Source organism: Dermacentor andersoni, chromosome 3 (genome assembly GCF_023375885.2).
Source record: "Dermacentor andersoni chromosome 3, qqDerAnde1_hic_scaffold, whole genome shotgun sequence".
NCBI classification, from domain to species: domain Eukaryota; kingdom Metazoa; phylum Arthropoda; class Arachnida; order Ixodida; family Ixodidae; genus Dermacentor; species Dermacentor andersoni.
Window position 1 is genome coordinate 20,340,348 of NC_092816.1, and position 129,363 is coordinate 20,469,710.

General features: G+C 45.3%; 7 protein-coding genes and 1 long non-coding RNA gene across 21 annotated transcripts; 4 read left to right on the forward strand and 4 right to left on the reverse strand.

Moving 5' to 3' along the window:
* Positions 1–1,570: 1,570 nt before the first annotated feature.
* LOC126519659 (uncharacterized) lies at positions 1,571–28,765 on the forward strand. 4 transcript variants are annotated; one of them, XM_050169034.3, is made up of 3 exons: positions 1,571–1,694; positions 19,308–19,494; positions 28,507–28,765. In XM_050169034.3, the coding sequence occupies exons 2-3, from the start codon at positions 19,328–19,330 to the stop codon at positions 28,739–28,741; spliced, it is 402 nt and encodes a 133-aa protein (XP_050024991.1). In that variant the 5' UTR covers positions 1,571–1,694; positions 19,308–19,327; the 3' UTR covers positions 28,742–28,765. The 4 variants fall into 4 exon arrangements, with proteins under 4 accessions (XP_050024991.1, XP_050024994.1, XP_054921509.1 ...); XM_050169037.3 differs by lacking the exon at positions 1,571–1,694 and adding an exon at positions 11,126–11,354; XM_055065534.2 differs by lacking the exon at positions 1,571–1,694 and adding an exon at positions 12,259–12,349.
* Positions 20,800–24,778, reverse strand: LOC140216692 (uncharacterized). The gene is made up of 3 exons (XR_011893282.1): positions 24,423–24,778; positions 23,574–23,660; positions 20,800–20,994 (listed from the first exon to the last, which is right to left on the reverse strand). It is a non-coding gene; the product is annotated as an uncharacterized lncRNA (long non-coding RNA).
* Positions 28,766–34,651: 5,886 nt separating the features above from the next.
* On the forward strand, positions 34,652–44,552 carry LOC126519479 (neprilysin-1-like). 2 transcript variants are annotated; one of them, XM_050168973.3, is made up of 2 exons: positions 34,652–35,376; positions 41,844–44,552. In XM_050168973.3, the coding sequence occupies exons 1-2, from the start codon at positions 35,283–35,285 to the stop codon at positions 44,243–44,245; spliced, it is 2,496 nt and encodes an 831-aa protein (XP_050024930.1). In that variant the 5' UTR covers positions 34,652–35,282; the 3' UTR covers positions 44,246–44,552. The 2 variants fall into 2 exon arrangements, with proteins under 2 accessions (XP_050024930.1, XP_054921469.1); XM_055065494.2 differs by lacking the exon at positions 34,652–35,376 and adding an exon at positions 41,149–41,748.
* On the reverse strand, positions 44,464–49,192 carry LOC126519643 (uncharacterized). The gene is made up of 5 exons (XM_050169013.3): positions 48,799–49,192; positions 48,590–48,706; positions 47,874–47,984; positions 45,994–46,143; positions 44,464–45,008 (listed from the first exon to the last, which is right to left on the reverse strand). Exons 1-5 carry the CDS (start codon positions 48,871–48,873, stop codon positions 44,928–44,930), a joined length of 534 nt encoding a protein of 177 aa, XP_050024970.2. The 5' UTR covers positions 48,874–49,192; the 3' UTR covers positions 44,464–44,927.
* A 1,119-nt stretch (positions 49,193–50,311) lies between these two features.
* LOC126519404 (thioredoxin reductase 2, mitochondrial-like) lies at positions 50,312–75,439 on the reverse strand. Of its 4 annotated transcripts, XM_050168968.3 has the most exons (13): positions 74,092–74,110; positions 73,919–73,984; positions 67,333–67,645; positions 64,879–64,957; positions 64,211–64,344; positions 63,444–63,463; positions 63,246–63,337; positions 62,019–62,190; positions 60,431–60,567; positions 58,015–58,110; positions 55,766–55,930; positions 51,934–52,031; positions 50,312–50,730 (listed from the first exon to the last, which is right to left on the reverse strand). In XM_050168968.3, exons 1-13 carry the CDS (start codon positions 74,108–74,110, stop codon positions 50,607–50,609), a joined length of 1,515 nt encoding a protein of 504 aa, XP_050024925.2. In that variant the 3' UTR covers positions 50,312–50,606. The 4 variants fall into 4 exon arrangements, with proteins under 4 accessions (XP_050024925.2, XP_054921491.2, XP_054921486.2 ...); XM_055065516.2 differs by lacking the exon at positions 67,333–67,645 and having other exon boundaries at positions 74,092–75,439; XM_055065511.2 differs by lacking the exons at positions 73,919–73,984; positions 74,092–74,110 and adding an exon at positions 73,445–73,692.
* A 672-nt stretch (positions 75,440–76,111) lies between these two features.
* Positions 76,112–78,424, forward strand: LOC126519388 (uncharacterized). Its single transcript, XM_050168967.3, has one exon. The coding sequence runs from the start codon at positions 76,304–76,306 to the stop codon at positions 77,147–77,149; it is 846 nt and encodes a 281-aa protein (XP_050024924.1). The 5' UTR covers positions 76,112–76,303; the 3' UTR covers positions 77,150–78,424.
* Tango5 (Transport and Golgi organization 5) lies at positions 78,377–118,285 on the reverse strand. 7 transcript variants are annotated; one of them, XM_055065521.2, is made up of 13 exons: positions 116,963–117,217; positions 112,711–112,883; positions 108,921–109,204; positions 105,486–105,576; positions 104,123–104,233; positions 102,481–102,560; positions 100,248–100,335; positions 91,957–92,008; positions 91,776–91,855; positions 91,613–91,693; positions 90,832–91,010; positions 83,390–83,492; positions 78,377–80,244 (listed from the first exon to the last, which is right to left on the reverse strand). In XM_055065521.2, the coding sequence occupies exons 2-13, from the start codon at positions 112,720–112,722 to the stop codon at positions 80,083–80,085; spliced, it is 1,323 nt and encodes a 440-aa protein (XP_054921496.2). In that variant the 5' UTR covers positions 112,723–112,883; positions 116,963–117,217; the 3' UTR covers positions 78,377–80,082. The 7 variants fall into 7 exon arrangements, with proteins under 7 accessions (XP_054921496.2, XP_054921495.2, XP_050024888.2 ...); XM_055065520.2 differs by lacking the exon at positions 116,963–117,217 and adding an exon at positions 116,665–116,890; XM_050168931.3 differs by lacking the exons at positions 112,711–112,883; positions 116,963–117,217 and adding an exon at positions 117,943–118,266.
* Positions 118,286–118,445: 160 nt separating this feature from the next.
* Stoml2 (stomatin like 2) lies at positions 118,446–120,349 on the forward strand. The gene has a single exon (XM_050168960.3). It carries the CDS (start codon positions 118,597–118,599, stop codon positions 119,671–119,673), a length of 1,077 nt encoding a protein of 358 aa, XP_050024917.1. The 5' UTR covers positions 118,446–118,596; the 3' UTR covers positions 119,674–120,349.
* The last annotated feature ends 9,014 nt before the right edge of the window (positions 120,350–129,363 follow it).

A 129,363-nucleotide genomic window follows, 5' to 3' on the forward strand; every position in this document is an offset into this window, starting at 1 on the left:
CCATGAATTCCACGAAGACGTCTGTGTGCTTTAGAGATACCTATGAGGCTCCATTATTGGAGAGGTTTAGAATATGGGGATCTCTAGAGCTCAGGGTGCTCCAACAAGCGACCGCCTGGCGCTCGCGGCCTGCCCCGCAAGGTGGGGGGGGGGGGGGGGGGCTTTAAAGTAGGGCTTGCGTTAGCGTCACGTGATTGCGGCGCAAATGATTGTAAATGAAAACATAATGACATTTTGATGGCAAATGAAAACATAATGCAATAGAAAAAAACATGAAATAATGCAATCCGTAATATTTTACAGGATATCCTGTAATGAACTCGCAGGTATACTTTACATATGTAAAGTATACCTGCGAGTTCATTATTTTCGATGAGGAGGCGTTGGACGCGTTTTTGAGACGTTCGCGGAGACGTTGTGGCGACGCAAAGCAGGTTTGGGGCATCCAGGCTATTTCTGAAATTTAGCGTTACGGGCTTGTGAAAACCCAAACCCAGGGATACCGCTTGGGGCCGGCCCATGCGCAGTGGCGAGACGCTAATCGTTACGGGCTCCTATATGTGAGGGCGCCTGTTCTAAACCAGTTTACTGAGTACATGTTTTACGTCGTGTTATGATGTTTGAGTAGCAGAACAGAGGTGAATATGCAATGAGCGAAAAGAAAGGAAACAGAGGGGCCCGATTATTTACACGCATAGGGGAAATTATTTGTAGTTCTTAAATGAAGTAAAAAAATTATAAATAAATGGAAATGAAAGTGTATGGAAAGACAGTTGGCCGCAGGTGGGATACGAACCCATGTCTTCGCATTACGCGGGCGATGCTCTTGCCAACTGAGCTACCGCGGCGCCGTTTTCCCATCCACTTTCTGGGGTATTTATGTATAATCTACTAAAACTAACCCTGGGAGTGTTAGCCAGCACCACTACTCACGGCCATGGCAATGGATGTAAAACATCCAATTTACCTCAGGCGTCACGCAGTACGGTAACTTTTTGGATGAACTACAAATAAGTTATTCTATGCTGTCTTTCATGTCACTGTTTATTGGCTCCTTATAATATAATAAAAATCGAGCCCCTCGGTTTCCTTTCTTCTCGCTCATTAGATATCGAGGGTCTCGAATCCGGCAGCTTTTATGTGTTGAGCTAGCATGTGGGGGTTTATTGACCAGTTGCCTTCAACCAAAATAGTACACGTATATATATATATACATATATATATATATAGTTTATTATTATTATCGAGAGAGAGAGAGAGAGAGAGACGAACGTATTTTTACAATTTCTACCCTCCTTGTTGACTCAAAACACATCCAACGCGGTAAATGTGCAGAATAAATAAATTACTGATACAATCTAAAGCGTTACAGCTCTATGATTACAAACCATATTAAAGAAAAACATGCACGCTCCGTGCGGCCTGTGGCCATTCTTCGATGACCCGTTGCTATGGGTTGAATCTTTATGACAGGGCGCTGCTACGTGCCGGCTGTTCAAGCCTCAATACCTAGCAGAAGCTTATCTGATAACGGGAACATAGCAGAATGAACGGGTGAGAGTGGCGGAGATAGCGTACCGGCCCCAACGCGAACGAAACAGTTGGCAAGAGTCGTGTCAACGCGAAGACTTCACGCTAGGCCGACAAGAGGTTTGCTTACTTCACCTGAAGACTTCACCGCCGAGGGGAACCACGTAAGCGTTGTCTCGCTTTTGTTTTTTTCTTGTCATACACAGTAAAACGATGGAATTTGACGAACAAGTCGGTTACCAGCATGGGACGTGTTTGTCTGGCGTGCGAAGCCTTTGCCAAGATTGCTTCGACATGGTTGACACCGGGATAAGTTTCGTCTCGCTGTAGCAGGGCGTGGCCAAAGCTTATACTTTAACGAAACGAGCAGCGCACTGGCAGCGTTAGCGCCAGATTGTGTAGTTGATTTTTCTACTGCTAAATCACAATTAAACTGGCCTTCGACGTTGAGTTTACAAGGCATGAGCAACTGGAGATGTGGCACTGGGTAGGTGAAGATCGTTGGCAAATCCCCCAGAATGGGCATGTGCATGCCGTTGCTATAGGTGCCCGAATAGACATGCAGGACAGGAGGCAAGAAACAAAGGAATCGGCTGCACAGAAGGAGCCAGGATAGCGTGGAAGAGAAAGTGAACAAAACCGAACCAGAGCATGCACAGAGCGAAAGGCGTTTAGCGAAACAGACGGGAAGAAGGGGAATGGGACATATTTGGCTAAACACCAGAGGAAGCCTCGCTTTGACCGAATTCCACATGTGCGTGGGATCCGCCTATTTCTTTGCTAAACTGCGGACAAATATTGTCCATATGCACTTTCGACCAATTCATGCTTATAGCATAACGTGTCACGACGAATGGGCAAGCCTTTCCTTTTTAGCGCGAAGAGACCCATTCATTCCACTTGCTTCTTCATACCGCCATTGCCTGCAGGCCTATTATAATTTATCTAGAACTGGCCTCTAAATCGTCAACCCGCTAACTGTAAAACACTTGCCGCCAATAGAAGATGATTACACACACTGGTACGCTTAGGGAGTTACCACACAGCATCTAAGCTTTTCTAGAATGTGCCATTTCAAGTATGTTTCAGGCAGAACAAGGGGAAAAGAATAACTCGGTTTTGTGATGGTTACGAGTGTGATATGTTTATGTTATGCTCAGCCCGCCTCGTGTCCCATTAGAATAAAGTAGAGAGAGAAGGTAAAGAGGATAGCGAGGTGGGAGGTTGAGCTGCAATAACGAGGGTTATGAAAGGAGGTGAAGAGGGAAAAAATGAATGTGAGAAGAGTCGCTGGTAAAAGGTGCGGGTGGTTTAGAGAAAGCAAGGAGAGAGAGAGAAAGGAAGGGCAGGGAGGTTAACTAGATGCGAGTTTTCGGTTTTCTACCCTTCAATGGGGAGGGTGAGGTGGAGGAGGAGGGAATAGTAATGGAAGAGTGGTACAGCTACCTAAGCAGCCGATTCTGGAGGCCTTTCCGATTTCGTTTTCCTTTTTTTTTACATTTTACGTGCACTTGCTTTCGTGATTTTGTTACTAGCATTTTCTTGATACTGGTTTTTGTTCTCAGCCGCGCAAAATTCGTAAATTGGTTGGAGCAAATAATTTATTTATATGTGTCTTGATACGGGATATTGAACAAGCTGGAACCCCGCACTCATGTTCGTAGCATTTTTAGGTAAATCACACCTTCTGGTTTCTATTTTTTATGTTTCGCTGGTGGAGTGCCACCGTCATTACATAGAATTGACGGCGTGACGTTCCTTCATGGTGACTCTGTAGGTGAGCTCTGTTTTGTATTTGTCTCAGTGATTTGTTGGTATGGTGTTGTCTGACGGATTGTGCCATGTTCGAGTGTGAGTGAGCGATTCACTTGAATGAAACTCGAGATGTTGGCAACTTTTGCGTCACCAATTTCTCAACAAGCATTAAATTGTTCAACGATCGAAGCATGATAACATGAGGTGATATGGCAAACGTTTCGTCAATACAGGCCATTTCGTAAGCATGCTTAAACAGTCATTAGAAAAACAACAATAAAACAACACATTCTGCAATTTCTGCTATTAAACACAAGGAAATCGATCATTTCAATGCCACTGCACAAAATAAACAAATGAAAGAACACAAGGACATACTTAGAGTTGATGCATATATATAGTTTCACTTTCACTAACAGAGGAGAAAGACATGCTAACTTACAATGATACAATATAAATTTCAATAAGGAAAGTTATTATGGTTTTCAGAGCTGATCGCTGTAATGACATCTTCGGGTGTGTTGAGTGCATTTCTAAAATGTCTTTGGAGTTGTCACCTGGAAGAGGGCTTCGAAAGTGGTCAAAGGGCGAGATGCACGACATACAATTTTCGTGTCCACAAGCGGCACTCATCGTTTCCGTTTGCGCAGTTATCCGCTGTCTCTTTTGCGAAGCTCTACGATAGTCCGTGTGTAACTCTCAAGGATATGCACGTATAAAGGGTAGAGTAGAAAGTGCTTGCGCGGAAGCGGTGCTGATATCTCCTGTAGTGCTAAGATATCGTTTCTCTTGCGCTTGCCAGATAACGTGAACATCAGGTTCTTGCTTCCTTGATCGCAATGGACACTCTTTGCCTTACCGTAGGCTTTCCTTGTGAGAAAGCGCGCGGTGTTCGGCGTCACGTGGCCCACCTTGATTGAAGTAAGACGCTATCACTCCTCGCCTTACCAAAGCTCAGAGCATACAAGGGATGACAAGGATGCACATTGCACGCCTCAGTGTCAGTTTTTGGCTGCAGCGTAAATCCGCCCCCATCTTTTAACAAGAATTGTACGAAAGCCGGTAATCACTATATTTGCGAGAGGAGACTCTTTTTTTTCTTCTTCTTCTTCTTCGATACCGGCCGTTTTTACATCGTCGGCTGCAACGTCCTTTTTTTGGAAAGCTTAGGCGCGGTGAAAATGGTTGCACGGATGTTTGATAAAGGCTAGCGGTCGCAGTGGCTAGAGCTCCCATACTTGAGTAGAAGCCACTTGTGAAGGTCTTATCAGAGAAGCACGCGCTTCGCGCTCTCTGTTTGCGTGAGTCATGACGCCGCCACATGCAATAGGCTGCAGAAAATCGTCAGGTATGCTGGACTCGTATGCAATCTCACGAAACAAACGGTGTAATCGGGTTATTCCTGTTTCAATCCGAGCAATAAGAACTTTACACAGCTACATGACCTATCACATTGCTCGCGATTTTTCCTGTGCCCACGTCAAGTCCGCGCTGCCAGTGTCTTCAAGAGATAGCGATTGTAAAGTGTGGTGCATTGCTGATGAGTCGACTTCTTTCGATAAGCGGCCGGTTTACGTTTTCCAGTGCGCCATCACTCTGTTTGGTGCACCGAGTGGGTTTAACTGTTCGTGTTTGTTAACAGCATGACGTCATCGGGCCGCGTGTGTCAGGAGCCACATTCACCAAGTTTATGGGAACAGATTTGAGCTTACTATTCTAAGTCGTTCGTGGATATGTATATTGTACGCGAGACTTTCTTTACCTATCTTTCTGGGGCTTGCCATGTTATCGTCGTCTTCCTTGGTGAAAAACGATTGGTGTGCCTCGCTCGGTCTGTTTCTGGTTTCGATGGCTCAGCACAAGCTGTCGATAAATAAATTACGCGTCCGACGGTAGGTTTCTAATCCGAGTGCCCCACAGCATCATCCCCGATGCTCTACCCATTGCTAAACTCTATGCGCAGCCGTAAGCAAGGCCAGAGTACACCCAGTCTGTGTCCTGACAGCGATTATTTGGGATCTGTGCATTCAATTCTAACGTACTAGTACGTAACAAGCGGCTTTCTTTTCTCGTTGCACATTTAGTCTCATTGAACTTGTTCTAGACATCTGTGCTTCACCACTCTGGCCTTTGAGAGCCATTTCGGTGCCACACCGTCTCTCGTGGTAGAGGTTTCGAAGTTCAAGAGGCGTACGAGGTGTGTTCCAAAAATTCAGTAAGACAGCAAAAAAAAAAAAAAAAAAAGTGGAAGGTAGCGGCGTCGCTCTCTCGCTGTGTCCATGGACTCGAACGAACGCCTTCGACCTCTAGTACACACTTGATCGTTTGAATGAAAAGGCCGAATTTTATGCGTGCACTTCTTGTGAAACCCACATTTAGACTCTCATAATGGAGCTCGACGAACAGACGGAACAAATGATCAAATTCCCAAATTTCTTGTGAAATGGGGCAGGGATAGTGTAGCAATTCAACGGATGTTGCAAAATCCGTATGGAAAGGATGCCCTTAAAGAAGCAACTGTATTCAAGTTGGTCCAGCGTTTTCGGGAAGGCCGTGAAGGCCCCAAGGACAATGCAAGATCAGGACGCCTTTCCACCTGGTGCGAAGGTGAAGCCATCGATTGTGTATGTTGTATTGTACTCAGCGACCGCCGAATGACTGTTAGAATGATATCAGAAATTCGTTGGAAAATTCGTCCGTTCACCGAATCTTGACAGAAAATGTGGAAATGATAAAAAGGTTTGCATGAAGATGATGCAGAAAGAGCAAAAGTTGCGACGAAAACGATGTTGCACTGATTCGAAAATTTCAGAAGACAGCGAAGAAATGTGCAAAGGGTCCGTCACCAGTGAAAAAAAAATCTGTGTTTATGAATACGACATCGACCTGAAGTGGCAAAGCAAGGAATAGAAAAATAAAGATGAGCCAAGGTCAAAAACGAAATTTTAAAATATATAGAAAAGCGCGGGAGCCTTGTGCGCCGTGTTTGACCAAATTTGCGGAATGAAGGGCGATGATTCTGCACTGCAAACGAACCTATGCGCACTCAGCATTGATAGTGCGCGAGTTTTTCGGCACGCAATTCCAAAACTCTGCTGTGACCCCTGCAACATTTGTTTTTGATCTCCAAATGCAAACTTGTGCTCCGAGGGTAGATTTTGGCGACTGTGACAACAATTCCAAAGTAAACGATATTGCTGCTGCAGCGATTAACAGAAAAAGACTTCCAACGGTGCTTCTAGCAATGGAAGAGGTGAAACCAGTGTATTCGGTCTAATGGGGAGTATTTTGAAAGTAACTACATTAAGCATACAAGTGTTTCAAGATTTTTAATGCGTTGGAATTCTTTGGGTACTTCTCGCACTTTCTGGGGTCTGTTTGTCTGTCTGTCTGTCTCTCGACCTGTAACTTTTTTCCCGCCTACTTGGGTCACTTGGTAGTCAGTGGTAGAATGGTGAGCGCATCGGGCTGCTGTGTTGAGCTAACAGAGTTAGAAACCGACCATCCGATCAGCTTGCGTCACTTAAGTGTGTGCCAACCTGCCTCTCTTCAACAAAGCACTCTCACGCCGCCAAGGGTTACTGCCGACGCGGGGCTGGGTAGGCACCGCTCTTAGAAGAAACTCTTTGACGCTGACTTGGAGCACTGCGTATGTGCCACTCGGTCTGTGCTGGTACTCAGTGAACGTCTTTGATGCCAACTTGTGTAACTAGGTATGCGCCACTGGGGAGATGTGCCACTCTCCGATGGCAACATTCCTTAAGATTATCTGATACAGAGCGGAATCAATTCCACACCACAATGGTTCCTCAAGAGCGGCAACCTAACGCATTAGCAGGCTGCGCCATGAATGCACTGGGTATGTGCCGCTCTTCAATGAACCTCTCGCCAACCTGTGTTACTGAGTATGGGCCACTGGATGTGCGGCAAGCGAGTGAACAATTCTCAGCGTTCGCGCGCACCAGCGCGCCATGCATTTCGGAAGCCGCGCGCACGCTTCGCAGCGGCGGCGCTAGATGGCGCCGAGGGTTCTTATGGAAGCCGAAAGGGGAGTCTCGCCGCCAGTACACTCCTCACACATAACTCGCTTCGACGGCGGCAATACGTTGTGTCACTACACTGATCCCATGCTAACGCATTACCGTCGATAGTCATCGTCAGATGGGTTCTGCCGCAAGTTTTTATGCGAAGCATATTACTAGAGCTCAACCCAGCTCCTCAGGCGCGGCGGTGTCGCCTTCAATACCACGTGACACCGTGACGTCACGACAGAGGAGAAACGGGGCTCCAACTCGCGCCGTCGCTTTCAAGGCTGACCACGTGACACCGTGACGTCACGACAGAGGAGAACGGGGCTCCAACTCGCGCCGTCGCTCGCGGCGTCGCGGCGGTGTATAAGCAGCTGCGCTTGTTTCTAGGTGGCTTTGGCTCAACTCTTGCAAGATGGGCTGGGTGGGAATCGAACCAGGGTCTCCGGAGTGTGAGACGGAGACGCTACCACTGAGCCACGAGTACGATGCTTCAAAGCGGTACAAAAGCGCCTCTAGTGAATGCGGTGTTGCCTTAGAAACGAGCTGTTTCTAAGGCTCAGGCGTGCGTCGCTTGCTCAGGCGCACATTTCGTTGCCGCGCCGAACGCTGCGTTGCTCGACGCTCACCGCGTCCAATGCGGGGCGCGTAGTCGCTGCGCCGTAGCCCATTGTCTTACACCCCTTGGCGGGTCGACGGGAACGCTGTCGCGTTCCACTCTTGAAGGCGAAGCAGAGTAATGCATGAGTTGTTTCTTCGTCTAGCCGAACCAAATATAGCCAAGCAACAGCAGTTCACCAGGCTAAACAGTGGTTCAACAACTAAAATAAAGGCTAGTATGCTTCGCATCCTGGGCTTAACCTTAGCTAAGCCACAGCCATTTTTTAAACATACTATCACGAACTTTTGGAGACATATACCTTGTACCTAACCAGTGTGAGCCAGTAATTGGGCCACGAACATCCACGTCAGTTACAGCGGATCTCACTGAGCTCACGGATCTAACAATACCCTAGACACAGCCAGTAAACAAATATTAATCATTTTTGCGTTTAAAACAGAAATTTCAATTGCAGCAACAGTTGGGAGCCCAATTTTCATTTATGCCACAAAGCTTTCACAAAAATAAGAGTGTTATAGAGATGAAAACTTGGTGCATAAAATGTTTTGAAATGTTTATACGTTTTAATAATTGCAAAAAACGTTGGAGCATTAAACAAAATAAATGCGGTTTTAAAAGTCTTTAAATTCTCAATTATGTTTTTTTTAATGCGGATTCATTTAAACTACCCCGCTATAATCAAACAATAGCGTTTTCTCTTTATTGCTTTTCACATCTACTTGAAAAGGAGCAGTACGTAGCAAAGCTACCTGTTAAACACGTGCTCCTCCCACGCACGCAGCAAAATATAGCAGAGACATAGCCAAGCAGCCCGGTGCCCTTCAACAAGTCGCGGCGGAAATAACATCTTCTAAGGGCGCACTGATACATGCGCGGTGAACCAGCCTTCTAGCGGACAAGTGCCAAGAGCGTCTGCGCATGCAAGTGGAATTATACTAGCAATTCGAAGTTTCAGCTCGCGAGCCGAAAATACAAAGAACAGACTTAGCCCTGGGCTACCATTACGTGCGACGTTTACCCACGGCATGCCAAGCGCCATTTCATCATTAATAATGCTCCTCTCGACAACAAGCCTTGTACTCTGCCTTTCAGTACGTTTCAGCAGCGACAGCCGGAATGTCTGATTCTTTTTCCGTGTTCTGGGGGTGTACGATTGCAAAAGCTAAGGTGCCAGTATAAAGCTGCGGCGCACTTGACAACACGCATGGTCACTGAGAGAGAGAGAGAGAGAAAGATAGAGAGAGAAGAGTTCAGCGTGAGGCGATTTCTTTCTCTATGGTGAGGCTCTCGAAACGTACAAAAGCAGCAGCCAACATCTGTCGCCTGTGCACGTATTGAGAGCAGTTATATAGTTATATATAACTGCAATTAGCAGTTATATGCTAATTGCAGTTACGCTAATATGCTAACTATAATTAGCAGTTATATGCACAGGGTATTTCAGCTAACTCGAGCCAAGTATCAAAAAAAAAAAAAACAAGGGCGGTACGCGTGTCGATTTGGCGCATTATTGTTTTGAGCCATACGGAGCACGTCATTATATTATTTCCGATCTGCCAAGCTGGCTAATTAACAAAGATTGCTTAATTAACTTTTTAAATAGTAACTCTAGCGAAAAATCTTCAGTAGAGAAGTTGTAGCGCTTGTTCAGAAACATCGAACTATTTCAACTATGCTGAGGTAACTGCCCTGATTAATTTTTTTCCAGCCTTTCATTAAAGTTTCAGCTTTTCGTTAAGGTCTGCGAAATTAAAAAAAAAAGATACCACGTGACAGCCGGCTAACGCGCCGCGCTCTTAGTGCCCTCAAATGTAAGTTGAATGAAATAGCAAAAGCTGCTCCGCGCACATAGATCGATTGAACAGGCTGTCGGTGACTGCGATGGACGTTAAGTGACAAAAGGGGCGTACCGTTTTAAGAAAAAACTTATTCCATAAAAATGCGGACGGCACGTGCGAATGCGATATGGAACCGGAGGCAGCATAGTTTTTATCTCCGTCCTTCATCACATTATCAGCCTCAGGCCCTGCATCGTGTTCCTTCATTGCTCCGAAAAGAAAAGAATGCCTGCGCTGAGTCAAATGCTGCTTTCGGTGCCATATCGCAATCGCACGTGGCAGCCGCTTTTTCAGCGAATAATTTTTTCTTTCTTAAAACGGTACGCCCTTTTGTCACTTAACGTCCATCGCAGTCACCGACAGCCTGTTCAATCGATCTATGTGCGCGGAGCAGCTTTTGCTATTTCATTCAACTTACATTTGAGGGCACTAAGAGCGCGGCGCGTTAGCCGGCAGTCACGTGGTATTTTTTTTTTTTTTTTTAAATTTCGCAGACCTTAACGAAAAGCTGAAACTTTAATGAAAGGCTGGAAAAAAATTAATCAGGGCAGTTACCTCAGCATAGTTGAAATAGTTCGATGTTTCTGAACAAGCGCTACAACTTTTCTACTGAAGATTTTTCGCTAGAGTTACTATTTAAAAAGTTAATTAAGCAATCTTTGTTAATTACCCAGCTTGGCGGATTGGAAATAATATCATGGCGTGCTCCGTATGGCTCAAAACAATAACGCGGCAATTCGACACGCGTGGCGCTCATGTGTTTATTTATTTATTTATTTATTTATTTATTTATTTATTTATTTATTTATTTATTTATTTTGGTACTTGGCGCGAGTTAGCTGAAACATCCTGTATATTCGAGCACATCTCAGGTCTCCCAGTCTGGAGACTCAGTGTTTGTCATTAAATATGTGCTACATAAAAACGTATAAACGCTACACCCAACCTAATTTTGCGGACGTATACATATAGGTGCAATGAGCGCAGTCATAAAAGGTTTTCCGTTTAGCTGCATGGTGAACAACAACAACAAAAGAAAGTATTGATGGTCGTAAAAGTCAATTATGGACTTCTCTGTCATCTAAATGAGCACTTTTTCGTTTCTCCCAGTAAAGGAAAAAATAGAACTCTCAAAAATGTTACGCTAATTGCCAGTTAAAAGTTTTTCCGCAAGCTTGTTCTACTATATCTTCGTTTCATTTGTGCCTTGGAGAAAATGTGTCAGGGTGGCTAACATAGAAAGTAACCAGCAGCGGCTGGAAAGAAATCGCGAGGCAACGTCGTCGCCCGCGAGGGGCAATCGCAGCATACGCCCACCTGCCGTGCACGTATACGCGTTACAAGAGTTGCTCGCAGCCACGCGATATACACAGAGCGCCTCCACCGCCCACCCGCTCGCATGCGAAGTGGAGCGATTGTCAGAGCGGCAAGATAAAACTCTGAGCACCTACTCCGGGCTGTCGCTCTCACCGACGACGTACGGCGCCGTTTCGCCGGAACGAAAGCTCCTTTGCCGCATATACGTGCACCTTTCCTGCGTTAGCGCTCGTCTGTATAGCTGAACCACGCGGACGTCAAAGCGTGAGTGGACCTGGCGTGATGCAGCGCTAATTCCTGCTTTTCAACCTATAGACGTACATCATCTTCCGCGTGACTTTTTGACTTGCACATCGCAGCACTGCGATATTATTTTGTCGCAATGATTCCCCCATCCTGTACAGTTCTTTCATGTCGCTGTTCGTGCACTTGCTGCCCCACATCTTCTCCGGAAGCTGTTGACAGCTGCCTTTTGAACGATTTCTATTTGCCCCAGAAGTAAAAGTCGCGAGCTTTGTTGAGCAATAGATTGATTAGAAATTTTGAGCTATTTGACGGCTCGATTACAGTGATGCACAGTTTAACTTGGCCCCGCCACCTGCAGCTCTCTGCTTCCGTCTGCACGCATAGTTCCCATGCTGATAGCTCTGGCCTACAGCAAAACTTTCCGACAGTGATAGCGCCACTTATTTTACTTATTTTTTACTTTCTTTATTTATATTTCTTTCAACGTTGGCTGTACCACGCAGCGTCCATTACACTGTCATTACAAGACTGTATCGCCTTGTGCAGCATTGCCCGTTTCCCATTACGTCTTGATGTATTTTGACGTGTCTTGACGTTCATCGGCGATATGTTGCCCGACGCAGTAATCACAGAGGATGCACGGGATCTCACTAAAAATTTTATATGTCCCTTTTGACAAGTAAAGCACAGACGCATCCTTCTGTAGAGCAAGAAACGAGCATGCTAAGCGCAGAATCAGAGATGTAACTTATAGCATAGTTCGATGATTGTCTCTATAGAAGACGCTCACCTCGGCAACACCACACTTTCCAGCTCCGCAGCCACTCCCAGATTGCGCTGTGCTGTAAGGGACGTCAGCCGGCGGCACCTTGCCTGTATCGTCCAGGACGCAGTGCCTGTCGCTGAAGGAACGCCGCTTCCGAGGACGGTCTACGCGATCGCCGACGCGACGTGAACAGCGGCGTGCACCTCGTCGGTGCACATGGGATGCGTTGAGTCTTGTGACGCAGACGGTACGGGCAACATTGCAGCTCATCGGGCAAATATCCTCTTCCATCTTGTTTCGCGCCATATAACATGCGCCATAAAGCCGTGGTCGTTATAGTTGCATTCTTATAGGATGAAAAAAAAATGGCCTAAATGAATTAGCGGTGTAAATATATTGTAAGGCAAGCGAAGTTTGACAAAGAGCTATTGTGGAAGAGTCCGGCGTCCCTCCATAGTGGTGTTTCAAAGGCGGGGGAGGGGGGGGGGGGGGGGGGGGGGGGGCACATCAGTCACTTGCAACTCCCCTCCCGCGAAATTTCTGCGTTAGCATGCAGCCTGTCTGAACTCCCCTCCCCGTCGCCGAACAAAGGGATGTCCTTCCCGTCCCCCTTCAAAAAAAAAAACTAAAGAAAGAAAGAAAAAGAAATTATCCACTATCCACTACCACTATCCCTCCATGCAAGGTCACGCGCAATATGCATTGTTTCACTCACGTAACCTAACTCTCACGAGATCGTTAACTAGTCGCATACTTGTTTACACCAAGGTATGCATTCTGTTACACATCTTCCGAGGTGCGACAAGTAGCTGACTTGGCATTTACCGGCGCTTGACAAATAAGTGCACACTGAACTATACTGGAAGATATCAAATGAATGCCGCATTGGGCCAGCGAGTTCATGGTATGTGTAGAATCTTATCCAAGAACACGTGATAGCTTCGCATCTTCAATACTATACTCGGATCCCCTCATACGCATAAAGATTGAGGAACTTCATGGTATAGATAGGGCACATTGACTTTGCTGGGCGCTCTGGTCGACCGGTACGGTTATAGGTTCAATGGGCTGAATACTTCACAGAATCAGGTGTGAAATTTAGATCGTATAACCTTTTTGGTAGCATGAGATCAAGTATGTCTCTATCGCGTTAACTTTGCAGATTAGAAAAGCCGGCTACGAAAGTGATGTGCGGTTGGGGGAAAAACCTTGGCAGTGAACATAGGCCGACGCACACTTAAGGGGCAGAACTTGGCGCTGTGCTTGTCGATGTATACGTATCCGCACAGTGCAGCGACGCCCAAGTTCGGAACGCTGCGCACGTTTCGTCTTTGCGATAAGATAGCGCAGGTACAAGGTCCCGACGGGTAGAAAATATGAGTTCTCATAGAGGCGCTTGGGGCAGGGCAAGAGCTGGCGAATAGAGAGGACGTTACCCGACTTCCAGGCGATGCGTACCTTTACGTACAAAAAGATAAACCACGTGACCCGCACTCACAGCTCAAGGGAAACCACGGTGACAAAGAATAGCGGGCCCTTCGTGTACAATATATAGTAGAAGCGGAAGTAACCTATTGGTGAGCCTTTCCTCCCTCTGTACATAAGAGAGGAGGAACAGGACGTACCGTAACTGGCCTTTATGCTCAGCTGCGCATCGTCGGGTGGCCTTTATGCAGAAATGAGCAACGCACGAAATTTGATATGGCAGGCAACGGATCGCTGCGAGCCCAGGCCAAGACACCCGCTGCGCAAAACGGGCTATCGGACGAGCTGATCGTTCAACTGTTGCGCATTATTTTCTACGCTTGTGTGCTGTACACACAGTCCACGCTGGCCGTATGACGTACACATGGGAGGAGAGAAAGGGTAGCGCAGGATGATGGAGTAAGGAAAAACTATATACGGTGTGATCATTTCCAAGTTTTTCGTAATCTTTAAAAGGTAGCCGGTTGCAGATAACATTGTTCAAGTCCTTGAGCTGGATTATTCAGTGAGGCAGACGTTACTTGCAAGAGCAATCGAAACAAACTTTCAACTAATTAACAAAAACAGCTAACTATCTCCTTAATTAATTACTTTACGGCACATATTGCAATTTAAGAATTGTAGCCCGTGAGCTTGCGATGCGTATCCACTTGGAATGAATTTCCAGAATTACACCAGTTTGGAAATATGCGCCATCAAACTCGCCGTAAAGATGCACTGTTGGTCCACTTTCTGTTTAACAAAACGCTCTTTTATGCATTAAGCGTGAAAGGAACCGGAACGCCCGTGTATTTCGTCCCGCACTTCGGGAAATAATATCTCGAAACAGGTGTCATCCTGGCAATTCATTTCAAGCGCATACGTCTTGCAATATGTATGCAATATGTGCCGTAATCTAATTAACTAGGAAGTTATTTATGAAGCTTTGTTAATTATCTGGACTTGTGTTTCGATTTCTTGTGCTAGTAATGTCCGCCTCTTTGAATAATCCAGCTCAAGGACGAGAATTGCGCTATCTGCCACGGAATATTTTTTTAAAGATTCCTGAAATCTTGAAAGTGATCACCTCAACTGGAAAAAATTGAACAAGTTTAACGAAGAAAAAAATAAATAAACGAGGACGAAAATCCATCGCGATGGCTTAGCGGCTATGACACGCCGTGGTTGCTCAGTAGCTATGGTGTTAGGCTGCTGAGCACGAGGTCGCGGGATCGAATCCCGGCCGCGGCGGCCGCATTTCGATGGGGGCGAAATGAGAAGAACACCCGTGTACTTAGATTTAGGTGCACGTTAAAGAACCCCAGGTGGGCAAAATTTCCGGAGTCCTCCACTACGGCGTGCCTCATAATCAGAAAGTGGTTTTGGCACGTAAAACCCCATAATTTAATTTTTTTAGCGGCTATAGCGTTGCGCTGCTGAGCATGAGGTCACGGGTTCGATTCCGGCTGGGGCGGGCCGCACTCCGACGAGGGCGAAATACAAAGACGTTCGTGTACCGTGCTTCGGGCGCGCGTTAAAGGATCCCCATGTGGTAAAAATTAATCCGAAGCCTTCCGCCACGGCGTCCCCCATAATTCACTGTGCGATTTTGTTACGTTTAACCCCACAATTTAATTAATGAATTTTAACAAAGACGAAACTAGTGACAGAAATTGTAAATGTGTATAACAAATACGCTGAGCAAGAAACACCTCTTAATGTTCAAGCAATAAAAATAACTAATTTCGTGCTCCCAGAAATTGGTGAAAGTCGGAATGCAACTAACGTATTCCAGTGAGCCCCAACTTGCTCGAGTTTCATTTGTCCACTTTGACACAGCCCATCACGTCGGCATTTTTTGACTGCCCTCGTGGTACAACAAACGTCTATGACTTATCCCTGCTACGTGCAATAGGCCCAATATTGATGGCTTGTGCTCTGTGACGGAGTACACACAGTGCCAAAGATCCCCATTCACTTCCTCCACTCTCCTGGCGTCGCACAAGTGCCTGATTGCATTCTCAACGAGCGCAATCCTCAAAAATTCGTACACTTATTGCTGGCTATAAGTTGTGAATATCGACAGTTTTGACATTGTGCAGTGCATGATAGTTTAATTATGGTTACCAATCAAGTCACAGTACCATAACCGCTTCCTACGGTCCAGCCTGCCAGATGGACGAAGCAGACTTCACTCTTGAGGAGCTGTGACACGCGCTCATGAAGGCTCTCCAAACGCCGTACTGCTCCAGGTGAAGATGGTGTGACGTATCAAGAATTGCGGAAGGTTGATAAGAGTTTTCATGACCGTATATCGGACAAGTATAATAAAGTATGGAGAACCGGTGTAATCCCTGCTGAATGGAAATCGTCCGTGGCGATACCAATTTTAAAGCCCGGGCGCCCTGCAAGACATCTCAAGTCCTACCGGCCAATATCTCTAACTTCAAGTGTCATCAACTTAACGAAGCGAATGGTCTTGTTTCGCCTTCATGACAGGCTAGAGGAGCTGACTTTTTTCCCTTATGTCACGAGTGGCTTTCGTCGCCGCCGTTCAGCTCTGGACAGCATCGCATGCCTTGCCTCAGCGCTCGAACTTGCCAGAGGAAACAAGCATTCCGCCTATATGCTCTTCCTAGAGATACAGCAATCTTTCGACTCAGTTGCGCATAAGGCGATTATTTTCGCTCTTGCAACCGCGGGAATTTCAGGTCGTCTGCTCCGCTTTGTGCACAATTTTCCATCGGTGCGCAGGATGAAAGTGCGTGTCGGAGGAATAACAAGTGAATCCCGAAATGTGAAGTGCGGTGTCCCACAGGGCAGCTTTTTATCGCCACTTTTGTTTAACACCGTACTCGCCGCGCTTCTAAGTCGCTTGTCTCGGGACAGTGACTTCCCTGTGAGCATAGCTATCTACGCGGGTGACATTGCCCTGTGGATAAGCGGGCCTTCGCACCTTGGTCCGCGGCTTCGTGCAAGCTTGCAAAGAGCTCTGAACGTGACTTCGGAGTACTTGGGTGAAGTTGGCGCCTTGCAGATCTCAACCGATAAGTCTGCTGCCATAGCATAACACTCTAAACAACATGCTCGTTGAACAATCAGCCGACTGTATCTTGACGAGACGCCGATAAGCTGAGTGTGACAACACCGTTGTTTCGGGTTAATTGTGCAATATCGCATTTCTTGGCGTCCTGCCGTTAAATTTGTACGACGCAAATCGCACTCCCTCCTTAAGTATTTGGCTACCTTGTCTGCTAGAGTTGCTGGCTGCGACCAAATAGCGGCTCCCCAGGTGTACCAGTCAGCTGCACCTTCAGGCATGATGTATGCGTTACCGCAGTCCTGAACGTACCACCTAAAGTTTGATAGCCCAACTGGAACGAGATTCTCGCGTTGCCCTTCGACTAATGCTTGGATAACCTCTTGAGGCGCAATCTGTTGCGTTACTCACTGAAGCGCATCAGTTACCCCTGCGGCTGCAAGCAGACCTGAGAGCTCTGTATCAGATTGAGCGTCGGCACCGCGTATCTAATGGTCAATTGCTCCTTGATCGTCTCATTCACCGCCCGTTATCTCGAATAGAAAACATGGCGGCAGTATTTATGAATGTCACTGATATTTCTGAACATGCTGCTTTAGTTATGACTCCGCCTTCAAAAGCTATCACGGAACACGTGTTCCCCATTTAGCTCACTATCCCTGACGTACACAAAAAGTCTGATATGCCTGTTTCGGCAATATTCCAATTGGCTCAGTCCCACATGTTCGAAAGATTTCCAGATTATCTTCAAGTATTCACAGATGCATATGTACACAGCGACGGTCAAGGCGCCTCTGCAGCTTTTTTCTGCCCTTCGACTCGAGTACGACGTATCTTTCAAATACCTCATCCAGCATCGTCAACAATTGTGGAGCTAGCAGCGGTTAATGTTGCACTGAAATACACGCAAGAGGAGTTCACCACATCGAAGATTGCCATTTTACGGACTCCCGAGCTGCCCTTAGCAGGTTACAACGCAGTGAGATTGATTGCCCAGTTGTGTGCAGCATTTCTGACTGCAAACAAAATTTCACCACGTGAGGTACCTCTCGTCGCTCAATGGATACCTTCACACTTAGAAATATCCGGAAATGATGAGGCTGATCGACTGGCTTCAACTTACACTTATAACAACTGTGTCTGCCCTGAAATTTCGTGCAAGCTTGATGACGCCCGTCTGCCGATTCGTCGCCACCTACTCAAGCAGCATCCAGACCAGCGCGTTGCAAATGGAACGTGCCCGCCCCGTGTTCGCGGTCGAGGCTTGCCTCGTCGCGCTACAGCACGACTATATACTCAAGCTAACGGTTGACTCTGTGAACGTGTGCAAACGTTTATACCGACAAGGACGTGTGGCCAGTCCATCGCGTACGCCTTGCCGTTGCTGCGAGACATTTCAACAGCTGGTATTAGAGTGTCCCGCTTTCACTGCGCAGCGCACGTCCCTGGTGAGGGACCATCATCTCCTTGGCCTGCGGTGTACGACACTCGACGAATGTTCGTACCCCGGTGGCTGTGCGTCTCGAAGCGATCAGGCTCATCGTACTCTACTTACTTTTCTAGAATTAACTAAGGTTCGCGTTTGTAGCGTCGATACTATTTCTTCTGTTTAACATTCTGTAGTAGCGTGACCTCCAGTGACCGGCCTTACTGTGTGCGATCTGTACTGTGTGTTCTACTTTATTCTTTTACAGTTGTCCAGTTGCTCTTTCTTTCCTCTTTCCTCCCCTCCTTCCTATCTTCCGTTTCTGTGTTTCTGTCACCTCCCTTCTGAAGAGTAGGCAGGCGTTGTGCCCCTTTCCGGTGGCAGTTGCCAGCCTGCTTCTCGCTTTTCCTTTCCTGTTAAATGTTTATATGTAAATAATAATAATAATAATAATAATAATAATAATAATAATAATAATAATAATAATAATTGCTTTCTGTCGCTTAAACTTTCTTGGATACCCGCAGCAATAGTTTGACCCCTACGTCGTTTATTTGCCTTCACTGCTCCCCACTCAGGTAGTGCCCCTTTCGGGCCCTCGACGAGACTAATAAGTGATGATGATCACGACGTTACCCAGACAAGCATTTCATGGTTCCATTCGCGTCCGATTTTCCGATACATGCACAATTTGCTTAAGTACGACAGAAAAGTATAATTGTGTCGGTTTCTGTACAACGCGTGAATGCTTGCTCGTTGAGTCATTCGTACAATACTCTGTTGATTGATTGATTGATTGATTGATTGATTGATTGATTGATTGATTGATTGATTGATTGATTGATTGATTGATTGATTGATTGATTTTTGTCAATTGGACACCGGATATTAGGCATTATATATGGTACCAGGGATACCTTTGCGATGTCGATATAGCTTGTGACATTTAGTCTTGTCGTGAGTGGCGTGCCGTGTCAATTGTCAGATGTGCGTTTTGTTTTCTTTAATTTTTTCCTGTATATTCTGAAAGGCCACCAGTGAAAACTCTGTACTTCCCCTAAGAAACGTTTAGTGTAACAATGCGCTGCTCTACACGGTGAAAATAAATTGATTATATAATAAGGGCCGACTGGAGCACGAGCGATTGTCGCAAGATCGAGGTAAGCGAACAAACGTTCACGGTACTGCGCACTTCTGTCGTAGTCCAATCGATCTGTAAGAAACACTGTCCGTCATGCATCCGCACTCTTTCCCAATGCCGTCTTACTGGCGCAGAGGTAGACAGCCGAGCAGCCATGTCCACGTACCAGCCTCCTCCGCCACCTGGCAGCGACCAGTACGTGCCGCCGCCTCCGCCATCCGACCAGGTAGACAGCTACCAGGCACCCGTGGGAACCGGCTACTGCCCACCACCGGCACCGGACACCGTGGACTCGGCGGCCACATACCAGCCGCCCACTTTGTAAGCACTCGGCTGTGTGTTTCCGAGACATCTGCCAGCATTCGAAACGTCCTTGTGCGAATACTTTGAACCTTCTATTTACTAAAATTAAGTAAGCAAATACGTTATTTAATAAAGGTGTGACACTTCGGCATACCTGGGTAAAGGTAGGGGGCGGCGGGGTGAAGTTGTCAAAGAGGAGGCTAGTTAGCATATACAGCGTGTTACTTTTTTACTTACGATTTCGTAGAAATGAGAATGTAATACTTTCTGTTTAAATTCTCCCTTGTACAGTAACGCTCCAATTTAGTTTTGAAGATCTAAGACAACACCGAGAGTTTCCACCTCCCCAGTGGTCATAACGGCAAAACGCGCTTGGTGCGGACAGCGGCCGTAGCAAATTGTATAGCAAAGTATGAAACTCTACCGTGCCCACTTCTCTTTTATAAGATTGCTTAAGTTACGATGTACAGTCGAAGTGCCCTGAGCTCCAAGGGGTATCTAGCAACGTATATTGGGAAGCCTCAATATAGGTCCGGTGATCGGCACCACTTCGCACGTCCCATCCCATCCTAGTGATTATTTCAATGTTCCCTATATCTGTAAACCCTTATGAAAATATGAGATGAGTTTCACATGAAAGTCTGACGAGTTTTGACATCACAGCCATTAGACTTTCTGATGAGTTTCTTTGGAATTTTCTGATGTATTCCTAATGTCATTCTAAAACATATTGGCCACCGTCTTTCTGTAGAATTCTTCACGAGTGTTTTTCTTGTGAGCATGAAATGTCTTCCTAATGTGCGCTCCAAAGCAGCTTTCTTGTTACTTTCTCACGTCTTCCTAACGAATCTCTAATGAGCTTATACATTAGACTGCTGGTGCTCATATTACTCCTATAACAAAATTGGCCACCACGTGTGGTAACATTTTCTCATGTGTCCCAATGGCAGTCAGACCTTATTCAAAGATGTTACCTGTGCGTGACTGTCTTTGGTGCTATATATACACAGCCTGTATGCATGTATGTATGTCCAGCGAAGATGCAGCACTTTTGACAACATGTACAGTCGCGGACAGAATATTACGGACCATGAAATCTAAGAAAAAGCTGAATATCTCCGCAACCTCACAACGCAATCTGCTATTTGCATTTGGGACCTCGACTAGAATATGCTAACAACATTGTCGTGGGCAGTTTTACTGGTTACTGCTACAGGCTGCAAGGGAACTGAACGTTTTCGGAGATGCCATGGTCCATTTTATTCTGTCCGCGACTGTACATGTGCCCTACATATGCTGCATGTTAGACATTACTCAACGAAAGAAATTTAACAAAAACATTTATTGGGCATATTAATGCTTCCTTAAATGCAGAAGGAGGTTAAATGAAAGGAAAACACAGTATCAGTCTGGTTACGGATGTGATATCTTCCTTTCATTTAATCTCGCTACTTATCATTGAGGAGAGGCTGTTCTTGAGGTGGAGTGTCGTCATCTTGAAGTAAGTGCACATGTACCCTGCATGGTAGAAAGGACACAAAATTAACAAAACTTGGCAATCAACCACAGAAATACACGCTGTATCACTTGCTGCAGAACGATCTGGAGATGTTATAGCTAGTTCTGCGAAAAATTTATGTGGTGTCGGTTAACACAAAGCTGAGGAACCACTGTGTGGCCTTTGGGTGCAGCAGTAACTACAGTAAGCAGAAATCGCTCTTGGCTGTACAAATGTGCAACATGGATCAGCTGTGGCATGTGTACATGTCGTGAACTACTTCAGCTATATCGGTTTCCACTTGACAAAGGACAGCAGTGTCTGTGGATTGCTAGCGTGAACGAGAAAATCTCGCGAATTACTTGGCATGGAAATGAGCGTAGGAGTGTGTGTACGGGCAACCAAATGCATCCCAGAGACATCCAAGTGCCAGTCGTTAAAGAATATTTGCATCAGCTACGGTCACAGTTCTCACACATTCCAAGCCTACTATGTCATGCATGTGTTGGCCTCCTGAAGCACTTCTTTCAGAGGGAGGGCACAAGTGGAAAAACAAATGTGTACAAGCATGATAAGCAAGCTTGCGTAAAAATAATTTAATAAATAAGCATGGTGGTTGCTAACCCACGTCATTACAGAGTATTCCGCTTTGTCATGCAATCATAATGAGCATTCACTGACACACGTCCCACTTTTGGATGTGGTATTCCTCACTGATTTTGTTGTATCAATCAGTTGCCATAGGCGAACGAAACAGATAAACAATCTAAATCGAGTGCACAGCTTCTCGTGTCAATGCATGGTCAAATGGGAAGAGCACACTGGTCCTTTGAGTGAATTATGGTGCTCTCCTAGGCGCATGCTGAGGCACCGGCTAGTCAGCGTGTCCGATGTACATTGGACCAAATATGCACGTGATCAAAAGAATAGCCTAAATTAACCCTGAAAGATACGAGACAAATTTTGGGTATCTTTAACTAAGAAAGCCTCCAATGCCTGGGTGCCTTTGTCAATTCACTTGTGGACTGCAATGCACATATATTTCCAGCAAAAATAAATTAGGCAGCATATGCACAACAGTCATGTTGTATGGTCTTCCTTCCCTCACTGTGCAAATTTTGTCCTGGAAAGTTACATGAACTGATTGAATTGAAAATTGAATCGAGAAAGGCAAGGAGGCAAGCGAGGCTTGCTTGGTTAAAGATAGCACCAAATTTGTCCAGTGCGTGTCAGAGGCACTGTACTGTATTCCTTTCACAGGTGGTCAAATGTACATAGCGCAGACTGGCTGGTGCCTAAATATGTACCTATGAGATCAACATATTTCACTCAAAAGACCAGTATGCTCGTCCGACTTGGCCACACATATCCGCAATGGGGCTTCAGGCCGGATTAGGATTGTTTATCTGTTGTCACCCATGCCTGAAAATTGGCAAGAGAAATCAGTCAGGCACACCACATAAATAACTAAGTGTGAGCCATCCCCCATTATCAATGCATGAAGAAAGGCATCCTTTGTAGATTACAAAGGATAGAAATTAGTCTGTGCCTATTTACTTACTTCTTTTTATGCAAACACCATTTATCATGATTTTATGCCTTTGTATTATAACTTCTGCCATCCCTCTCAAATTAACTGGTGCACAACACAAGTGCACATCCAGTGCTATTTTTGATAGTCCTTCCAACTTAAACAGTCAGTTGTTAGCCAAGGTCATGTTGCATAGTCTCCCTTCCCTCGCTGCATAAATTTTGTCCTGAAAAGTTACATGAACTGATTGGCAAATTCAAATGGACACTACAAGTTTCGCCGAGTGGACACAGCTGGTTCTCAGAAATGCACAAAGACAGTGATGGGTATCTGTTGGCATCCTGTAGTGTGTGCAAACTAGCTCTGACATTGCTGCAGTAGACACACTCACAACTGCTAGAATGCCTACGAGCATGAATAGGGGCAGCTTGCAAAGAAAAGAATACGAAGAAAGTGAGAGAAAAAATAGAAAGCTTACCAGAAAATACCTCACTACTTAAGTAACTGCAGCACAATGAATACTGGCCTTCCTATTTCATTTCAAGAAATTCGAGTTCATCAAATGTGTATTTGCCAGTGACAGTTATTCTGAGAACAAGACGGACATAATTGTAAATATCAATGTTAAACAATGGTATGCACACTGCGTGCTTAGACCTATGACATATATGGCACACTACACTTCGAATTCTTACCAGGACAAAAACAGCGCATGTGTGTATCATAAGCAGAAAGGAAAACAGGGAAATATATGCTACAGCATAACAAACAGCTCCAAACAAATAAAACCAAAATAAAAAAGAAGCATACTGTGTAATAGGCAAAAATAAAATGGACTTGCAGCCAAGCAATTGATGCGAGAAAAATACTAAACGTCAGGACATGCGAGTTTTAACAGAACAAGATAACGTGTGCCTAATGTCTGCAAACACAAATAAGCAGCAAGTGGAATAAAGTTGCACAAATATTTAGCCTATTTAGCAAGATGCATTAAGTAATATGTCGATACACTTATCCACTAATGATACCGAGATCCTACTTTTGTGAACACGTACACTTAAAGCATACCTGACATATCCATCCAGATTACACGCCGTGCTGCTGCAGCCATGGCCACGGGTTATGTGGACACTGTTGTGGGTCACGGCTTCACCACTACAAAGAGAATTCTGTGTTAACTTATAGCTGTGGCACAATAAGACTATCACATCGTGAACACATGCAAGGAGCATGTAAAAACAGTCACGAAAACAATGCCTGCACTGGTGCAGGGTGGCAACAGAGCACAGTCACTGATGAATGTCACGACAACAGGGACCCCTTCAACAAGGCAAAATTTCACACGCAGCAGCAGCAGCGCATTACATGAATGTTTGTTTACATAACGATTCTAGAGTTTCTTTCATGACTTTAAGTAACTGTCCCTTGTGATGTTTACTTACGTCCAAGTTATGGCAACACCCCTTCAAAACAAACCTGTACCAGTAGCACGCTGTGATTGCTTACATTTTTTTCTCCATAATACTGCTCGTAAATCGAAAACCTTGTAAGTAGAGATTATCTACAACGTCGAATCATTTATAAGCGAGGAAATGTCATAGCAGTAAGAATCGGTCAAGAGGTAGATGAGTCGTTATCATGCGACTTCAGCAGAAAAGCGCGAGCTCACGCACAAGCGCGCATGATGAACAAGTTTATTTCCGAACGTAATCTTTCTCATCAGAAGAAAACGCTTATCAAGATTTTCAATTCTGCATTATGGCAATAAATTCGCGCAACTAAACTCTGACACCCAGCAAGCATCGGCATAGGTTTCACTGTTGTCGTGGGAGTTCTCTTTCCTACGTTCGCAAGGCACCCTATGCCCAACGAGAAGCACGCACAACACGTGTGTAGTTAGCAAGCACGGTTACTCACCTTTTGAATGGCACGATGCGGTCGAAAAGCGCCCTCCAAGTTGCCGGTGCTTCGATGTTACTCCTAGCAGACATGCCGGTGCATAGTGGACGAGCGGTGGCACGCTAACAATACGCATTAATTCTTCGCGACGTCCACCCAACTTTCCACGACAACCAGAGACAAAGGGAACGCACTCCACGGCATGAACATTGTTGGTCCACATTTGGCTGGCGCGCCACGCACATGGCGAGTTTGCAGCGAGACACAAGCTGTCTGTGGCACTTATGCGCACGCGAACTAAGTCACATTTCGTTACAGCAAACACAAAAACACACGATCAAACAAGCACATCGTTGCAGCTCGCACGCCCGACCGACTCGTAGTAAACAGAGCGACAAGCTGATTGGATTGGATTGGATTGAAAATGGGGCGGTGGGTGGCGCCACCAACAGGTCGGTTGGGGCCAGCCAATGTCTCGGCTAGTGTTACCTGAGGATTTGTGCGGCTGCCTAATTGCGCATAGCTGTTGCAAGACAAACAGAACCACAGTTAAGTCTATATTGTAAGCTACAGCTTGGCACAGAAAGAAATGCTATAACGCATTTTCAATTGGAATCGCTTCTGCTACCTGCAGCCAGCAAAAGCACGGCCTTCGAGATCTGAAAATGTTAACCCTATAGAAAGCCGTTGCGGTGACGTTATTCGAACGATTTTCGCTTCGGTTACTTCTCATAAAACCCGTAAATTACGCATTTCGCTGCTCCTCGTGCTACCTGCGCCGTCACTTCAATTTAAATAACTTCCTGCTGTCGTTCGCATGAACTATATAGCCTCAGACATCGTTGACGCGATCTCCGAGAAACACATGTGCAGTGTGCGATGTTTTAGTGCCCGTTGCAACAGTGTCAGTCGGAAAGCATCAAATCTGCTCGTGTGGCGCAGCTTACACCCCTGTCGTCCGTATCTTGCTTTCGTGTTAGTGTGTTTAATGTGTGCGGGTTGCACTCCTGTCGCTCGTGCCTTCTGTGTTGATCGTGCTGCCACGAAGATTCCTCGAAAAACGCACATGTCTCGGCAGCGTGCATTTGTCCTATGTGGTATATGCCAGAAATGTGCGCTGCCGTTCGATGTGCTTGCAACCAAGTACTACAGTGCGTTCCAGCAAATAGACGCTGCCGCTTACGCACAGTTTTTTTCCCCCGTCGTAGTTGCTCAGTGGCTATGGTGGTGAAGGCTGCTGAGCACCAGGTCGCGGGATCGAATCCCGGCTTCGGCGGCCGCATTTCAATGGGGGCGAAATGCGAAAACACCCGTGTACTTAGATTTAGGTGCACGTTAAAGAACCCCAGGTGGTCGAAATTTCCGGAGTCCTCCACTACGGCGTGCCTCATAATCAGAAAGTGGTTTTGGCACGTAAAACCCCATAATTTTTTACGCCCTGTTTTCCATGTTATGATCATGTCAATCTGTACAATTGTCGGTTTGCCACTTAAAGACTAGTAACACATCCGAGAAATCAAACTGCTCAGAACAAGGCATACGCTATACGTTTGCACTGTTTACCAAATGTGATAACGGGGTAAGACGAACTTACAGTGCTCTTTAAAAAGGAAAGAAAATGACGTAGTTGTTTTGTGCCTAGCCCTGATATATCGGAAGCGTTTCCAAAGTACTCTGCGCTCACGCTGTGTTATATCGTTTTTTTTTTTCATTTTTGTCTCTTAGACTGCCCCCAACGATGAATCAGAACCACTCCCACCAAAGGCCAAGGGTCCGAGTGTCTTAATTAACTGTACCCTAATTAACGGTACCTTACTTACCATCGTCTTCATTGACACCAATGGTCATGAGTTCGACTCCCTCCAATAGTCATGGGTCCGAGTGCTTTCATCAACTATGTCTTAATTAACTGTACATTAATTAGCATCGCCTTCATTAACGACAAAGTTTGTGGGCACGACTTGTACACAAGATCATGGGTTCGAGTGCTTTCATTAACTATATATTAGTTAAATATGCCTTAATTAACGCAACCTTTAACAACGAAGGCCGTGGGATTGAGTGCCTTAATTGACTATATTAATTAACAGTACCTTAATTAACATCGCCTTCATTAACAACAAAGGTCGTGGGTTCGATTCCCACCCAAGGTACTGGGTGCGAGTGACTTAAGTGCTAGATCTTAATTAACAGTGCATTAATTAGCACCATCTTCATTAACAAAGGTCGTGGGTTCGAGTGCCTCAAATAACTGTATCTTAACTGTGCCTTAATTAACATCGCCTTCATTAACACTCAAGATGTGTGTTCGAGTGTCTTTTGTCTTAATTAACATTACCTCAATTAATATCGCCTTCATTAACAACAATGGTCGTGGGTTCGATTCCCGCACAAGGTAATGTGTTCGAGTGACTTAATTCCTAGGTCGTAATTAACTGCGCCTTAATTAGCATCGTCATGATTAACAAATGTCGTGGGTTCGAGTGCCTCAAATAACTGTATCTTAACTACGCCTTAATTAACAGCGCCTTCATTAACACCAAAGGTCGTGGGTACGAGTGTCTTAATTAACGACATAATAATCAGCTGCACCTTAATTAACATATTAGTTAACAGGCTTCGACTTCCACTAAGGGTCGTACGTGCGTTCGAGTGCATTAATTAACTATATCTTCAATAACTGTCTTAATTAACGGTGTCTTAACACCAAAGGTCGTGGGTTCGTAGCCTTAATTACCGCCAAAGGTAGTGGGTTCGACTCCCATGAAAGGTTGAGAGTTTGTAACCTCTTTGTACATCGAGTGCTCACGCCGACAACGCCGGATTTTCCGGCTCATGAGCCATTTAATGCTATCGCATTACAAATAATTTTTCACGACTTGGCATCGTACACATTCATATATGATGTACTTTGACATTAGCAATAACACAAAAAAGCTGTATACTCCTCTCATCAGAAATCATAAGGTGCATCGTCATTTGAGTCTCTGATGGACTTGTGATGCCAAAAAACATTAGACGATGCATTTCTTATGAATGTCTGATGTCACCTTAGGAACACATAAGGTCCTCTACAGAAACTCATGGTTCATTTTCATAAGGGAAGGCCGCTCCACGCGCAAAGTGCTGGCCTTACCCATTGTCGATCATTTCCTTCTATGTTTGTCATTCCTATATGACGCTGAAAACTGCGGCCCTCCTTTGGAAACGAAAACGCTCCACTCGGCGACTATTCATCGTGGTATAGCTCTCGTTTGTTCTGTCTAGCGCACAGCCTGCTTCACATAATGGGTTTCGCACTGCGTTTTTTGCACCCGCGATTGCCGCACACACGAACTTCGCATGCACCAATTTTCAAGTTTTACGCGCATCAGTCATGGCAGCGGCTGCGATTCTCCCTTTTGCAAGCAACCAGTGGAAGACTGAATTATTCTTGCCGCCAGTCCACTTCGGTAAAAACAAATTAAACAAATTCGAAATAAATTGGACATTACTTCTCGTGGAAGTAGTGTCCGTTTCTGCGAGTAATCCCGTTAATGGATAACAATTTTGCGGTCTGCGATTAGTGATGTTTAAGAACTATATATATGTATAGTCTAAAAAAGTACAACATACTATAACGCTTTTTACAAAAACCACCAGAGAGAACGAACTCTGGCGAGTGTGTGCGAGAGCTGCATATATGTCGGCTCAGACAGCGTGGGATTGATTGGAAGGACGCGTATTTGCCTAAACGTCGCCCTTCTCGCTTCAAGCGCCTTTCCTGCTTTGCAAATTCATCGCTCTCGACTAAACATTGCGCCGCGCGCGCGCGGAAACTTATTGCATTGCTGTGTCTAGAGAAATATGTCATTGCACGGCTATTTTGAAAGATAAAGCGTAACAATTAACGGCATTCACGTAATTCCGGAGCCCGATGACAAGACAAGTCAGTGCAATATGTCGTTCCCATGGTGGCTGAACGATCACAGCAACAGGGCTTCTTCCGATAATTTGTTGTGGGTACCTCTATGATCATTACGATGATGAGGGCGATGATGATTTTTGCACTCTGATGTCAATCTCTGCTTACCGACCGTGCACACTTGTCTTCCCTGCGCAGCAGCTACCAGCCGCACGGCGCAGGGTACACGCCAGGCAGCACCTACGTGCCGCCTGCGCACCCCGGCGACAGCTACCAGCCGCCCAGCGAGCCGGCCTTCTACAGCGGTAGCAGCGCCGGCGACACGTACGCGCCGCCTCCAGCACCGGGTGGCGACGCGTACTGCCCGCCATCCCAGCCAGGGTACGACGCCCCGCAAGACTGCTACGTGCCTCCGCCACCCCCAGAAGATTGATACCAATAAAGGAGTACAAAGTGACGTCTGGAGGACTGCTCTTTGATGACTCTAAATCGTCAACCATGTGACGCGTTTTCTTTTTTTTTTTTTTCGCGCGTCAATACAGCGTCACGTAGCGCGGCGTCAGCAAGGACCACGGCATAGAGTTAGTTTCGTACTAGTACTTAGAAGCTGTATGGCCGGCCATGGCGTCGGAACGCTTTCCCCGATATGGAAGTCAGAACGTGTCCCCGTCATCACCACCATTCTTGAGGTCTACCTAAAGGGGCACAGGTAAAAAAAGAACTCAAGTCACAGCGACGATATACTTGTCGTGACCTCCAGCTGATGAAGAAAATTAGCACTGCGCACACAGGACGGGAAGACAAAGGCAGGATCGCTTCCGTCTTCGTCTTCCCTTCTTGCGTGCGTTGTCTTTCTGTTGCGCTAATTTTTCTCATCAGCAATGCAAGACCAACTATCCCAACAATTCATTCTTCCTGCGTCCTCCTGCAATGAAAAAGTTACTGTTTTGTATTACATTAATTCATCGGAGCCCACCTGTAAAAACGACATCAAGTTAGCACACAGACTGTCGTAAAGTTCGGCGACAGCCGGCGTCTTTGAATAAACAGGTATGACCACTACCGTGTGTGTGTGTGTGTGTGTGTGTGTGTGTGTGTGTGTGTGTGTGTGTGTGTGTGTGTGTGTGTGTGTGTGTGTGTGTGTGTGTGTGTGTGTGCACGCGCACGCACGCGCGCGCGCGTGCGTGCGTGCGTGCGTGCGTGCGCGTGCGTGCGTGCGCGCGTGTGTGTGTGTGTGTGTGTGTGTGTGTGTGTGTGTGTGTGTGTGTGTGTGTGTGTGTGTGTGTGTGTGTGTGTGTGTGTGTGTGTGTGTGTGTGTGTGTGTGTGTGTGTGTGTGTGTGTGTGTGTGTGTGTGTGTTTAGGCGAAAGGGAGAGGAAGAGGACGACGGATCTTTTTTGTTGCGGAGCGCAGAACGAGACCGGTGCTGGACTGTTTTTCCTGTACTCATCCACGCCTCGTCCGTAACATTCTATATATATATATATATATATATATATATATATATTGGATTGAGACGTGTCTGCTCCATCCAATCCACCCTTTCGTCGTCGACTAATAACGTCCCCAGCCAATTATCTATATGCTTCCATGCAGGCGCAGCATATTTACTTGAACGCCTAACTTCATTCTATACCTCGAACTTCTAGCTTTCGGAAGAAAGCCAATCTGCAAATATCGACGTTTTTCAGCGGCCAGCAACGATGCTTCGGTAGCTGTACCCGAGAGAACTTCTGCTGTCATAGAAGTGACAGGTGCTAAAGTATGTGAGCACGTGTCTGCTACTAGCTCCTGCGGACCTTCGTGCGCAGCAATATTCCTGGGCGTGTATCTGCCATTCGTCGTTGTTAGGTTCCCGACGTAGTTTCCTGCTAGAGTGATACCATGCTACAGCATGAAGGTGTGTGTGTTTTCTTTTTTTACGACGTGAAATTCTTGCATACTTGGTGAACCAACCGCCCCCCCCCCCCCTCGTCCCTCAAAAAAGAAAAAAGAAAACAAAGCACTGAAGGCAGACTCTCTTCTATATCCATCGATTTCTTAATCGTTTCCATTTTCAATATCTAAATTTTGCAGATAAATTTTTAATATATAATCCCTTTCTTTCACAGCCCCTGCTTTTTCTGCTGGTGCAAACATGAAAACATTTCAAAACATTCTTTTTTTTTTCGCTAGTGTTCCGCTTCCTCTGTACCTGCACTGCACTTTTTTCTGTTTCTGACGCCGCCTGTCCTCCACGGTTAAATTGCACAATTTTCCAGGATCCACAACAAGAACGGTGAGGGGGCAAGCGTCATGAAGTATAAGCCATGGTGACTCGAGGCCCCAATTTCTTTGTTTTACCTCCACCCCCTCCCCCTCTTTATTGCAATATTTTGTGTATACTCTTTTTATTCTTACTTTTTCTGCGTACTAGAATTTTTATCGGTAAGCGGCAATCTCCAATTTGTTAATTCGCCTCTCCTCGTCGCCTTATCTCAACCATCCGATTACTGGAACAATCCACACTGTGGATATGCACCACAGGTTCTGAGGACAACTGTCATATCCAGTAGTATCATAAAGCAGCTGGGTTTTTTACAGTGCAAAGCCTAATTGAATGGCCGTTCGAGTAGCAACACATTTTTTTATCGAATCGAATACGAATATTCTATGAAAATGACTTTCGAATATCGAATGAAATACCGAATATTTCCAGCTTCTAAACAATGCGATACACTAATGTTGCGTGGCGCCTGTTTGACAAAAGAAGGCTAATTATTTACGTTATTCAATTGTTACATGTAATGCCGTAACAAATTGATTACCCGCCGTGGTTGCTTAGTGGCTTTGGTGTTGCGCTGCTAAGCACGAGGTTGCGGGATCAAATCCCGGCCACGAAGGCCGCATTTCGATGGGTGCGAAATGCAAAAACACCCGCTTGTGCATGTTAAAGAACCCCAGGTGGTCAAAATTAATTCGGAGTCATCCACCACGGCTAAGAATCTTTACGGAAATCTATATATCTAATGAGTCACGACAAAGCCAGAGTAATGGAATAGGCCACCACATGCACGTGTCCGTTGAAGGAGCCAAGTGCAACACTACAGCACGGCACATGGTGTAAAGGAATCCAAACATGGTGAGTGACAAAATAACAAATCCACTTGCCTAAATCGAGACAATGTACGCCGCATAACGTGGCATGGCTGTATAAACGCATACTTAGCGGCTGGGAGTGTTGTGCAGAAGTGAGCACGCATTCAGCAACTGTTGCCTTCGTGAGGTGTCGTCGCCATAATTATTTTTCTTCAAAGAAAGTGGGGGGGGGGGGGGAAGGAATGAGGGCACAGTTTAATCGTCCGGAAGTTCTCCATCCATCTGTTCTGAGGAGCGGTCCTTCACAGTACGTTCCAGAAGGACCCGCTTACTCGCGTCGTTCTTTCGCACTTCTTTTACATGAAGGAATTTGTGTTTATACGGTGTGATTTGGTCCCATGATATCATACAGCATGTGAAAATAAAAATAATACCGGCATACGGAGGCCTCAGGAGAGCACGTTAGAGTACAATAAGTCTCCTTTGCCAGGTCGCGAGGGAGGCGAGAACTTGCGAAAATATTAAATGTTTAACAAGGTGTCATTACTTTGAGTACTTTGGAGGCACCTGTAGGACATCCAAGTGGCGACGGGGACACCAAAGCTGGAACACCGACTGGTCCGTGGGTTGGACGCTCATCGTGGCCCCAACCCAGGAATCGCCTGGTTCCAGCTTTGATCCGCCCGTTGAACATTGTGTGCCCCAAATACCCTGTGCCGTCCATGGGTGCTCTCCTGAGGCCTCCGTTTGCCGGTATTACGTTTATATTCGCATGCTAACTGATATCATAGGCTTAACTCGCACGGTAAACCTAAATTCCTTCCCACAGAAAGAAGCGCGAAAGGAGACGTGCGCAGAGAGAAGAGGCGGGCCCTCCCGTAACGTACCGTAAAGAACCACTCCCATTTCTGCCTCTAGACTGCAGCAACCTTCGTTACAGTGGCGTAGCCACGGTGTAGCACATAGGGCACATGCGCCACCACTCGCCCCCCCCCCCCCCCTCTTAAAAAAAGATTTCTGGCTACGCCCTATGCGCCACTGGAGGCAAAAACGTGCCGCATGTGTGCGGTGGCCAATGTTTCAAGGCATGTCGAAGAACAACTGTTACATTGTCGGGTGCTCAGATACTTCAAAAGCTTGCCGGCGACGTGGTTCAAATCTTTTTCCGCGAGGCCTCATGAACGGGAGCAACGGCAGCAATGGACCACCGACGTTCGGCGGGAAATTTCTTGTTCTCGCTGTTCTTTTTTGCCATCTCGGTGTGCACTCGATCACGTTTACACGGGTAAGCGACGAAGTTGATCACGACGAACCCATGCTCTGGTTCTGTTCATCCGCAGTGCAACTCGGGTGCTCCTATCTAAATACATGTAAAAGGAGAATTCGTTTTTCTCGGCAATCCTTGCACCAAATTTAACGAGGTTTGTTGCATTTAAAAGAAAAACTTAAAATCTAGTGACTCTTGGTTTACATTTCTTTATTTAGGTCGTCAATCTTTTATTAAATATTGGCAAAAATCGCAAATATATCTAATTTGTAAGCAGAGTTACCATGCAGGGTGATTTGTTTGCTTCACAGCTGATTGCCTTTTGGCGTGTGCATTTTGTACTTTCTTATTAGAGAGTTTTAGATTAGGTAGGCAAGCCGCTTGCGTCCCCTAACCCAAAACTCTCCATTATCGTTTGCGGTGCAGGAGTGCAATGCCTACGCCGCAAAAGACTAATCCAGGCCTTGCCGACGTGTCCACCTGCTTTGGCAGCGCTGTTCGGCCTCTAAACGTATCATGTGGCTGCTCTCTTCTGTAACATTCGAAAAAGAAATACTAAAAAGTTGGCAAGACTCTCTGTACGTTTCGAAGAAGATCACTAAGGGAATTTCAAGAAGCGCAAGCTGCAGCGGGAGGCGTAGTTTGTCCATGTACGCAGCGGAATTTCATCGGTGCTGCAGCGCCGCTTGTATTCAGCCGTGCTCCTGGCGACTTCGCTGACCGATGCACGCATTTCCTCGCACAAATTTGCAGTTGCTCTTCTTGAGGCGAATTCGACGGCACTTATTCCGTGATGTCACGTGTATTCATCGGTAGCAAGGTTACTACGATGTGTACCGGCATCGCGCCATGTGGAGTCGTTTGAAATATGTCTGCACCAACGAAGTCTGCCTGTTATTGAGGTACAGAAAAATTATTACGGCGAGAAGATAGAATTTAAAGAAACTACCAAGGCATCGCATTGCGCCAACAAAACGAAGCGAATACTTAACACGAGCTCGTCTGCGGGACGCACTTGGCACGTGTGCGAGCTCGGTTGTCCCAAACTCCGGTAACATCGCGCACACGTCCGCACTCAGAGGCCCGCACTTTTCCTGCAGCTGTCGCCGCTGAAGTAGCGGTCTGGCACCCGAACAAAAGGGAAATCGCAGCCACAAACTTCAGCCATCCTTGCTGCAGAGTGTTGTCTGCTACTGCGTACCCACGGCCGCCTCGATCACGCGCGCACGGGCCCCCGCCGTGCGCGCGTGATCGAGGCGGCCGTGGCGTACCGAATGTACTTTCGAAAGCGCCCGCTAGGAGGCCATCAGTGGCACCTATATATGCGGCGTCTAGTATTCAAGAGAAACGAATATTCGACGATTAGGATGGTTAATTCTCGAATCTAATCTAACAGAAAATAATACTTGTTTCGTATTTAAATATTCGCACACCTCTACTAAATTGTCTTTCGCATATTGATCATCTATGCACGAAGATAGGTCCTCCTATCGAAACGTTGGCCAGCCTTTCTGAAGTACCTTATCCCTGTTTATAGCCTTGGCACCACAGTGTGCTGCTCCACATGTCTCCACATGTCTGACATGGCAATGATTTACCAGATGTACGTAGTACACGCATCCCACCGACGAGTGCGGGTGCGATTTGTTCGCTCCTCCTGCTTATAAGCCGAGTCTCCTGGTTCTGTTAGAACGAGAAACGCTTCGCCTATGCCTGGGGATACCAAAGCGGCAGACGATGTGCTGTACCTCGAATCACGTTTCCCTTCCATGGAGATGTGATTTCGGCCCCTTACTGGGCAAGTTCTTTTAAGTTCACGTGAATATATATGATTTCTTATTATAGTGGTGAACAGAAATACATTGCCATATTCGAAATCACTTGTGGTAAAATACTCGCCAATAACTCCCTAAGAAGTTTTATGACAAATTCTTACTGCAGGACCACTTAACGCAGCTTCAAAATAATGTTGTACTAATAGCTAGAAATGCTTTTTGGTGTAAAGAAATGGCAGGAGTAAGAATATTGTCGTCGCTTTTGGATTGGTCTTTTCACGTCGGCAGTCTGGCGCTCTCTTCAGTGTCTATTTTGCAATGAAATTCAAGCAGTTGATCATTCTTTACCGACTTGCAGTCGCTTCTCCTCTCCGAGGAGGAGGGCGCAGGAAATTTAACTGCACCAGCTTACCCTGTCCTTGAATGTTCCAGTACCGTTATGCTTTGGAAGCTACATACTGAGGCTAACTCACAGGAATGCATTCGCCACAGAAAATATTATTTATGACCCCTGCCGACTAAATCTAACATTATTCTTTTATTCGTTTCTTTCTCTATACGGTGGTCAGGTAGTTTTTTTTTTTTTTTCTAAATTAAAACACAGAAATCACTTAATTTGGATCTGACCGTTCAATCGGACTCCTGCACTTTTTCGATTCATTTATTGAGGTTTAATCATTCAATAGTTGAATTTTGCCTTCGCCACTCCATTTTTGGCCGGGTAATCCCACTTAGTGGGTATGGGCCATAGTCAAGGGTCGTCATCATCATCATTATTGTTATCAGGTAGAGGGCGCGGCAGGTACGGCCGCAACAGCGCGCAAGCCAAGGGTTCCCTTGCAGGCGCCAGGCCCCATGTCGGCGCCGGCGTCGTCCGCGGAGTCCTCCCACTGGAGTCAGCCAAGCCAACAAAGCACGTTCTGGAGCCAGCAGGATGCGGATGCCAACGGTGAGCTCTCCGTCATCGCGGACCACACGCAACACTTGGCCGGTATAACCAGGCTTTGATGCAAGCAGATGCATGGAAATGTTAGAAGAGTTCGAAGTTCGCAGGCTAAGACGAGTTTTGACAGCTGAACTGAAACGCGAGACAAGGACATCGCTGAAAGATAAGCCGAGACTTGCGCGCCCACAGAGCTACATAATTACATAGCACTGCATGCACCAAAAAACTAAGCAGATACACAGCGTCCGCGCCTCGTACCAGCCACGCAAGAGGCCGGATGCACGATCGGAGATCACATGACGCAAAGGTCTGCTCTTAAGTGCCAGTTACTGAGACAGTGCTGACGCACGTACTCCCATTATATTGCGACAGCAATTATATGGACACTCCAGTCGAACTTCCGCCGTCGGCGTCAACGTGACGTTCCGTATAAAGTCAAATGCAATAACATCATGGCCGCGCGCTGTATGCTGTAGGTGCGAGCGAAAGCTTGCCAGAGTCGAGAAAGATGGTGGCTTGATGCGGCGATGTCACCTCGCGCTCACAAGGGAGGAAGGTGGGGAGGGTACGTGCCGTCTTCTCACGCGCGCAAGTGGGGGGAGGAGTTAGTGCGCATCTCTCGTATACTCCAGCTGCGGTGGCTGAACGCAGCCGCGCGCGTTCTATCTTGGAGGCAATCTGTGCAGGGTTCGAGGGCTAGCCAACCTGTGGATGGCTTCGTGTGTGCTGGGTGCTCTTGCTCCTACTTTGTGTTGAAGCGAGAGGCAGCACGAAGGGGAATTAGCTCACTGCTGTTGCCTTTCTTTACTTTCTTTACCACGCCAGTTTTCTGACAGCGAGTGTCCGCGGTATTAGATTTGTCAGTCGTAGCTGTAGAGATGAACTTGGGACGACAGGGCTAGGCGAGCAGGATTTAATTGCAGGATTTACATTTTAAAACAGGACATACATTGGCAGCCTTGGGCGCGACTCCCATATGGAGCCCGCAAAACTAACATACAGCAAACAGTTTACGAGCACACAGCTCACTAGTTCATTTCTAGTATGACAGAGCATTCAGCTCCCGACAACGAGCACGACACGAGCACTCTCTAGCAGCCGGCAAACGCTGCTTATAAGCTCTCCGCTTGACGTCATAGTTCGACGCCATCGTTCGGTCGTGGACGGAGCACGAATGGTCGGGAAGGTTCGTCCAAGCATTGTAAACTTGCCGCCGCCCCGCACTATCGTTTATGCCCACACACACGCAAACACACAGGTCTGGAGCCGATGACAGAGGGGCGCCGTTCCGCAGTATCGTTTACGCCCACACACACAAAGGCTCCGGAGTCAACGACCGAGGGCTTCGTAGAACTGTGCTCCGTCTGGTGTGGCGCGGCGGAGTACCACATTCCTGAGCTGACCGCGCGCCACGTGGCTGCCGGTCATCCGCAGTTCTCGGTACCGCCCAGCTTTCAGTGCCGACGTCAGAGGGCTTCGTAGAACTGCTTTGTCCCGGGTGGCTCGGCCAAGTACCAATTTCCTGAGTTGATCGCGCGCCACGTGGCTGCCAGCCGTCCGCAGTTCTCGGAATGGATCCCTGTCTGGTGGGCTTGGAACACGTGCAGCGGGCTGAAAGCTGGCCCGTACGGCCATTCTTAACAGCGGTCATCGAGTTAGATGTGTTCGTGTTTGTGCGCGCGTGTCAACGTGCTTGTTAGCTCAGTTAGTATGTGAATGTTTACAGCAGCTTATGATGCAGCTGATAAAACGACCAACCTTACTTCCTATAACTGTCTAACAATTTGCTATCGCAATCAATGTTTCCCCTTTCGGAAGAAACTTACTTTTTCAGAATGATCAATGGCTTCCAGGACTTAACGCTTTTGCTTGTTGCTTTTTCTGAAAACACTGATCCGATAAAAATGGGTTAGGCATGCGCAATCTCTGCAGTGAGCCGCTAGGTGTCCACAGGGACTGCTGAAGTTAAAGCCCCTCTATTATATAAACGGGCTTTACCTTAAATGAGGCAGCATATTCGTAGTCCTTATTTATGTTCTCTATATATGCAGCCGCACGCGCGGAAAGTAAATTCCGCTGATATTTCAAGAACGTCCTCGTAGTCCTTATTTATGTTCTATATTTCAGGAATCTCCTTGTCTTGTCTCTTCTTACCGTGTTTCAGCTCAGCGGTAAAAATTCGCATCAGCCATGAATGATTCTGAGGTTCGCAGGCGACGCGCTCGACGAATGTCAAACCGTCGTGTGCCTCACCAAAGTATCCATAGGCGTTTAGATGAAGTCGTAAAGAAAAAAAATACAAATCACCATAGCGGAGTGCTTACTTGTGCATCTAGTCGTGACCTATAGTATGATTCAGCAAGTGCAGTGTACTGCTAGCGGAACTAGTCATACGTAATTCAGCTTGACGTCCGTAATCTTCGCTGTATATAGTCAGTTGAAGGAATGCTAAATATGAATATTAAGCTGAGCTGCATTGATGAATTACGCTTCTGTAATAGTAAATGAGCCGCTCTTCCTGTGATAGGAGAGTTGGTAAGCTAGAAACAACGCGGCAATGAAAAACGGGTGCCGACGTCACCCTGAAACTCCCGCACCAAATCGTCGTGACGTCATGTGTTTCAAATGCGTCTAAGCGGGTCTAGAAACTTGTTGATCAGTGTAGAACACCCGCCGCGGTAGCTTAGTCGCAATGGCGTTGCGCTGCTCGAGGTCGCGGGTTCCACCCCGGCCGCGGCATCCGCATTTCGATGGGGGCGAAATGCAAAAGCGCTCGTGCACTTATATTTAGGTGCACGTTAACGAACCCCAGGTGGACAAAATTAACCCGGGGTCCCCCACTACGACGCGCCTCATAATCAAATTGTGGTTGTGGAACACAAAACTCCAGAATGTTAACTGAATTTTCAGTAAAAGAAGGATACATCGCATCCTAAAGGATCTAAAAACTCATTCTCACAAGTTTCCATAACTTTTCTTATACACCAAAATGGCCAACGTACAACACGTTGAAATGCGTTGTCTAGCGTACCAGCACCTTAGTTTCAACGCGAAATTCAAGAAAGTTAAGCCTTCTGCGCTAATACATTTTCCTCGCTAATTAATGAAAAACTTGATTTTGAAATATAGCTTTATTAGTTTAAACTGCCTTAGTGTTCCTCTGCGCATGCCATTAAAACAATAAACTGCTAACGTGTTAGCTTTCCGCGCTATTGAAGGTTATACTGAGCGAGGTACCGCGATACAGTTCGGCTCACAAGCAAGAACCCTCCTTGGTCCGCCAATGGGGGTCATAGCGCTGGAAGACGCATACACGTTCCTGCGCTTGTCCTGTTGTCTCGCTCTCGTCCGTGTCTTCCAGCGCTATGACCCCCCACTGCTGCATATAGCTAACTAGCCAGAACCATACTTCTAAACCTCCTTAGTCCGTCTAGCAGAAGCAGCGATATTACATGGTGGTATCAAAATGTATCAACTGGCTATGTTTTAGAAAGTAATTTATGTATGTGTATTCAAACAATGTCACCTTTGAAAGATAGTATCCTTGCACAGAAATACAGCGCTCTTATGACGTTGCTGCCACTGTGCGAATATTTGAACGTCTTACCGGAAGGAGTCGAGTACCCTTCTGCTATTCGAACTTGATTAAGGTAATTTGCCAAAATGGCGACTTTCGACCAATGTTCTTAATTTTGGGAAGAGAATGAAATAAGCAGGATCCAAATCTGACGCGCATAGGGTATAAAAAACTCGCGTTTGCGGATCTGTGACAGGGTGCAGTGTCATCGTGCAGCATCGAACTCTTCGTGCGCCTCAGATCGTACTGTTTTCTCTTTTACGTGCCAAAACTACGATACGATTATGAGGAACGCCGTAGTGGGAGACTCCGGATGAATTTTCACCACCTGGCATTCTTTAACGCGTACCCAATGCACGGCACACGAGTGTTTTTGCATTTCACCCCCATCGAAATGCGGCCGCCGCGGCCGGCATTTGATCCCGCGCCCTTCAAAAAATTCAGGGTTTTACGAGCAAAAACCACGATCTGATTATGAAGCACGCCGTAAGCGGAGGTGGGGGGCGTGCACGAGCGTTTTTGCATTCGTCCCTCATATCAGATTACGGCCGCCGCGACCGGTATTAAACCCGCGACCTCGTGCTCAGCAGCGCAATGTCACAGCCACTGAGCTACCGCAGTGGGTAAATGTTTTATGCGCAATGTAGGTTTGGCACACAAGAGATGGCTTGGCACAAAAGGTTTGGCACAAGATTGATGGAAATTATTTTTGAACCTGCTGGCGCTTGGTATTTACCATTGCTTTACTTCGCCCAATGTGAAGAGGCACAAGTGGCGCAGTTTTGCTAACTTTGATTGTCATACATAGTTGTGCTGCCGGAGGCAGATACAAAGGCAGCACCACTGCACCTGATTGTAAGAGTACTCCACGAGCTCTTACGCACGCGATAGCGTCAATGCATATGTGACGCTATCGTCATATGTGACGCATGTGACGCAATGCATATGTGACGCATATGTGACGCTATGGATGAAGTGCCGGCTAAGCGGGAGACACATGGTGCGATTTTCCGTGCGATCTGTCGTACGGCGCGTCGTGTGCTACTTGCCGCATGCGGCGATCCGGGACACATGGTACGAATGACCGAGCGGCGGGTCGCTCCGCCCAGAACCGGCGCCCCTGCGTGGAAGCTCGGAATGCTGCGTAACTTCGAACGGAAAGTGAAAGCAATCGTATTTGCACAGCTCTCTTGTTTGAAACAAACGATGACAATATAAACACGCCTATGCAAGCACTGTAGACGTGTTTCCGCAAGGCCGCGTCAGCAGTAACGGCTGCTTTGACAGCCGCCGATGGCTATAGGAGCCGGCAGGCACAGCTCGCTCGGCCATCGAATCCGACACCGGTGGCGCTTGTGACACGATCGCTTGCAGCTCGTATAACGAAGCGTCTATGTTAGTCGGCACAACGTGTACACAGTTATCGTACGCTTAATTTGCAGCACATCTGATTTCATTGGCGCCGACGGAAGCGAACGAGCATGCCAGGCGATCTTGCGATCGCTGGGAGACTGTGTAGGCCTAGCTCGCCGGCCGGCTATCCGAGGACGAGGGCCCATGCCGATGCGTCCGCAGCTCGTAATAAAGCGCCTAAATTCATCAGCACAATCAATGCCTGAACATTTATGTTTCTCTTAAGTGAAAATGCGGTTAGTTTTCTCGGTGCCGTTAGTAGCGATGAGTAAACACGCCAGTCAGGCGAGCCGCTTTGTATAGACGATTGCTGGCGCATCTGCGCTGACCGCGTCCGATTGCAAATCGCGCTAACTATTTACTATATCGCACAACGTTTTATAACATGCACTCTTTCGAGGCCACTTTATTCTATCAGTTATTTCGTGCCAGAAACAAATTGCAGCTTATTTATGTGCCGCCGTCACCGGCGAAAAAGGCCTTCGTTTCGACCAGGGAGAAAAAAAAAAACAGACATGATCGTGTTTGTATTGTCATCGTTTGTTTCAAACAAGAGAGCTGTGCAAATACGTTTGCTTTCACTTTCTGTTCGAAGTTACGCAGCATTCCGAGCTTCCATGCAGGGGCGCCGGTTCTGGGCGGAGCTACCCGCCGCTCGGTCATTCGTACCATGTGTCCCGAATCGCCGCATGCGGCAAGTAGCACACGACGCGCCGTACGACAGATCGCACGGAAAATCGCACCATGTGTCTCCCGCTTCAGCGAGTTGGTCGCATGCGGGGCGTGCGATTCGGCGCCGCGTGCGGCGGATTTGGTTGAAAACCTTTTGAGTGCGGCTGCCGATGCGAATGGTCGTACGACCGATCGCACCCAAAATCGCACCATGTGTCTTCGTAACACTCGGGGAGTCCATCTTTCTAAAGCTCTTTCGCGTCGGCAGGCTCGAAGCAGTTACAAGGGTCTGCTATTATAAACTTTCCGGAGATCTGCGCCCTTGCAGGTAGTTGCTTACGAATACAAAGAAGCTAATCGAAATGGAGTAGAACTACGAGCAAGACCTATTTAAATCGCGTCTACAAAAATTCCGCATCACGTACGTGAACCCTAGTGCTTACCGAAAGCCTCCAATAATCGACTTTACTACCGCTTCTTATCGATGACGCTAGCCATCGGCTGGTAGATAGGCAATCGCCAGCAGATGGCGTCGCCACCCGTCCTTCACGAGGGTATAATTATAGAACTAGTTCACTGTGACGGGAGTATGGCGTTGTGCTGCCGAGTTCGAGGTCACTGGTTCGATCCCTGCCGCGGCAGCTGCAATACCTTAGAATTTAGCTTAATCCGTCACCTTGGAGTTCTTATCTGGTATGCCGAGCCCACTATCGGTAAAATGCTGTCCCTTCGTTCCTCCAGTAGTGTGATAACCTACAAACTAAATTTGACCCGTCATATCCTGACATTTGCGCTCGTCTTTCCGCAGCCAGCAGTTACGCCGACAGCATCTCGAATAGCCGCAGCACCAACGCCTTGGCCAGCGAAGAGGCGGGGCACTCGCAGCGCGGGCGTGGCGAGCACAGCGGGGAACGGGGCGGCGACAGCAGAAAGCGGCCGGCGGCGCGGCGGTCGTCTTCCACAGGCACACGATGGCTCCTCAACAGGGAGCCCAAGTTGTGCGTCAACACGGTCTACATGCTCTTCCTGGCGGCCGGCATGATCGTGGCCTGCACGGCCTACATGACCGGCTACGTGGCGTCGTACCAGCACCGGCTGTTCGCGAGGGACGCCACCAACAAGAAGGTCTGCCGCAATCAGGTCTGCAAGGAGGTGGCGCGAAGCATCGCTCGCTCTCTCAACCGAAGCGTGGACCCGTGCAAGAACTTCTACCGGTTCGTCTGCGACGGTTGGAAGCGTAAACACCCCGTGCGCCGCAACGAGGTGCGAAGCAGCCCGTTCTCGCTCGTCGGGAAAGAGTTGGACACCGTTATCAAGAAAGCGCTGAGCAAGGTCTCCATCACGGGCAAGAAGCAAGGCGCCCTCGAAAAAGCGGCCGTTATGTATCACGAGTGTCTTAATAACTACGACATGACCAACTCTACACGATCCATGAAGGTCCTCACGGAGCTGCTTCGCTACTTGCACATGCCATGGCCTTCTCTGGACGCGAACCACACTGTGGACCTGTTCGACATTATCGTGCAACTTTCGTTGCGCTGGTCCATCCCGAGTCTTTTCAGCATCTCGGTTATCCCGGACCCGGAGGACACCAAGACCAACATTCTGGTTATTAACACCATGGAGAACCTTGAAATGGGCTTTCACCAGCTCCAGTCAAACAATCAGACGAAAAATGACACGCAGGACATCCTATTCATGAAGATGGTGCAGAAAATCGCCTCTATCATGGGTAACAACGACACTAACTACAAATCTCTCGCCGAGAACGTCGTTATGGCGCCTATTGTCATCGCCTCGGTAAAACACTTCCACTTCGAGGTGCTAGGAAGGTCTGATGCATGGCCGCCAAAGAAGTACCAGATCAAGCACCTAGAAAACTTAACACCGCAGGTGAACTCTACGCGCTGGATGTCGGTCATAAACAAATACCTGCCAGGAAACGTCCAAGTACGGGAAACTGATGAAATTATTGTCATGAGTCCGGGATATCTGTGGCTAGTGACAAGCTTGCTGCATCAGAATAATACCATTAAGATGTTCCACGATTTCATTGGTTGGTCCATTGCGTTTCTTCTGGGACCCCTCTCATCAAGAGAAATTAGAGAAGCAGTCAGTGCATACGGCCAAGAAGTCGGCATGGACTTCACTGACATAGACAAGGAAAAGCTCTGCAGGAAGGACGTCGAAGATTACTTGCCGATGCCGTACGGTGCCATTTTTGTTCAGTCTTACACACCAGACTACATAAAGGACGATGCTAAGGTCGTCGTCGATCACATCAAATTGGCTTTTGCCTATGCACTGAGGCTGAACACGTGGATGGACGACCAGACGAGAACGAGGGCAATGGCCAAAGTGCAGAGAATCGTCTCTCATGTCGCCTACCCCGATTGGATAAAGAACAAAACAGAACTAGATGAATCCCACGCCGACATTCCCGATATAGAGGGTCCCTACATAAAGATCCTCATGGACCTCAAAGAGGTCTACACATTTAGATCACTGTCGTTGCTCCGCCAAACAAACACCAGAGATGAAGAGTACTGGACTTTCAGTCCGGCTACGCTGAATGCGTTCTACGAGCACTCCACCAACAGTATCACTATACCAGCTGCTATCCTCAACTTCCCCTTCTACTCCTATGGTCTGCCCCCTGCCATGAACTATGGCAGCATCGGTGCCATCATCGGCCACGAGATTAGTCATGCTTTCGACACCCTCGGAAGCCACTTTGATGACAGTGGGAACCTGCGCAACTGGTGGACTAAGGAGACGAAGAGCAACTTCATCCTCAAGAACTACTGCTTCGTGCTACAGTACAACAGCATCTACGAGCCGCACAGCAAGCGCTACCTCAATGGCAAGCAGACCCTGTCAGAGAACATAGCAGACAATGGCGGCCTCAGGCAGTCATTCCACGCCTACCGGTTGCACGTCGACGAGCACCCTGGCGGCAAGGAGGAGAACATACCCCTGGAGGGCCTCGAAGAGTTCACTCCAGACCAGCTCTTTTTCATCAGCAGCGCATACAAATGGTGTGCTGACATCAACCCCAAGGCTGTCAAGATGATCATGAACTCAGACTCCCACTCATTAGAGGAGTACCGCTGCAACGTGGCTGTCGAGAACATGGTAGAGTTCGCAAAGGCCTTCCAGTGCAGCCCCAACGAGGAAATGAACCCAGCGAAAAAATGCGTTGTGTGGTGAAACACAGCTGCAACACGTTTCGTTAGGGATCTGGGCCGTGTTGCCTGCATGGCTGCTGCTCTGGCGATGAAAGCGACACCATTGTCACAGTGTATAGTGCTTTGCGTTGCGACACTGCTGGTGACCGCCACTGCTTATGGCCTCAAGGTCAGATGTTGACACAAGGCATCCAGTGTTCCTGCCACTTCATGCAGTGCACAGAAGAAAGTGCACAAGACTTTCAAATTTAAATGCTCTTTATTAAAGAAAATTCAATCTGGAACAAGTTGGCCATATATCTCTCAGTAAATTTGTGAACAAAGACAAACTTGATAAATGCCTTCAAAAAAACACAACAAGCATCGGAAGTTGAGCAGAATGTGCTGCAATGCTAATATGAACTCTTGCAGCACAAAAGCTAGCTGGCATTATGCACCATGTGACACTAGTGGCAGGTACAGCACTGGGCAACAGAAAACGCCCACACAGTCAACAATCATACTATTTGTTCCACAAACCACAAAATCCCCCTCCCTTCACAAAAGAAAAAGGGGTGTTTCATTAAAATCCTTGAGACACCATTATTTGGTACAGTTACTGCAATGCAGAAAGCAGATGCATGCCTGAGAATTATTCACTGCTGCCCATTTGAACAAAAGGACTGCACTTTAAATGCACAAGTGGCAGATGCTGTTGTCCCATATCACTTGTAGGATACGTCGCAGCTGGAGGTGTGTCTAGAAGAACTTGGTGTTGAGAGAGCTCGTGTTGCCTCCAGCAGTTTCTTGGAAAAAAAAAAAGGCCAATTACAAGTGTCATTTATAACTGCCTGGCCAAGCAAATAATTCATAAAAGAAGTAAAGAAGCTAAGCATTTATAATTTTGCAATATACATAGCTCAAATAATATTTTAACATGAATTACGAAAACTGTGAGAATTATTTCTACACCTGTGAATATTAGAAAATCAACTATCTGCTTCTCGTTCACACTAAGACAAGCACTTTATGACTGATAGCGCAGTTACACTAACTTATGGATTTGCCAGGGAGCAGCAAACACCCTACAGAAAGTACACTGGCACCCAGATACTACAATTACAGATTACCCGCCTCATGCTAAGACTTATGGCAGCTGCCACAAACTAGTTCTAGGCAGGCACGAGACTTAGGCAGCAGACAGCTTTGCGAGCATGCCAAGGTCAAACTACATGAAGAAAGGACTATTGAAGGTTCTGTCCTATGAGAATCATCATAGGCTTGGATATCCCAACTTCAGGCGGCAGTCGGGCTGTCACAATAGCATTTACTGATATGTCAGTTGCATGTAAACAAATTATACCTTCTCAGGCTGATTTCTTGAAAGTGCGGAGACCCAAGGTCTGTAATGCTTGAATTGCTGCCGACAGCTCAACATGTGAAGGTACCAGTTTATCTTTTGCTGTTTTGATGTGAAATAGCTAACAACAAATAAAGGTGTATATTTTAGATAATAGCAAGTCTGGCCTCTTTGCCGCAGATATTACTTATTGCCTGGTAAGAATGACATGTTCAAAACAATGTTTTTTTGTTTTTTTAAATGGCAGCATTCAAACTGCTGAAATTCTATATTACCAGGGGGAGGCACACACAAAAGGTAGCCACAGAGTACTATCTAAGCGTCAAGCCTGTCAAAGTAAAACCTCATAGGACATTGGAGGCCATGTAAAAGCATCGTGGCCATATCAAATCACAACAGCCACACAGACTGCAAAAGAGACAAAGAAGTACCTTTGATTGTTCAGAGTAGAGGAGCTGCAGCTTGTTTAGCTCAAGCACCTTTTTTGAAAGCAAGATGTTCAGGTCATTTTTTTCTGCTTCCATGGACCAGGCATGCTTCACAGCAGCCCACAAGCCGTCCAGAAGTTGTCCTTCAAGCAACTGGTTGAGACAAGATTCATTCCCATTAAAAGCAAGAGGCTATCACAGAAGATCATATTAAACAAAAAAAAACACAAGGTGCCAACTGTCTATGACATAAATGGCGGCTTGAAATGTTTGGTAGAGATGTTTACGTAAATTCGAATGTATTTGTACCTTTTATGTACCAAACCTGAATGCCACACAAACTACTGCAAAAAGCAAAATAAAAGGTTTTCGTTACATAGTCATTAAAATCGTGACTACTGTCTAGCAATGAAAACGCATAGCAACATAAGCTTTTAAACATGCGAGTCCAGCTACAACTGCCAGTATAGTACACCTTTTCAGCAGATGAATTCTCCACTGTGTAGCATGAGTAATTATTTTCTAACTTGACAGGAACAGGAAACTATAGCAAAAGTTCAGCATTGAAGGTGCATCAAAATGCAAAAGCTATCTTAACTTTACAATGAATGGTGCACTGATCAAGATGCAAGTAAATGCATTTACATAAGTAGTTCTCAAATGTTATTGTCCGATGCAAAAATCATAGTACCTCAGAATTTTACATTTCGAGCCCACCTTTTCAACAAAAATTAATAATAAGATTAGTTGTAATAATCCAAAATTTTAAGAGAGCAACTGCCACAAATAATTTGTTTCGCAACTCGTCTTTTTCCAATCCTATCTCTTGAAATCACTTTTCCTCCATGCAAGGCAGCAAACTGGACTTTTTCTGCCTTTCATTTGTTTATCTCTCTCTTGTAATAGCTAAGAAGAAAGGGGGTTAACCGAGGGGCCCAATTTTTATTACTCATATCATAAGCCAACAAACACTGACACCAAGGACAATGTAGAGGAACTTACTTGTGCCTAATACGTGAAATAAAGAAACGATAAATTAATGGAAATGAAAGTGGATGAAAAACAACTTTGCGCAGGTGGGGAACGATCCCACAACCTTAGCATTATGCGTGCAATGCTCTTGTGCTTAATAAATGAAATAAAGAAACAATGAATTAATGGAAATGAAAGTGGATAAAAAAACAACTTGCCGTAGGTGGGGCACAATCCCATAACCTTTGCATTACGCATTCGATGCTATTTCCATTAATTTATCATTTCTTTATTTTATTTATTAAGCACAAGTAATTTACCCTATGTTGTCCTTGGTGTCAGTGTTTGTTGGCTTCTTATGATATGTCTTGTAATAGGTAGTCATCCTCATCAGCAGCAGCAGCCTATTTTATGTCCACTGCAGGACGAAGGCCTCTCCCCGCGATCTCCAATTACCCTTGTCCTGCACCTGCAAACTTCCTAATTTCGTCACACCACCAAGTCTTCTGTCGTCCTCTATAGCGCTTCCCTTCTCATGGTACCCATTCTGTCACCCTAATGGTCCAACGGTTATCTATTCTACGCATTACATGACCTGCCCAGCACTATTTTTTTCTCTATGTCAATTAGAATGTCGTTTATACCCATTTGCTCTCTGATCCAAACCGCTCTCTTTCTGTCTCTTAAAGTTATACCTAGCATTCTTAACGAACAAATAGCTAGTAAGTTACCCTATAAATTAAGGGGTCAATAAACATTCTGTAGCCAGCAGTCAACAGTTCTTTTTTATCACAAGACATAAATTCGGCTATAGATGTGCAAAAGAGTTCAAAGAGCTCCAAGTCACATTTGATGGCTTTGCAAGCTATATGACCTCATCATAGTCATCAATACATGGAACTGTTGGTTACCTGTGAATTGGCATTGTGATCAACGCAAGTTTCAGCCGCATCCAAGTCAGTTTGGTCTGCTCCCTTTGCGGATAACAGTATCTTCAAGTACTCTATTTGTTCTTGGGCTTCCTGCAAACAAGCAATGAACACTAGGCATCAAATACTAAGATATCTAAATTATTTTCTGCATCGAAAGGAATGGCACTGTTTTGAGCTATGGTAGTATGAAAAGTTGCCTAGTAGACCAACTAAGTTTCGAATAAACAGGTTCAGATGTAATCACCTGCTCGACTGTCCCCGATACCACACGATACATAACCATACCCGACTGCAACTGCAATGAACTGTTGTTAGCTCAGGAAAACCTGCAAGACGCTCTTACACAATCCTTATTTTAGTTATTAACAAAATACGTTTGCTGACTCTGCCCAACAACGTTTGAGTCATTCATTTGCTGGAAAGATTTCCCTGCAAAAATATTGTTTTGTTTGGTGTCACGCTCACTTGTCATCAAACGTGCCGATTTTTTGGACGTGCCCCCCTAGGCTACAAGTCAGGGAGCCAAAGGATGCGGGGGGCGAAAACAACTATAAACACTGTACTGCTTAAAATTGGCGTAAAAGTGCGAAACACGGAAGGAAGAAAACAGCACTGACATGGGACGAACTGACGATGTGCGTTGCATCCGCAATTGTCATGTGCTCATTTATCATTCAAAATCTCTCAACAAATACCTCGTGTTTCTTCTTCAAACGCGCGATTTCTTCTTCCTGCCCTTTACAAGTCCGCTTGAGGGCCTCGAGAGCTTCTTCGTCACTTCGCCCGCAGTGACGCCGCAAGTCCTCAAGTTCCTGACATGTGCACATAGAAAAAGCATTTCAGCATGCCACCTTTTCATAATAACGCAACACACGGGATTAATTGTTGGTGCCCGGCCACTTACCAGGCGTATCTTGTGGAGCCTGTCGTACACTTCCCTCCTAGACTGCGCGCGAATCCGAGCACCGCTCGGTGTCATTGCTTCGTTCGCGCAGCTGCAAACGCAGGTGGGCACGACAGAGAACGTCTACGCGTTTTGACGTTTCCTCGCTGTGTATTACGCTGCATCACACGAGAAATGCATGCAACAATAACAACCGAAAGCGAAAGACCATTTTGTCGATTTTGAGAACAATAACGACAACAACACAAGAAAGCGGAAGAACGACGCTGCAACACGTGGTTGCGCAGCTATCAATCGATTTCAAAACTCAACAACAAAACTAAAAAAAAAATTCTGAACTATAATAATTTCTTCAGCTACAAGGGCAATGAAACTACAAAACTTAAGCACAAAACATTTAATTTGCTAAATACCCTGCAGCACCTGTATGAAACAAGTTGAAAATAACGTGTGTTTCGGTTTCGGTTCGCGCGGGCGATCAGAGGTTCATTTGTCATTGGAGGACTATATGCTCGAGGACACGTGTTTGTGAACGTGTACTCTTTTACTAAAGAAACACATACCGAGGACAAATCTTGCTGAGCACGCTAGTCTTCTTGATTAGAAATTTTGTTTCGATTTCGACCCATAGTGAACAAGGAGAAAACTGCGCTAGGGAAAGAGAGCACTATGATATAGGCATTCACGTGTTTGTAGCTATTTCGCTTTGCACATAATTCGGCGTCATCTACCACCTAGATATGCTCAGCACCGACACTCAAAGTGGCAGCCTCACTGGCATAAAACTGAGAATTCATCTTCAAGGGGAGTACGGTAGCGCGATTCAAAGACGGGACAAAAGAAGACACAAAGGGACACGCACAGCGCTGTGTGTCCCCCTTTGAGTCTTCTTTTGTCCAGTCTTTGAATCGCGCTACGTACTCCCCTTGAAGATGCATTACCAACAAGCCAACATTGCAACCCTTGAGAATTCATGCAGCTTTTTTTTTTTTTTTTTTCCTGAATATACAGGTACCAAGCATGTGTAATTTCGCATATTTTCGCACCAGTTAAGTACATTAAACAAAGCCAAAGAGCTTGAACCACCACTGAGTGTGCCCCCCGATGCACTCAATAGCAGATAAGAAATGAGAGAAAGGAAGAATTGAACCTTATGCAACTAAAATGCAGAGCAAATCTGTATGAGTATCTATAGATAAGTACTGCAAGATTAATTGTGCCGCCAATATGGTTATTTGATCCTATATTGCGTCTCACGGATATTTCTGTGCGCTTGTCATTTATGCAGGCATGTGCACTAGTTGTTTATTTCCTCCTAATACTGGTGGAAATATACAAGTTTCCTATCCTCGATCCCTCTGGTACAGCACCAAGCTCTACTCTTTATTTTTTTTTTCCTCTGCATAGCACATTTGAAAGTGTCATGGTGCTACTGCTCAGCAGGCAAAGCAGTAGCAGTACAGCTCTGCAGAAATGTCTGCAGCCAACAGAAAATTTATTTCACCAAAACATATCAATCATAATTATCAAATTTATTGCAATCATTATAAACAATATTACAGCTAAGAGGATAAAACCATACCCCAGCTAAGAAATCATCCATAAGAGTGCAGTGTGGTCACTGCTTCATCAGCTAAGCCCAAACCAATGTTTGGCTTTTAAGGGTTCAGCATCATCACAGCAGAGACAACTGCAACTCAGCTAGCTTCAACGTGTGCATGGAACGTCTGTGCTCCTTGTTTGAGCACGCAATCAGCCATTTCAATCCTGATTGAGCTGCTCTAGAAGCACAGCCGTTCCGCTTAACCTCAGCAGCCCGTGACCTGCGGGTCCTCTCCAGACCGCTTTGTTATCCACAACTTGACAACTTCCTCAGCCACAGTTGGATGGATGCCTATAGTCTGCTCCAGGGTCTGTCTTGTCATACCAGACCTGAAACAATGCACAACATTTTCTACACTGTAACAAGAGCTTTAAATTACCACAGGTGGTATGAAACAGAGTGTTGTACAAATATTCTAAATTTCAAGTACTACCAAACAGATTGGTACTCAATTAGAGAATTTACGATTTTAAATTGTCCAATATTCATTTCTGCTTGAATATAAGGGATAAGAGCACTTGCTTGAGCCTCATGGGGAGAAAGGCAGATTCAAGAAGGGGCTATACTGAATGATTCTGATGCAGGAAAGCCGTGGTTGTTGCACACAGGCACCAGCTGCACAAGCAACTCTGGCGTATTAGCTGGAGTTGTCAAAGTCTCAGAAAATTTACAAAGTATGATGTAAACACGAGCTGCATACATGATACCTTTGAATCATAATTTGCATTTATGAGAAAACATCATTCTGTTACGAATGAATGCAATGACAAAGCCTCTTGGAGGACTACTATTTAAATGTAAGCCAAGAAAGGACCATGCGCACAATATCCTTGGGATGTCTGTGGTAGGACATCTGGAACTACAATAGACATCCAGCGGATGTTCTAATTGTCTTGCAAATGGTGCATGGACACTGAGACATCATTCAGATGTCCTACTAACAAAGTGTTTTAACTCGGATTCGAACTTCTAACCCTTTCACTTTGTTTTTACCTTTGCATCCCTCATTTGCTCTCCAACCCCTTATGTCTGTCCAATCCTCCATTTCCAGTTACAGAACAGCCCGACAGTTATTTAGGCAGTTACAGGACTCTCAGCCCTTCGCTTTCTTCATTTAAAGTTTGTTTGTTCCAATTTGTATCTAGCCATAACATACCAGGATATGAAGATTGCTTGATTGATTCAACAAGTTTAAAGTCCCAAAGCAGCATTGGGGCAATGAGAAATACCATAGTCGAGGGCTCCAGAATAATTTTGACCAATTAGGATTCTTTAATGTGCATGTAAATCTAAGTATACACGCTTTTTTGCATTTAATCTCTGTCTGAAAGTGGCCGCCGCAGCCGGGCATCGAGCCTGGGATCTCGTGCTATGCGAAGAAATGACATCGCCACTTAACCACCACAGCGAGAAAAAAGAGAGGGAGAGAAGATATATTTCGAAAACATAGTAGGATCATAAAGGCAAGATATGTTTTCCAATGTTCTGCCATTGTTAAAGCAGTAAAATGCTGCAGTTTTTCAGCTCCCTACTTAAGTGCAGCGGCGAAGCCTTGGATGACCTCCCCAGCATGGGGCCCTGTCATGTGCAGTCCCAGCACATGCTGTGGTTCTGACAGTTTCACAATGGCCTACAAGAGAGAAAGAATAGATAGGTAACACTTCCTCGAACTGTCAAGAACCTAAAACCCACTCATTTGTCATGCACAGAAAATAAGTTCTGACAGTTTCACAATGGCCTACAAGAGAGAAAGAATAGATAGGTAACACTTCCTCGAACTGTCAAGAACCTAAAACCCACTCATTTGTCATGCACAGAAAATAAGTTCTTGACAGACTTATGCAACCTTACAGAATAATTCACCAAAGACTGTAGCATAGCTGTCACATTGTGCTGTGAAGGAGGATCATGTCACCATGTCCTTTGGAGACTATTTGATACTCACAACATGCACTGCTCATGCGATAACTCCTCCGCCATTGCCACCACCATTGAGCGCACCCAGCTCTGATTATCAAAATTATTTAAATATTTCTTATTTTGTAAATAAATATTTGATGCCACCATTATCTTGCAGATCCAGAGAAAAGACGGGGAATCCGGGAGATGGCAATTCAAGGCGATGAGCAAAACGTGAACAAGGTGAATGCAGGAGCCAACGTTTCGACAAGTGGACTTGTCTTCTTCAAGGCGACATATGCTTTCCTCGCCACAGTATATATAGGTGGGGTTATTCTAAAGGGGAGGGGGTGTGAGGCGGGAGGGCGCGGAAACGAGGGAAAGTGTGTTAGCGTGTCGAATTAGTAAAGGAACACTGTGTACAAGGTCAAAGCCAGGACCCCCCCTCCCCTCACCCTAGTCTGTCAACCCACGCGCGTTAGCCGGCGTGTCAAGGGCGTCTGACACGCCAGCTGACGAAAGAAAAAAGAAAGAAAGAAAGAAAAAGAAAAAGAAGGGAAGAAAAAGGAAAAGTGGGGGGATACGCCAAGAAATCAAACTAAGTGTTGTTGCCTATAGCTTGAGGTTTAGCATAGCGAATAGATTCTAAAGCTCCCTTTGAAACGTTTATGCCTATTGGTTGCAATGTCTTGAACTTATGAATAAGGTATGATTCTCTGTATTTTCTTTCTCGTTCAGAACGGAAATTTGACTGTAAGATGTAGAGTTTAAGTTCATCAAAGTTATGACCTGGTTGGTTGAAATGCTCGGCGACGGCTTTGGGAAGCTTTTTAGCTGTGTCCGCGCGATGTCCGTTTAATCTGACGTTCATTGATTGTCCTGTTTCACCGATATATTGTTTCTTACAGAAGGAACATTCAAGCATATAAATCACATCCGAACTTGTGCAAGTGAAGCTGGATTTGACTTCATGTGTATAATTATTTGCGGTGCTTTTAATTTTAATGTCACTTTGAAGGTGCCTGCAGGTTTTGCATCTAGGGCGACAACATGCTTTTATTACGGGGGAATGCTGCTGGCTGACTTTTGCGTGCACTAACATGTCTTTAAAGTTCTTGTTTCGGCGATAGGTAACCCTGGGTACATCCGGGAACGCTTTTCGCAGACGCTCGTTACTTGATAATATTGGGTGGTATTTTCTTAGGATGTTGTTTATGTTTGGGAGTGCATTAGAATATTTTGTTATAAAGGCCGGCGGTCTGTCAGATTCTAATGTGGGCTGTCTCTTCGCCAATTCCGACTGTCTCTCCAATCTTGACGCGGTATCATAAGCTCTATCGAGAGCAACTTGGGGATAGTTCCTTTCTGCTAGCGTTGATCTAAGGTCATTTAGGTGGTGGATATAATCGTGGTCTTCACTGCAGATTCTTCTTATACGTTTCGCTTGTCCGACAAAAATTCCTTGCTTGCAATGTCGTGGGTGATGACTCTTGTAGTCTAAATATTGCTGGCTGTCTGTAGGCTTCCGGTAAAGTGTCGTTCTCAGTTTTCCGTTTTCTATGTAGACCGTCGTGTCCAGGAAGTTGACCTGACTAGGAGAGTGGTGAGCAGTAAATTTAATACTCGGGTGAAAGTGATTGAAATGGCTAATTAAGTCGGTTAAGGCGCTTGTGCCGTGTTCCCATATTATGAATATGTCGTCAATGTAACGAAGATAGGTGTGGGGTTTTAAAGGGTAGGATTTCAGCAGGTCTGCTTCAAGCTGTCCCATGAAAATGTTCGCATACGTGGGAGCGAATGGCGTACCCATGCTAGTGCCGAAAATTTGCAGGTAGTGTGTAGAATCGAATTCGAAGTAGTTGAGCGTGAGAACTAACCTAAGGAGCGATAAGTAAACTTCAGGAGCGTGCGCTTGGGGATTGATTGCGAGGGATCTAGAAACGGCTTCAATTCCTTCACTCATGGGAATGTTGGTGTAAAGGGCAGAAACATCCAAAGTGACTAGAATAGTGCGGTCGGAAAGGATTTGGTTGGCGTTGATGCCGTCGATAATTCGAAGGAAGTGCGGCGTGTCTTGAACGAAAGATGGGAGGGTAGTGGGTATGTTTGACAGGTGGTGATTTAAGAATTTAGATAGTGACTCAGTAGGTGTGTTGTTATTAGACACAATAGGCCGACCTGGGATTTCTGCTGTAAATATTTCTTCGACCGGAACTTTATGTATTTTAGGAAGAAGATAAAAACGGCCTGCTGTTTTGTTTTTGGGCATCATGAAGCGATATTCGGATTGCGTGATTAGTTCCCTGGACCGGAGCTCCGCTATTGTGCCTAACACAATATTGCTGTAATCTGAGGTTGGGTTAGAGTCAAGTTTTCTGTAATGGGTGTGGTTGTTCAGTTGTTTAGAGGCCTCATTCTTGTACTTTTCTATAGGCCAGATTACGATACTGCCGCCTTTGTCTGCTGGTTTTATTACAATATCATTCCTTTTCGCAAGTTCTTTAAGGACTTGGTGTTGAGCGGGGGTCAAATTTTTGCGTTTCCGGCAATGCCGCGTTGACTCTAGAATTTCCTTTGATATCAGTTTTAAGTATAAATCGAGGTCTGGGCACTGTTCGTTTTCCGGTGTCCACGTGCTAGGTGGTCTAAGAGAGTCTCTATCTTCTTTTCCTACATCTGGTCTACCGAAAAAGAATTCCTTGATGCGCATGCGTCGTGAAAACTCTGTTATATCTTTGCATTCACCTTGTTCACGTTTTGCTCATCGCATTATCTTGCAGAGGAATTCGACTATTCCAGAACAATGTTTCAGCTCTAAATTTTTATTCCCCTGCCTACAGCAATAGCTATTCAAAATTTCACCCTTTTCTAAGACATTTTAGTGAGCCCCACAGTACTTTGTGAACTTTTTGTGCCTAACGTAATTGACCCACACACCTTTACCCATAGATTCTGTGCAATGTGGGCTGTATTATTGCATTACATTTTGATGAGAGTTTTAATTTTGATACAGCTACCATGTTACCCTCTCTAAAATTGGTGCAGTGCACTCCAATTAGTGATACTCATGATTTCTTAAAGCTCTCTGAACAGTGCCTTATCTTTTTAACTTTCTCAAATATCTTCTGCAAAGTACCCTTTCTATTCCTTCAGATATCAGTTGAAATTTTACATGCAGCAATTGTTTCAAATGTCCCGGTATGTGTTGATTACATGCAATTAGTAAGACTGATAATTTCTTGCAACTTTCATAAGTAACCTATATCTTTATAATTTCCTGTTCATATGATATGCGATGTCTTAAGCCCACAAAGTTTCATCTCTATCAGACTATTAGTTCTCTTGCAATTAGTCTGGACACTTTTTCTTTAGCATGTTTTCTTGCATGGGCTCTAGTCTGGGTGCAAGATGTGATTCTAGCAGTGTTTACAACTTTGCTGTGAAAGCTTGTGGAATTTGATATACCTTGATGTAGCAATGGCTGGCATCCCTCTGAGCCACAGTGTACTGCAGTGGCTTGTAGAAGGCATGCAGCACATCTATGTTTTCTTTGCCAACAGTCTCAATAGCAAGCTCTTCAGATATGCCGACACAACCATATTCAAGTGGTGTGAAGACTGTTGTAGGGACCTGAGTTAAAGACACACAACAACTTTATAATTTCAATACAGCAAGAAAAGTAACACAGACACTTGCCAAGCCACTTTATACTAGGTAAGAAATCAGTGACAGGCCTTTAGGCTTCTGACAGACAAATATAACTTTCCTCTTTCCTACCTTTCTTTTTTAGTCTGTAGTATTTTTTTCCACAGCCGCAGGACAGCTCAGGTGTCCACTGGGAACTGAGACAGTTATGACGCCTGCGAGCCTTCATTTCCTTCCTCCTTTTGGCCCTTACTACTACTACTACTACTACTACTACTACTACTACTACTACTACTACTACTACTACTACTACTACTACTACTACTACTACTACTACTACTACTACTAAGAACTCACCAGATACTTACATAAATGAATCATAAAAAAACAACCATAAAATTCATGTATTGACACATTTCTTTAATGTAACAATGTATATGCTGCTGAACACTACAGCTACACATTTTCTCGTGCAAAGGCAGCAGTGGCATAGCCAGAGATTTACTTTGGTAGAGGCTCTCCAACAGCCACAGTTTCTGTAGTAGTGGCCTGCTGTAGCTTGCCAAGCCTTTCACTTGGTTAACCTCTCCAGTTATTATCAAAATTTCTCTCACCCACGCACACATATTTTCACGTGCTGGTTAATGTATATTGTTTCCTTGTGATATATACATGGATGAAAGTTGTGCGCATGATGGTTTGATTACATGTTATGTTGTTCATTACAGCTTTCCAAACCAACTTTCTGAACAGTTTAGCTCAGAGGACCCAAAATGCAAAATATCATCTTTTAGTTCCCTACTACATATGTGTACAAGCGCCGCCAAAAGTGGTATGCTCCACGAAGCGGGAGCCGGAGCAGCGGCGTCGCTCGGCATTTTGGCGAGCTGAAGCACGAGACATTGACACGAGTCAAGCGACATGCCTGCAGATAATAAAGGGCACCCATTGGCTGTCTCGATCCCAGATGCTGCCTGTAGATGGCGTTGCGATGCAGTTTACCATTGCTCCGGCTCCCGCTGCGTGGAGTATACCACTTTTGTCGGCGCCTGTACATGCCAAATATCAGCATACGCACCATGTATGTGGGTGGAGGTGAGGGCAAGTTGTGTGCCCACTTCAATGACAGCTCCACACCACACTGGCCCATGTGGAAAGAAAGGGACCTACCAAACCTCTTGTATCTCAGTGCGTAGCCACAGTGGTTTATCTTGCCCACTAGCCTGCTTGCATTCATAATGTGCCTTGCACAGGAGTTGAAATTGCCCAGCTAGATTGCTCTAATAGGGGCTATAGCAAATACTTTAAATATACTGAATACTAGTCCCTCTTTTCATTTTACCATCATATACCCATCCCCAACTGGGACTGTCACTGGCCCCTGCCTTGCTTTCACAATGAATCCTTACTTTTCATCCACACCTTCAGGCTAACCAACCAGCCTGCTGAACTTTTCTGTTCTGCCAGAAGGAGGGGGAAGGTTTCATCAGAAAATTTAGAGGTGGCGGGGGGGGGGGGGTGGCATTGAAACCCCCTGAACCCATCCTCTACCTAAGTCAATGAAAGTCAGTGTCTTCATGATGAAATAAGAAAAATATGTGAAGCTCTCTTTCATAACCTGAACACTATTTTGTTTACTGGCACATGTTGTGTAAATGCAGTGAGCACAGCCTCTGTTATTAAATGCAATATATCATGCTCAACGCTGACTGAGGCCATAACATTTTGAATATTAAAAGCATATAAGACAAGCAAAAAAAAAAACTGCCTAAGAGAGCCTAGTGAACGTGGCCTAGTGAACATGTCCAGGAACATGTCTTGCAAGCATGTACGCACTACAACTTGCAGCCATTGCTTACCTTGTGAGCACCTGCCTTATGACTGCGAAGTAATTTTTTATGTTAATAGACACTTTTGACACAAAACAATTCCAGATATTTTTAAAAATAATTGTTTCCCCCTAGAAGATTTTTGATCAGGCACAGGTTACACTGACCATACATCAACCACTACAGAGCCCAAAAATAAATCAAGACATAATAAAACGCCCTGTGTGTCAGGGGACCTACGCTGTTGTAGTCCATGTACTCGGAAGACACTCCAGCAAGTCGTCGTGCCAGAAGCTTACCAGCATGAATGGCGACAGGTGTAAGCTCAGGTTTTCCCTGGACATAAGCCACGTAAAAACATCCTTGCGATGACTTTCTAACCAAATTTGAGAGTTGAAAACTGCTTTGTTTTACATGTAGCTTGCATACATATTATGGTTTTTTGTTAATTATATAATTCAGTTACAATTACTTTAATAAGTGAATTTGTGTTCAGCACTTGGAAATTTCAGACATTGCATCTTGTAGAAGTGATGTGTGCCATGTCTTTTCAGAGGACTCACTGTAAATTACACTTTACGGCAAGCTTGATAATTTGTGTCTTTGACCCAACCCGAAATATATAAGTAATTTTCAGACTCTAAATTTCATGGAATGCAAGGAAATACAGTGTCCCTGAATGGGATACCAATGTAGAGTGAAAATTTCTCATGGAGCCAATTGTTTGCAGACCTAGAAAATTCAAAAAAATTAAATTTAACTTCAATATTATAAAATATGTTACTGATTGAGGATGATGACAAAAGAAATTATGGAAAGAACACTGGCAAGAGGTATAAAAGATAAAACATCCTTGTCTTTTTTAAGCCAGTGATAAAAGGTTTTGGTTTTAAGCTTTCCTCCCATTTGAAAATTGCAGAGCTATAGGTTATTTCATTGTTTAGTTCAGCTTCATACTCTCCATGAAATACAGCACAGAATAATAATTCTAGCTTTCATAACCCATGGCATAGAAATGTTTGAAATTAATTATTAAAAAAAAAAGACATACTTTACTTGCGGACAACTTTCCATGGCGATGTAGGGAAAACTATGTGGGCAGAACTTCTGCACATGTGCTACCGTGTCAAGTAGTCCGGCAGCATTTGACAGTGCTTTTTGTTTCTTGGAAGACACGCTGAACTAATAATAGCAACAGCTAATAGCAATTATGCTATTAGCGTCATTTGTGTCACTCCGTGGGCATGTTCTGTGTAGACATGTTCATGTCCAAATAAACCGATTTGATTTGATTTGAATCTTCCACCTGTGACAGTTTTGCATTTGTCCAGGTGCTGAAGGGAAAGGCCACAAAATAAGTCAACTTCGATACTCAGTGGTGTATTTTATCTTACCCAAGAAAAAATTCCTATAGAAATCTCTGTTGGTCTTATACGAAATATACAGGTCCCATAAAGATTTTTGCCAGTCCTGTATCAGGGCAATAGAGAGTTCTATAAGAAAAACAAAATGCTTTATGGGTCCCAATTGAAACAGTAGTAGTGATATAAACTTGTATTGGACAAATAAAATGCTTTATAGGTCCCAATAGATGCAATAGAAGTAGTGATCATGATATAAACTTATATTGGTAGTATTGCTTGGCAAGAAGTCGACAAAGCAGATGCGCCAAACATCGAGAATAAAGGTAGAAAAGGTGTCGCTTTAATAAATGGTTTATGCATTCCAAGCTGTTTATTCGTTATCACGAGGATATTTAGGTACCGTTTGTTGTTTCACTGCATAATTTCATAGAGATCAGAGCTGGCCACCAGCATATCTGTAGGGGTAGAACAGATGCGGCTATATATAGGCCACGACTGGCAAGGCAGCAGCAGCAACCACAACCTGAAAAGTCTGGTAAAGTTCCACATAGAGAGATTGCTTTAGAATGAACATTAATGCCCCTTGTAGAACAGACCACTTTGGTACACAATGCTACTATCTACACCAATACACCTAGCTGTAAGCTAATAGCCCAATAAAGGCTATCAGTTTTATTAGTGTATAAATTTTATGGTCCAATAGACCAATAAAGGCTATCAGTTTTATTAGTGTAACAGGTCTATCATTTCATAATCCAGTAAGATGAAACCTATAGATGCCAATAAAATATTTCTATTAGAATTTTTCCCAGTGTATTTAGGTGTTTACGTTTCATCTTCCCCAGCCTAAACTGACACAGATGAAAATGTGGGTGTTTTTTCAGAAGCATTCTTGTTTGTTCGCACTTCGCCTTCGTAGTTTTCCCTTCAGTGCCACAAAAAGCTGTCCGCAAATATATAGCAACAAACTTTTCTATTGCTTGATTTGAAGCAAGACAAAGAAAAAAATGAGGGACAGTGAACTTTGTCCTGAAAAAGAAGATGAAACTATGGACATCCGGAATACCTCTACTACTTCCAAGACACACCAACATACACATGTGCGTGTACACATACACACATGCTCACATGTACACATGCATGCATTCACACACAGGTATGAACAATAATGTGGTGTTAAGTGTCACAATCAAAGCACACTGAAAAATCTTGAAGCAAGAAAAGGCAGTGCTGCTAAATTATGTGGTTTCACAAGGTAATAAATGAATGAATGAAAGAACATGCATACTCACGTCTATCACATCACCAATAGCATAGATGTTGCTGACAGATGACTGCTCATTCTTGTCAACAACAATCTTCTTATTCTTGGGATTCACATTAACTTTGACTGCATCCAGGTTAAGGCTTGATGTTTCTGCTCGTCGCCCTGCACATTCAGAGCAAGAGCATGATGCAGAACTTCGAATATCGAGAACCAGATCGCAACTCAGCATGACATCCAAGATATTAGGCGGCACCTGGGTGCGCACTGAAAGTCTCAGAGGCCATGATCTCAAATTTGCCTATCATATCCGCTAACTACGAGGTGCATGCATCATCTGCTTAGGTGCTACTGAAACCCTATTAATAATAACAATTAACAATTACCAGCACTGTAGCTTTGCCAAGATTGTTTCACTAGTACAGACTGCTTCAAATACAGCCAAAGTGAAATGTCTTTATAGTTGGCATTTAATGAAAGGTTAGCTGTCAGGAAGCTTCTTTCACATGAAGCAGCAGCAGCAGCAGCAGCAGTATAGGCTTTTGCTTGGAAACTTCTCCTGCAAACATTTCTTGTGTGCTTACAAACAAGAACTCCTGCAAACATTTTCGTTGGGTGCTTGGGCCCATTTTGTGCCCAGTGCACCACCTGACAACAGTTAGTTTTCTTCTGTATGGGGTGCCGGAACCTGCAACACACTGAGAGAATATATGGCTTCTAGATGTTAGGATGATCCATGCCGCAAATCATGTGTGTGTGTTTTAACGTTCTGTGATGTGAATAACAGCAGTACATGCTACTGATTGTGCCCTTATGACTCTATCAGTGCCTCTATCTCAAAATCAAGAGGACAAGAGCTCAATATGACTCTGCACACAGTATGCATTTATTTTTTCGCTAAAACATGCCTGCTGTACAATGAAGCGTCAACACAAAAACACAGTGCGCCTAGAATATAACCACGGAGCATCTTTAATGTGCACTTCATGCTGAATATGTAAGGAAGAGGAGCTTCCCCTTTCAACCAGTCATCACGCAATAAAATCATAACTAGAGCTAAATACTAGTCAGCTTCAATACACGTGCTTCAGTGTATGCATACTCTTTCAACCGATGGGTGCCATAAAATAAAATTACAACTTCTTCACACCATGCATGTTATACTACTATGGACCCTACTAGTGATAAGCACACACATGCACATGCATGTAGACACATGCAGCACAGCTTTTCTCAGTCTAGTTGAAGAAGCATGCAATCTATAGTTCATCACTATGCCACACAAACAGCTATCTTCGTTTTCACACACATCTGCAGTTGAACGTGAACTGATGAAGTGACACACTGTTCTCCATGTCTCAACATGCCAAATGTGCAATGTAAAAGTCAATGAGACAATGTGCCATAACACTGTTTGGCCAATAACACGTGCATGTGTAAGGCAAATTTGCAACTACAAAAGCATTTAAATGACTGCATGTGTTCAGGTGAATATATGTAAGAGCTACAACTTGTTACACGCACAAGTAAGTCCTTGGTTTTGCTTGTAAATACCAGTGAGCCATTCTACAAATGACCGCGCAAATATGTATGTGTAGACCTGAATTGCAACTCACCAACAGCTACCAAGACAGTGTCAAAGATGTCCTCCTGGATTCTGCCATCAGAGCCGCACCACTTAACCTTCAACTTGCCATCTGGCTGTCTGGTTACCTCCTTGGGCAGGCACTTCCAGAGGAACTTTGTTCCTTCTAACGTCATGTGGTCAGTCACTAGCTTGGCCATTTGCTAAATGCAAAAAAAATTCATGTACAAAGTAACAGCCAACGATAACAGAATAACAGGGTGTGACCAAATGAACAGAAAGGCAATGAGCCTAATATTTATAATCAGACCGTGGTTGTGGCATCTAAAACCAGATTTTTTTTTCTTTTTTAGGCAAAGAACTCTGCTATGAAATAAAAATGCCAACGTATAAAATTAAAGAAAAAGAAAACTAACACCTTACTTCCTACAACTGCTGGCATACGAGACTACAGGTGATAGTTATGGATCTGCAGACCATGCCAAAGCATGGTTTTTCTGACTCGGGAGGTATTGGCGAGTTAGATAACTGGCCATTATCATTTGAAAGGTCACACACTTGTTGAGACATGGACAAATACTAAATTGCACAAACATTAGCACTCACACAAACATTCACGTTCGTGTGATCCATGTCTCCATGTGTTCATCCATGTCTCAACAGTGCACTTCCTTTAGAATGATAATGGTTTGCTGAATTGCAACTAACATGTTAAACTTGCTATGCTCATTTTGTCTTTCAAGGCGCTATCTCAAGGTCAATAGCTAAACACAGAGCCTTTCTTAAGTTCACTTAAGAGGATTGATACATGCACGCCTGTTCCAAATCATGAAGTGCGTAGCAGTATGTGGCAGCAATATTATTCAAATTCGAAGCTCTGATAGACATGGTGTATTTTCGTGAGGTTATTCACTCTCTTTATTACATACACGCTGCAATGGTGTGCACATTTTTTTTAAAGATATTGGCCTCCCTACAGTTGCATTACCTGTTAAAATGAACATTCAGCCTTTCTGCCCTTCGCTGTGAGCTGGGTAGCAGATGAATGCCGAGTGTCCTGAATGAAACTCCATTAATAGAGCCTTTGTTATGGAAAAGGAATAATCACAGAGTTACATTGACATTTGAGCTAACACTGTAGGCATGATGGAGTGCTATCGTTTGTATATATAAACAGATGCCAAAAAATTTACCAGCAAGTGAACTAGTAAGGAGTGTGTTATATTTTTCTATCTAAGATCGAAAACAATAAATTTACCTGGTCAAACCCACGTAGGCAAATGGACCTCACCATCACAGATGTGTCATAGCCCAGTCCATTCAAGAAGCCAGCACATTCTAATGCAACATCTGTTAACCTGATCAAGGCATGACATTCAAAGAAGCATCACAGAGAGCATGAGAAGATCGGATATCGTAGGCTTGGTGCACCACACAGCTACCATAAGAAGGATACAGCTTGCACCAATCACCAGTCTGAAAAACCAAGAATCGAGCCGTCATGTAAAAAGGTGCACCATGTGCTACCGTTTATGAGCAATAAAATAATGCACACTTTGTCTACTCTAGCTAAGTAACCATTTTTTAACAGGTTACATCATTCAACAAACCTTCAAATAAAGAGCTAGCTTTACCGCATACTTGTGTGCCAGGTCTCAGAGAACAGCAATGTTTCATGACATGTACCTGAGCAAAGGCACTGATGCTCAAAGGTGTTTCAGATGTCAGACTATTCCCAAAAACCATTCCCAGGTTCTCCCCGCAAAATACAGAAAGTGGATTTGGGTACCTGATGTGGATCCCTGCCCCTTTTCCCTCAACACTGCTATACTTTAGAGAAAACTCTGATCAGTGGCTTGACACAAACTGCTTCCTAAACTACCAGAAGTGGCAAAAAGAAAGAAAGAAGGTCAACAACAGCCAGTGCTTTTCTTTCTTACATTGTAAATATGTTGCCTCAGCCTGCTTCCAAAATAGCCAGCTTTGCCAATGCATGTTGACTGCAGGTGGCATCCTTATTTTTCTTGTGCCATGGTTAGTTCCTCACCAGACAAGCTTTCATCAAACATTCGAGTTCATAAAGCTATCAGATGGTGAAATAGTAATCCCTAAAGCACAGCTAAAGTGAACAAATAAAGGGAAGGTAGCAGCTGAATGTCCACAGTTAGTGAGTGTGAGAAATATACAGAGCTAAAAAAACAGAGAGCAGTGATAAATGCTCACGTCTTTCCTGGTGGATTCTCTAGAGAGAAGATATCATCTGACGTAATGGCATAGTCTGACAGGCCATGTATATCTTTTGGAATGATTGGCCTGCCTCCCACAGCAATCACAAACTTGCTGGCCACAAGGATTTCCTGTCCATGAGGATTACCAAAAAGAAGAAAAAGAAAAGAAATATTATGCACACTGAGACTGCTTAAATTGTGTTGCACAATTGCTAAAATGAGCTGCTTATCATATGCACTCATGCTGAAGCAAAAAAAAAAAAAAACATGCCATAAGATTTGTGGAACTTTGCAAAATCACACCCAAATAACCTTCTAAGCTTCCTGTAAAGAAGATTCCTCCTACAAACCCTTTGATGCTGGTCAATGACTCTGGCAGTCAATTAATACAAATTTGATAATTAACCCACAACAGATCTAATTACCTCCCAAAACATTTGCAACATTCCCTGTACATCACCCTCATGACCCTCCCCATCCCTTCCAATATTCACCATGTTAGAACTTTGTATTCCTTGGATAGATACAAACATTTTCAACATTGCACTTCTAGTGTTGACAGTTTGGGTACATAACCTTTCATGTGGCCCTGGCCACAATAATAGCTTTACTTGAATAGTAGTTAGTCCAAACAAACAGTACTTTTGCAAGACAAAAACAAACCTCTTTGCCATTGGGAGCCTGGGCAACAACCTTCTGGTGATCAAGGAACCTTCCATGAGCATTATAGTAATCCACCTTCCTGATGTAAAAGAACAGAAAGCATAGCTACAATGAAAAGCGTTTGAAAAGACAGCAAAGAAAAAAATTAAGTCAAGGTAATTTGCTAGATTTTAGTTCCAAAATGAGAAAAGCACCATTGTTGCTGAGGGTGCAGTTTGCGTAAGCAGGACGGCAGTGAAGAGCGATATGGATGTAATAATTTTAATTAAAGGTCCTGCGAGCTACGGGGTGCAATCAAAACTAGATAATTATGGAACCAGCTTGTGCTGATGTGAGTCAATGACTTAAGGTAACAAAACAGCAAATTACCTTGCATTTGAACATAGAATAAGATGTAGCTTGGCTCATTTTATTGTATTTGTATACACACAGTGACATTAGCATTTTATGTTGCTCTGTCAGCATTATTTACTGCAATTTTCCATCCACAGGATCACCTAAGGCAGCTGCCCAGCACGATTCCCGAGATAGCAACACAGCATAGGAGAAGGCCTATTACAAAGAACTAATAAAAATATTCCATAGCCTCAAGAGAAACAACAGAGTGGCAGTCTGGGTGAGCTTGTGGTCCGTGCTATTGAAAACCTTAGTATGAACAAGAAGGTAAACATGTACACACATGGGTAATGCTACTTCTGCATACAACAGTCTATGCATGTATGAGCTGCCTTGAAGAAGACAAGCCCACTTGTCGAAATATTGGCTCCCGCTTTTACTTTGTTCTCGTTTTGCTCGTCGTCTATGCATGTATGTGTTTCCTTTCTGAAGTTAGACCAAGTACATAAAGTAAAGTTAAATTGTGGTTTTTAACACTCTGAAACTGCACAGTAGCTTATGAGGGATGCCGTAGCGGAGGACTCCAAATTAGTCTGGACTGAAAGCACATTACATGAGCATTTTTGCATTCTGCGCCATTGAAATGTAGGTGCCATGGTTAGGAATCAAACCTGTGACCTTGTGCTCCGCATTAGAATGCCACAGCTGGCAAGAAAGCATGGAGGTCTAATTACATAAACACCAGCCAACTATGATGGTATTCTTGAGCTCATGCTGCCAGTAATTTCTTCTCGGCCTGCCGAATTATCTTGTGGCTGATTCAACCGATGCCTTCAAGCGCAGATTTTTGGGAATAAGGTCCTCCACTTTGTACTTCCGGTTGAAGGAAAGGTGGCACTTGAAGGTGGCTATCCCGGATGTGAGTGTAACAAACTGGCAAATCATGGTTACATCTTGTCCCTAGTTTATTTATTTTTTAATTCTTTTGGTCAAGTCAAGGTGAAAACACAAAGACATATCGAAGTCCATGCGAGATCCTTGGTCACATGAAGGCAGACAAGAGCTGTTTGTCCTTTTTATACCAAGACATGACCTAGCGAGTGGTAGTAGATAGCAGCTAGATTTCCATCTGTCCTGTTGATAATTTCTGCTCAAGCCACTATGTCATCAGGATTGACTTTGGAATGCCAAAGTATCTTTTTCACAGATCCAACGTGCAATCTTGGAAGTAGTCTTTACATTGGCAAAACTGCAAAAGACCCACTATGTAAGCAGGTAGCAAAGATCAAAGTCACCCTTATAAAATAGTAAAAACAATTCTGAAAAGTTGCGTTGAACATATAAATTAAGACATGTATGTATAGTTGATTAAGGTTCATGTGATTGGTCTAATTTCATGTGGTCCTATCTTTTCCTGTGTCATTTTAAAGCTACTGTTCACAGCAAAATGGCAGATACATGACGTGCACAGTTTTATACCACTACAGTAGTGCCATCAATGGGGAAAAATCAAGGAGGACCAAATTAAGTGCCTGTAGATCCCCCTGTAGTGATGTGCCTGCTGCTGATAGCAATTACAACGGTCTACTAATAGGGGAAACAGATTGTGGCCTCTGTACAGGTTCGCTGGCCTTCCTTGGGGTAAACAGCAGAAGCAGTTCTAACAGTGAACCACTATGCTCCATCACAGCACTTTGAAACTCCAGCTCAACGATTAAGAAACTTGACATAACATTGACGCACGTAAAATTCTCTAGATTAAGGTGCCACTAGATTACCTTTTGCTGAATGCCTGTGAAACTGCCGGAAACTTGACTATGCTATATCCAATATATAATCACACAAAATAGTCTGAGGAAGCCAAGGCAACATGCCTGCATAAATAACAGCATCACATGGAACGGACCATATATCGTTTAACAATTAGATACCTTCTTGTAAGTGCTCATGCATATATCAGTCTGCTGTCCAAGAGCTATGGCGCATCACTTGATAGATGGCATTAAACTTTCTGGGAGTTTCTGATGGGCTCATTCAGCAGCCAATTTTTACTAGCACATGATTTGCTTCACAATGTACGCATCTGTGTTCAATCAAGAAGTGATGAAAGAGACACACTTCTTGTTCAGCTGCACTCGGTGTCCCCAGTTAAGGGACCGCACATGTGCTTGCACTGCGTTTCTCAGAGTGGCCCATTCATGGTTCAGCCTGGATTTCGCTGCACTGTCCTGGGCTGTTGAAACTTGGCCAGGAAGCTGCCAGCCATAGAGCGGGGCGTCCCTCAGGGCTTCACCCAGCAATGCTGCCTGGTGGAAGAGCTTCTTCGGTATGCAGCCAACATTGACACAAGTGCCCCCGAGTCCCCACCGGCTGCCTCGAGGCGAGGGCGACACAGCGTCCAGCACAGCCACTTTCATGCCACATGCCTGTGCTGCATTCAAACACAAGCCAGAGGGCACATTTTATAATCACAGGAATGCACACATGGGAGGCAACAGGGGCAATGTCTTACTCCACATCACCCCGGCCCACTATAGGGGCTGCCAGTTTTCGTTACAATGTCTGATGCCTGAAGAAGCCAGACACAACTCTGAAAGACAAATAATTTGGAGCCATATGTACATCTGCAAATCTCAGAGTTTGAAAAATATTATTTTCAAAGCCAAAAAATACCAACCTTTGACGAAATACACTAAATACCCTTTGATTACTCAACATAAGTTGGATCACTTACTAAAGATTCACAGCTAGAGTGATCTGCGCCACAGAATATAGAAATGTTAATGAAGTTTATTCATTAGATATTCACATAACACAGCCGAAATTTTTGTCACCTTGATAGATTGATTAGGTGGGCATCGCTGATGTAGATAGGTCCAAATAATCAACAGGTTTGAAAAGTCAGGCTATAAAAGATCTGTCAGCAACTGTTTGTATTCTTTTGATATCAGTTTTGTTCAAAACTAGACGCAAGCAAAAAAATTTAGAAATATTAGTTTCAATACAACTGTAAATAGGATCTTAAAATCCAGCATTTTACTACAAAATCATAAAAGTTTACAGGTATGCCTATGGATTTATCTATAATGCAAGAATGTAATGTAAGCTTTGCTTTTTTCCATAGCAGAAATTACAATAGATAAATTTTATTGGTTTCATCTTATGATACACTGGTAAAACTGATATAGTCTATATTAGTCTATTGGATGATGAAATAGACCTGATACGTTGATAAACAGACAGCAGGTATTGGTCTATGAAATAACATACCTGATAAACTGAGAGCCTGTTTTTGTCTATTAGTTTATCAGTGTATTGGTGTAGACAGGAGCACAATGTACCAAAATGGTTTGTTCTAAAAAGGTATATTAATTGTTCATTTTAAAGCGAGGCTTTCTAGGCAAACCCTCCTAGACTTTGCTGACCATGGCTGTTGCAGCTGTCTCACCAAACAGCTCACCCACAGGACAGCAGTCATAGTAACAAATTGTGGCCTATACATATAGTCCCATCTGTACTAACCCTACAGATGTGCTGGTGGCCAGCTATGTCCTCAATGAAATTACGCAGTGAAGCAACAAACAGTACCTAAATTCCTCATTGCAACAAATATGCAGCTTACAATGCATAATTCCTTTATTAAAGCAAAGCCTCGATTCTTGATGTCTAGCGCCTCTGCTCCACTGGCTTCTTGCTAAGCAATACTTACCAATACATGTTTATATTGACACGTGTACTTATCTTTATCGGGCGACCACGTTTCGCCGCTTAACAAATGTAATCGCACAGCGCGGGAAGCCCCTGCATGTATCCGAAGTTTCTGGAAAGTTATCGATGCTTCTATCTGCTGTCTGTTGTCGCCGAACATTGTGTTATCTGATTTCATCGCTTGACGCGAATGGTGCAGAACTTTGTAAAAGGCATGCGGGTCCCGATAATTAGTCTGGAACATTCGACGACTGCGGTATAAAAGCCGACGCGCTTGACCCGCTGATCAGATTTCCGACGATCGCCGACCGTGTTCGCCGCTATCGTTGTGCTATAAGTGTAGCCTGTTTTGTGGGCACAGGTTCGCCCAATAAAAGTTAGTTTTGTCGTTCACAGTATTGCTACTGTGTTATTCAACGTCACCACCACGTGACAATATCATAATCACTACTTCCATTGCATTTATTGGGACCTATAAAGCATTTTATTTGTCCAATACAAGTTTTTATCACTACTTCTTGTAACATTTCACGACAAGCATGCACAGAACCAAAGCATGATCTCTTTTTTTCTTTTTCTTCTTCTTTTTCCCCCGTTCCCACCAGATCCATCCTTTGTCATCTCGGCTCACTACACTCTCCGGGGCTTTGTTTCATCCATCAGTTGCAAATAAGGGATGATGTTGGCAATGGCTGTAATTTCCATCGCACCGTTTTCCGTCGTGTAGCCAATGGTCTTAAGTACTCCTTCTTTTGTAGCCAATTTCACCCCTCTAAACGGACCCAAAAGTTTTGTGTTAAGACCGCCATATCCTTTCCGCACCAGAACAATATCGCCTAATGCAATTGCCGGAATATTTGTGTTATGACGTTTGTCAAATGCTCTCTTCTTCCCTTTGCTCTTCTGAACTTTTCTTCGTTTCATTCAAGTTAAGCTTCTCTGTTGTGCCAAGTATATCATCCGCAGGCAAATAGGCAGGCTCCTGAAAGGCGGCGCATTGAGGACTGCATCCCAGAGTGCTCATATGAAATCTATTATGGTGCGACACAGCTGCTTGTAGACAACACTTCCACCCTCCTGGGAATCCTGGGTACATACTTATATATTGTTTTATATCTCGGATAAGTAGACGCGATAGAAACTTCAGCTCAGCCTCGTAAAGAAAAACCGATGTATCACTAACACAGCGTGTCCAGGTCCAGCGTGTCCAGAAAGCGGGTCGAACTGTGTTAGTGATACATCGGTTTTTCTTTACGAGGCTGAGCTGAAGTTTCTATCGCATGTACTCGGATAAAACCTTGTACTCCATGTTGCCTTGTACGCATGCATGCGTGGTGTTTTGGAGGGCTATATATGTCGAGTGCTTTCATCCTCATTAAACAGTTGAAGTAGCGCCCGTGGTGTCGTCGTCTTTCTTGTGTGTGTTGTTTTTTGGTGCAAAATCTTTTCAGTATGCAAGATTATATTCGTACATATCAAATGGAGTGACAAAAGCTGTATACATTTTATATTCCTCTTCAAGTGGAATCTGCCAAAATCCCTAGCAAAGGTCTATACAGGAAAATATTTTGCAGCCTCCGGTTTCTTCAATTATCTCGGCAATCCTTGACATAGGAAAAGAAAAAATGTCCGTTTGGCTATTCAATATCCGGTAATCAGTACACAGTCGCAAAGATTCGTCTTCTTTCAGAGCTAGAGTAATAGGCGAGGCGAACGTCAACACCAATGGCCGTATTATTCCAGCATCTAACATATTTTGGATCTCAATTTTCAAACAAAGTTTCTTTTCATATGACGTACTGTAAAGCTTTTTTCTGACTGGCGTAACATCTCTCAGCTTAAAGGAAACAGTAAATTTTCTTGTAGCCGGTGGATAGTTGCCTAGACAGATAAGTTGAGGGAATTTTTCACGAACGTCTTTTTCACACTTAACAAGGCAGTCCGCAATGTTCAAGGATGCGCACGTCTCTTGCGCCATAGTTACTTCATCATTCCAATAAAGGTTTAACTTCAGTGTCTTTATATCTAGTCTCGAAAGTAAGAATTTATAGTCACATCCCTTCACGACAAGGGCGTCAATATTAGCCCTCCGGCCTTCATAAGAGACATTCGCTTTCGCCCATTCATCATATATTTGTCTTGCCCTATCAAAGCTCTGTACCTGCACCGGTCTTCCTCTAATTATTTCGTCACTTTTAACAACAGCCTCATTTATTACAGATACAGATGCACCACTATCAACCAATGCATCAACATCGTCTCCAATGATATTGAGTTTAATATAGACAAGGCTAAGGACAGTTAGAAAAAGTCTCAGTTTTTGTCGTCAGGTGGGACTGGACACCCTCTTTTGTTAGTTTTTTGGTTGTGCTTCCTCTGAATGAGAAGCTACTGGTTCTGCATCATTGCTGTTAGTAGCCATCAAGTTGACGACTCGATTTTGGCCATGAAAATTTTCCAGCTTGCGAGGCCTCCGTGGAGCCCTTTCGAAAGTCTGATCTGTCCGACGCACATTTTGTCGCGTAAAATTGGTGCAGATGTTTGCAAAACATCCAAACACTTTTTCGGTAGTTTTAGGCGACCTTACTTGCACCTGCCTCTGAAGTTCCTTGGGTAAGCCATGAACTATCAGTGGCACTACTGTGGACTCCGGTAGTTCTGCATTTGCCATGTGAAGAAGCAGTCTTTTCTTGTAAAAATATTCTAGGGGCTTTCCTGAGTGATATTTATAAAAAATAGCTCGGACCCACCTTTCAACCGGGTTTTCATCAAAAGCTCATCATCATGCATCCGTCATATGTCCAGCGTATTGGATGTCATACCACTTCTTGGCAAGTCCACTGAGAAACTGACACAAGTTCCTGATGCAATCGCAGGGTTCGTCCCAGGTCTCCTCACACGCCCGTTCGTAGAACTGGATCCAAGTCTACGGGCTTGAGCTCTCTCCATCAAAGAAGTCGGGCTTTGCCATCTGCTTTTGTCGTTTTTGGGCTTGAATAAGAGTCAGAAGATATTCCATGAGTTGCTGCTGTCACTCGACGTTTCGCTGCTGCAGGCAAGGCCTTTATAGGAGGCACGAGTCCATTGAATAGTCGGTCTTGCTCGGTGCTGTTCCTGCTGTCAGCTGCACCAGCGGCGTCATGATGTGTTCATGAAATTCAGAGTGCTTCATTCTTATCTTCACCGATGCTTGAACATCTATCTCCTACAGCGTCTTCCCAGCCTTTTGGGCAATGAACTCACAAAGCTTGGGAGTCGAGATGCTTTCGGGTAAATCATACTTGACGTCTTCATCCACTTCACATGTTGAAAAGTATGACTGATGTTGCGCGTCTCTGGCTATACTCAACGTTATCCACATAATAGAGGCTTCTCTCCTGTCATAGACTGTGCCAATGTAACATTCCACGACAAGCGTGCACAGAACCAAAGCACAATCTCTTTTTTTCTTCTTCTTCTTCCCCCCATTCCTACCAGATCTGTCCTTTGTCATCTCGGCCCACTACACTTCTATTGCTTTAATAGGGACCAATAAAGCATTTTATTTGTTTTATAGACACATCAGCACATAAACTGGTCCCCGCCAACCACTGGCAGCAGGCTGACACCCACTACCTCCCCGATCCATTCCGGTCATATTATAGAACATTCTTTTGCCATGTAGAAGCTACAGGACTGGCTGAAGTATCTATGGGACCTGTACATTTTGCTATTGGACCTATAATTCTTATATACTAGTACCAGCAGAAATTTTTATTGAAATTTTGCCTAGGGCTTCACATTTGATCTGGTAATCCAAAGCAGCTGTTTAGAAAGTTCACTTCGCAGCTGGACTGCAAGGCAGAAGGTGCAGAGCAGAAGAGGAAGAGATAGGAATGTCTGGAGAAATGCATGCACCCTTGCAGGTGCATAATATCATCAACATCACCAGCCTATTTTATGTCCACTGCAGGAGAAAGGCCTCTGCCTGCGATCCCCAATTACTCCCGTTATTACGCAGATTCCAACTTGCACCTGTAAATTTCCTAATTTCATCACCCCACCTAGTTTTCTGCCATCCTCCACTGCGCTTCCCTTCTCTTGACACCTTTGACACCCATTTTTTAACTCTAATGGTGCACTGCTCATCTAACGTACGCATTACATATGGCCTGCCCAGCTCCATATTTTTCTCTTAATGTTAATTAGAATAACAGTTAGCCCCGTTTGCTCTCTGATCTGCACCGCTAAGTGCATCGGTTTCATACTGTGATCTGTAATATATATACTACTGATGTGTACTCTCCTACTAAAGTGTATGCCACCAGGTCTGCGTATCCGGTGCATAATATATGGTCACAATAATAGGTTTTGTCATCTCACATGCAATGTATAACTAGCTTATCTTGATAAGCTCAAAGCACAACCACAATTTGAGCACTTGTCAGGATGTCAATGTAACCTTTTCAATGATCAGGCACAGTGGACAATTAGAGTGTTTTAAATTGTCCATAAGGTTCTAAAATTCAGAATACCGATTTACCTGAGACGTGAGCGGCAGCAACAATGCTGGTATCAATATCTCTTGATGTTTTGTCCAACCCCAACTTGTACAAATGTTTCCGTTTACGTGGGTACTCTTGTAGAAAAAAAAAAACTTTAAAAAGGCTGCATGAATGTTAACATGCAAGCTATGTTCCTGAACACTTTGCATCAGCAGCTAAGTTCATCGGTTTCATACTGCGATTTGCAATATTACTATAACGATGCGTGCTCTCCAATTAAACCATATTTGCTACCAGGTGGCCCGACCACTCCGTCTACGTATCCGGTAACCTGGGTTACGGACAAGATATAGATTCCCTAATATGTGATTACATGTTCTCGTTAAATACATTGTACACAACAGAAACTGTACCGACAAAGCAGCAGCAACAAAGCACGATTCCGGAAAACGATTATACATACAACTGACATGTTTTATTTATCGTCGCGAGAAGCATGATGAAACGCTCACCTTCCTTTGCACATGCAAGGCCACCTGACCCTCCGCCGATGACAATCAGGTCGTAGCTTTTCTGTTCTATAGTTGAGCGATACAAAAATAACATAAAAACAGCGTGACAATCTCACATATCGTAATATCAGTAAATGAGGCGCATTGTCCATGCATGAATATAGTATTCTCACCTTGTGTCGAGTATTTCATTGTGGCCGAAATAATGGGAGACGATTTGAGCCATTCAAGCCCGTAACACCCACGCCTGAGTAAAGCACATGCCATGTCGCTTCCAATCGAACGTAAAACTCGCGGTCAACGCGAACGTGCGGTCACTGCAGCAGACGACAAGGGGTCTCTCGTTTCTGCGTGCCACAGCCGAGCTCATTCGCTACGACATAGCTGCTTCTCGAAAAAAAAATAACGAAACAGTAGTATTAAACAAACGATTACACTACATTCATTCTTAAATTAGATTTAGTTACTTAATGGAGCCGCCGGTTGAACGTCCACAAATTCAGTCGCAACGTTGGGCCAACTGCGGTACCGGATGTAAACCACGACCTACTGGAATGGACGAGATGTTAATTTGAGGGATCGCCAGTTGATTGTGCGCAGGCGCGAGTAAGAGCGGGCGCGAGAGAGAAAATCTGGGGGCTTTTTTGGTCCTTGAATATATGACTCTGCCTAGGCATGTAGGCACTACGGAGGAGGTTAAGCTTTAAGCTCAGTGTTACGGTTCTTTATTCTATGGTGTTACCGCGCAGGATCCCCAAGGCACCGAAGGGGTAGCGGGGGGATCAAAGCTGGAAGCAGGGCGGCCCGTGGGTTGAGTCCGCGAAGGCTGAAGCGTGCCAGGGGTGTATAAGATCGGCTGTCTGCTGTCAATATTTTATGCCAATTTTTTGGGCGAACACACCCCTGGCACGCGCAGGCCTCGGCGAGCCCCACCACACGGACCAGTCCGGGTTCTAGCTTTGGTTCTAGTTGCCGCTTTGGTGCCCTGGAGGCGCCGCCAATAATGCGAATCACACGTTACAATTAGTAAAAAGCACGATTTAATAAATATAATTACGTCCAGCCACCAACTCGTGACGATAAATTCAGCGCTACCGCGCCCCATGACTTCCGCAACACTAGTCAGAACCTTGCCTCTGAAAGTACGTCGGACAGACCTCGCGCCTGTGGCGCTGGTGCCCAGTCAGTCATGCCGGATTACCTTTCTTGCTTCGTAGGGCGCTCTACCGCTCTACCTTCAAAAGAAACATGATTTTTCCAGGGGAGCAGTAGGGGCCGCAGTAGAGGCCCAGCGGTCGCCAAATCGGGCGTCAGTGCCCGCTCAATGGCCCGCTGCTTCACCTATTTTACCGCGCCGGCTGCCAGCGTCCGAGCGTAAACGAACTCGACCCCACCAACTCCACCACTCCTCAATGCTGGCACGCCTAGGGACAAACGTCTACAACACGTGCTAAGAAACCTTCTCCGAAGTGCCTAGGCAGAGTCACCACCGAACACCTGAAAGCCTGAAAGCACCTGAAAGTCACCCCCGCCACCAGATTTTGGGTCTGTTCGATTCGCCTGCACCACTGCGACATAGACTGCGAACCAGTTCACAGCGGTTCACGAGAAGTCCAGAAACTGTGCAGCTCGATTCCGGAGGTGCAGGCCCACCGAAACACTCGAAACGAATGCAAATAAGGTGCAGACGCGGTTTAGGCGTTATGCTATGTCAGACTAATGTACACGGAGTGCGTAAGTTTGAGAGGTCCTGAACTGCCGGTATGATCGGTTTCTGGGGCGTAAATACACACCACAGCTGCGTAGACACATCAGACGTGCGTAAGCGGGGTTTTAGCGGTGCTCGCGCCCGTGTGCTGCGTCTTCTGCTTCGCACCTGTATGCCTGCACCAAGTCGGCACCGACAGTGGAGCGGGTGCAGCAAAATCATGAACCAGCCCTGCACCTTTCGAAACGAACGTCGTGGTTCCCATAGAGTTTCCTACAAAAATTCCTGTAGGAAACTCTATGGTGGTTCCCAGTGGTTCCGCGGGCGCCATTGCTGCACCGCTGAAACGAATGGCAGGGTGCAGCACCTCGCGAACTGCTTCATGTGGTGCAGGCGAATCGAACCAAGGCGTTGATCGAACGTACTCTTTCTCTCTCGCACCCGCTCTCACTCGCGCCTGCGCACAAACCGTTGGCGATCCCTCAAATGAACGTCTCGTGTTGCGTGTTATTGTTTTGAGACGCGTGCGTGCTTGAACGGATGCCCATCTGTTGGTTGATACGGCGATACGCTGAGTTCTCGACGAGAAGCGACGTCCGGCTTCATTTACTCCTGTTGGCACGCCACCGAAGGCCTTATCACTACTACAGATAGAAGTTCGGACGACTGCGAAGAAAATGGCTCCGCAAGTGATACGCGCCGCGACCTACCTTAGCCCAGGAATCCCTGTAGAGTTCTTTGAGGCCGTGTTAGAGTACCTCGAGCAAAGGCTCCACGTCCACACCACGCTGATTTACGAGTCCCGTTGGTTTGGACCTCCGGCTGACCGGCGCGACCCTTTTGCTCACGGAGACGTCGACATCGCCTTCATGAGCCCCCTGGCTTTCGTCCGCATGCATGATTCCGGCAACGAGCACATCGAACTGCTACCAGTTTCGTCCGTGCACGAGCATCGCAAAGGCAGCGGCGATACGGGCCACTTCGCAGACGTAATTATCAACGCCGACTTGAAGGAGGCCAGCGTTGACTCTTTCGAGAAGCTGCGCGGCTGTCGGTGGGCCTACACCGGCCCAGAGTCCTTCAGCGGCAACCAGATAACGCTTCAGGTGCTCAAGCGACGGGGCGAGACCGCCACGTTTTTCGGCAACAAACTGCGTGCGAAGTCACATCTGGACTCCATCTACATGGTTCTCAACAAACAAGTGGATGCCGCCGCCGTAGACGCGAACTGCTTGGCGTTGTTTTTCGACCGGAATCCGTCCTATAAGGACCAGGTGTTCGTGATCGAGTCGTGGGGGTCGCTTCCCCCGTACCCCATAGTTGTTAGGAAGGCGCTGCCCCAGGAGACGAAGCTGGCTGTTAAGGATGCACTGCTCGAGATGTCAGAGTTCTCTGAAGGCGCTAAGCAGCTCGCCCAGTACAGGGTGAGGCGTTTTGCGCCTATCAGCATGGATCAGTTTCTGACGTTCAAGGAGGACGTGAGGGAAGCGTCGAAGCTCACCTTCGACTCTGTCTACTACTAAAGTACTCGCCTGTAACAGCGTCGCGTCGCGGGACACCTAGTGCCCAAAGACACGGCTCTCTAGAATTGCCGTTCGGTTAGCGTACCTAGTGAAGAAATAGTTTTCTGTGAACTTGTTCTAAGCGGCAGGTATTTCCGAGCCGAATCATCTATCTACAGCCCCATTTAGGCTCTTAATATCGCCGCAGTTAAGGCATGTAAAGAGTGCATTGCTTGCTTAGATGTAGGGGCGGCTCTTCGCCGTTGGCATAGACACTGCAATGGTATTTTCATGCTCAATACGTCATGTTTTAGGTGTTGCTTGGCAAGTCGTATTGTTGGGCATAAGCAAGTGTAGGCTTAGTAAAACCATACTGCAACTTGTTGTGCCCGACATTTCCACGTTGCTCCACTCTATAACCTGCTTGGCAGTGTAGTTTTAAGAAACTTCTTGCAGTGTAACCTTTTCCATGTCGGCTTTTCCCATAGAGTTTCTCACTATAACACCTAGAGGGAAATCTGGCGCCACCGTCTATGGGAGTTCCTTAGGGCGGTGTACCGTCATGGGAACGACGGTATATGGCTCTGCGAGGCTTGTGTTGGCTGATGTTGTAAGAGGCTTTGTCCAAAACGTGGATATGGGTACACAAATAACGCGTTCTTAAAGTAAGATCTTCATAAAATGTTTCCATTCACGCAAATTACATCTTTGCTTACCTACAATGCATGACAAAGGGAAGAAAAGCAAGAACAGACAACAAACTGTTTCAAAGCAAGCGCGAATCTTGTCTGTCCTCCAACTTTAGCGGCCCTCTGATGCTTTTTACGTGTCATAATTGTACATGCAGTAACAAGTTCTCCTAGTTAAACAAAACATGTTTTTGTGTAATAATAAAGCTTAAACAGCTTTTTACGTGCAGTTTTAGTAGACGAATCATTGTGACAAATGGAACGGTGCTTGCCTGGCTCTTCGAGAACAATGCCAATCCGAAGTCACAATATACCGGCATTCCCATGCATATGCCACAGCGCAGCAGTGCCAGATTTCCCTGTAGGTGATATAGCGAGAAACTCTATGGCTTTTCCTATGAATGACATTGAAATCAATTATGCTAAGTTATATATTAGCGTTTTTTAATAGGGTGCTTATTGCTTCAGCTTAAAGCTTCACATGTGCATAGTGTGTGTCTCTTGCTGCAAACAAAAACTATACTCTGCTATGTTGTGCCAGTGAGAGAAGATTCCGGTGGCAATCTGTATAGTTTTCTTTATTAAATATATATAACTTTTTTACAAATTGGGTGTGTCGAGGTCAGTCTGAGAAATACACTATGACCCAAGGAAATTCTTCCAACTTGTGCTAGTGCCATGCACAACATTCCTGGTTGATAAGTTGCACTCACCCACAAATGGATATTTGCAAAAGGTTTGTTGAAACTGTCCCCACACATACAATGTGAAATAAAACATTCACTCCTAACAGAAAAAACAAGAGGGTCCTTCAAGTGATTAGGGAATGTCAGACAGCTTGAAGTGGGGAAAGAATCATTCAGATAAGCTGTGCAGTTACATGCAATGGCAGCCTAGAAGAGTCCTTTGGCCCGAGTTGGACACACGCACAATGTGCTGATAGCCCTTGCTTGCAATTGCGATTAGCGGGCACTTATGTAGCACCCTGCGAGTGTTCACAGCCTCAAAGCTCAGCTAGTTACATGCCTTTGCAACATCAAAAGGCTCGTCATCATTCACATCTCAAACAAATGCAATTTTTACAGGCCTTGCTTTACCTCTCACTTTGACAACATATACAGTGACCACATTAAACAAAGATGCCTTTAAAATTGCACTGGCCAGGGTCCCTAGATAATCGGCAGCCATTCAGACGAACAAACACCACTGTCTGTATCGTTCTATTGACACCACAGCCTGCAAGCACAATATTACAGCCTGATCCATGTTTGAAAGCATTGTTTTGGCTGCAAACACAGTGCTTACTTTATGCAACATGCTTATTTGCAAGGAAAAAATGGTGCCTTGCTTTTCTGCACAACCATCTGAAACTTGAAATGCGAAGACCAGCTCTTATTTGTTACTCCTGTAGTCACCACTACATTCTTGATCCGACTATGACTTGCAAGTGATGCAAATTAACCTAAAAGAGTTTTGGTGCCTCAAAGCAATAATACAGCTGCCGAAGCCCATCAAATAAGATCTTTTTCCAAAACACTTTAGTCCTGATGTGGTCAAATCATAACAAGACAGCAGAGAAGACCTTGTACAGATTGTGCCGACTTCAGACTGGGCAGAAGTGAATACCTTACACCATAACCTGAGAATACTGTCAATATGCACAAAGCAACAAGATTCCCACCGTCCTAGAGTTTTTTGCACTGTGTTGATTTAATTACATGTCCATAGTGTTTTAGCAGAGCCAGCCACATGTCAGTTGGAAATTAAGACAAGGCATAACTAAGAGGGAAAGCCCCATTTGAGGCACAGGAGTCTGTGTGCTTCACATGAAGCTTCTTGCAGATGCAACTCAATGTTATTACACACTCCTATGTACAAACTGCGTAAGCAACAAACATTTATGCTAGCAACAACAAAAAACCGTAAAGCACAACAAAATAAAAAGGAGCTGCTGCCATAAAGAAATAAAAAGTTTGTTGAAGTGGCTAGGTGGAGAGGTGCACAGAAAAGGAAATTGTACATTATCTCTTTCCACCATATTTGTATATTGAAAAATAAAGAACACTCGGACAGCTGAAAAGAAGGCGCAAATGTGCACAAGCAATGACAAACGAGGGAAGGTGGGGAGGTGAGCGCGGTCTCTTTGTCTAGCAGTCCTTTTACATTTCCGTATCATCTGGCACACTGTTGTTCGCAGTCCACACACGGCATCAATCTCTACAACTGCGCACCTCACTGCCCAGAAGAGTGGCACACAGCCCAAGCTCAACTGACTGCCACCTTGCCGCGTGGTGCCGACATCACTTTTTGGCCCTTGGAGAGCCGCCGGTGGTAGCTCTGGGCCATCGAGTTGACGATGGAGAGGACAAAGTAGACAATCATGCACAAGACCAGCTTCTCGAAGAGCCAAGCCAGCAGTGAACTCTCCTACAAGGATTGAGTGCAGGCAAACACATCAGTATGAAATAAGTCAAACAAGAAGCAAATATATTTTAGACCCTTTTAATGTTTACACACACACGCACAAAGTTCCTAGAAGAACTTGTAGCTAAGCTAGTTGGTAATTCATCTTAGTAAGTTGCTTAGAGTGCAAAAGAACACACTTGTATGTACACACATGTATTGCGGGGTGTTTGTGTGACTGCATACATGCGAGTGTGTTCTTGTGTGCTCTGAAGCAACTTGCGAAAACAAGTCCCTGAGGACTTTCGGTAGTGCCCTCTTGAACAGCCCGCTAAATTAAGCCGGTAGTGAAGACAATGGAAGCTTTAATGGCCTGCAAATGTATGACTCTCTAGCTGGCACCAATTTTACTATGCGGTTAGAACATTGATAAGTTTACTCTGAAATGCACAAGAGGGCTACATACATGAGCTCGGTGCAAGGGGCTCATTCTTTTAATATTTGAATGCATCAAGATCATAAAGAAGTCGACAGTGGAACAATAATTGGTTGTTGTTGCAAATTTGGCTGCCAAGAACACATGAAAAATGTTTCTGGGGTCACGAACACACTTCTGCCACAGTGTAGATAAAAGGTCTACATCTATAGCAAGGTTGCATGTGACTGACTGAACACGTCGCACAATCATGCCCTAAACGTTTTTGACACTCTGCACAGTATTCTTGGGCAATTTCTAGGATACTTTCATTTTCATGAGACTCGCAAGGCGCAGTGCCAGAAATGCTGTTGGCCATATATGCGAACACGTCTGGCGCCGAGTCTCAAGCAAGTGGAACTTCCTCCGAAAGTGATCGCCCGAATGCCCTAGGTTGAATACTATGCATACACATTACCCATTATTCAAAGCCTATAAATTACTAGTAACATCCAATGCCATTTGTTGGGCGTGTTGGTAAACTGACTTTGAAAGCATATTTAGCGCCAGCCAACAAGGACAGACGACAGTGTTGTCTCCCTTATGTCCTTGTTTGCTGACTCTAAATATGCCTTCAAAAACATCCAATGACTCGAAATAGAGGAAGGGGCATGTAGAATGAACAAACTACAGGTAAAGCCAGCAGACTCGAAGTGGAGAAAGGAAAACCAAGTGGACAAGGACAGTGCTGGGCTAACAGCTAAAACAACTAATAAAAGAAAAAGTGTTCTCTCAGCACCTTGCAGGCGCTGTGCCGACTCAATTTGAACACGTCCTATGTGTGGTCAGCTCACCTAGGTGTTTAGGGAAATGTTGCGACAAGTGATAGAGCTTGATTTCTCAACTGCAGCATGAATACAATTCATAGCCTTGGTGTCCTTACAGACATAAAATGTTTTGTTCACACCTACGATGCATTATCATTTACTTTAGATGCTCTATATTGTTGACTGGTCAATGGCAATTGTCAAAGCACTGCACACATCCTACTGACGAACACATATGGTGTTCGTCAGTATGTGTCAACTGATAGTGGCATCAGGGAAATTTTCATCATAATTAGTCCAAAGTTCATCTTCATTAGCCCAAAAAGGTAGCTAGTAAAATCTGTTCTCCAGCACCTAATCGACACAGGGGACGTGATCCCTACCCGACACTGTCCCTACCGTGTCTCCCTTGCTGAACGTCATGTGATCCAAGGTGAAGGTGACAAAATGCTCACAACAGGCATTATCGAACCTTCTTCCAGTCCAAAGGTGCGCCCTGTGGTGCTAGTCAAAAAGAAAGACTGCACCTGGTGCTTTTGTATTGACTACAGACACTTGAACATCACGCGAAAGGAGCCATTTGGTCTCGACCTCCTCGGCCCATTCCCTACGTCTACTTCAAGGATCAGTGACTCAGTGACTAACGTCACTGATTTCCTGTTTCATGACATCATCTTTCATCATGGGGCCCCTAGGCAATTGCTCACTGACCAAAGCTGCTACTTCCTGTCCCAAGTCATCAATGACCTTCTTTGTTGCTCTTCTGTGAAGCACAAGCTCAGTACTGCATACCACCCGCAGACCAACGGGCTCACCAAGAGGCTGAACCGCACCTTAACTGATATGCTGACGATGTACGAGTCTGATAATCATTGTGACTGCTACAGCACTTTGCCATATGTCACATTCACGTACCACTCATCCCGTCATGACACTGTTGGTTTTCGCCATTTTACCTACTGTTCGGCCACCACTAAGCATTGCCTTTCGACACGCTACTCACTACTGCCTGCTGTTGTACAACATAGCACAGAGTATGCCCGCGATGCTGCCGTGTGATTCCATCTGGCACACCAGATCGCTCGTGAATGACTACTATCCGGCTTGCTATTTATTTCAAAAGGACCTGCAGCCAACGACATCACTGCTTTTCTCTGGGATCTCTTGTACTTCTTTGGACTCCATCTCGTCATGTAGATCTTTCTGAAAAAATTTTGATAAGTTATACCGGACCTTACAAGGTCATATGGCAACTTAGTGACATTAACTATGAGCTTGCACCACTGGACAGTTCTTCACCATTTATCCTGTTATCTCGTGACGTGCACATATCTGGTTGAAACCATACCTTTCTGCCATCTCCTTGTGTAATTACTCTGCACTGAGATGGCACTGCGCTGCCGGGAAGGTCAGATGTTATGAGCCACCTCCTTGGACTAACGAAGAAGACTATTACCCCCAGGACTTTGCATGTGTTCAGCCATCTTGGCCATCTCTGCAAGTAGTCTGTTTATAAATCGCGCTTCGCTTTGATCTGTTTGACACCCCGTCATACTATACTGTGCCACGAGACTACCAGACTATAATTCTTGGCTCTGTGGGACCAACCATCAAGCATTATTGATGCAAATCACCAAATCCAGCCTACATTTATATATTTAATATTTTATTCTGTTGGGCAAATTTTCGGAAAAATGAAAGAATATATACATACTATATATATTGTCCCAAATTCAAAATTTCAAAGCTAAAATAGCCTTGCTAACTAGTTTGCTTCCCATGCCACGTGAACTGAAACAATTGCATTCAGGACAATGCACGCTCACCGAGTGACTAGCTGAATGAAATGACCACAGTGGCTATCCTGGGAGCACAAAGGAAGAATATTTTTTTGTGACACAGAGAGAAAAAGGCAATGGTGCTTAACCTGAGCAACGTGGGAGCCCACTTTGCGGTGCAGTTTGGCCTTTTGCTTGGCCAGAAATTCTTTGAAGGGGGCCTGCAGGTAGCGACCCACATAGGGGATATATCTGCAATGATAAAGACAAAATTTTTACTCTAACATAATAGTGCAAGAAAGGCGTGCCACCTAGAAATACATACAAAGATATATATTTGCATTTGCTACATTCTGATGCACCCTTATATGTAATGTTCACCCTGATTTTCATACATTAACCCTTTCGCTGTCGGACGTTTCTGGCCGTGACGCACCCCCAGTGTCGGCTTGGTTTCAGGGAACGAGCATAACAGGGAATGAACATAGCAATTTATTTTTGATTATGATTGGTATACAAATAACATAGTCAATGCAATATGCACATTTCAGTGTACTGCAGCTGTTTTTAGTAAACATCATCATCATCATCAGCCTGACTATAAAATTCGTTCAACATCCGAATCTGACGATGCGGAACCCTCTTCCTCTCATGCGACCTTGTCCGAGTCCGAATCCGAGCTCGGCTCGTATTCTGAATCGGAATTCAGCCACCGCTCCCATGAGCAGACGAAGGTCCCGCGCGCCGAGCCATCCGAAAGTAACCGCGCGCAGGGTGGATGCGCTTTCAGTCGCCCGCGCAACGGAGAGAAATGGGACGTTGCGTGATCAAGAAGACAGAGGGAGATGGAAAAAGGCTAAACAAAGTTCGAAGGGCTTTACGTTTACTGCTGCAAGTCGGAAGCGAGGGTGCGGCGAGAGAGCGAAAGCAGCAATCGAGTCACCCTTTTCGGAGAGGCAACGGCACGTGCGCCTGAACTTGACGCGCCGTAGCAGGCACACCAACAGAAGAAAAATAAATACCTTCAAACCAGCGGGGAAGGCAGAACTACCCTTGAACCCATAACCACACGCGCGCGACGCATGATCCAGCGAACGCGGAGCCACCGCGCCACTCAGCAAAGAGAAAGTGGGGAGTGGCAGTCGCACCGTACTCCTCAATACATGGACTAACACAGGTCGGGGCGAATATACGAACATGTAGAAAGAGTCAACAGATGGCATGGCCAATCCAGGAGCGCCTGCTTTGCGCTCAGGCGCGAAATTTTGAACGCACGATAGAGAACGTACCGGTACGTCAGTGACACCGTGGGGGGGAAGCGCGATGACGTACCGGTACGTCGGTGACAGCGAAAGGGTTAAAGAATGCACAATGTAATACCCTTGATTGTTCCCTCACTGGATTTTCTTGGTAAGAGAGAAATAGCAATTGGTTCTCACTTGAAAAAAAGAAAATTAATTGTGTCCGGGACAAAGTGGACCGGACATCGCTTGTTGTCACTGTTTGAGACTGGAAGGTGGGACATCACATTGGAGGTAGAGGGCACGGTGTAAGAAGAACAGGTGCTCCGACGGAAATGCGCAGTGCGTTTCACTAATGTTGGGCCGCCACTAGGCGGCGAGCGCGACAAGGAGGCCATAGGGAGCTGCAGGGGGCTGGCGCGCCGGTATCCGGACATTCCCTGGAGACCGTGCTGGGAGCACGCTTCCCAGCCTGAGTTTTTTAGAGTGCCTTTTTTTTAGAGCGACAAACCTTCAGTCACTGTCTTTATGTTACAAAATCTTAAAATGCGATTTATAATTGCCGCGGTGCTTTTTTTACCCTTTCTAAACAAAAGCGTATGGCATCTCTCTCAATGCGGCAGTCACCGTTAAGTCTTTTGCTGAATCCACTAGTAACCCAATTTACTTTCGTCATTTCTGCTTCAATAAGCCGTCGCTACTATTTGTCACAATACCTGGCGTTTCCGTTCTCATTTCACGCAGAGTAGGGTTTCGAGGAGTGCGGCATAGGATTAGTCTGAGTAAATAGAAGTGCCTTCACGTAATAAAGTAAGTTAATTGTCATATATTTCGCTGTTTATACTCAAATAAAGCGTGTTTCACATACAGATTGTATACAGAAGGTCCAAATTCTAGAAGCCACGAATTGAGAGACAGCTAATTCCTTAAAAACCATGCTGCTGTGGAATATATGGTATCAACGTGCGTACTCTTGAATGAATTATTCTAAATGCCGAAAAAATAAATTCAGGGTTTTTGGTTGCCAATACCACACTGATGAAGAAGTACACCGTAGCGGGTGATTCCGGCATTATTTATGCCCGCCTAGGCTTCTTTGATGTGCATCCTAGCTTAGCCATATTTCTCAAATTGGTTCTTTCGGACGTGCCGACGGTTACAAATTTATTGTCCACTGCTTCATTACAGGGTAAACAGCAAAAAAAAAAAAAAATTTGGACAAGAAAGACCAACCGGAAAGCGCTTGTCCCGCCCTCTTTCTTGTCTCATTTTTTTTCCGTGCTATTTCAGCATAATGAAGCCTTACCAACAAGCTCAAGTTCAGACCCTTTTAAATTTTATTGTGTGCCGCTGTCCACGAACTTGTGACGTACGCTGGGTCACAGTGCTTCTCACACCCATACACTCCTGGTTGCAGAACTTGGTGTCCATGTTACAGAGCATCCGACGAACCATGCAATCGACTCTTTTCAGTGAACATGGAAGGAAACTGTCTTTGCACATGCAAGGCCTGCTGTTGCAGTTTGGTGTGAATCACTTCTTGCCTACGATCAGTCTTCACCAGGCAACGTTGCAGCTCGAAACGCAGACCTCCCTTCCCTCTCTTGCGATTCAGACATCTGAATTTTTAAGTGCTTACCAAGAACGATGATAGATTCCTCAATTGTGAAGTGAACATTGGTAAACTAATAGCTTATCATCTGCCCACAGTGCTTCTCAGTGACCACTTCGAAAGATCAACAAATGCCGTCTGCTAGAGCACGCAGCGCGACTGAACTACTGGAGTCATTATCGTCTGTTACAGCGTTTGAGGGATCTTAATGATTATAGTGAAGGGCAGGAAGACTTAAAAAAAAAATAAATTGTTTTAATTTCTTTCCACGCACTTATAGTACAGTTACAATCGCTTACATGTTCAAATTTCCCGATTTTTCAGCCTCCTAATGTGTGCTGCCGTGCAGCGGCGCAGACGTGAAACACCACCAATAGAGACGCGTTTCGCACCAGCGGCCCCCACGTCGTTGGAGCACCTGTTCTTCTTACACCGTGGTAGAGGGGATCTGAAAACCACCCAGTGCAGTTTTGATTTCATACTCAATTATAATGTGCGTGTCATATTTTAGTGAATTGTTCCTGAAAGAAGTCTGTTAGAATAGAGTACCATTACAGTATATTTTAAAGGAGAACATTAGTGCCAAAACGCTATACACAGTGAAGGACAAAGATGTTGGTGGACCTTGTGCCTTGCGCTCGCTTGGTTTTCAACCGAGACTGACCCACTTGAGTGGGACTTGGTTAAGTGCCATGCAGACACTTCCAAAACGAACACCCTTACTACAATATGCAGAACGTCTGGTAGTGTCAACAGCCTAAATGTGGCAGCATAAATATGTCCACCAACAGACCTCACGAAGAAACTGCAGCTAATGTTGCCAGCCACATGGCAATCACACCATCGCAGGCACACACCTGTGCTTGCTCAAGGACAGCTCAGTAGCCAAGCAGTGCATGTTTAGGAGAGGTGCTCAACCTCATCTTGCTTCCCTGCCTTGTCAGTCTTCACGGCTCTTGGCTAGCTAGCTGGCTGACTCAGAAGCCACAGCGCTATGTCTACAAAATTTTCTTTCTCATTTCAGAAAATTTTATGAGTGCCGGAATGCATTCACACATGCATAATCTGTTAAGATTATATCAACCACACAGTGCACGACTGGTTTATCAAACCTCGATATAACGAACCCAGATATAACAAAGTAAATCTGAAATGTTTCTTGCCGATATTGATATGCAGCAAATATATGCTTATAAGAAATACAGAATATAATGAAGGCATTTTCGTGTTGGATACAAGTTTGTTATGACAAGGTTTGACTGTATAGAGGAAAGCCCACTGCACTCATTATGAACAAATGCAAAGAAGTCATGTTCTAGACGTCCAGAGGTTGGAAGCGCCACAAGCACTGCTGCAGCGAAGCTAATAATCATGCCACATGGGCACAGAGAATGACATTCGTTCGTTAGTGCCGAAAGTTCACTAATGACATTTTTTCCGGCAGGGCTGCTACACATCCAAAGTTAACGACATTTGATGGGGTGATATCGATCACAGCAAGTTGAAGTGAAGTGAGTAATTTTAAGGTAATAAATAAAAAATAAATGTGCATTTAGATGTTTACTTTGCGCCTTCATGAATAGCGAATCATAAAAACAAGCATACTATAAGCCATTAGCTTTGGTCAATCCAAGTGAAACCCAAAGCCCAAAATAAAAATGGAGCTTGGCCCCCTCGAAGTCGTTCCAATGCTGACCTGAGTATGTTCACCAAGTACAACTTCTTGCAGGAGCGTCGTAGTTGAAAGTTATGAACAATTTTTCATGGTAGAAATTGTTTAAAATACTTCAATCACATGGCACTGCACAAGCTATGGAGTCGAGGGTATGCATTTCTTAGTCGGAATAATTCTGGTGACCAGATTAGATAACAAATGACAAGGCAAATGGCATTAGGTTTGCCCATGTGGTATCACACAAATGGCATTAAAATTTAAGGCATTAGCAAGTTAATGTCATTTTCTGTGCCTGTGTGCCACAAGTATAAGGTAGGCAGCAAAAATTGACTGAAGTGAAAAGACAATAGCAACTTCTGTATTTGTGCCTGTCTTCCACTTCTTTATGTCCTTCCTTGCCTGTGGTTGCTACATATATCATTAGATCACATCATATACAGTAGAACCTTGTTCATACATTTTGAAACAAAGCAATGTGAGAAAAAGTTTATTTACCAGGAAAATGTACAATCAGATAAATGCGTTATCAAGAATTTCCAGCAAAAAAAGAGTAACGAAGGAAGCAAGTGGACAGAAAGACGCCAGCACATGCCGAGCTGGTGTGACCTAAATGACCCAAGACGCACATTGTCGTTTTTACAGTTTCGACCAACAAGCTTACGTTAATGCTTCTAGAATTCGGCCTAGGTCAGCATTTTGTTCGAACAGGACATATTGGCGGAAAGCTTTGACATGCCCGCTCGGCGAAAATTGTTGCAACACCAGATGCCAATGCGTGTCAATCTGATGGGGCTCGAGTAGCCAGAGACGTCATTTTCCTATTGCACACTGTTTTAAGATGGCGACAGGAAACAAACAAAACTGAGCTGGTGCGCAATGCCGGAAAACGATGCCGCCAGAGGGAAATTGATGCTCACTTCACACTGCCTGCAGCATGGAACAGCAGTGTATTTTGATTATCGCCTATTCAAAGTGTGCAGTACACTTTTAACAACACCACACCACACGTGCTGCACCGCACGGAAGTAATGCATTTGTGCAGTGCCACGGCCGCTGGATTTAAAAAAAAATATGGTGTGGCCTGTCACGTCAGGGGGCCGCAATGGCATCGAATGTGACAACCGTAGTAGCATTCTCAACCACTTGGCTGGGACGAACAGCGCTAGTTGCGAGAGATGGGATGCATCAGGCGACAGCGTTCCACGTTCCCGACACATTTTCTATGCAGATCCCAGAGTGTGAATGAGTGAAAAACTGTCAGCTCTAGGTTCGCTGGTCTTCTGCGGTCTTCAGATGGCTTCGTCCATCTTCTAGCACAACGGTCGGTTGCCCTTAGTCTAGGGCTCCGCTGGATGCTGCTGCCAGTTGTGCTCGCCGAATCAGACCTTCTTGGTTAACCTGGCGATCGCTGGAGAGCACTTCCTCCCATTGCTCCGCACTCGGGTTTGGTATAACGGGTACCATGTCTATCTTCTGGCACGCCCACGTTATGTGATACAGCGTGGGTGTTTCGTGGCATCAGGGGCATTTGTCATTGTATTGTGTGGGATAAATTTTGCTGAGTACGTTTAGGTTCGGGTACAAGCCCGTTTGCAGCTGCCTCCACGCGACAGAGTCCTCTCTGCTAAGGGAGTTGTGCAGTGGTGGATACCGCTTTCTGCAGCCCGTGTAGTAATTTAGTATCGCCGAATAGTCTTGGGGTACAGGTTCGGTCCCCTCGAGGTCGGCTACGTTGGATGCTCGGTAATAAGTGTACCCTGGAGCTATCCTGTCCGCCTCTTGGTTCCCTGCCACTCCCGTGTGTCCCGGCGTCCATACTATTGTATGCCTAATTGGTTCTTCTTTCGTTTGTCGTTGTGTTATGTGGTCTCCGGAGTGGAGTATGCGGAGCGCTCCATACCCTATTCTGCCGCATAGGTAGTTGCGGCACGCCGTTTGCGAGTCTGTAAGGACTGTTAGAGACCGTTTAGACCGATATCCCTCCGCTGCCGCTAGAGCAACGGCCGCTTCTTCAGCCTCGACTATCGTACAGCCTTGTAGTGATGCGCTGGTGATCTCGTGTAGGTTCAAATCAATCACCGTTGCTACCGCGTTGCTGTTGCTCTGCCCCGCTGCTCTGGCGTATGTGGCTGCATCCACATATACAGTCGTTTCTTGGGGTGCTAGTGTCTTTTGTAGGTATTCAGCCCTCGCTTCTCTGCGTGCTTTGTGTAGGTTGGGATCCATGTTCCGGGGTATGGGTGCTACTTTTAGTGTGTTGCAATACTCGTCCGGAATTGTTTCGGTCCTCTGTATCTCTTGAAGTTGATCGGCGCAGCCTAGTTTCTTCAGGAGCTCCCTGCCAGATGGGGTCTGCTGTAGTCTGCGCTGTTGGGAGACTAGTTGCGCCTCTTTCAATTCCTCGAAGGTGTTGTGTAGTCCTAAGGCTAGGAGCTTTTCGGTTGAGGTGTTGTGGGGAAGGTGGAGTGCGGTTTTGTAGGCTTTGCGTAGAATCGCGTCCACCTGTTGTACCTCACTCCAGACAAACAGTCCCGGCTGGTGGCGCCACAGCGGAGGACAGCGTTTGCAATGTACACGACAGGCCGCACGTTTCTTTTATCCAGCAACCATGGCAGTACTTACGTGGAAGCTGCCGTGGGCCCATGGGCGCATACTGCTCTATCATACGTGCTTTGCGCCTTTTCTTGTTCACGTGGGATCTAGTGTCAGGAAAATGTATGATACGTTCAAAGTTTGGCGATGTGCTAAACGTTGGTGTTGAAAGCTCATGCTTTCAGGGAACATATTTGGTCACTTTTTGTGTTCTCGTACATGAACATAGGTGCTGGGAAGACATTCGACACGGGATCGTATCAACAAGGTTCTACTGTAATTTCAAGAAGACGTCGGCTACATGTTATGCCCACGGCTCGTTATTCTCTTGTTAGTATAACCCTCATGATCGAACAAGTCATCGCGAAGGTATTGAAGAAGAACAAGGTGTCCTATAGCAAAGGTTCCTCATTGACAGACAGATGCACAATGCATAGCACATACACCACAGGAGATAAGTTAAAAGTCAACCTGAGCATTTTGAGCAAGAGTTCAACATGGTTCTCGTTGAAGGCAATGATGACAAAGAGCTTCTGGATGTGCATTTTGATGATGGCCTTGCCAATCAGGGTGGCCCCAAAAAAGGTCCAGAAGGGAACCAGGAAGTGTCCACAAGTGATGCCAGCCAGATCAAACAGTGGATTGGGTATCTGCAGTACAACAAGGTTACAAGGAAATGTTAAGACATAGCCTAAACACTAAAAGTAAAAAAAAAAAAAAGCGTATCTCAGGGCCACCCCTGGGCATCTAGGGGGCCACTTCCATGACCCACAAGTGGCAACAACAGAAAATGACAAGCACAATTAGTCATGGACGATGTAAATGTAGGCAGCAACTTGCCAGTAAATGAAAATCATGTCTGCACTGCTGCATTGACTCCAGAAGCAGCAGGCGAGTTTACATCAAGGTTACAGCAAAACATTTAGTTGAACTTTACTGAGGATTGTTTCACTTGTTCATTCTAGTCAAAGAGTACCAACGAAATTAAACAGTGCATGCCACCTCTCACTGTAGTGTAGATAAGATAGGCATGCATGGGACCACATATATATCAATTCTTGCAGAGACTCTCTGTAACACGCACAAGCCGATTACTTTTGTGGAGAGTTCTCATGTCTGACAAAATCAGGCGCAGATATCCTGTGAGCAAACATGCAGTTGCAACCCAGCTGTGAGGAGAGTGGCATGGCACATACGCTCACGTACACACACACAAATGGCACAAGAGTATAATACCAAGCAACGAACATACCGAGGCACAGGCAAGGATACCAAGGAAGCCAACTCTTTCCACTAATTTTTCCACAGCCAGCTTTGCCTTGTCCAGGATAGACTGAAATTGCATGCTCAAAGTTAGGGCTAATCACCGGTGGAGTTGAGGCAATGAAAAAAAGAATGCACCAGTGAATGCTTACCAAGTCTTTAGTCTTCTCTTTCTCTATGAGTTCCTCTAACTCCTCAAGATCCTCAAGGTCTTCATTGCCAGATAACCTCGCTTAAAAATAAAGCCATTGTTTGGCATCATTAGTCTTGGATATCGATGTAGGCACGATGCAACAGGATACTGCAGTCCTTACACAATCTACAGAAACTCACCGGCTCTTGCCATAAAATATGGTGGCAGTTCTCCCAAAGCAGTGCCTGCACCCTGCAAGAAGTAGTTCACATTTAAACACTTTATCTCTCTCTAAAGCACTTTTCAAGAGAATAAGTATCAGATGGCAGTTAGAAAATGTATTTAACGAAAGTTTGAATGAATATTTAAACACTGTGGGAATGCGCGACTCACACGTCTCCTTATGTGTTGTTTTCCCCGCATGTCTCGCGTCTCCTGTAATCCAGCTTCTTCGAATACTTAGTGCCAGCAGCGGTCGGTCTAATCGCAGCGCGTTAAGAGAGATGGCACAAATGTGGCACTGCTAGCGTCATCTAACGGTGGGGTTGGTCTGGCGTTACAGAGAGTAGGCTCTTCCGTTCTGGCGCCGAGTTGGCAAGTGGCGCGGACGTTTCGCGCGTGCACTGAGCCATGCTTCTGCGAGACCATCTCGCGAGGCTTACAACGAAATAGACGAACACGATTGTTCGAACGTGCTAGGTGTGTCTAACATTGGGTGAACATATTCGCTCACTCTCCGGTCGCAGCAAGTTGGACTTCCGCGATTAGTCGCGTGCCCGTCGGCATGTTTTGTACATAGCAACTCGGCTAGCAGGCATTTGTCCATGAAAGGTGCAATAAATGCCCTTGTGATTGTTTGCACTACTGTGTTGTCGTTCCTTTTTCCCAACAGCACAGATGAGAACCCCACATCTGGCTGCCCAACATGAACCTCTTGGAACATTGGACGATGGCTTTGACAGTTTTGCATCGTTCGAGACAACCAAAGTGTGGGCGTAGTGTGGATTTTGATTGCTAGCGAGCGAGTACGGAAGCCTCGTGGGTGGTCTGAATTTCTTCATCGAAGTAGCTTCTTTTATGTCTTTGACTCTGAAGAAGTCACAGCTCTGAGAGCTGGGTGGTTGTGGGCCACGGGTGCTGCCACGGGCTGACTAATATTAAGGCCTGGCACCGGGCTCTCTGACACTGTCTGGGATAGGGGGGCGCCGTCAACTTAGATGCTATGTGCACCGAGCGGGGTAGGACCACCTTGCAGAGCTGGCATCTCCTTGCGACTGCCTGTTTTGCACCCATTTTGGGTATTGCATTTTGAATGCCGGCTGTTGTCAGGGTAGCGAAGCTTCCTGTTGCACGTGGAAGGACACAGCCTGTTGGACTGTTGCGTTAATTTGTTGCACTTTGCTTCCCTCATTCTATTTAGCCTAACACGAATTGAAATTACTCATTTGACTCAAGAAAGAGAGCTCTGTTCACGTGAACTTAGCATCTGAGTAGCTGCCTGATCTTTTGCAAGCTCAATTGAACATCGTAGCATGTGGGCGATGGGCATGCAGATTTCCTCTCCCTTGCATTACGTTAAGTGTTTGCCGAGTGCGTTGAGTGTACACAGCGAGAGTGGAGTCACCCAAGGTTTGCTGTCACCTGCACATCGTTTGCGCTGCTGCCCTAGACTATGGTCGAGCCACCCCGGGCAATGGAAATGCTGAGGCCAGTTCGGCGCAGCGACTCCGGCGACAGCCTGTATCCAGCTCCCAACCCTCGGCGGCAGAGAAAAGAGCCCGCAGACACCAACAGCTACTGCGGCTCTCGCCAGCAGGGCGCGTCGGCGCGAGCGACGCTTGCTCATGCCGACTACTGCATCACCGTTTCCAGAGTCGTGACCTGGAATCATGCCGTCGAGTCTGCAGAGCGTGCTGCTGTGACCAGCGGCGTACCCCAAGGTCAATGTCGGCTCACATGTTATGGACAGCACGTGGAGGTTTCGTCGGCGCGGCCACTACTACATGTACAACCTTTTGTTCGGGAAGCAGGCATTAATGTTAGACAGGTTTCACTAGAATATGTAGTGATTTAAGGTTGAGGGATGTGGGGATACACAACTCTCATGCGTCCCCTTATATGTTTTTTTTTCCCAGCATGTCTCGCGTCTCCTGTAATCTGGCTTCTCTGCATAGCTTAGTGCCGGCGGCGGTCGGTCTGGCTGCAGTGCATTACAAGAGATGGTGCGAGTGTGGCGCTGCTAGTGCCACCTATTGGCAGGATTGGTCGGGTGCGACAGAGAGTAGGCTCTTCCTTTTTGGCTACAGGTCGGCAAGCAGCAAGGATGTGTTGCGCGTGCGCTGATCCATGCTTCTGCGAGGCAGTCTCGCGAGGCCTACACCAGAATAGACGATCACGATTGTTCGAACGTGCCACCGTTCGTGTGACCGTATGCGTAAACGACCAGGCGTTAGTGCCCAGCATGGGGCGAACATATACGCTCGCTATCTGGTCATGGTGAGTCAGACTTCCACAATTTGTCGCACGCCGATCGGCATGTTTTGTGGATAGCAACTCAACTAGTAGGCATTAGTCTATGAAAGGTGCAATAAAAGCCCTTGTAATTGTTTGCACTACTCTGCTGTTTCTTTGTCCCAAAAGCACGGGTGAGAACCCCACAATACACTGAAGACTTATGAACCAGCTTACTTGGATGAGATTGGGGGGCAGGGAGGTTTGACGTTTTCTGAGAGGGGCAAGTGAACAAGGTTGAATATTCTAGTTTGTTTGGTTGGTTTCATGCAAGTGTTGTGTTATTTTCCAACTCATGCTTCCCTTTTGTTTCTTCAGCTTCTGCATGTTTTATCTGTGCTTACAGCATTTCTGTGTCCCGGCAAGGCCTGTTTGTACAATTTCCCGGCACCAACATTCACAATAGAGAACGCAAAGAACGACCTAATACAGTTATGCTTCTTTTTTACAGGTTAATACGTTCCCAGAAAACACGATCTTTCAGCACCAACGTTCAGTACGTAGTCAAACTGCAGTCATATGACACGTTTGCTGGCCACTAGATCCCATTTGAACAAGAAAAGGCGCAAGGCATGCATGATTGGGAGCAGTAGGCGCCCACCACGGCAGCTTCCCCACATTACACGTCTGCCCGTGTCCCGTCAGAACGCCTGTGCTCACTCAGTATTCTCTTACGGTGCCAGCAAATCTTCTCAGAGGTCATCACAAGTCGCATTCACAGCCATTGCCACAACCCTGCTGTGATAAGCATCTTCACCTATGTGTTTCACAGTGTGTGTGTGGTGTAGTGCCATTGGAAACATACCGCAGACTTTTATTATGTGATAACCCAAACGTGCCACCGTTCCTTGCTGCAGGTGGTGTGAAGCGAGTATCCTGTTTTGCTGTGGCAGCATCATGTTTCAGCTTGATTTAATTTCAGTTTCCTGTCGTCGTCCTAAAGCACTACGAAATAGGAAAATGACAAAGCACGTCTGGAGTCACTCAAGCCCTACCGGCTCAACACACGTCGGCATCTTGTGCTGCAACAATTCTCACAGAGTGCACACGTCAGAACTTCCCGCCAAATTGCCTTGCCCGAAAAACTGCTGATCCAGGCCAAACGTGGTGCTCCCACTCTTTTTTTCGTTGACTTGAATTGCGAAGGCTACGATGGAGTGGAGTGAAGCGTGCCCACAATGCTACTACTTCCAATGTTAGCACCTATGACAAGCCAAACCGTCAAACGCGGTTGTCCTCAGCGAGCCACAGTATGCTCAGTCAGCAGGCTCATCAAGGCGCCCTGCAGCGGCCACAGTATCTGCGCTACGTTGCAGACAGCAGCTACATGGAACTGTAGTGCATATGCGCAGCATTTGTTTTGTGCACAACATGGCTTGAGCGTGCTCGCGCTCATATGCTCCAGTCTCGTCGTGCTACGTGGTGCGGGCCAGCTTTGTCCTTCACCAGCTTGACTAATGGACAGTAGCCACATCCAACTAGCGCATTTTGGAGCGATATCAGCTCAATACAAAGCAAAGTCTACTAAGGCGTCTAACTAGGAGCGGCCAGGAGTGAGAGAGTGCTGGCATTCGTGCATGTCATCTGACCTTAAGTTTCATGTGGTTTGAGGCTAGTTAAGAGTTCAAAACTAGTCGAAATCAGCGAGACCTGACGGCTACAACACTGATAAGCAGGGTGGCCGAAGTTTAATTCTTACACAGGCAGCTGCGGCCAAGCATGAGCAGACAATAGTCAGCTTCTTCCAGAAGTATGTAGGAAGGAACGATAGGTTGAAGGCACACTAATCCAAACACCCTTCTTGATTGAGATCAGCTATTGGCCAATAGCAGCTGTGTATGGGAATCTGCCATATTACGAAATAAACCATCCAAAAAAATTGAGGAGCAGGCTTCTGTTGAAAAACTAGCGTCGGAGAAAAAGGTGACTTTTCACTCTGCTTGCGAGCTCCACGCACCATGCAAGACTGCAACATCTGGCTGAGATGTTGGCAGCAGCGTATGCTATCTGCGGAATGTGTTTTTTCACCAAGCCCGAAGGGTGGTTCAGGACCCCTTTAACAAAACTGGAAAGTGTTGTCACTTTGAAGGTTTGTAAACACTACTACAAATTGCTACACACCATCACACAGCAAAAAGCTGTGTTCAGAGATACAGTAAAACCACGTTAAACCGTAGTTGGCCAGAGCTCGGAAAAAGTACGTACTAAACGGTAGTACTGTTTAACCAAAATAGCATGAGATCGCCCATGTACCTGTCGAAAACGGAACTGAGAGCGAGTGCCATGAAAGGGGGAAAAAACATGCAGTATTTATTCACTGCGCGACAAAATTGCTATTTTCTTTGATGCCGCGGCGGCCTAGCACGACGACAGCGGCCTCAAACTTACTGAAGCTGCGTGCCAGCTTTTCAGGCAGCCCCCTCTTCTCGGCAAACACTCGCATGGCAGATTTCTCGTTGGCGTTACGTATGCTCCGTGCACGCGCGTAGTAGTACTGCAGAAGTCCCAGGGTGCCTTTTTCATTGCCGGGCACCGGAGTTTGAAATAGAGTTACGTTATCGCGCCCCTGTTCTTGTCGCGACGATTGCATTCATGAGGCTGACATAACGCACAGCTTCGGCCACTGGGCCTCTTCGATTTTTGGAGTTCTGGCAGCCCGCTGGCAGCTAGATGGCAGCCAGCTAGTTCCGGTTCCGATAGGAAGTCACGTGGGCTGGGATACCAAGACAACTCAAACCTGCCTGAAGTTTGCAAAATGGAACACTGGGACAGCTGGCTGAAGGTAAACATGCTACCAGCATGGCAGTGCCCAGTGGGGCCGGCGCGCGCTCGGCGTAGTCGGCTAATTTATGCGTTGCCAGCTTGAAAATATATAGTTGCATTCACGGATACGATCACTTTCGCGCGACTCGGCGCAGGATGCGCACTGGGCCAACCTCACCTTGCGCAGCGCAACAGATGGCCACCGACGCGGCGCATGACAAGACACGAGATGGCGCGTAAGTGATTGTATACTCGAAAGCAATATCTCGAGGATCCCTGCTCGCAGCGATCATGTCCCCCACTGGCGACATTGATGAGTTGGTGCTGTGTCATCACAAGACATGAAAAAGCAGGTTATCGGGTACATCTCATATGCATAAAATTTCGTGCCAACCTACTTGGGCTTCGATTTCAGAAAGTTTGTTGTGGCTGATTGTGCTTCTCATTTCGACCCTAAGGAGCTGGGGACGCGGCTGACGCATGAAAATGCACGCCGCCTGTGACCAGCGAAACGTTTCACACATTGGTCGCGATCATGAGAGCAATAAGCCAATGTACGTGTGTCTAATGTACCGAATGCAATCAGTGCATTCTTAAATCAACGGCCTGCAGTCGAACACATATCAGTTTCAAGTTGCCACCGAAGCATACGACGGAGAGATGGAGCGAACACGAGCCAGCTGCAAAGCCTTCGCTAACTGCAGGAAAAGGAGATATATACATACGCCAGATATGTGAAAAGGAAGACCACTAGAGAAAGACTAAACCAAAATGTACCGCAATGTATGAATAAGCGTCTACAACTTGCGTGGAACACGATGCAGATAACATGCACGCATAAGAGCGCAGCGTGCTGACCGCCGCCGGGAAGAAGCCTTCAGGGGACACACACACATACACACATGAAAGCTTCAAACGGTACACCACTGCTCGTATCACACCGCTTCGCAATGCAGAATGGAGCTTGAGCACCTAGAAAGATAACGCTAGAAGTAAGGAAATCCGAAGATGACCGTAGACAGTTGGCTGAGCGAGGCAAATTTAAGTCCTCAAGCGCCCGCGTTGCAATCTGTGATGTCCCCGCAAAGATGGCGGCGAGCGCCCATCGCCTCTTTTAGTTGTGTGCTAGCCAGCGAACTTCCAGAGAGCAGCCAGACCAAAATCGTCCTGGCAGGTTCTGGCAGCCCACGGGTAGCCAGAACCGTCCAGCGTGAGCAAAATGAACACCCGGCGGAAGTGCGTAGCGCGGTGGGCGGAGCAACCAGAGAAAAACGAAGACACTCTAGCTAGCTCTGGCAGCCCGCGGGTAGCCAGAAGTGGAAAATCGAAAAAGCCGACTGTCGGGCCTGAATCGCCCATGCTGTCGCTTTCCGTGTCGTCCTCATCACTGTCGATAGTCGACACTTTGGCAACAACAGAGGCAACGAGGACGAAAAGTCGAACCTCGTAGCCGACATCTATTCGCGGTCGCAGCAGCGCTGCCGAGCAACTCTTTCGCATTCCAAATGCCACACACCGTAGTCAACAGCAGATCCCTGTCGCGTGCCAGCGCCGGCTTCTTCGTGTCACGTTCGATAGCACAGACGGTGCCTAATTTTTCTTCTATGCTGAGCACCCGGCGTCTTTTTTATCCGAGCTTCGGCATGACGCGAGCCCTCACTAGCACGACGCCACAACGCTCTCTGGCACGGCGTCGAAATGATGTTGATGTTAATGTGGCTTCACGTGCAAACGCACAGGGCGCTTGGAGGCCATTGTTCCGATCTCTGAGGCTTGTTGTTCTCCCGGGCCGCCTGATGGAGAAGACGCACCGCCTTGTTTGCTTGACGAAAACTGCAAACGCTATGTTTTAACCAATGCATACGCAATAAGCTGGTACGGTTTATGTGGATACAAAACACATTATGTTCAATGGCCGCTGAGTCGAGGATTTGACTTTAGTACTACTTTTAAAAAGAAACTACTGTTTAAGCGGGTATGGTTTAACGAGGTTTTACTGTAGTAGGAAGTAAATCAGGTTCAAATGAATTCCTTTAAAACTGGAACAACAGAAAGTTGAGCTAGTTGGTAAGAATTCATGTTAGAAAAAACTTAAGAGTGCAGACACGGACATAAGAAAGATACGGACAACACAAACGCCGTCTGCATTTTCCGTTTTTCTCTTATTGTGCCTGTCTGCACACCTTTCTTCTAACACGACTAACCTACAGAACTGGTTTCGAGTGCGAAATTGAGCTTTACTCAAGGGCAAAGGACTTCAAATGCAATGACCTGCATTCTTCCATTGAAAATATTTTAAAAAGCTTTTGCACGCTTACGATTTGCTCAAATTGCACAGCAAGACCATGTTTCATGGTCCGGATAATTCAACGCACTTTGCACCACTCCTTGCCCAATTTGTCAAGTAAATATAGTGAAGTTGCCCCTACCTGCACGTTTCTTGGTGTCCACATCACACCTCCCAGTGATTAGCCCCTAACTGCCGTGACAAATTAATAAATTTTTTTTTTATAAGTGCAAAAAAAAAAAAATGAAAGGAAAACAGCGAAATTCATTGCACATTCAAGAAACTAAACACGTCCGCACGTGCCAAAATTGCCAAAAATTCATGTAGAGTTAACTCGTCATTTGTGCTAGAGGAGGCTCACTGCGATAGCGAGTTATCTCGTCATTGGCTGTTAAGGAGTTAATAAAAACTAATTTTGAACGCCATGGTCAGCCATGCTGCAGAAGCTTGAAGTGACAAGGAAATGTCATACCCGCCATATTTTGGACATCACTCATTACAAGAAGCACAGATGAGAGCAACTTCACATTCTTCTTCTTGGCAAACAAGGCTAGTAGAAGTTATATAGCGTTTAACAATCCTAACCATAAAATGTGATCTCACTGTGAAACATGAGCCGAAACAAAGCAGCAGTAAGCACAAAATAATTTGTTACAGTTTTTAGGAGAAGAACACATGTCACTGTACAAGGTGCCTTTGATTTGTCATCCTGGGGTGCCCAGGGATGCCCAAGGTGCTGCGCTTGCAGCTAATGAGCACTGGTGTACACAATGCCTCAGGCAGTCCTGAATATAGTCCAGGATGACAAATCGAACAGACACGCGCACACCACTTACAGATCATGAAACTATACGGGTAACCCAGCATTAAGTAAGAGTTTCAACAAATGCAATTCAGCTAGAAGATAAATAATGCATGCATTTCACTCACCCACATAAATGCTTCTAGTCTCACTTTGCTCATCACTTTCAAGATGCCTACATGGGCACCAGGACTAGACTCCTCAGGGCAGATTATCCTGCAAGCACAAATAGCCATGTTCACTCCTCATACGCATTAATGCTGATATATGAAATCCAGTCATTCATAGTGCCCCAACCACATGGGCAAATTAAGTACCACTTTGAGCGGGTGTCACTAGGCAGTAGTATCACTTGAAGGCTGTCGCATGAGAAAGTTTAGAGACACGTGCTGCAGAATTCACTCGAAGGGGAGTGCATTGTATGAGCACACCTAGCTTAGTCCAACTTCCTCAAGCTACACAATTTTAATTACAGCAGTTACAAGAGTAAACAAGAACAGCACAAAATTAATAGATTGGCATTTTTGCACAAGTATTGTGTATTTACTCATGCAAGGCCCGCGGCCAATTTTGGAGTGCTAAAATTGAGGAAAAGAGGCTTCACCGAGTGTCACAAACATGACGTGCCTGCATAGCCTCGGAGATCGCAGTGGTGCGCCTTTGCAATCTCGGAGGCCACGCCCATATGCTGGTTTTTTTGCAAGCAACTAGTGGATGGCACCAGTTACTGACATTCCAACAATGGAATCGTCCTCGTCGCCACATCCCACCAAATCCCTATCACGCACATCCAGCATAAACTGGCTGGAGGCATAGATCGTGTGTGCTTCAAATGTGTTGGCTGTGCTGAGGCATGTTGTCAGTCAGGTTTAGCTGCATCATGCTTCTGGCTGCATGTGCACAAATTTTGAATGCCTGGCATGCAGTTTCGTTTGATAACATCGTCAAGAGCCTTCAAGGCAACGGGAATCTCAAACATTAATGGATGACATGATCAGCTTTGGAACAGCGCCGACGAGGTGTACTCTTCAAACGTTAATGGCAGCAGAAGCAATGAGAACAACTGAATACATGTTCATAGTCGTTCGCCAGTGGTTGCATAATGCTTCATTGTAGTCTGAGCACAGTTCAAGGCTTCAATGAGTAGTCATAAACATGCCTCGAGTAAAACGCGCACCCTGTAAAATAAACGGAAAGAAAGTGAGGGCCTTATACGAGCAAATATGGTATTCAAGCACTGTTTGTTTCAGTCATCAAAATAAGTGTACTGCACTTCCAACGCACAATTTAAGCCACTGATCTCTACTACAGAGAGCCGGATAGCGCATCGAGTGCCCTCGACTGAAGCCAGCCTTGTCCCAGAAGTTGGCGCTTCACAACTTTGCAGCAGCACTTTGGGTGCATGGGAGTTTAGCATTTGTTAATTTCTTTGCCTAAAATAGCTGCTTCTTGTGCCATAGACTACTGTAGCAAGCCCAAGAAGTCTTGAGAAGACGTCCAGAATTTTTCATCGCAGCGCCGACAGCGTTCGTGATTGAGGAAACCCTTTATGTAAGGAAAAGAACTATCGCATACGGGTTCACATTATCGTAAAAGTTCTTACCGGACACGCAGAGACAAGAACACAACCTAAAACACAGAAAACCATGAAGAAAAATTGGTACATCCACAATACTATCTGACTGCATGTACTAGTAAGTGCAGTATAAACACTGCTTCTGGGACAACCTGCTGCACGGCACTGCGCTTCTGCTGGCTTCACCTGCACCTGGCTCAGCGAGCAGCAGCCAGCAAAACACAGTAGAGATCAGCGATTTAAGCAGTCACCGTCACCGCATTTTGCCCTGCAGCTAATTAGACAATGGCTCCGGTGTGCAAGGATATTTTTGCCCAAGCCGTTTATGCAAATGCCACTTAATGTTTTTCACAATAAAAAAGCTGTAATTTACAAATGCTAATAACTGTTCCATGTGCTTTTGTAGCACTTTTTGTAGCATCCAATCACTATTGCTCTTAATTATGTGTGAAACTTTGTTTTACCATGTAGTAATGAGCCATCAAAATAGGACTTGCTCAAAGCAACATTAGCCTGCATTTCTGATAGATGTTTTGCAACTTAAGCTACAAAAAGGCAGCTCACATACAAGCACATTTGTTACCATGCACTGCCTACTGACCAAATCTAAAAGCACCATTACAGGAACCCAGCACTATTTTGGCACAGATCAAATACTGACTGAGCACAAGGATCTTCTACACTCACTACAACTGCAACTTGGACTATGCACGGTATACTGCAGCTAACAATATCAACAACATGGTAGTTAATGCCATGACACAATGGACATGCTGTGTACTTACTCATCAGGGTAAGGAGGTTCAGGAAAATCCACAGTGCCACACTCGTGAGCTGCTAATGTTACTCCAGCTATGTAAGGGCCCTGGGGAACAGGAACAATAGGTTGTACAATGCAAACCACTATTACCTAAATATGATAAGAGACATGCACAAAAAGGTCTGGCAGATTATGGAGATGGGTTTGCACAAGGCTCACCCTACAAGCGACGGTCAGAAAAGGACACGACGCTCCTCCACTCTGCAACGCACAAAGGCGCTACAGCAGGGTTCATCGACTCTCCGATACAGCACAGAGAAGGCTCCAGAGTCAGATCGCGAACAAGCAAGGGTTTATTCACCCAAGATACAGCACAGTGCGACAGTCACGGCGCTTACGGGCAAAGGCCCACTGCAAGATCAATCGAATATGCACGCCCGCTGCACTAGGGCTAACCAGGAAGCAGTCCACCAAGCACGCGAACAAGAAGTCATGGGAGCAAAGGTCCCATGTAACCACCTCATTGCAAGCCTGTGAGCATCTGCCGAGGCAACGAAGCGCTAAGTGCAAGAGAGCTTGGGTGGAGAGGGCACCCGCGGGCCGCCACTCGGGAGGTCAATCAGGGCACGTCCCAGAGACACTTGCTCGCACGGTGCCTCGATCCCGAGAGGGAGACGCGCGGTTTGCGCAGGAGATAAGCTCTGGTGCGCTAGCCGTGTCCGCCATGTTGCCATTACGGTGGCGGTTCCTGGATATCAAGCTAAGCACAACACGTGAGCTGGGGGATGAGGCGCGGGAATGCAACTAGATCCCCACAAGATCTAACAAAATGGGAAGACAGAGCATCTGGATACAGCTATAGCGTTGTGTTCTGCAATCTCAGGGACTATTACGTGGCAAAATCAGAGTTGTCAGACAGAAACACACTCACAAGTTGCACAGCTATAAAGTGGATGCAATGGGATATGAGCACATATAAATTCCACCTACAAAACTAAAGTAAGATTAGTGTACATAGCCACTCAGCGTTACTGGAAAATTCAAATGCCAGAGGAGGTGTTTCAGTCTGCCTCATAGCTAGTTATGGCATGAATATGTACCATGGTCCCTGGCCTTAGGATTCAGAAGCTTAAATAATGAGCATGTTGAGTACAGCCTTCATCAAAAGTTTCCAAGCAACTTGCTCCAAAAGTTACAGTACCTGTTGCCAGGCTCTGCTGCATGGCTGTAACATGCCTGTAACATACACCGAGGTCCAGGAGAGAGAGCGACACTGTTCCCAAACTCCATTACACATTCCCAAACTCTGGGCCTGTGAGCCAAATTTTTACATTCATGCCAGTACATGTTAAAAGTGGCTTCAAAACTTCATAAACAAAGTTGGTATGGTGGACTGCATGGCACAAGCGTCAGAAAAACTAACGTGAAGACAGCAAGCACTTAGCAAGGAGGAGGATGCAGAAGAGCAAATGCAGGCTTGTCACCTAGCGCTCACAACATAAACATGACCAAGCTTGAAATTTTATGATACACAATCTTGTACATTTCATCCTTGCATAGCCCCAAATCCACAGAGGCAAAGCATGAATTTCGTCAATAAAGCAGTCATTATTTCATCACTTTTTGCCTCGACAAAACAAAATATATTTGGTACAATGTGTACCTACCAGGTATAACAGAAATGTGTGTAGACCTGTCCCCAAGCCAACAGAAGACAGAACTCCAAGGCCCACCCAATAGGCACACCAGAGCATTTTCTTCTCTACGAACAGTATGTACTGCAGAAAAAGAGGCGAAATAATCACCCACGATGCCAACCATTCCTACACACATTCCATAAAAAAAAGCAAAACAATACACACTTTGCACACCTCTTGCACAACGATATACACTTCAGACTAATAAAACAGAACGAAGTGCCTTAAATAGAAAAAAAAGTGAGCAATGCTCCATTTTTTAGTTATATATCTGGCCCATTGGTATGTTAGTAACATGTCCGAGACAAAACTGAGTCACTACATTGTTCCAACTTCCTTGCCCATAATACTGCTGCAGAAAATTGCATCATAAATAGGGGTAATCTCATGTTTGACTGCTTCTAGTGACAAGCAAGCCACTAAGTGTGCTCCAAATATTGTGGAAAGTCAAATGCAACAGTTCCAACAGTCTCATTTTTGCCACTGTGCTTACTTCCATTAGCCCCCCTAAAGCTGTACCAATATTGCACCAAAGGAGGAGGAAGGGTGTTGCTTGCTGCAGGCGGACCTAGCCTTGCGAATATTGCTGGCAATCGATCTACCTGAATGCCAGCGATCAACTGCAATATGGCCTCAAACATTTCGCAGTCCAACTAACAACACCAGGTATCAACAAGTTGACACAGAAACCAATAGATTGCACATGTTCCAAACCACGATAGCCTGCACAGCTCACCATTCACTTCCTAACCCTGCATCGGCTCACCATTCACTATGGAATATTGAACACTATACAGTTATGTAAACAGTTGTGGCTCCCTAGATAGCCATGTGTTGGCTAATACTAGAACACATCCTGCAAGTCCAATCACTTAGCCCTCGCAACAATACAAAGTACATGCAGACCCTATGCATGGTGAGAAAAACTACCTAGAGGACCAGTGTACAATATATTGGGCACTTCCCTGGACACACCAAAAAGCTGAAACATTGCAATTAAAAAAAAAAGTAAAGGTGTGGTAAAAAGTGAAAACACAAAATACTTAGTGCCAGGAAAGCTCAAGAGTGCTTACAATTCGTGTAGTTAAACTTTGGTTTTCAGCAGTAATTCTAAGGCACAGACCAAGGAATATTTTCGGGCAAGAATTTCCCAAAATGTACAGTAATGAACAGGCTACAATTTTTTCATGCAATGACATTTTTCTCCATGCCTTTGCCTAACACTCTTTTCTCAGCATGAATGATTGAAAGATGAGCAATAAAAGCAATGCATTGGCCATTTCTGTCACAGCTTTAACAACATTAATGCAAAGCTTATACAAGGGCTGCCTACCTTTTGATGAGATCCTTCAATGTAGTAGGCAATAGTGCATAGAAGGAACACTAACAATGCAGCCATGACTTGTTTCCTATGCCGCCACAGCCTGCATGGAAGTACAACATTGTCTACACCAACAGCCAAACAAGATAAAACACAATAGCAAACACAGATTATGCACAATTAGAGAAGACAATTGGGCTATTTGGTGCTTATTGCAGACTTCAGACATCATTAACTAGTGCGAAAAAGTCATCGGACAACAGCAAGAAGCTCACAGGACAGAACACTAGACTTCAATTGAATTTTTACTACAAAGAAACATAGGATTCATGGGATGCACAGAACCTAGATGCAAGAAAGCAACGTTCATTCTTCCCACTCCCCCCCCCCCCCCCCCCTTCTAACACAGGAGCAATTAGAACAAGTCGATGGAAAGGTTATTTTCCAGATACAAACAATCTTTCTTGGCGAGAGTCAGGGCCACACCTATCACCCGCTTTTTTGATTACAACACGCTTCGAATATTTTTCTATCGGCCTGTCTCTGGAGCCACCCGAGCACACAGGTGCTTTGAAACTGCACGGTGTATGAGCACGTATGGCAATGATCAGCCACATGACCACCAGCCACTAAGGCACTGATATCTGCCCCATGTTCCCTCAAGGGATCCTTTAAACACCGACCCGTTTGGCCAATATAGCACTTGGCGAACGATAGCGGAATCATGTAAAACACAGCCACATGGCAGTCAACAAGGTGTGTGGCATTCTTTTTCAAACAAGCGTCAGTATGTTGACTTTCATTCATCATGTGGCAAATTCTCAATAGTTTTTGTGGTGCCGTGAAAATGACCAGAACACCCAACTTTCCCGCTACCTTCTTGGGGCGGTGCATGTATGGCACCAGCACTGGGCACACCTGGTGCTATTGTTCAAATCAATCAGTGGGCTGTCGGTGTTGCTGGACCTCATAAATTAGGTTCTCAGCCAGAGCACACACACTATCGCATCTTCAGGGAATCCGGCACTACGCAGTTGACAAGATCTCCTAGATCCCTAAATTAGATTCAATGACAGCCTACTTTGCTGGACGTATTGTCCTCGATACAAAAAGTATCTCCTTAACTATAATTTGGCTCATTCTATAGTGAGAAGGGGAATAGCGAGGAACTGCCTCCGAGCCGCTTTGTAGAAATCCTGGGAGCACCAGGTGGCCTGTAACATGCAATACCAGGCTAGTCGACGAGAGGGTATTGGCACGGTGCTATATCACCTTCGCTCTCACTCTCAGAAGCCTGTTTTATCGGGATGTTCCTTGTCCATGCACGCTCTTGCCTGCATTCTAACTGTGCCTTGGCGAGGCCAAATCAAAACACGCCAAGCATCCTAACATGCTCGCTTGCCCACGAGGCATTCACAACTACAAGGACCGTGCAGCAGCATTCAGATGGACATTAACGCTTTCGCATTCACAACTCATAAAAAGTGCTTAGGTGTCAGACTTTTTTTAAGCCTTCATGTACAAAAACAGCCCAAATATGTGAGACCTCCAACGTCATACTGATACCATGGTGAACAGTGCACACAAAAGAACAAGGAAGAGCGAACATGTGTGCTCACTACTATGAGATGACTTGTGGAATAAGCCTGAGGGTGCAAGCATTGGCCATATTCGAGAACTGCCAACATTTTAACTTTGCTGCTTCATAGCGAACTTCCAAGGGAAGCTAAACGTCTAAAAAGAAAAAGTACGCATCAGATCCTGTCTGGCCCCTGTGCTGCATGACTTGCTTCTAGCACAGTGCAACGAAGACCTAGACGCCAACCTAAGGGAGTCAACTGTGTCCAAGGTGTGCAGGTATGGAGACGACTATCATGCGACCTTCTCACTGGATGCAATCATTTGAATATACAGAACTTATTCAAGGCATTTAGAAAACAGTCTCTCAAGCCTCACAAGAAAAAAAAAAAAAAAAAAAAAAAGAGGGGGGCTTGTGAACTTCAGTTCTTAGATACAGTATGTAGGTCATCTTACAAAGTGATCACATATGCTGGAGGTACACCCCAACGCTCCAAGAAAAGCCTGCTCCTTAATTCTTCAGCACATTCCAAGCTGATCAAGCGGGGGATTTCCATTACCACTTTCAAATGCACACTATACAGGTCCTGCCACCATCAGATAAATGTAACCTTCGAAACACAAGTGCCATGCTTCCCATATATTGACTTCCCAAATGAACTCCTACACAGCTCAGCAATGACTTCGAATCAGCATTCACCAAGGAACCATCAAAAAGTAAAAAAAGCAACGTCTCTCATGCATTTCTGTAATACCATGTAGTCATAAAGCCTCCCAGAGAGTAAAAAAAAATAATAAGTGCAGGTGCGCAGTTCTATTTTTTTATTCAACCAAACTGCTTAACTGCACTGTGCAAGCCTGTAAATTGGTAAGAATCAGCTCATGTTGCAATAAAAACCACAGAAATTGTTTTAAGCAATGCTGCAAAAAGAACACATATGACATGCCCTCATCTGCAGAAAATTTTATATGGGACAAATTGGTAGGTGCATTAATGGCAGACGCATCACTAGCAAATATGTATGTTTTCCGGTTTTTGATCAAGTGCTCAGCATAAAGAATTTTCGGGACCACCACGCACTTGTCCAAATATGGGAAACATACACCATCCACAAAAATGGATGGCACACCTTCATAAGCAAGTGTGCTGCATTTCATAGGCTGCATCCTAAACTGCATCCATAGGCTCTTTGACAAATAGTTTTTAAGTATCCCGAACAATAAAATAGCTTCCTTTGACGAGTGACCGTTACCACCACATCATGTCTATAAATTCATGTACTCATTTTCAGCTGATGCATTTACACAGGCCTTTGATTCCTTTTCTCTTAACATGTTTACAAAGTGTCTTTTTGAAGATTTGTAGTACATTAGTCTTGTGTTCCTTGCTTGAGCATTCTTGGAGACCAATGACCACATTTGCTTTTAACCACTTTCTTACGTGCCACTTTTTACTGGTAATAACACCTGTCAAGTAATGCAACTGTTCACCGTTGATTGCCTCTTTGTGCCTTTTTCTTTTTTTTTAATGGTGCATTCTTTCCAGATAATTCCATGTTATATAACACCATCATTGATAGGCAGCTCATCTTCTTTGTATTTCTTTCTTGTCAACACTGTTTGCTACGGTACATGCAAACCAACTAGCCTGATTTCCTACTCTCATAGAGCCATGCTGTCATTGGCAGTGCAACCTGGGCATGGGATTCTAACATGACACTTTATTTCTTTGAGGAAGTCACAAATAGAGTTCAAAAGTAACAGACAACTAGCCTTAACTAATTTAGTGTCCCCTTAAGCCTGTATTCAAATTTTCTGCAAATCGTAATGTCAGTGAGGGATGCAGAAAGAGAGAGGATGTTTGCTCACCTGACACCCATGTCAAGGGCAAGCACAAAGAGCTCACTGAAGAAATAGCGCAATGTCATGATGGGTCTTCGCCAGAGCACCAGGCTCTTGCGGTCCACACAGCCAGCCAGCAGCTCCATGCGCAGGGCCTCCTTTTGCGAGCTGGCGGAAGAGGCCAGGCCTCCATTGGCCACCCCACCTAGGGACTCGGACGTCTTGCGCTGGCGCACTGCCAACTCTACCTTGGTGGAATCACTTGCATCGGCTGCCATCTGGTCCTGGTCCCACTTTTCCAATCGCTTCACCTGACAGGGCCCATAAACATGCACACTAAGCTTATCCACCAGACAGTAGGCAACATTTTATAAACACTTACTGAAAGAACAGGTAGCGATATAGCCAAATATTACTGCACAATGGATCAGGCCAAGAACAAGCAATGTGAGGAAGACTGCAACGTTTCATCGGACAGAAGAATAGCTAGACCTATTTCACGATGGTAATTGTGCATGCACAGTGGCCCTGCCAGCACCATGAGAATGGCACCATAGTACCTATTTTCACTGCTTTTCTGCTGCACTCGCGTTCAAGGCAACATTGAGGGAAACACACAGGAGAACACCATTGTGTATGTTTCCAGTCAATTTTGGAGAGAAGTTTGGGGGCACATCTCGACTCCACTCCTATAGTAGAATCTTCTAATGCGATTAGCATTCTTCGGGAGCTTCACCCAGTTTGCGGTATGTCTGGTTGTCCTCGGCTAATGTCTTTCATGTAAATTTGGGTCACTGGGTAGTCCATGGTCTAATAGGTAGAGCATTGGGCTGCTGTGCCAAGGGAGCTGGGATCGAAACCAACCAATGGACCAATTTGGGTAAGTGGCCCTGGGTATGTGACACTGGTTATGTGCTGGGAAAGGCCTTTCTTTGTTTATAGGAAAGGCCCTTTCTTTACCCATGAATTGCCGGTCAACAATTGTTTGCAGTTTTTGGATGTTAACATTAAGCATTTAGGAGGGCGTGTCTGCTGGATGCATCTTCCCAGGACAAAGAATTGCTTCCTGATGGCTCCATAACAAGACTTAAAAGGGTTATCAACTCGCTTTGCCTAGAATCTGCTTAGATTAAGTCCTGTGCTCACATGGTTTGGGGCAGCTTTAGCATTCAGATTGGCAGACATGAAAAGGCAGGCTTCCCATACTCTGTCATATCTGCAGTGGCAAAGACCCTATTACGAAAAATGAAAGAAAGAAAACCAGTTACAAGCCAGGACAAAGGCAACCACAAGTGGTCCCCTATATGCACCACATGGCACATAGCCTGAAAAAGGTTGTGGTCAGGTATGAACTGCCTGTTGTATTCTCAGGCCCAAGAAAGCTGAGTGGATTATGTGCACGCATCGAAAGGAAGCAGCAGCTCCAGTGCGATAAGAAGCATGGCAAGCCCTCTGTGGACTGTGCCGCTGGTGTTGGGTATAAAATCCCACTGACATGTGGGCAGGTCTATATTGACCAAATGGGCTGGTGTATCAATGATAGAGCATGGGAGCACCGTAAATTGTTAGGAAAGAGAACTAAGTCGAATTTGCCCCTTCACTGCAATGAGTGCAAGTCTGAGCCGGCGCTTGGTGATGAGTATTCGAGGCAGAAGTCTCAATAAGTTGGCACATGAGGTACTGGAGGCCTTTCTTATTGGTAAAAAAGCCAGAGCATGTTGCAGTGACTCATCGGTTGCACTACAAAGAAAGCAAATTGACTTCATGCAATCTTTTTTAGGATCATAAGGACTTAGTAGGGAACTGCTAGGTTTGACATGATCAGTTCTGCTCGGTGTGTTTGGTCAGTTGGTTTTCTTAGGCACTGTAAGTGTTCCTGGTCGTTGTTTTATTGCTTTGTTGTACTGTTGATTTTGTTTGGTTGTTTTATTGTTTTTGACTATGCTATTGCTATGATCATGTGACTCTGCTTTTGCTATGATTATCTGGCATCGGTATTACTAACATATTCATCACTGGGCTTAGGTAACAATAGATGTAAAATCCCTTGGAAGATAGAAGGTGCATGTGGCCTTTGGAATTTATTGGTTTTTCCTTGACGGTTGGTTGCGATAATGCCGAGTGTGCGATGGTCATGTGACAGAGTGCCCTTTCTAAATTAGAGCCCCATTCTGTCGAATAAAGAGTTGGTAGTACAGCCTCATTCCTGTCTTCTTGTACGTTTCCTGTGTGCGTCTTTTTTGGCAGGTTTTTTCTCAATCTTAATGTGCTGCCAACTTGGGTCACTGGGTAACGTTCCAGTGGATATGTGCCATATGTGCCGCTCTTCAATGAACCCCTTTTATGCCAACTTGGGTCACTTAGAACTAGGTCATGTGCAAGTTCTTGTTGCCCATGGGTAACAAGCTCACTATGCAGAATGCCCTCCTAGCACTGGCTATGTGCCACTGGTAAGGACACTTAACAAGTGCACTATTTACATGCCCATCATATGATCAAGTGCGAATTGCATTAATGTTGCCAAACATATCATGGTTATAACACGACACATCATAGTTATAATAACAGTGGAAGCAAAAGAATATGCCATGCAACTCTCCTCGGCAAACTGGCATAGATTCTGCGACTCCTTCAGTGGCCACCAGGATACAGCCAAGAAGTGGCACATCCTCAAAGCTATCCTGGACCCCATCAAAACCAAAGAAGAAGGACACAGGGAGAGCGGTTACTACACACCTACCCAGGTCGCGAGCAAAACCTCATTGACGCCATCAAGACCAAGTGCTATGGAGATCCCGCTCCCACACAACCATGTACAACATCCTACACAGGACAACCCAACCCACTAATGGATGAACATATCACAGAAAATGAAATGACAGCAGAAAATGAAATGAGAGTGGCCATCGCAGCCACCACCCGTAACACAGTGGCGGGCACGGACCGCATCACTAACTCCATGATCAGAAACCTCAGCGACAAGTCCATTGCCATGCTCACGACATTTCTCAACCAACACTGGGAACAAGGTACGGTGCCGGTGATGTGGAAACACACACGAATAATCATCATCCCCAAACCGGGCGAGAAATTGGCAGTTGAAAATCTCAGACCCATCTTGCTCACGTCCTGCCTTGGCAAGGTGTATGAGAAAATTATAAACACGTGACTACAGAGACACCTAGACGACAACAAATACCTGCCGGACACCATGTTCGGTTTCTGCACAGGCCTGTCCACACAAGACATACTACTCCAAATCAAGGAAGAGGTCCTCAGCAACGTTCCCCGCAGCAAAGAACACATCCTTCCAGCAAACGACATCAAAGGGGGCTTTCGACAATGTCAGCCACCAAGGAATCCTAGATGGACTCGTGAACACCAACTGCGCGGAGCAAACGCACAAGTATGTTCAGAGCTTCCTGAGCCACCGCATGGCAGAGCTAAAGATGGGGGAGTTCCAGACTCCAGTGTACCGCCTTCCCAACAAGGGCACACCACAAGGAGCTGTCATCTCACCCACACTCCTCAACGTCGCCATGATCGGCCTCACAAGCAAACTGCAGGACATAAAAGTTCTTCGGCATGCGATCTATGCAGACAACATTCCACTATGGACCACAACAGTGCCCTTATTGAAAAAGATGAACAGCTGCAAACTGCAGCTCACCTCATCCAAGAGCATGTCAGTCAACGGGGACTGCAATGCTTCCTCAAGAAATCTGAGCTCCTACGAGTCTGGCGAGGTCGGGATAAACACACGGTCCCCACAGACCCAACAAGAAAACTAAGGTGCACCTCGACGGGTGCGTAATACCAGAGAAGCCATTGCTCAGGGTGCTGGGCATGTGGCTGCAGTCCAACCAGCAGGCCGCACACATGCTTGCCCTCTTCAAATCCAGTGTTGAGGTGATATCACACATGATCTCCCGCGAAACATCCAAGAACAGAGGCATGAAGGAAGGGAACATCCTCCGACTGGTCAGAAGCCTGGTGGTGAGCAGAATCACATACAGCCATCTCACACACACATCTCACACAGTCCGAGATGAAACAAGTCGACCCGCTCTTGAGGATGGCTTTCAAGACCGCTCTCCGCCTGCCAACGAGTACATAAACTAAAGAATTATTGGCGCTAGGGTTACACAACACTCTCAGTGAACTGACAGAAGCCCTTTACGTCTCACAATAACAGAGACTTGCGCAGACTCGCATGGGCCGGTAGGTCCTACAAGCCTTGGGCTTCCATGCTATAACAATACGAACCCAAGAAACCAGCTCGATATGTCGTCATGTCCAGGACAGCTATCACATTACCTCAACACCATGCAACATGGACCCCAAACTACACTCCGGCAGGAGGACAGCAAGGGCCCAGTACATGGAGAAAACATTCAGGTTCCATACCACAGCTTGTTTTACGGACGCCGCCATGTATGGAACAAAGAACAAGGGTGCAGTGGCAGGAGTATGCGGTCGCCAAGGCCATGTTACTTCCGCTCCATCGACCCACCCCTGCATGATCACCGAAGCCGAAGAACTGGCCATTTCATTAGCCATCCGCAAAAGCCAACACGCAAACGAACCACTGACGATCTTCACGGATTCCGAGCAGGCCTGCCGCAACTTCCTACAGGGAAGAATCGGAAGACCTGCTGCACAAGTCCTAGCCCAAATATTCAAGGAGCACACCGAGGACATCACCACCCAAACCATCATCTAGATACTGGGCCACACTGGCATCACGAGTAACCTGCAGGCTGACAGAGCAGCTCGAGGATTCTTGCATAACCGAGCACTCATCACGCCAGCTGCAGAAGACCCAGACCCTGTCGACCTCGAGTATTCAGCCATCATGAACTACCAGAGAGGGAGTCGCTTGTGATATGCACCACCCCATCAAAATCTAAAGACAGAGGACGCCGCTGCCTGGCACAGGCTCCAGACAGGCACTTACACGAACCTACACATATTACATTGCATGCACCCCACAGCTTACAAGGACCCTGGTGCGTAGCCCGTGGTGCGGGGCCACACCAACCCTATACCACATTACGTGGGAGTGCACGCTAGAACACCATGACTCAAACACCACAAGGAAGCAATGGGAGGCACTGCTGTCCAGCTTGGCCCTCGATGACCAGCTCAAACTGATTCAGAGAGCTGAGAAGATGGCAAGAGCCTGCGGAGCCCTGGAGTAGGTGCCCCGGCCATTATCGATTATTCTTATTATTCTTTTAATAAAGTTTATCTATCCTATCCTATTACAGCTGCCCTTCAGCCTGCTAAGGAGTGCTACTACCAACATCTTTTGTAACAGCATAGTGTAGTGAAACTCACTGCAAAAAGCATCTATTGCAGACACCCTTGTTCAGGAAAGTACAAAACAACACTTCCCTTAATTTGAACTTGATACTACATGCAGAATTAGCGCAACATAAGGAACTACAACAGCCTAAGCTTTCCCTGCAGTCATGTACCACTGACAGCCTTTCAATATACCACAGACGGACAAGAAACCCAATTACACATGTTAAATTAGCAACATCAACTGTATGGCTACAAGTAAGATGATGAGCACAGCTGTTGTCATTGCTTCCCTGCAAAATCGGTTTAAGACAAAAACCCACGAGAACGATTTTGTGTGCGACAGCAACGAGCGGTGGCTTCAAATAACGAAACGGGCTGTTACGCGAACAGATTGTTCGATCCCTTGGTTTTGGAAATCTAGAATTTGTCGCTCTTTGCCCATAAATGCTACGAGTGACTAGTCAATAGCGCGAAGCCGGCACTGGATGTACATCGGTCAAGTACTACCCACTGCCGCACGAAACAAACGACCAAATTTGGATATGTGCAAGGATAAGAACCTATTGCAAGACCTTCAGAAATATTTTATGCTGCTTTTCACAGCAAAACACATCAACTTCAATTAATAAAGCAGATGTCCCGCTAGTTACAGCGCGTATTTGCTGCCGTCATACTGGCAACAACAGGGAGACGTCACTCAATGTTAGCGCTCACATGGGGTTCGACTTTAGGCAATGAGCGAACGTGGCAGCTATATCCATCATATCGCTTGTCATGCTGGAGATTGCTTGCATGGGGCTTACACTTTATCGTACGAGTACTGCTATATGTACAGGCACAACTCGCCACAACAAGTATGAATTGTTCACAATACAGAAAGGGCTGAATTTCCTTCAAGCTAACTTTGCATGCCAAATGTTCCATCAATAATGCAGGCCGATATGAAAGGGAACGCCCAACTAGTGTACTTAGGGTGAAAAAATTTCCAATGTAGCACTTTTAATTATAGCAAGCATCATTCAATTCCCATTCTAATCCATACTTTCACAGTTATTGTTTGAATGATGGTTAGGTGTTCTACTTCGTCCCCCTGTATGTCACCACCCGTGAAGACGGCATTGACACCTAATTGCGATTCAACACTAAGTTCAAGTTTAATCCACTGTCTGATTGACAACCTTTAAGTCAACGAGCAAGAAGCTCGAATGAACAAGAGTGCAACTGCAGACATCACAGAAGAATAAATGTCAGTTTTTTCAAGCTCATAACAAAGTAATGCATTAATTCAAAGCCTTAGAAATCAGGCACATGGAAATTAACAACAGGTAACCTCACTCCAATAGAGACAGCATAATGGCACACCCTTTTCATACTTAAATCACAGACTTTTTAGAAGACTCGTGACGGGCGAGTTACAGAGGCTGTCGTTAGGCCATGCACAAAATCCGAAATAAAAGGTCGACGGCTGAGACGTAGACGGCGAAAGGACAAACGCTAATTTGCGTTCCAGTAGCCTTCGTCTGTACTAGTCTTCCTACGATATGGATATGTGTGTTATGTGCAGGCGTTGCGACGAGCTGCGTACGAAACACTCTAGAAGCAAATTCAGTCTCCTGTAGCCAAAATTTGTTTACAGCAATGACTAATTACGGAACAATTCAAAGAACAGTCGCAATACACCGCTCTACGTGTCATGGCCATCACCGGCAATTGCTTCCTCCCAGTAAATCCAAGTAGTTGCTCCATCGGCCCAATATTTCTGTTTTCAACGTGTGTGACCTAAACAATCAATTTCCTGACACTAGACGGCCGATTAGTACCCAAATCAGTCTTTCATGCACTAACTGCGGTGCTCTCCAAGCACGGCGCATCACGACCGTAACGATCTACGGAATAGTCGCACGTGATGCGCAAGGTCATCAACGGGGCCACTCGAGACGAATACGAGCATTTCGCGGCGACCATCAATGCCGAAGGTGAGTGCTGCTGAATGTGACACAAATCCGATTCATTCAATCACGCCATGTGACGGCGTGTTGGGAGTGTACTACGCGGTTACCGACAACGCGAGCGAGGAGCGGCCAACGACACCGGGTCAGTCACCTTCCGGTAGAGCTAAATCACATCTGCTCTAACAATGACATTCGAGTTTTGTTCTATTCTGCTTCTAGCTCATACTTACTAAAGGAGGATTTACCATGGCGTATTGCGATACGCAACGAAACATCGACGCTGTGCGTATACCGCTAGAAGAAACGTTCTGCAATCGCCACGCTGCGCACGACACTGTGGGTATGAGCCCACGGTCCACTAAGCCCTAGGCACACCAGCGCGTGACTACAACGAACGGCGCGATCACAGCGTGATCGCGACAAAGAGAAGCTCACCCGAGAACCGGAGCGCGCTACCTTGAACAAATTAAGGGGGAAGTAAGCATGCGCTTCAGCCAGAGTGATTTTACCTCAACTCAGCCTGCCAGCAAGAAGTCCCGAAATCAAGAAATCTTCAGAGTTGTGTCACATAACGACGAAGCTTCCTCACACGAGAGAACATTTCGGCACCACAACGCAGAGCGCTACAACACTTTTCTATGGCGACGTGGCAGACGACTTTTCTTTCCGGGCGGTGAACGCACAGATTCCTAAAGCGCGGTTTCGCAGCCAGCAGGAAAATCCCGCAAGTTTGCTCCGTGGAAAACAACGAATGGTAACTGCAACCAAATGAGAAGACGAAGAGTAGAGAAAAAGGACGCCACTCACAGCGCATTCACTGGTCCATTTGACGGTGACGCGATCACGCACGTAGCGTGTGCTCCGCTCCGACACACAGCGTCTGTGAAGTACTACAGCTGTTTTTACGGAAAGCGGCGGACCGAAAGAGCGAAACTATCGGCACAGGTGCACTTGCCGTAGCCGCGTTGCGCTGATATCACACCACGGCGACCACACATTCATTTTTATCATCCGTTCTTTCTTCTTTTACCCTATTAGCGCGAGCACGTGACATCCTTTATTCTAACGGAAGTTCTAGGGCGGCTACGCGCATGCTACGCCTGCGTATCCGAACGTGCCGGTGCGTAACATCCGCAAGTTTATCCGTCGCCAAGGCAGCGAGCGGCGTCTTTCGTTTGTCGATACCAGTCGCCGTTATCTCTTGCTGGAAGCTGATCTCTGATGCCTGTGTCGCTGGATCAGCAGTTCTAGCACTCCATAGCGATAAGATTTGAGTCCTAACCATTATTTATTTTAGTTTCAGTGAACAAATCTAAAATAAAGCATGCCGTGTCCAGCATGACTATTTAAACGCAATTAACTAGCAGATAAGATACAAACGCGCGTATTTAAGAGGTTCAGGCACGTCTTGTCCTTTCGGGATTTGACAAATTAAATAACCTATTATAGTTTTCTTTATCTTTTCCGGAGAAGAAGAAGCAACTGTAGCAGTGGCCGAGTCCACTCGACAGAGTATGCACAACCACTGGTATTCCCCTAGTTGAATGTCTAGGAGAGCGGAGTTCCTGTGTCGGCTGCCGCGTTGACGTTGAACACCGACGCAGAAAAATAGGATAGAGCGAAACTGTGTAATTCATCATACCAGGTGCGCAAAAACCATGCAGAACGGGACACCAAAACTGCCATATGCTGAAGTGGAACCTCCAATCAAATTGACCAGTCATGGAAAGCAGGCAATGACTTCATGCGTTGCGGTGTCTCTGACAGCGCTTTGACATGCTACTGACCATGTCTGCTTTCTTGCCGGACGATTTTATGCCTCGGTATTTCAGTTCTTGACGCAGCGCATCCTTAGTGAGAGACTTGTACTCCCGACGAATGGGCGCCCGTTTGTTTTTCGGGCCCATCCCTAAATATTAGAAATTGCAGCACTGATGGCTAAATGAGGCTCGGCGACGCGCCTCCGAGCTCATTATCTTTCTGTTGAAGTTTTCAAATGCTAGAGAACGGTCCTATGAAACAGTATTAAAGAGCACAAAGCATCGCGAGAAACAAAACGTACGCCCTGCTTCTCTGTATAGCACATTTTCCATGCATTTTCTATCAGCCGGTGCCTATGACTGGTGCTACCGGTGAATGAAAGAGCCTTGTATAAACACATCACTGATTCAAGCAAAACAAATTAGGTAGTGAAAAAAAAAAGCTTGAAAGGAAAACAGTGGCCATAGTTTTACTGGTTCAAGAAGTGAGTGTGTATTGTCAACGTCATGTAGGTCAGTGCTATTGTCTCATTACTCCCGCTAACGTTGGTCTTCGGAAGTTCACAACCAGCAACATTGTGAAAGCAAGAAACGGCATTTTGCAGCGTGATGTCCTGCCGGTAACTGAGCCGACGTCTGTGGTGTTCAAGTGGTCGTCTCCGATTATTCAAGCCCGCAAGCATGTATTCCATGGTTAGAGCAACATCCTGCAGAACTCTACTGCGCAACGTCGTGTCAACGACTGCCCGTTACTCACGACAGAGGTCCACTACACCCATCAATACTGTGATTATGTTTGTACCTCAGCAAGAAGCATGGGTGGTCGAGAGGATGGGAAAATTCTCGCGAATATTAGAGCCCGGCTTGAACTTGCTGCTGCCCGTGGTAGATCGCGTTCGCTATGTCCAGTCTCTCAAAGAAATAGCCATAGACATCCCGCAGCAGTCTGCCATCACGCTGGACAACGTGACACTCAACATCGACGGAGTTCTCTACCTGAAAGTGGTCGACCCGTACCGGGCGAGCTACGGTGTCGAAGACCCCGAATTTGCCATCACGCAGCTCGCGCAGACGACGATGCGTTCCGAGCTGGGCAAGATAGCCCTCGATAGTGTCTTCAAGGAGCGCGAGTCGCTCAACATTGCCATTGTTGACGCCATCAACAAGGCCAGCGGTGCCTGGGGCATCGTCTGCCTGCGCTACGAGATCCGCGATATCCGTCTACCACAGCGGGTCCACGAAGCAATGCAGATGCAGGTTGAGGCTGAGCGAAAGAAGAGAGCAGCAGTTTTAGAGTCGGAAGGAATCCGAGAAGCGGATATCAACGTAGCTGAGGGCCAGCGTCGTGCGCGCATACTGGCCTCAGAAGCGGAGAAGATGGAGCTCATTAACAAAGCGCAGGGAGAGGCTAATGCCACGCTGGCTAAAGCTGAAGCCAAGGCCAAGGCCCTTAGCAGAATAGCCGACTCCTTGCAACAACCAGTCGGTGGCAATGCCGCGTCATTTATGGTGGCCGAGCAATACGTGCAAGCCTTCAAGAGTCTCGCAAAGGAAGGCAACACCATCATCCTTCCTGCAAACACAGGTGACGTGTCGTCGTCTGTGGTCCAGGCCATGGCCATCTACAAGAACCTCGCACATCCTGTAAAAACAACGCAGCTAGAGACTGGAAACCAGTCCACAGATAGCTTGGCAGAGTACATAAGTGATGACGAGGACAGGAAAGATGTCATGGACTCCACGAAACGCCAGACATGAGACCTCACATTAAAGACTTCTGTTCTTGGAGCATCCTTGAATCCTAGTGTGACAACCTAAATTGGCCTTGGAATTTGTTATGAACAGCTGCGTTCAGAGCAAGAGTACAGGGACAAAGGTTTATTAATGATATTCTGTGGACGCACATGCACTTTGCAAACAGTGGTTGTACGTACATACATGTTGGCATGCCACTGGAAATTTTAACATTATTCGCCATCAGTATTAAGATGTGCAGAACTATGCATCATAATGGCTGCTTTGTATATTAAACTTATAATTGCTATCAGCAAAACTTGCTGGATGAAGCATGGTAGGGAAATTGTGCTGTACTTGGCACAAGTACACAGACAGTAAGGCACACACAATGCAGCATGTCTCCTTTATGTCTGCCCACTTCTTGAGTGTTTCACATTTTTTCCAAATATGGAACACCAACTTGTAATAGGCTTTATTTTAGGTATGTCGTTGCTATTGCATGCAAAGGGCGGTTATCTAGTCTGTCAACAGAGCTAGCACTATTTTACCCTAACTAAAAATTGGGATGTGCACAAGATGCATCAACTGCTGAGCAAAGCCAACAGTATGAAGTTTGGTCCTATCATCTTGTTTTTTACAGGAAATTTCTTGGACTGGTTATGTAGGACATACGTAATAAAAATTGTTAATTCATTTATATGAATAGCTACCTTTAACTGTCACCCTTATATTTCTACGCACATAGCCTCCACTGCTCTTGGCACGGAACATGGCACAGTGGTGCATCAGGGTTATGACATAGGACTGGTAGACGTCGGACGCAGTTTAGAGTCATGGCCAGCCTTCTGTTTGGAGGTTCCACAGATGTGCACTTCATGTCATTCCATGAGGTAGCAGTTGCCCTGCATCAGTGTAACCTATTTAGCTTAATACTTCTGTCTTCATTCACAATTCATTGCATCCTTAAAAAAATAGAGTTAACCGTTTAATCTTGCCGGGGCCTCCTAACTGAGGCCTCCTATGTAGTTCTAGTAGTTGGCGCGAATACAAGGAACTTGCAATGAGTATGATACATTTCAGCATGTTATGTAATAGTAGTAATTTTCCATATATCAATATGTAAATGTCTGCAAGTTGTATCTTGCATACATGGTCTGCTGAAAATGTGCGTCTTTCTTTGGCAGAGGTGTGAAAAGGCTGAGGTGAACTTACCCACAATCTGTACTTTTGGTCTCAGATTCCTCCCACGATAAAAAGTGCTCTAGCAAGGGCCATATTTTTTAATAATTATTCTACTCCGATTCAATTCACTTTATAGCATCCTTACCTCTGAGCGGCCAATCCCAGTAATAGCGAGAGTGCAGGTTCATGCAAGCTACAAGTAAGGCCAAGAAGCATGGAAGATTAGACTCGTTGCAAAATCTGGCCCCACATGTAATAATTGAAGAAGAATGAGATACTGTGCCAATGAGGTGAGCCCATTGCATGAGTCAAAACGTGAGTCAAGAGGATGCAACCGCATTGACTACAGCTCGTACATGGCGACTTTGGCAAGAACACACCATGTCACTTCCTTAATCTTGGGCAGGCTGCACTGCATCAGCAGTGTTACTTTTATGGCTGCCACCAAAAATTATTGTGGCATTTAGAATGATATAAAAACTCCGGTGGAGTGCCTCGCCCAAATTTACACCTGACTAAGCATAAATATAGGGCGCTATAACGTAAAACTATTCCAAACTTTTCTATTCCAATTCTGCTATCAGCCCTCCACGATTGGTCAAAAACTTTTTTCGACCACCCCCACTTCACCTGTCTGTCACGCGACGTCACAAAAACCGCGATACCTCCCCATCTGATATGATGTGTACGCACTGATTATGCATGATTTGACAGAAAAAAGAAAAACAGTTATTTCTGATTCGATGCCTTTTCGCCATTAGCCCCCGGCTATTGGTCAAAAGCTTTCGGGCAGCACCCACTTCATCTGCCTGTCACGCGACGTCACAAAACCGCGAAAACACACCGCGTCAAAGTGACGTGTACACATTAAAGATGCATTAATATGCCGAACGAAACTGAATTTTCTTCTGAATAGCCGCAGGCTGCCCCGTTCCGAAAGGAATAGAAGATGGCTGCCGCCAATCGCTCAGGCGCTGGCTACTTGCATCTGCCAGAGAGCATGAGTGTATTTGCGCATAATGAAACTTCTTGCGTGGCCGTGTAACGTTTTCGAGCACTTTCGGCACATTTACCACCTCATTCTGCCAACTCTGCTTTGCTGAGGGTCCATTTTAGCGTCATTCTTAAGCTTCCGTTGCATGCCGCCGCGGTTTTCGACCAGCCACCGCAAGCTAAGTAAGGGAAAGCCGCCCAATCGCAGACGCCGGCACCACCCTCTTCATCCGGTTATCGATTTTCAGTGCACTGGCTCTGCCCCTTCGAATCCCTCTCCACTTGAGTATTCTCCTCGCCTCTTGTCAGCCAATTAGATACGACAAGCCGCTCAGTGTAGGCAATGTTATTCGTTTTTCAAGCAAACAAAAGTGACCTCCTATGAACGAGGAGAGCGTTTTATTGGTGTGTTCAGACAACCCTGCGGGTGACCGCCTGGTGCTTGCGTCGGTGGTTACGCAAATTTGACGTCAGAAGATTGGAATAGAAACATATTGGAATAGTTTTACGTCATAGGGCCCATAATTACATCATTGTGTGGCAATAGAGTATGCATTATTCCATGTCTCCAATAGTGCATTAATATGGCTCATGGGTCAAAAATTTGACCGTCTGGCGTTAATGGTTCCAAAATTCAATGGCATCAAAAGGGGGTCGAACACTCGACCTTTGGTGTTAATGAAGGCAAGGTTAATTAATGTACAGTTAATTAAGGCACACAAACCCAAAAACTTTGGTGGGAGTCAAACCCACGTAATAGGAAGTAACAGCGAATGAGAATGTCAAGTAATTTAATGAATGTCTCGTGAGCGCACAAGGTTTCGCCTTCATGCTCTTTAGCGTGTGCTAAAATGACTGTCAATTTTATGAATAATGGCAGTGTGGCATTAGTTCGACAGGGGAAAAGAAAATGCACATAAGCACTGGTTTATGTGCACACACTTCACATTCAGCGGCCCGCTCCAGCCAAACTTGCTGATTCAGTATTGTATAAACCTTTCAGTTGCATGCTTTGGCCATAGCCATTAGCAGCACAATTGTGTTGAGCCCTCCATTAATGCTCTAGCTTACAAAATGTGATTGGTTGCTTGAAGTTTTTGTGACTCTTAATTTGACTCTCCAGTCTGTTCACTTAATTCCACATCTACGTGATGCAACTCTGCAGTCAAAGCTCGTGAGTGAAAATGTAAATATATTGCATTTGTCACTTTACACTCAAAATGCCACTTGGCTTCTGAGTTGTGCTGCATACCAGTTGGTCATAATTACCTGCAATCATTTTGCTCTCATTGCACCTTAAGTTTAACTGGAAGCCAAGTTAGTTGTCAAGTGTTTTAAGGAGTTGTTTCTTTTAAGGCACTACTCCATTGACACAGAGCTGAAAACCAGCAGTGCACCATATGCTCTATAGTTTGCGACAACCTAAGAATTACAAGGTTATATGTGCACGGTCCAACTTGAACACAGTTTGCATCAATGCGCCAGTTTATTAAGTTCACTCGTTTGCCTGACATCAAGCAGTCACGCATGTTTCAAACTATTTTTTCGGTGCAGATCAGTCTTTGTGTCACAGGTTTCAGGATGAAACCTGAATGTCTAGGGAAAATTTTATGGGTGATCTGAATATCACTGCTCCATAGTTAACACTTTACCCTGAAACAACTAGCCTTTATTTTCCAATCATCATAGCATTTACATTAGCAGAGCAAAATAATTAACCTGTGAGCGGACTCCAGCCGGCTCGGCTTTCTTTCAGAGGTTAAAGGCAGGTGCACTGTGTTTTTATGGGAGGAACTTGCTTGTAATTCTCAGGTTGTCACTGACTAGTGTAGAAGTTTTTGGTATTTACCGATAAATGTCAAAAATAACTTCACATTTGCATTGAGAAATCGCTATATATTGAGCAATTCTGAATTACAGAGTCTGCCATGGCTTATCGCAATAGCGCAAGTGGGCTAGTGCATAGACTACACTTGAGGGCAGTGGCGTAGCTAGGTTGTTTGGCAGCCGGGGCCCATAGGTCTTCTGTCACCCCCGTCCCCGGGTGTAGCCGGCGGAAAGAGGGGCGTCTTCAGACGTATATGACACCCCCTCCCCCCCTCACTGCCCCCTTGCACCCGGGGCCCACGGCCCCCCGGCCTCCCGGCCCCCCCTGTTGCTACGCCACTGCTTGAGGGATCACATTCTTAGTTGCAAATTTGTTAGGAGTTGGCTGGGAAAGGAAGCATGGATGGATGAAATACTGAGCTTCTCATTACAAGGAACCAGCCAGTATACAGCCAGCATGCCAGAAAAAGAAATAGTGCAGTTACCACTAAGGAAAGGGTAAAAAAAATTTAATGCAGAATCTCAAGGACAATTTGCAAGAAAACTGATGCAGAACTAGTCTTTGCATGTTGATAGATTACTTGTTAGCTGTAATTATATAGCAAGCATGACCTTGGACATAGGAATCACCATTAGGAATTCTAGAGGGCTGAAGAGTTCAATTTGGTCTAGCCTGAATCTGGAGTGCAGCTACGTTGCAAATAATATGTGGAAAATGTTGAAACCAGCTCTCACACAATAGCCTGCAGGTGCATGTGCCTGTTTAATTGAAGGCTTGGATAAGCAATCTACAAATTATGGGGCCTAACATCTGAAAACAACTTGCAGTCTGTGAGAGAGGCCATAGTTGGGGGGGAAGGGCTCCGAATGAATTTTGATCATGTGCTATAATGATCACACAGTGGTCAGTACAACCAACCCCCCCTCCCCAACCCACCACCCCCACCACGGTGGTGGTGGTGGTGGTGGGGGTGCATTTCCATGCATGGCTGGGAATCAAACAAGCACATGTACAACAGTAGAATTTCACAGATAAAAATACTACATCACAGCCATCATGAATGCATGCATTTAGTATTACGTGCTGTCTGCTTCCCACTTAAATATGCAATGGTGATTCTTCAAACCAAAAAGTGCTGGAGAAGACTGCCGCACTGTCAAAAAAGGTTGTTGAAGAGCTTGCATTTATGGAGACGGGAACTGCTTTCAGGCAATTATGAAAATATAGTTATTTCCTCATTTAAGCTGGCAAAAGCACTGTAAATTATATATGTGCATGTATGTGTGTTGTTCAAATTGAGGAGGACTACCTTATAGCATATTGGATGAAAATAGTGTTAAATAAATCACCATTGCATTGCAATGGATGAACCAAGTGCTTCATAATGCACCTGATGCACCTACAAAACAGGAGGTAAGCCCAGCATTTTTCTTTTGTGTGTGCTTGATCTATAGAGTGGTATAACTAACCTTTGGCTAAGATTTGAAATAACTTTCGTAGTTTGTAAACATAACTGCAATTGTAAGGTAACATAAAAGCTTCCAGCACATATAGATACATTTGTTATTAGCTCCTGTTGCACTTTTGCTTCTGAAACATGCTATCATGTTTCAAGTATTAACAAGCTTGTACAGCTTTCTGTACTTGCAACACAGTAGTAGCCAAAACGGGTGAGATGAATAGCAATTCAGAATAAGATTTGTGAAAAATTATTTTTTATAACTGCACCTAATTTCCATATTATGGCTGTAAAATCAAGGAATAATGTCAACCTTCTTTTTTTCTTTTGTAACTTTTACCTTGGTTCAATATTTTGCACATGTAAAAAACTGAAATGTTGGTTTACTCACCTTCTGTAAAATTCTTTTAACTTAACCTGATCAACCATAATACAGTTTGGTCGCGTTATAATGAAGCTTCTTCTGACATGAAAATGCATTTATTATTTCCAAGATTAATTACAAGGATGTATTCATTAAATGCTAATATTGACATAACATTGTATATTTGCTTTGTTATATCCGGTAATTCATTATATCCTTTATATTGAGGATTGACTGCATAATGGTGAAATGCTTCCAACTCTACACAACTTTTTGGCAGTGACAGCTCTGTTCACAATGCTCTGGTTGGTGTGTCTCCAGCTACACAAACAACCAAGTTCTTCAGAGATTTATTCCTCAGGCTTCGCATTTCGTTGGTGTGTCACCGCAAGCAGCAACATGCTGAGTCCTCCAGCAGAAAGGAGAGAAGATTCATTGCAGCACAGAAAGGGTGAAAACATTTGCATTATGGAGGGAGACGAGAGTAAGGGAAGTTAAAGTGTGGTCCTTGGTTCAGGTTTAGAGGGAAATAGATGCAAAAAAAAAGTTGTGGTTTGCGTCCATCTACATTTGCACTTATATTCATTTTCGCGGGTTTCTGTTTGTACTCCTGAAGATCACGAGCATGTATTCCCAACTGTGAAAGGTTGTCGGTACGCCTGTAGAGTTTGCCTATATAGCCGAGTTCACGGCTGTCTGCACCACATGCGATTCCGGAAATATGAGGCCAGAGCCATTTAGAAATCATTCTATATTGAGTTACCCATCGTGATCAGGAAAACACATCTATCCCGCATACATCAATAAGTTTTTAGGCAAGTAGGGCCCCCTGGGCTGTACTTGTCGGTGATAAGGCAGCCTCGCCGCCTATGGGATTATCTGACTGAGCTATGTGGAATGCTGGGTTGCCGTAGTCGAAAGTTAAAATCCTGCTGTAAAGTTTTTTTTTTTTTTTTTAATTTGGCAATGGTGAGCTTGAAATTCACCTCCTTCAGTGCACTACATCTGCAGGCTTGGAGTGACACGCCTGACACTGGCAAAAGATGCTGAGAGCGAGTGGGGCTATACTAATCCAGGTAAAACCAAATTTGGAAGGTCCACTAAGCTTCAACAAAGACACTCCCTCATCAGAACAGAAATTGGCCTCCCTGGTGCAGTATTCGGCCACTACCTCCCAAATGATTCCTTCAATAAACCCATAGCCCTCAGTCCCCAGCAGCTGCGGAGCATCTGACCAAGGCGGCAGTCAGACCTGCAATGCAGCAGAGGCTGCTAAGAATCTCTGGGTCCGGACAGCAGGTCACCGATGAAAACTGACCCTGTCAACCTTTAATTGCCGAATTCTGCCAAGTGAGCCTAGGTTAGCAGTACTCTTGGAGGAACTATCAGACATTGTTTGGGATATCACTGGCCTTAGTGAGATTAGAACTGGTGAGGCTTATACATTGCTGAATAACGGACATGTCCTCTGCTACAGAGGTCTCCCAGTAACAAGCATTACGGGGTAGGATTCCTAATCCATAAGGACATAGCGGGCAACATTGACGAATTCTACAGCATTAATGGGAGGGTAGCTGTAGTCGTAATTGAACTTAATAAGAGGTATAGATTAAAGGTAGTATGAGCCTACGCTCCAACATCCAGTCACAATGATGAGGAAGTCGATCAGTTTTATGAAGATGTTGAATTAGCGATCAGAAAAGTGCAAACTCAGTATACTGTATTAATGGGCGACTTCAATGCAAAAGTGGGGGGAAAGCAGGCTGGTGAACAAGCAATTGGCAACTACGGCGTCGATTCTAGGAACGCTAGAGGAGAGATGCTGGTAGAATTCGTAGAAAGGAATAAGCTTCGAATAACGAACACCTTTTTCAGGAAGCGTAGCAACAGAAAGTGGACCTGGAAAAGCGCTAACGGTGAAACAAGAAATGAAATTGACTTCATACTTTCTGCTGATCCCAGCATAGTGCAGGATGTAGAAGTGATAGGTAGGCTAAAGTGCAGTGATCATAGTTTAGCGAGGGCTAGGATTCGCCTCAATTTGAAGAGAGAAAGTAAAATTGGTCAAGAAGAAACAGGTCAACCTAGAGGCAGTAAGGGTAAAAGCAGACAAATTCAGGCTGGTACTTGCAAACTAATATGCAGCCTTAGAACAGAGAGATGAAGATGACATAGAGATAATGAATGCAACCGTGACTAGGCTGGCTTCAGAGGCAGCAATTGAAATGGGAGGCAAGGCACCAAGGCAACCAGTAAGCAAGCTCTCCCAAGTAACAAAGGACCTAATAAAGCAACGACAAAGAATGAGTGTCCAACTCAAGAGATAAGATAGAATTCGCGGAACTGTCAAAATTCATCAACAAGGCGAAGATAAGTGATATTCGAAACTATAACGTGAGAAAGGCTGAAGAAGCCGTAACAAATGGACGCAGCTTGAAATTGGTGAGGAAGAAACTTGGCTTAGGATAAACCAAGATGTATGCACTAAAAGATAAGCAAGGTAATATCATCAGCAATCTTGAATTATAGTAAAAGCAGCGGAAGAACTCTATGCTGACCTGTACAGTACCCGGAGGAGTCTTGATACTTCAATTACAAACAGTACTGAACAGGATACAGAAACTTCTGCTATAACTAGCGATGAGGTCAGAAGGGCCTTGGCAAGACATGAAACGAGGAAGAGCGGTAGAAGATAGAATAACAGTCGATTTAATCAAAGATGCAGGAGACAATGCTTGGAAAACTGGTGGCTCTTCATATGAAGCGTTTATCAATTGCAAGGGTCCCAGAAAACTGGAAGAATGCAAACATTATACTAATCCACAAAAAGGGAGACATTAAAAATTGAAAAAGTATAGGCCCATTAGCTTACTCCCAGCATTATATAAAATATTTACCAAAATAATCTCTAATAGAATAAGGGCAACGCTGGACTTTAGTCAACCAAGGGAGCAGACTGGCTTCAGGAAGAGATACTCTACAATGGATCACATCCATGTCATTAATCAGGTTATTGAGAAATCCACAGAGTACAATAAGCCTCTCTATATGGCTTTCATAGATTAAGAAAAGGCATTTGATTCAGTAGAGATACAAGCAGTCATAGAGGCATTACTTAATCAAGGAGTACAGGAAACTTACGTAAATATCTTCAAAAATATCTGCAGAGATTCCACAGCTACCCTGATTCTCAACAAGAAAAGCAGGAAGATACCTATAAAGAAAAGGGTCAGACAGGGAGACACAATCTCTCCAATGCTATTCACTGCGTGCTTGGAAGAAGTCTTCAAGCTATTAAACTGGGAAGGCTTACGAGTAAGGATTGATGGTGAATATCTCGACAACATTCGGTTTGCCAATGACATTGTTCTATTTAGCAACAATGCAGATGAGTTATAACAAATGATTGAAGATCTTAGCAGAGAGAGTGTAAGAGTGGGATTGAAGATTGATATGCAGAGAAGACAAAAATAATGATGAATAGCCGGGCAAAGGAACAAAAGTTCAGGATCACCAGTCGGCCTCAAAGGAGTATGTCTACCTAGGTCAATTAATCACAGGGAACCATGATCATGAGAAGGAAATTCACAGAAGAATAAAAATGGGTTGGATCGCATACGGCAGACATTGCCAGCTCCTGACTGGAAGCTTACCATTATCATTGAAAATGAAGGTGTACAATCAGTGCATTTTACCAGTGCTGACATATGGGGCAGAGACTTGCAGACTGACAAAGAAGCTTGAGAACAAGTTAAGGACCACGCAAAGAGCAATAGAACGAAGATTGCTAGGCATAACGTTAAGAGACAGAAAGAGAGCGGTCTGGATCAGAGAGCAAACGAGTATAGACAATATTCTAATTGACATCAAGAGAAAAAGATGGAG

Bases quoted from the DNA above. Each gene is read 5' to 3' on its own strand.
- LOC126519479 (XM_055065494.2), top strand. From the start codon at position 41,562: ATGGCGTCGCCACCCGTCCTTCACGAGGGTATAATTATAGAACTAGTT. The intron at 41,749-41,843 runs GTAAAATGCTGT...GTCTTTCCGCAG, and splicing joins GTATGCCGAGCCCACTATCG to CCAGCAGTTACGCCGACAGC.
- LOC126519388 (XM_050168967.3), top strand. From the start codon at position 76,304: ATGGCTCCGCAAGTGATACGCGCCGCGACCTACCTTAGCCCAGGAATC.
- LOC126519659 (XM_055065534.2), top strand. From the start codon at position 12,319: ATGGGATGCGTTGAGTCTTGTGACGCAGACG. The intron at 12,350-19,307 runs GTACGGGCAACA...TTACTGGCGCAG, and splicing joins TGAGTCTTGTGACGCAGACG to AGGTAGACAGCCGAGCAGCC. The intron at 19,495-28,506 runs GTAAGCACTCGG...TTCCCTGCGCAG, and splicing joins ACATACCAGCCGCCCACTTT to CAGCTACCAGCCGCACGGCG.
- LOC126519404 (XM_050168968.3), bottom strand. The intron at 67,646-73,918 runs GTGAGCGTTTCA...GTTTGAATGCAG, and splicing joins CCTTGCATGTGCAAAGGAAG to CACAGGCATGTGGCATGAAA. The intron at 50,731-51,933 runs GTAGGGAGCTGA...GCATTGTTTCAG, and splicing joins GGCTTCGCCGCTGCACTTAA to GTCTGGTATGACAAGACAGA.
- LOC126519643 (XM_050169013.3), bottom strand. From the start codon at position 48,873: ATGACACCGAGCGGTGCTCGGATTCGCGCGCAGTCTAGGAGGGAAGTG. The intron at 47,985-48,589 runs GTATTTGTTGAG...GCTTGTTTGCAG, and splicing joins GTTTGAAGAAGAAACACGAG to GAAGCCCAAGAACAAATAGA. The intron at 46,144-47,873 runs GTAACCAACAGT...TGTCTCAACCAG, and splicing joins ATCACAATGCCAATTCACAG to TTGCTTGAAGGACAACTTCT.
- Stoml2 (XM_050168960.3), top strand. From the start codon at position 118,597: ATGTATTCCATGGTTAGAGCAACATCCTGCAGAACTCTACTGCGCAAC.
- Tango5 (XM_050168931.3), bottom strand. From the start codon at position 118,062: ATGGGCCCGAAAAACAAACGGGCGCCCATTCGTCGGGAGTACAAGTCT. The intron at 91,694-91,775 runs GTAAGCATTCAC...ATGCAATTTCAG, and splicing joins AAGAGAAGACTAAAGACTTG to TCTATCCTGGACAAGGCAAA. The intron at 80,245-83,389 runs GTTAAGCACCAT...CAATCCTTGTAG, and splicing joins TGGGCTCCCACGTTGCTCAG to GAGAGTTCACTGCTGGCTTG.